At 43.1% G+C, this 113712-nt stretch overlaps 4 protein-coding genes across 5 annotated transcripts; 3 read left to right on the top strand and 1 right to left on the bottom strand.

Moving 5' to 3' along the window:
- Positions 1-8526: 8526 nt before the first annotated feature.
- Positions 8527-11276, top strand: gprin3b (GPRIN family member 3b). Its single transcript, XM_030093352.1, has one exon. The coding sequence runs from the start codon at positions 8575-8577 to the stop codon at positions 10717-10719; it is 2145 nt and encodes a 714-aa protein (XP_029949212.1). The 5' UTR covers positions 8527-8574; the 3' UTR covers positions 10720-11276.
- A 6914-nt stretch (positions 11277-18190) lies between these two features.
- LOC115389774 (ovochymase-2) lies at positions 18191-37266 on the top strand. Its single transcript, XM_030093351.1, has 25 exons — positions 18191-18320; positions 20442-20572; positions 21611-21704; positions 22450-22590; positions 22813-22910; positions 23490-23616; positions 24036-24260; positions 24637-24852; positions 27591-27731; positions 28986-29231; positions 29352-29537; positions 30566-30675; positions 30885-30985; positions 31456-31733; positions 31959-32122; positions 32210-32393; positions 32490-32708; positions 33527-33661; positions 33808-34029; positions 34137-34319; positions 34427-34539; positions 34618-34712; positions 35401-35690; positions 36404-36564; positions 37069-37266. The coding sequence occupies exons 1-25, from the start codon at positions 18191-18193 to the stop codon at positions 37264-37266; spliced, it is 4188 nt and encodes a 1395-aa protein (XP_029949211.1).
- Positions 37267-38062: 796 nt separating this feature from the next.
- Positions 38063-89422, top strand: fam13a (family with sequence similarity 13 member A). 2 transcript variants are annotated; one of them, XM_030093285.1, is made up of 25 exons: positions 38063-38207; positions 42211-42406; positions 44531-44740; positions 47209-47386; positions 49517-49670; positions 51636-51719; positions 52712-52792; positions 57608-57807; positions 62777-62818; positions 69021-69062; positions 69183-69380; positions 71184-71379; positions 74336-74394; positions 74654-74696; positions 80483-80636; positions 84531-84744; positions 84822-84963; positions 85073-85154; positions 85253-85458; positions 85718-85801; positions 86336-86431; positions 87118-87201; positions 87777-87973; positions 88065-88166; positions 88261-89422. In XM_030093285.1, exons 1-25 carry the CDS (start codon positions 38181-38183, stop codon positions 88382-88384), a joined length of 3195 nt encoding a protein of 1064 aa, XP_029949145.1. In that variant the 5' UTR covers positions 38063-38180; the 3' UTR covers positions 88385-89422. The 2 variants fall into 2 exon arrangements, with proteins under 2 accessions (XP_029949145.1, XP_029949146.1); XM_030093286.1 differs by lacking the exon at positions 87118-87201 and having other exon boundaries at positions 38064-38207.
- A 1937-nt stretch (positions 89423-91359) lies between these two features.
- On the bottom strand, positions 91360-110843 carry herc3 (HECT and RLD domain containing E3 ubiquitin protein ligase 3). The gene is made up of 25 exons (XM_030093287.1): positions 110767-110843; positions 109133-109483; positions 108090-108249; positions 107486-107562; positions 106914-107135; positions 105679-105770; positions 105347-105477; positions 104281-104432; positions 103593-103666; positions 102261-102385; positions 102083-102142; positions 99946-100057; positions 99357-99546; positions 98952-99115; positions 98735-98848; positions 98573-98599; positions 98345-98443; positions 98038-98208; positions 97795-97938; positions 96270-96436; positions 95239-95305; positions 94710-94792; positions 93327-93510; positions 92934-93036; positions 91360-92766 (listed from the first exon to the last, which is right to left on the bottom strand). The coding sequence occupies exons 2-25, from the start codon at positions 109353-109355 to the stop codon at positions 92558-92560; spliced, it is 3150 nt and encodes a 1049-aa protein (XP_029949147.1). The 5' UTR covers positions 109356-109483; positions 110767-110843; the 3' UTR covers positions 91360-92557.
- Positions 110844-113712: the final 2869 nt, after the last annotated feature.

Genomic DNA, 113712 nt, shown 5'->3' with positions numbered 1-113712 from the left:
GAACAGCTGTCTCTCGTCCAGTGTTACAGTGAACACAAAGTGTTGAAGTAACAAAAACTGCTGTACAAACGACAACAGATAATATTGAATCCATTACAGAAGTGCAGATCAGTCAGTTGATGGGCCACACTATGCAATTACACCCTGGGAATTACATCCAGCAATGTTTCTGTCTAAGAACGTCTCCACCACCTGCCACCACAGGGTCTGATGGGTGGATGCAGGGTGTGGGTGGCAGTGCCTTGCTTCACTGCTCTCTTTCCCCCTTTGCTTTTTAACCAGGAGGAGGCTGGAGCACCAACCAGACCTGACGGTGCCCCTGACAGAAATCCAGGCTTCAGGTGAGTTGGGAGCTGCAGCGTGACGAACGGCATGTTCATCAGGAAGAGCAGTAGGAGGAGCGGCGTCTAAACCTGCAGTTCCTTGAAGATGAAGCACATCAGCAAGGCTGAATGAGGCTGTTTTGGCCTCTCAGTCAGCGCAGCAGAACCAGGCCTTCAGGCGTTCCTGTAGCGGGTTTTTTTGCTGGTCCAGACCCAGAGAACCCAGCGTTACACAGGAGCAGCTCTACAACTGGTGGTGTTGATGTCCTTTCCAATAAAAACAGTTTTCACCCCATATGTGTCTGAATTTACTGGTTCTTGCTCAAGAAAAGCACAGCAGTGTTTTTTCATTTGGCATTTCTTTCTAAGTAGTGGTGCTGAATGGAGATGAAACAACTTCATTTGTAAAGGCTGCACGTGGTGTTTTGAATATTTTATATGGTGATTATCATGAACTTCAGTCCAGATAATTCTGCACTGTGACACAGTAACAGGGTCCTTTTTGGAAACCACACACTTCAATCTGACTGCTCTTGAAGAGTGAAAGGTAAGGTGGAGCCAGAGTCATCTACATGTAGAAGGAAGCCAGTACTGATTTAATCTTACCCTGTTACATCTTTAAACACAAATGACACTAAATACAGCCTTATAAAACAATCCTGTCATCAAACAACTCTTCTTTGAGCTGGCCTCATGTTGACAAACAGGTAGCATGCACAATTTCTAAGAATAGTTTGAAACTAAACCTCTAGCAAACTGTTTTGTCAGTCAGAAAAAAATTATGAATTTTACCCAGTTATGAGCAGATCTGTGCTTCATATAGAACAAAATAGATTATTTCTCTCACCATGGAGGCATTTACTTATGGAGGCTTGTAGAACAAATGGGTGCAAATAAATGAGATTTGCTAATAAAGAATAAGTTATAGAAATCTAAAAGAAGAAAAGATCTAACTTGATAAACAACAGATCTAAACTATAACACTACTACTACTACTACTAAAATATAACGAGCTAAAATATATAGAAATATGTAAAGGTATGTTTTAGAGCAACAGAGTGCATGGATAAAGTGTCCATGGTTGATTTGGGGTTTTACAGTGACCATAATATAATATCTATATAGTGTCAACACGGTTCAGACACTTTCTCACCTCTGATTTTCAATGAGTTCATAATTTGTTACCGAATTTCCATGGCCGAAACAGCCTCACACTTCACTGAAATGTAATTTTATTCGAGTTTTGAAACATTAGGAGCTGAGCAGAGCTCCTGAGCTCCTCCACTCCTCTATCTGATGTCTTGTTATACTAATTCTGGTGCGTTTGCCGGCGCGTAATGACGTCACTTCCTGTGGCCGTTCATCACCCCGCCTACATTGCAACAGGAACCCCGCGGCATTGGAAACACTGATTTGTGCCTGGTACGATTATAAAGGACCCGAACCGAACCAACCCGAAACATACCGACACCAGCTGCGCAGTTGAAAGGAGGCTTATCATGTAAAATCGAAGGCGCTGTCCATGGTGCTGAAATAGCCAATCCACCATTGTGGTGCATAGTATCAGTTGGCCACAGTTTTAATGAGTCCAAGGCGCTGTCCATGGTGCTGAAATATTCAATCCACCATTATGGTACATAGTGTCAGTTGGTCACTGTATCATGTAAAATGGAAGGCGCTATCCATGGTGCTGAAATAGCCAATTCACTATTGTGGTGCATAGTATCAGTTGGCCACTGTTTTAATAAGCCCAAGGCGCTGTCCATGGTGCTGAAATATTCAGTCCACCATTATGGTACATAGTGTCAGTTGGTCACTGTATCGTGTAAAATGGAAGGCGCTATCCATAGTGCTGAAATAGCACCAAAATCAGTGTTGAGAAAAGGTTCACATTTAGTGTTTCATAGGCCTCTTATCAACTAAAAATGTAGAAAGACTCCTTACACTTTTTAAAGAAAAAAAAAGCTCAAATGGATACAGAAAATATTAGCATAGCCCAGATCCTCATATCTTCAAAATTAAGCACAAAATGTGATTACATTCCTCTTCAACGCGTATCCAAGTCTTGTCTTTTCTATTTCTCAATCATATTCTGCTGGTACTGAACACCAGATTGTTTATTCTGAGTCAGAATAACTAGTCACAATTATCCTTTTATTTCTGAACAGAAATCTGGTCTCTTCACAATGCAGCCTATCCTGAGATGCTCCAACAGAGCTGTGATTAAGTCAGTCTACCTGCTCACCTAATAAGTCCCTCTGGGTTCAAGGCAGGGAGGTCGAAGTCATGTAATTTCTGTGTTCCAAGAGGAGTTTCAGTCCCAAGCCACGGCCACATTTCAGAACTGACTCCTAAAATGAACCACTTATATTAAAATAACCATCTGAGAGTTGTGGTGAAATAGAAAAGAGACTAATGCTGATATTAAATTAGTAGTAAATACGGTCTCAGTCTGCTGATGGTCCGTCTACTAATGGTAGCAGAGGCAGAGCGTGGGTCTCAGCACAGAGGGGGTGGAGCATTCTCGAGGGGCCCTTATGATAGTAACACACGCGCACACACACACACACACACACACACACACACACACACACACACACACACACACACACACACACACACACACACACACACACAAATGCAGCCTGGCAGGTGTCAATCTCAGAGCATCTGCTGTCCATGGTGCTGAAAACTCAGATAAAAACTCACTGACTAAATCTGTACCATCTTTGATACAGCTTGAATATAAAATGAACACAGCTGGTCTAAAATTACACAATCTATTCAGATAGATATAGACACAGCTATCTATATATTTTGGAATTCACGTATATTAGAAAAAAATAGACTCAGTGGTCTCTTATAGTTGAGGGCAACACAAGGCACATTCAAATAGGCAGATGTTTAGGACCACAGCATTCTGATAAAGATAATATTTTTGAAGGTTTCACTGACTCACCAATGGCTCCGATGTTAGGTTTTGGATAGTACCGCTAGCGTCTAGCATAGTGTTTAGCATACTGTTTAACTTCCCTCCAAACAGTTCAGATCAAGTGCAAAAGAAAAAACCCGTTCATGCCGCACAGCCAATCAGCGCTGACTTACAGCTCTGACGCATTCATGGACAGTCGTAATTTAAGAACTGGCAAATTGGAGCCCACAATCATATGCGTATACCTTCCCACACACACTGCACATTTTATTATAATAATCTATTTATGAGTAAATGTGAACACATCACATGAAACGGGGCCCTATGATCTTGTGGGCCCTGGGGCGACCGCCTCCTTGCCCCCACTCTGGCTCCGCTACAGGATGGTAGGTTTAACAACAGCATGAGAATAAATAACTAAATGTGATCATTGTAAATAAGTGAATTGTTATTTACTGTAGCTCCACTTACAGAAGAGGCAACTCGTGGAAGGTCTGACATGTTGAACAGGACTTATACCCTGTCAGTCTTTGATATAAGGAAGCAGTGACCTGCCCTCCAGTGGAGCTATTAAATAGGTCAATGTGACGACTTCCATAGTACCATTTCCTTATCCCTTGTCTTGAACAGCAGCATGTTTGGCTTTTTTGTTGTTTTTAGTTTGGCTTACTTGTCAGGAGGACCTTCTGAAAAAAACTTGTTTTCTGTTCTATTCTTGTTTTTTTAATATATGAAAGGGTGATGAAGATTTTCATCTAATAGACAACATGTTTGAGCTCAATTTCAATTCAAGTCAAATATGGTGCTTCACGTTAAAAAAAAACAAAAAACAAAAAAACAAAACAGCAGAAAACAGGAAACACACAATCCCACATTAGCACAGTAGTTTTCCTATACAGTGACACTAAGTAGGAATGAACGAAATACAAGGCCAAGGAGCTGTATCTGCAGCTGCTTTACCCTACTTCTCATTTCATTCGTAATTCCTCAGTGACCCCTTGCTGCTCAGGGAGAATCAGAAGGCAGGCTTGTGAGCGGGCTGCAGTTCCCAGGTCTGGATCAGGAGATTGTAGGAGAGAAAAAATAGGACAGAGACAAAGAACAACAAAGCAGTTGACATAAGACAGTAAGCTTATCCACATGTTGCACACTTGATAGGATTAGGAAGCGTAGACCGTGAAGTTCTGGCTCCACAGCCAGAGATAAATGCAGGAAGGCACAGACAGGGAGACAGGAGCACAGAAGAGAGAGAGACACATATCATCGACACACATATTGTAAGTGACATGCTATAGAAACATCAGAATTTATGGGGAAAGAAGAACTAAGACAAATTCATTGCAATAAAGCAGCTATCAATATCCTAAACCGAGAGCAGTTTGACTGAATAAAAGAGATCTGAGTCAGTTCAAGTTTTAACTTTCAAAAATTTTAAAGATTGTACTTCAAAATAGAGGACAGGCTAGACCAGATTAGGATGCTGCATGCTGCTTTGACTTTTTTCTTTTGCACTTGATCTGAACTCTTTGGAGGGAAGTTAAGCAGTATGCTGAACACTATGCTAGCCGCTAGCGGTACTACCCAAAACCTAACATCGGAGCCATTGGTGAGTCAGTGAAACCTTCAAAAATATTACCTTTATCATAATGCTGTGGTCTTAAACACCTGTCTATTTGAATGTGCCTTGTGTTGCTCTCAACTATAAGAGACCGCCGAGTCTATTTTTTTTTCTAATATATGTGAATTCCAAAAGATACAGATAGCTGTGTCTATATCTATCTGAATAGATTGTGTAATTTTAGACCAGCTGTGTTCATTTTATATTTAAGCTGTATCAAAGATGGTCCAGATTTAGCCAATGAGTTTTTATCTGAGTTTTCAGCACCATGGACAGCGGATGCTCTGAGATTGACACCTGACAATCAGGTCTCACCTGACCTGAAATGCAGCACAGGCTGCGTGTGTGTGTGTGTGTGTGTGTGTGTGTGTGTGTGTGTGTGTGTGTGTGTGCGTGCATGCGTGCGTGCGTGTATTTGTTCTTCAGAACAAGTTTGTGAACTGGTTTGTGACTTTATTCTGCTTTCTGAGGCATATAGGTTTGCTTGGCTCAATAAAAGTGAGCATTAGTGTGTTGTTTGATGGTAGCATGAGGTATTGTTTGAATGGTAAAATTACTATCATAAGGGCCCCTCGAGAATGCTCCGCCCCCTCTGTACTGAGACCCACGCTCTGCCTCTGGGCTATCAACATACAGACAAAATAATAATTTTAAATAATTTTAAAAACTATCTAACAACCCCATGCTATTATTATTTAAAAACAGAAAAGGCACCCAAATAGTTGCAACTTTATATTTCTATCATGTAATGTATCGCCAAGATTATCAAAAAGAAATTTTTGGCTCATCTAGTCAAACCAATTGGAAATATAAGGGTAGACTATTTTCTCCAACAGATTCCACATAAACAAAAATCAAAATCCATTCTTCAAAAACTGAATGCATCGTTAAATAATAACACTCACATAATTAAAAATTAGGCTTTTGTTATATTGCGTCCTGTTCATTAGCAGAGCCCAGTGTTGCCTGATCAGCCAGGGTCGAGTCATAAATCTGTTTTTCAATGACAGACGCGCAGAAAAAAACGATCCTTTTACTCTCTTGAAATATTGCACGCTGCCTTTTTAGGCAACGGTGGCGCACGGATCTAAAAGTAATCAATTTCAAATGCAATTGACCCTCCTTTGTCAGCTTGCGGCTGTTCCAACCTTGCCTCTCAGCTTCCATCCCCTCCACCCATTCATCCACCCATTCATCCATCCATCCATCCATCTGGGTGCGCGCTGCTGCGCCGCCCTGCCCGGACCAGTTCAGTCTGGGATAACACACACCATGAGCGGTCCATTTTTTTGCGATGGCTCCGCTCTTCCACACCGCCAGCCCCCGGTGATGAAGAGCTCCGGGGCGGCATCCCTCGGCCGGGCGGCGGTGACTCATAACGCGCGGTCAGTCAGTCAGGGAGCTTGAATTTTGCGCTCGGCTGTGGAGGATCGATAACTCAAAGACCCATATTCTGGCAGAAGGCGTGGCTTGGTGTCACCGACACAGGGTTGATTTTTTTTTTTTCTTTTTCCATATTCATTTCCAGGGTTCAGTCCCTCCTCACTGACGCGGGCGCACAAACAGCGCAGAGGACGTAAATACGCTTTCAAGGTAAGTCATCTGCATCTGTTAATTAGTCTGCGCTTTCCCGTGTGTTTGATGCTTAATTCATCCGCAAGGTCAAATCAAATCAGCCAACATTCGTGCTTTCTGAGATGTTGGGTTGGGATAAGGAGCCACAGTACATTAATTGGCCTGAATAGGTCGTGTGCGCCAGGCGGTTTTTTTGTTCTCTTTTCTTTTCTGTTTTTGCATGAATTCACATTTTGCATGCGCTCTGTTCACTCTTTCTGTCATTTCTAAACTGCTGCAAGCTCACCAGAAAGACAGCAGCCCCATCGTTTAATTATTGAATATCTTATTACAAGTCAGGATATGCTTCCCATAAATATTTGCGCTTTGACAACAGACAGGCAGATGCATCGTAGGAAAGCACACACACAAATAGACTACACCTGTCCACCACCCAAACCCGCAGCCTACTATTCTGTTCACACAGGGACACTTAAAATGTGCGTTTTCTTATCAGTAATCACGTTAAGTGGCAGACTGCCATCACTGAATGAGTGGCTGTATGATTAGTACTTATTCTTGGATAATCAGATATATTTATGAGTCTCTACAATAGAAACAATATGCTGTAGTGAGAACTGAAAATGCCAAAAAAATGAGGTTGAAATCAGCATCAGTCTTAATGAGATGAAGTACAAATTATGCACAATCGATTATCATCAATAATGTCCCTGAAAAGGAAAAGGCCAACTGGTGCTCTATTTGCTGTAGCTCATTGAATTATCAATTGGTGGCTCCCCCACCTCTCTCTCTCTCTCTCTCTCTCTCTCTCTCTCTCTCTCTCTCTCTCTCTCTCTCTCTCTCTCTCTCTCTCTCTCTCTCTCTCTCTCTCTCTCTCTCTCACTATATGCAGCCTCAAGGCTTTTTGTGAGTACAACCTTGATCACAATGCAGTCTGTTACTTTGCCTCAGAAGGAACACAAATTCCATTTGTTTTCAGAGTGCTGGTGCATTACATGAAGAATTAGATGCTTTCACTCACTGAGCTGGAGTCATTCATCACTTCATGGATGAAGATAACTGTGAGGCTGTGGGTCACTGCTGAGAATTTCCTGCTAATTGATTGCTGGACAGAAGAGGGTCTAAGGGCATTTTGTCTGCTTTCTAATCAAGCCTCTTGTGAATATCTTTCACTGCACGACGAAGAAAAGGACAGTGATTAAAATGCAGATTTCAAATGTCCTCAAGCTGCACTTTCAATTGATCTCCACGTTGCAGGATTATTTCTCAAAGAGAAATGAAATTGATAATTACACATCTGTGTGTGTGTGTGTGTGTGTGTGTGTGTGTGTGTGTGTGTGTGTGTGTGTGTGTGTGTGTGTGTGTGTGTGTGTGTGTTTCATTTTAATTCGCGGCTTGTTATCAGAAATAATATGATGTAAGTGTCAATGTCAATGTTAATAGATGGTTACCGTCACACAGTGGTCTGCCTTCTGGCTTCACCTTTAATATGTGATCATCCAAAATTATTTGAATATTTCTGGTGTTTTATGATGACATGAAGAATGGCTGAGATGAAGGTGATTTGTTTGTTTGCGGACACTTAAAGGTCTTATTGGTGTTCTAAATCTGACACAGCATTTTAGCGTAATCTTCAGGGATCCACCCCAGTTGTTTTTTTTTTTACCTCTCACTTCATTTCTGTTGCCATCAGGCAGCTTTAATGTCATGTAATTAGTCCTTTAAAAAATAATCCTACGTTTAAGTCTGCATAGCTGAATTCTTCAGACATTGTAAGAATTAAGCCATGTTAAGAATATGTGGTTACATCCTTTGCATTGCTGTAAATTATATAGGCTATTAAAATAATTTGACTTTGAATCACAAATATTAATCCTAATTCAAAGCAGTAGTAATATTATATAAGTGAGGGCCATTTGTTGTTCTGCTTGGCTCTTTAGTCTAACAGTGATTATTTAAATGCCTGTACTTATTAAATCTGTGTAATTAGAGAGCGGACTGAGTGAATGTAAGCTGTGATAAAGGTAATGAGTCAAAACGAACTAAGTCTCTTTCTATTTCTGTCCTTTAGGTGTTTGCACCTTTGGATTACGACCATATTTCAAGGCTGAAACAGTGAATCCAACATGGGAACTAACCCAAAAAGGACAGTGACAGTCCAGATGGTGCCTCAACTGGCTGTGATGGACACGCCGAGCAATAAGGAATCCAATGCCAACTGGGTTAAGGAGCCCAGCTTCAAACTCTCTCAGGACTGTCCAAAACCCTCCCACACATCTCCTGACAAGCAGGATAACCAATCTCTGATGAATACTGACACGAACACCATCGCACATACCCAAAAAACAGCTTCCAAGGGAGGTGAACCAGTTAGCAGCTCTGTGTTGGACCAACCAGTCCCGGGGAACGGAAATCAGATCACATCCGAGCACGCGATGGATGCAGACACACATTTGTCTTCAACAGGTAAAGGTGTGTTTGAAGCGGGAGATGACCAGAGGGATTCTAATGCAAATATGAAAACATTAACTCTGACTAATGAAAAGGACATGTGTACGGTCGGACTGTCAGCTGCTGTTAAATCAAAGGTGGAGGTACACAGCAGCGAATGCAGAGTGAAAGGGCCGAGTGCAGCAGAGGAGGAGCTCCCGACGCTGACATCCTCCGGTCAGAATGAACAGCTGGCTCTGAAGGACTCAAATCTGAACGACACCAATGAACTGAGGAATACAGAATCTGAATGTCCACAAGACAATAATAATAAAAGCAGTGGTTCAGCCGCCCGGCACACGGAGGCAGCCACGCCGCAGAAAGGGAAAGAGTCTGATCATATACAGACTTCTGTATCGTTGCAAGAGAAACCAAAACCCAAGCAATGCAACGAAACTTCGGCTCCAGCTCCTTCTCAGTGTAAAGAACCAGAAGTCATCTCTGTGACTGAGAACTCATGTTCAACACATCCAGAGAAGGATTTTCAATCAACAAAGACGCCACAAGTCTGCTCAGACAAACGTCAGCCAGCGCCTTGCGTTCTGCCCCAGGCTCCACAGAGCATGCTGGCCGAGGGGCAGGTGGCTGCGCAAAGCAGCCAGACTGACACAGCTGCGTTTGAAGGGCATCTGCACTGCAAGGTCTACAGGGAAGTTTCAACAATGACCTCATCTCTCTCACCAGGTCCCGTCAAGCAGTGTCACGACATGGAGGTTCAGGCTGTGGCTCACATGTGCAGCAAGGCCGTGGCAACAAGTCCCAGTCTGTTGCCCTTCGCTGTGACTCGCAGGCCGAGCGGCGGCACGGTCACCAGGGAGGAGGTGCAGAGCCTGGCCGTCATCTACCAGGTTAATGACGGCGTGGCGCTCCATCAGATGAGCGTAGCTTCTCCATGTGCGTCCGCGGACGTGAAGCCCGAGAGACTCACTGTGGAGGCAGAGATGTGCTCCGATCAAAACGCCGGCGTTGTTTTCCACTCAGACACTCTGGCCCTGCAGCACGACTCCAGGCTCGGCGCCAAACCTAAAGAACCGGGTTCGGCTCTGTGCAACATCCAGCCAGTTTATCAGATCAATATTGAACACAGCAACCACAAGAAGCAAGGCGAGCCAGGTAACTCTCAGCATACACCCGAAATCCAGGCATCTGCAGCAAGTACAATCGCTGGTGAAGCTCTTCCTCTGAAATCAGGGACGTCCCCCGGGACGGCTGGTGTTTACAAGTGTGGATCTGCTGACAGTAACAACACTGGGCCGTCTCAGGCCACTGCTGCAACAGCCAGGGCTGACCAAGCCCTGCCAGCAACAACAACAACCACCGCTGCCACATCCAAGCCAGATCTCACGAAAAAAAAAGATGAAATCTCAAATGAGAAAATAAAAGAAGGGAAAGCCAAGTCCAAGGAGACCAAGTCCAGCAAGCAGAAGATCGAACCAGAGCGAAATGATGAAGAGGACGACCAGTCAGGGAAGCAAAAAGGAAAGAGTGTTCATGACGTGGTCTGGGATGAACAGGGGATGACTTGGGAGGTCTACGGCGCCTCAGTGGATCCAGAATCTCTTGGTTTCGCCATCCAGAGCCACCTGCAATGCAAGATCAAGGAGCAGGAGAGGAAACTGATCGCCCAGACCTCCTTTCGAAAGTCAATCTCTGGCAGCGGTTCACCACAACATGGCAGGAAGAACAAAAGGAGGCAGCAGAACATTTTCAGGTCAATGCTCCAAAATGTCAGGCGGCCCAACTGCTGCGTGCGTCCCCCTCCCTCCTCCGTCCTCGAGTAGCACAGCACAGAGGTAGAGTCAATGTCACACTCCTCCCCTTTTCCCAGAGGTCAATCTGCTTGTCCTCCCCTTATCAAGAGTGCAATGCCAAGTGAAACATTAATGGGACGATGATCCCTGTAAGTAAGTATACTGGAATGTTGTAGCATCAAAAGTTCAATTATTTGTGATGTGTGTGATCGAACAAGGTAGGAAATAGAGGAAAAAATATATATGATGAACAATTCAAGACTTATTTTCTAGAAATAGTAATCATGAAGAAAGAGGAATGACTCTCAACAGTTTTTAATTAACAAAATGCAATAATAGTGAAATGCATGTATCTTAGTTACAATGGCAGATGTTTGACCTAAAATAAAGTCCAGGCCCTCACAGCGAAGGGCGCTGATCATCGAGTAGATATTTTATTTACTGTCAGAATACTTGTGAGAAGATATTAAACCAACATCTCATTACATATGGTGCATTTGGTACATGTTTTCGAGGTGTTTTGGGGCCCTATATTTATAAGATTGCTGTATTTTCTTTTCATGCATATTTATTTTTAGTGAGTAATTAAAAAAAGGGACTGTATGCACACATAATTGCACTGTTAAATCTCTGTTCTTCTTTTTCTAATAAACTAATTAAAACGGGTTGATCTTAACAAACTCTTTATTTATGACCTGCGGAGATGGCATTAATGTTTAGTGCTTCGGCTGCACAGTATTGTGCATTATTTAAACACTGGGGGATAGGTAGAATTCTTCAGGAGTCCAATTCACCAATAGAAGCGGTGTTTGTGTGAGAGGCATAAGCCAGGTGCACGTCAGGAGAGGCAGGAGCAGCAGGCAGCGTGAGGGCTGTCCACAGGAGACACCGAGGAGTGACAGACTGCAGCTGAGAGCAAACGTACCGTCAGCTGCTGAAGAGTGTGCTGCGTGGCTACATCTGTGCTGAGTGTTGAGAGGCGGTTTGAAACCGAGGCGAGCTCCCAACTATTTTCAAGCGATCTGGATCCTTTGAATGAAGGCTGTGAGATTTTATTAACAGAGAATACTGCAATGTGGACTCAGTGGTTTTGTACATACAGGAGTACAAAAATGATAAAGTGTTCTTATTTTTGTGAAAATAATAGTAAAAACCATCCATCCTTACATTTTCATGCATGCAGAAGATGCAAATTTCACAAAGAGCCTGGAGGTGGGAGTAATAACCACTATACCAGGGGGATAGGAGGAAATTTAAAAAAAGTAAATAAATAAATAAAATTAGAACCAGTGTTAAACAGACTCATCCAACCTCTTGATTTAACAGTACTGAGCACTACCCATTTCCAAAGCGAAGATAAGTTTTGCTCCTCATTATGAAGCAGCTCCCGGCAGAAGCTGTGGCTCAGTTAGTAGACCGGCTTGTCTTTCAGCTGCAAGGTTGCAGATATGATCCCCCCATCTCAGCCTGTATGTGTCAAAACGTTCTTGAGCAAAACAGTGAACCCTAAATTACTCCCAGTGGAGTTTGAGCACCTGGTCTGGCAGCCTTTGCCATTGGTGTGTGTGAAGTGGTGAATGTGACTCACTATGAGACTGCTGAAGCGATGAGAAAACGCACATTATTTAAGTATGAATACCTGGAGCAAATGTCCAGACTATAGAGGCATTTGTCATTGAACGTGCATAAATGATGGACAGAAAATCTGTTCAGCAATAAAAATAGCTTTTTATGTTTTGGCATATTGACTTGTTGTGACGTGGGTCTAAAACTATGAGAAGTTAAGACGCTACGTATATTCATTTCAAGTAAAGGAGTGTAAGACGGATATTTTACTTTGATCTACACTGATCGTAAAATGTTTTATTGTACACTCAACGAAATGGATTTTACCCATCAAAAGCAGTAAGTTGTTATAAATTATGAAGATAACAGACCTGAACAGACAAGACTGCACCTCATTTTCTGGCAAACAGAAAATGGAAAACCCAGCCAGAGCTCAACCTGCGGGATGTTGACACAGATCAGATCACAGGCAGAAATGAATGTTCCATTATTGAAACTCTTCAGTGCAGGAGCGATGGTGGTGATGCACAAAGAAAATGTCACTGGTCCTGATGTTTGAAAGTGGCAGCAGAAAGTCTTTATATTAGATCTTAGAGGAGCTGTACAGACATGCGGAGGCGTTCAGTCGCTTCGGAATTTGCTTCAACTTATAACTAATCACTCTTATATCAAAGGAGTGCATTGATTACTCCACAGAAACAGCATTGACTGACCGTTCATTGTTTTCAAAATGATGTTTGTAATTTGAATATATTTAATAATAATAATAATTAAATAAAGATTATTATATACAGTGTAATAATGACAAATACAATAATGCTACACATAGTGATGTGAAGCAGTTCAACAGAATCATAGAGTAAGAAAATACAATATATAACTCTCAGGCCTTTGTTATTTGGTGTATAAGGGATTTCCAGGTACAAAAGGCTTCGCATTTGCTAAAACACCTCCTTTCAGTGTGAATTCACTGTCCTGGCTGGTGTAACACTGATTCCAAGTGACTGCTGTGAATGTCCTAACAAGCGTGTCACTCGACGTTAACATCAGAAAAGTGGTAGCAGCGATGAAAAAAGTCCTCCATCCCCACTATGCTGTGAAATGACAACCTCTGAGGAACATCAGTGATGGAAAGCTCTTATCGGAATGCATTTTGTTTTTTGATTGATTTTTCCGTATATTGTCTGTGGGGTTACGCTTTTTATCTATATAAATATATATGGATATTTTTTTTCCCACATCTGTTGGTGCTCATCCAGAGTCTCACTAATATGTGTCCTAACCTACCTGCTGGGATTCCACCCCAGTGTTTTACATTTCAGGGCAAATCTTAAACGACAGCGCTGACTGAAGCCCGTCACACCGACGTCACTGATCTGTGGAGTCATGAATACCAAATCCAGCCTCGGGAAAATTAGCGTGTATCTCTTCCACCTTTCCCCACGGAGGTCATCTGCCACTGTACATCTTTATTCAGTCCATATTTCTGGGCTTGATCTCGATCTTTAACTTAGCGTCTTTCACACCCATTTTAATTAGCTGTGTTTCAATTTTAATAACCCTTCTCACTGGGTCGCTTTTAATGGTTCTCATTTGTAGGTGCAGACTGGAAGAGGCCACAGGCAGTGTTTAGCACGGCACAGGGATAGACTTGTTTTTGTTTGTTTATTGTTGGTGGGACGGGGACTTTTCGGTGTTAGTAATCAGCAGATGATGCCCCCTGTTTAATCTAAGGTCTAATCTGTGATACTGTGCTCTTAAAACTGCATGTCCTGGAAACATGACAGTGACAGTGCAGCTTTAATAAACAGCTTGAGCACAGAGAGAATAGTAATCTGTCAAGTGTTCCCAATTAACAAGGCAACTCCAAGGTTTGTCAGAAGCTACAATTAAAGACCGATTGTCCAGGAGGAGAAGCAGACCCCTCACTTGCCAACTTGTATTCTTGGTTTAAAAAACACGCTAATTACACTGACATTTTAAAAAGTGATTCCTAAATTGAGTCCAAGTGTCACAGCAAAAGTAGAAAATAGACACTATTTTTTTAAAATCCTTTATGGATATCACTGCAGATTTGTGTGCGTGCATGCGCGTGTGTGGGTGCGTGCATTTGAATCATTTCAAAGTGTAAACATCACCGTGAGTAACAGCATCCTCGAACTCCGAGAGAAATTGAGGGCAGCAATAGCAGCAGCATCGTTTTGAGCTATAATTGAAGTCCTACTGATAAGTTGCAGTAGTATTGGGATTTCAGATCTGCTTGCAGTGACCCAGTTAGCTTCATAAACACTCAGGCTCCTTCAGTTCATACAGCAGACACTCATAACCCACACTGCAGATACTGCAGCCACACAGGGGAAGAAAGTCATTACAAATACTGCCCTTCGGATAAAATAAACTCACTCACATTTCATCTGTGGCCCATTAGATACACTCTTATCGTAGCAACCAGTGTTAATAACATGTACAGATCGTGTCTTGAGATTATGCAGTGGTTAATTAGAGGTGGTTGATGATCAACACTGTTCCTACAAAGCACAGACTTTAAATCTCCTTCTGGAGATGTAAAGCAAAATAAATAAATAATAATATTAAATGTCATGAATTCTTTCATTTAGTTTGTCTTGACATTTTTAACCATTTCTGGGTTTTACCACCAGCTTTTATCTTCTGCACTTATCTTTTTTCTCTTTCTCACAGTGTGCCTTTCCCTTTGACTCCAGTTTTCTCTTTCTCTTTATATCCCAAACTCTCCTTTTTTATGTCAACGATGATATCGTAATGAAGCATCCTAAGCTAGAAACAGTGAAGTAATTAAAGCCTCTGCAATCTCTCCCTCCGCAACTTCCCATGAAACCGTCTTCTCCTGCTCCCCTCCGTTATTTATCCTTGCATTGTATAGCAAGATAGCTGGAAGTGAGACTCGTCCTCCTGATGGCCGCTCCATCCCCAGTGGAATATGTGGCCTACATTTGTTTGCGGTGCAGAGCTGGCCTATGTGTGTGCGTGCATTTATCAAACAATTTCAGCTTTCTGCTGCTCGGTCTCTGTGCCTCTTCCAAGAGTTGTTGGAAGATGGTTTGTAGCTCTGCACAGTCATTGTTTTTTCCTATGATTCTGTCTTTTCTGCAACTGGGATTTGGACCTGAACCTGTCCTGTGTTGTGTTGTAGAGCTTTCCATTGATTGCAGACATTTAGCTCACAATCACCCATACTGGTAACCTCTGAAACAACACATACTAACAAGCTAAACTAAAACATACTTCATCAATGCAGTCCTTTTTTCAATGCTTTGGTCAATCGGATTTCTAGGATGCGGAGGTGCGGCTGCATTACAGCACCTCAGGGAGCTGAAGGGGGTCAAGGGTCTTGCTCAGAAGATTCAAACCTGCAAATTCCCAATCGCAAGACTGCGTCTCTAACCTCTAGGCCACCACTGTGGAAAGACGCATGTGACAAAAGAACACCCACACACACACACGCACACACACACACATAGGCACACACACACACACATACGTACACAAACAAATTCTCGTATATACAAAGGTCACCTTTCCTGGCTTCATTAGACACTGCTTTATTATAGCTGACAGATGTGCCCATAAATCATAGGTCCCTTGGTGGAGCAAGTAGATCCAAAACAAATACTGATGGAGGTGAAACTGAAAGAGAGAGAGAGAGAGAGAGGGAAAGGAAAGAGGGACGTACGAATAAAATCAAAGACCAAAAATTCGCACATCGATTTGCTGTATATCAGTATTTAATCATAGTGTGCTCCACTACTGCTACTGCAGGAAAATTATCATTCAGCCTGAAAAAATGATCCTCTCCAGTGTCTCCAACATCCCCAGGGGACAGATAAGCAGCTTTTGCTAGATCGTTGTCTGAAAGAAGGTCTTGAGAGAAAATGAATTGGTGAAGGGGACACAGGGAGCGATTGCTGCTTCAGATTCACAAATAGTTGAAGTGAGTCCCGGGGATCATTCTGATAGAATCGAATCAAATGTGTTTGTTAGATTCAATGCAAAGATCCGTCTCGAGACACACATCACCTCTAACTTCAGTGCTTTGGTTACAGCACGGCCTGTGACAAGCTGCGCTGCCTGCAGCGCTGTAGAAGCAGCAAATCCTCTTTTTCCTCTTTGAAAAAAAAAGGACTTGTTTAACCACCTAGGACCTACGCACCTGAGACCAACCAACAACTTATCACAAGGATAACGCAGAGAGACACAGCTGCAGATGTCCAAGTATTTGGATGTTAGGAGGAAGCTGGAATATCTCACAAAAAAGAAAGCATGCATGCAACGGAAAAACATGCAAATTCACGAAAGGTACAGAAGTTAATATGTTTGACATTTTGATGAGCAGTGGCGGAGAACATACAACAACAATAACAACAACAACAACAACAACAACAACAACAACAACAACAACAACAACAACAACAACACCCCCTGGAGAACGGGGCAAGCAGTTCCAGACTGCGCTGCTCATGCGCCCACCACGACGTTGGACCCAAGAGGACCCAAGGGGACCCCAGTTAACCAGCCCAGAGACGGGTGGAGAAGAACCACTGGGCCCCAGGCCCCAGCACAAACCATCAGACCAAGACGGACAGGGCCCAGAGCCCCCAGGCCGAGGGGCCAGGGCCCCACCCGTACCTGGAAGAGCCTGATACCTGCATGGGACACCGTGAGGGAACACGAGGAATCCTGGCTGAATGCAGTATGAGAGTGAGCGGTTGGTGGTGGCTGGAGGGGCCGATGGTGCAGATTGGCAGCCTCGCTTCTGTCAGTCTTCCCCAGGGCAGCTGTGGCTACATTACCACCACTGAGCATGGAGTGAATGAATAGTGCGTTTGTAAAGTGACTATAAGTGTCCTGAAAACATTATCAATCAATTTCAATCAATTTATTTTTGTATAGCCCAGTATCACAACAACAGTTGCCTCAGAGGGCTTCAAGATGTTACATTGGTTGGTAAAAATAAAAACAGTGAATAAGCATAATGTTAATATGTCAAATTCACAGTAATGAGACAAAACGAAGCAACCACCGCCTTAGACCCTCACATCCAGCAAGAAAAAACTCCAAAAACCCAGTGGGAAAAGAATAAATCTTGGGGAGAACCACAGTATGGAGGGATCCCACTCCCAGGGACGGACAGCTTTGGCAACAGCTAGCATGAGACAATAAGAAGTAAAGCCTAGGACAATGTTGAGTATAGTCCGTTGGACGGTCCAGCACAAGAACATATTATAGGATTATAAAACAATGCATTATCACTATTGTTATTATAAATCTAAATTGTACAGCCACTCATTTTCATCACAGATGAATGCTACAAATTTGGTGAATTCCAGTGATTTGAATATATCTCTGACATTCAACACTTTTTCTACCATGGGAATTTAAACTTTGACTGCAGTCCCCATTATAAGAAATAACTTTTTTTTTTAACTATTTCAGGGGTTTTTTTTTTTTTTAAGATCCCAAAAATTAGACAAACAACTGTTTTATTTAGTGTTTGATCATCCTGGGGTTTGCTCTATTCTACATTATTTTCACACTGCTCATTGAACTCAACTCCAAGTGACATAACTGGATTAGTGACTGCTTTACCTCAGTAGATTAAACAACATTAAACAGCAGATTGAACCACTGATCAGAGGATTGGCTTGTATCCATTTACAGTCTCTTGAAAGATATGAGCGGTCACTTAATGCTGATTAGGCAACATTTACGACCAAATCACATTCACCTCTGATTGTCTTGCTGCAATACAACATCAGAGCGAGCTCAAGGTTCACCTGTGGTGTCAAAGTTTAGATATGATTCTCCTTGGCTTGGTAATAAATCGCTGAACCGCTGGCAGAGGCGTAGTTTCACCTCCAGTGTGAGGAGAACAGAGAGCAGAGAGATGGCGAGTCGTATGAAGTCCGGTGGTCTGAGCACCCTGGAGATATGTTTAATAACCGTCTTTGTGTTGATGACCGGTGCCTGCATCGGCCTCATAGCCGTCTACTTCACAGACAAAGATGACTCTTCAACTCATCGGGAAGGTGAGGACCCCTGCTGAAAAGATGCACTGCTTTAATGTTGTTTGAGATTAGTGTAATATAAAACTGGTGTTATATTGGCTATAAAGGTTAAAATACATTTAAAGTAACCTGCTTTAAGTCACACTGTGCGTCTAAGAAATCTTAGAGCCTTTCTTGAATGTATGAAATCAGTGGAGGTGTAAATGAAGCACACAGAGTTCCACTGAGGTGTCAGGAGTGTAAAAGAAGCTGCAGCAGTAAGAAAATGCATCAATATGTTAACTTATTTCCAGATATTGAAAGACTGAGATATAGTCATTGCGCAGTTGAATTATAGAATTACTTGCTTGTAAATTCTTTTTTTACGTTGACATAAATCAGGTACAATTGTTGTATCTGAGCTTTGTTTTCCCTCAGCAAATAGAGGAGAACTCAAGGGCATCACAGTTTTAGTTATTCTACCACTTCTAGTGGAAGTAATTGCAGCACATTTTCCCTTAAAGTGACAGAAAAAAAAACTGTGCAAACATCCCACAGAGGATGTCAAACCTGAAATTACCTTATAGGAAAAAAAGCGACATTTTTAATATGCTGATGTACACGGTGAATATTAACCTTCAATATGTCAGCATTATCGATACAGACAGGCTGACTTCAGCATTTAGCTCAAAGTACACACACAGCCTGTGATTGCTGATAATGATAGTGTAGACAGCTGGAAGTCTGACTTTAACATCCAGAAGATGTTTTTTCTTTCACATCAGCAGATATGAGAACAGAAAATGTATGACGGACAAGCATGTTGTTACAAAAGAGTAATAATGAATAGCTGATTGAGGTTAGAAGTTATACAAATATGTTTTTTGAGACTTTAACTTGTTTAACAACACTTGGTGAAGGTTTTTTCTGCATTTTTCAGATTTTTTTTTTTTTGTCCTGTGCCAGTAACTTTATACCAGTAATGAATGTTCCATCAACTTTTCTGAAGTGTTTCCCATGATGCATAACAACACTCCTTCCTTTATCTGGATCCAATTTAATTTCAGATTTAGAAAATGCATTTGTTCCAGTGTTGAACAGAAAAAAAACACATATTCAGATTGAAATAGGAATGAAATGCTCCATGAGGCAGCCCAGCCGCCTTGTTCATGTGAAAAGAGGAATTAAAAGGGGATGTTATCAGTAGTTCTCTGAATTTCAAGCCATATCAGAGTGAACAGACTGTAAACAGTCACTACAAGAGAAAAAAATGGGCTCACCTACATCAGCAATTAAAAAAATGTTTACTCCAACTGTAAACTCACAGTTTTTGCAAAACACTATGTCTCCATTCATCATTTTTTCTCTATAATTGAAAAAGCTATCCAGTTTGGCATTGCCATAAATACTTATGTGATGTAACTAAATCTGCTCCTGTTACAATAAAATAATAAAAACAATAAAACCACTGCAGCTATCATAACATGTTTCATCATTTAAATTGTAAATGCGCTGAACTGCCATAACCAAAGTGATAAAAATCAGAGGACTGCCATAATTGGTGGAGTCACAGATCAACATGATAGTTTTGTCTTCAGTCATGTTATTGTATTGTGAATCCACAGATCCACATTAAATTCACTACATGGATACAAATACTTTTCTTAAGTGTTTTTGAGCATCAGCAATAAGTCTAAAAATGTTTCTTTTTGCCTTAAAAGTAATTGAAGTAACTTGGATTGTCGTGTTTATCAGTCCAAATGGTAGCATTAGCAGTCGCTTCAGCCTGTTAGTTTTGATTTCATTAAACTCCTGCTTACTGGAAGAGGCTCGCCTCATTAATGCTGAGCTAACTCCGTTCGGCTGACAGCAGCATGAAAGATGCTGCTCTGTAAAGTAACAAGTGTGATTTATTAGCAGCTTTAAATAAACATGGGCTCACCTCTATAGGACATATCTGCAGCTGTATGTTTGTCCAGTGTTTTCTGCAGTTTGTTCTCACTTTCAGATCCCAAGAACAAACAGGCCAGATGCTTCCTGAAGCTAAATTTAAAAGAGATTATTTTCTCATGTGACTAAATGCTTTTTATTTGCAATCGTGGCTTAAACACCTCGAGTGCTGTTCATAGATGTTCCTTGTAAGCCTTTGTCCTTCATCTCCAGAGCTCGTCTCGGGCTGCGGGGGTCCTCGGGACATGTCTGGGGAGTCAGGCACCTTCTCCAGCTGGAACTACCCCAACAGCTACGACAACGGCAAAAGTTGCACGTGGGATATCACTGTGGACCCTGACAAGGTGAATGACCTTCCTGAAATGTCACTTCTAGAATAGAATACAACACAATACAATACAATACAATACAATACAATACAATAGAAAAGATTGTGAATGATGTAGATTTTGTGGAAAGACTGTAATGTTGTCAGTTGGTGGTTCCCAAACTGGGGTCTGGGACTCTGCAAGTGGGCCTCTCGAGATTACAGGGTTGACCCCAGCCTTTGCCTCCTTTGAGTTTATCTAAAATAGACATGCATAAGGAAATCTATAATAACACACAATCACAGAAGCTTCCGCGGACCTGGGAAAATGCTCACTTTTTTGTTTTAGTCACTTCACTGTAATGTTTTGTCAAGTCACAGATCAGATGTGGACAGTAGCTGTTTTTTAAAGGCATTCTGATGGCACTCCAGGGGAAAAAGGGCAATGAACCACTGTCAAGAAGGCTCAAACTTCATCTGTTCCACTGATAAAAAAAAGGCATGAAAATGAACAAAGGCAGAAGGTTTATTACAGTATTGATTATAATGTTGACGACTATGATAGTATAAAGTTTTTCTCTATAAAGCAGTTCATCTTGTCTTATTGACATTGTAGATCAAAACAATCACTCATGTCTGTATTTCATGCAGAGTTTTACTGCGCCTGTTGTCTAATGAGTGGAGTTATGAAAACTGTCTTATGTGAGGCCAAGCAGTGGAGGACAGCTGGAAAGAATGCAGTGGCAGGGCTGCAGACAGATGGCTGCCTTGTCTCCATTCTCCTCAGCTCTCCTCTCCAGACCCACAGGACAAAACTAAATCCTTGATCCTTCTTTCTCTGGCAGCATGACTGCTTTCCCGCATGTCTGACATACTGGCAGCTTTTCTCTCCTCTGTTTTTCCTCTGTATTCCCACACATAAACACTCTCAAAGCCGTGGCGGAGGTACCATCGCACATCGGCGCATCTCACACACAGCAGTCGCTGCTGCAGACTGTCAGCAGCCCCGTCTCTCTTATCGACTTTTCACATCTAAGAAGGAAAGATGAAACATCTCAGCGTGCCTCTGTTGCAGGTGATCCATCTGTGGTTTGAGGAGTTTGCTCTGGAAGACACCGAGGTCTGCAGTGCAGACTTCGTCACGCTGCGAGACTCTCTGGGAATCATCGGTGAATATCTCACATTAGTTCCAACCGGCGGTAGAAAAAAAAGAAATCAACTGTAAGAAGTGGAGAAGCCTCTCCATTTCAGAGAGAGATGCATATCTGGCTGTTCGAGGCTGAGAGCGTTCATCCGTCCATGAGCGGAGTCTGATAGTGAGCTGTCACACGGTGCCGCTGATCCTCTGTACACAGCTCTGCCATAAAACACACTCTGCTCTGACGGCAGTTTAAATCTGCATCTCTGGTTCACCAGCATGTTATGTTCTTGTTTCTGCTGAGTGGTGAAAACTACCTACTTTATAGCAAATGAAGTGTTATTTTAAAAAGTGACCTGAGTATAAAATGTAATATCTTGTATGTAAATTATTTTCTATCTCTCCAATATGAAAAACTAAACATTGAACATGCAACAATGGAATAACAGGCCTCATATTTAACTTTCAGTTTGTCACTTGATTAATGTGTCTGAGGATGAAAAACGGCCCATACTCTGCCCGTTGTACCTACGACTTTGCCTGTCCAGATGTGTTTTGTTTTGTTGCATATATTAAAATTGCAAACGGACAAAAATGATACATTCAAGATATTTTTTCTTACTGTTTTATTTATGGTGACATTGTGATCTTTAGTATTTTGCGGCAAATAATTTAATTTTGTCTGTGAATCAGTGATGATTTTATTCTAAATATCGTCATAATCGTGCTCTGAAATTTCTGTCAGCTAATTCAACATCATCTGTTCATATCTGTAGGTAAATACTGTGGCTACACCAAACCGAACCCGGTGGTGTCACTGACAAACCACCTCACAATCTTCTTCGACACCAATGACAGAAAAACAGACCAAGGATTCAAGGCTCATTTTAAAGCGGTTTCTCCAGAGCGCGCAGCAGGTAAGATTATGTCAGGAAATCCATTTCAGTCAGGAAAAGCTGCCCGGACTCTGACGTGATGTTAGATTTCTGTCTTACCGTATGTGATTGACCTAAAAAGCGAACGCTGGGGGAAACGGAAGGTGGAGGGAAAATGGAAAGGGGATAGGCAGGTGGAGGGGTGTGTTACGGATATCCTTGAAGTGTCAGTGGACCTGAAGCGCCCTTCATCTCTCCTGACAGCAATAGCTGGAGCCGGCGGCTTTCTCCAAGGTGATCAGGGGACCCTAATGACTCCCGGTTTCCCAGAGCAGAACTACCTGAATGGAGTGCTGTATCAGGTACGACCGCAAGAAACTCACAATGCAGCACGGCTGATGAGGCAGTAGACACATCCTCATAATGTTCTATTGTACTGAGTTCGGAGTTTCTGCTCATTGTGAACTCATTGGATTTCAACACCATTGTTTTAGAGCATTCGTACTCTTAATCAGCGATTAAATTTTCCGTTAAGCCAGACTCAATTTGGACGTGAGGGTTTGCACACTGGAAGGAAGATGGGGTCACATGGTATTATTTGCCTGTCGTGGAGATTTCATCTGGCTGAGCTTTAGCTTGATGGATCACCGGCTGTCCAAACAGTGGCGAAACTCAGTGATAGAATAATTCATGAGTTATAATACAGCAAAGGGGAGCTCAGGATGCAGCCATGGGAGAGGAAGTGAGAAAACGTGATCAGAGATGCAGAAATAGTGGCAGATACCGCTTATGTTGCGTAAAATCAGTTTTAAAGTGACATTTATTAGCAAGGATTTCACTGCTCACCATACATGTTGGTGTGTGTGTGTGTGTGTGTGTGTGTGTGTGTGTGTGTGTGTGTGTGTGTGTGTGTGTGTGTGTGTGTGTGTTTGTCGGATCAGTGGAAAATCACAGTGCCTGAAGGCGAGAGGGTCCGACTGACATTTACCTCCTTTGACCTGGTCCCTGAGGTCTGCGGAGACTTCATACAGATCTATGACGGCCACACGGCCGGCTCCTCTTTAGTAGGTAAGCAGGACTTATCACAGTGAAGCTCCAGGAATAGAGTGGTGGGGGTATGTCACTGCATTGACTTGCAGCAGATAAAGATAATCGTGAGAACAGACCTTTACTCTGGATATGTGGCTAAAAGGCAAAAGCATGTTGAAACTCCAGAAAAGACAGCGGGCTTTGCTCAACATTAGCATTATGAACTTGGTGGGTCTATGAATTAAAGATGACTTCAATTAAAATTTTTAAAAGCTGTACAATGAACAGAGCTTCTGGTGTGATTTTGAATTTAATGACTTTCAGTTTTGCCTGTGCAGATTTCATTGTTAAAGGAGCACAGATGGTTTGTCAGTGTGAAAACTGACAGTTGGGAATGTTGTTGTTGTTTATGTGCTGAGCTCTGTGGACGTTCGTCTCTGACTTATTATTCATCACAGGTAAATTTTGCGGCGTCACTCCGCCGCAGACCGTGGAGTCCAGCAGAAACACCATGGTCGTCCGCTTCAAATCTGACAACACTTTGACTTCTAAAGGATTCAGTGCAACTTACACAAAGTCTAGCCTCCCACCTCTGACCACCACACCCAAACCCACCACTACAACCACACGCACAACAACTCCCAGACCTACAACGCAAACATCTGCACCTACCACAACATCTGGTAAGTACGCTCTTCAGTCCTCGGTCTACTAAGGAGAATCTCTGAACTCAGTGCAAATTAGGCGATGGCAAACAAATATGGAGGAATGCAAGTCACTCTGAGTGATAATAGGGAAAGCCCCCCTGAGACTGAAATCTATTCATCGCTGTATTAAAGCTTCTGGCAGTCAGAACCATTTCCTCTAGTGGCCAATTAAGGTGCTGCATAATTGATGTGTTCATGGGGCAGCTTGGTATCAGACTTAGCTTGTTCTCATCAGACCTCATTAAATGGCTGAATGACACCCAGGAAGCCTATTTTCGATCTAATATCTTGTCTTCTAAAAGCTGTTTGCATGATAGAAACTGATAGTTGAGCTCTTTCTTTTATTATTCAGGGAGCGGTGGTCCGATCATCATTGAGGGGCGTAAAGGTGTCGTCCACTCCGTGGGCTACCCAAATGCATACCCTGCTCATTTGAGGACCTCCTGGGAGATCTCTGTGGCCAAAGGATTCCTGGTTAAACTGGAGATCACAGATCTGGCCATCACAGGGGAAACTGGACAGTGTGAGGAGGACAAACTGATCATATCTGATAAATACAGCAATTTGGGTAAGATGTTTTATTGCTTTTATTCAAAAATGTGGCTTGTGTTTTTTGCTCCATGAGCGGCCATAACAGCTCAGTTAGTACAGTACAGCTCAATAGTTCCCCCCCCCCCCAACACACTGCTGTAAAACTGTTGATTAGAATCTTCTTTGCAAAGAGCCCAGCAAACTATAAATTACCTCTCATTATTCACTTCAGTGACTGCGGTAGGGCTGATACAGCTTTATCTATTGCTGAGTTCTCAAGGACTAAAGCAATGAGGTGCAGACACACACACCCTGTGAAAACACCCACAGATAGGTGATGAGAGCATTTAGTGCTGGGTCTTATTAGCTGGAGGTGTTTTTGTGTAAAGATCACAGAAAAGTGGAGAAAAGAGGTGGCTGAAAACTGGTAGAGGTGTAATGTATTGCACCATGAATGTTTATTTTGTACACTCTTGCACTCACAGACATTTATATCAATTGACTGTAAAGAAATTCCAGTGTCACTGCAAAAGACAACACACACTCTGGGCTTTCCCTATTCCCAACTTTACCACGAGGTAAAAGGTACCGGACGCTTGAGACAAAACAAAAACAACTAGACTGGAGCACAGCTCCTCCCCTTATACTGTTAAAGCCACCACCAAAATTACTATAAAACACCTAAGTTATTGCTCAGTACTGATACGTTTCAGTCGGTCTGTGAGTGCTGCTCAGTGTTTCAGTCACAGTGAACTCTACTTATCTGATATTACTTTGAACATACTCTCATTAATGTGTAAATGTATGCAGAACTGAAAAGTGTAATCAGCTAATTTACTTCACATTGGGTCTCTGCACTGAGTAAAAAGATTCTATTAGAATATGTCTATAGAATCAAAGAATCCAAAAAAATGACGTAAAGCATCAAACAGGCACACATACAAACTGTTGTGTTCCAAAATTCATTCATTCCCAGACGTGACAAAAGAATTGAACTGCAGATTGAATAAGCTTTTGGAAATATGTTTTCAGAGTATTATGCTTAAAATAAGAAACTCTGAAATAACGGCTTTCAGTTTGCAGTGATGGGGAACTATTGATACAGTGATGGAACCTTTGATTCCAATTCACTGAGACTTAAAAGTGAATGTTTGGTGTTTATAATTGATATGTGCTTTGGGTGCAAGTTGTCTGTATTGTTTTTGTCCATTGATATGTTCAACATTTAAATTTGGAGAGACGGTTGAGATCAGAGGCGGAGCATGGGTCTTAGCACAGAGGGGGCGGAGCATTCTCTACGGGCCCTTATGATAGTAATTTTACCATTCAAACAATACCTCATGCTACCATCAAACAACACACTAATGCTCACTCTTATTGAGCCAAGCAAACCTATATGCTTCAGAAAGCAGAATAAAGTCACAACCTGTTCACAAACTTGTTCTGAAGAACAAATACACGTACGCACGCACGCACACAAGCACACACACACACACACACACACACACACACACACACACACACACACACACACACATACAGTCTCGTATTTCTATCCTTGTGGGGACCTTCAATTGACTCCCATTCATGTCTAGCCCCTAACCCTGACCCTTACCCTAACCCTAACCCACACCACAACAAAGCCTAACCCTAAAGAAATGTTTTTGCACTTTTACTTTTTTCAGTAACAACAACATGGTCAAGAAAACACTGTTTCTCCTACTTAGGACCGGAAAAAGGTCCCCACAAGACACGTCGTTCCATGTTTTGCTATCCATGTGGGGACATTTGGCCCCAACAAGGATAGAAATACGAGAACACACAAGCGCGCACACACACACACACACACACACACACACACACACACACACACACACACACACACACACACACACACACACACACACACACACACACACACAAACACACCCAAATGCAGCCATACAGCTGTCAATCTCAGAGCGTCCGCTGTCCATGGTGCTGAAAGCTCTAATAGAAACTCACGGGCTAAATCTGTACCATCTTTGATACAGCTTAAATATAAAATGAACACAGCTGGTCTAAAATTACACAATCTATTCAGATAGATATAGACAGCTATCCATATCTTTTGGAATTTGCGTACAGTATATTAGAGGAAATAAAAGACTCTGGGGTCTCTTATAGTTGAGAGCAACACAAGGCACATTCAAATAGGCAGGTGTTTAAGACCACAGCATTCTGACAAAGATAATATTTTTGAAGGTTTCACTGACTCACCAGTGGCTCCGATGTTAGGTTTTGGGTAATACCGCTAGCGGCTAGCATAGTGTTTAGCATACTGTTTAACTTCCCTCCAAAGAGTTCAGATCAAGTGCAACAGAAAAATCTCGTTCATGCCGCACAGCCAATCAGCGCTGGCTTACAGCTCTGATGCATTCATGGACAGTCGTAATGTAAGAATTGGCAAATTGGAGCCCACAATCATATGCATATACCTTCTTGCACACACTGCACATTTTATTATAATCATTTATTTACGAGTAAATGTGAACACATCAAAAGAAACGGGGCCCTATGACCTTGTGGGCCCTGGAGCGACCGCCCCCTTGCCCCCACTCTGGCTCGCTACAGGTTGAGATCTTCACTCTTTTATGGGTCTTTGATTCTGTCAATAATGTGTTGCTTTAACCTCATAATGTCAGTTTATTTGAAATATTTGAAGCACTTTTTCACATTTGCTTTCTTCCTTTTTTTTTTTTTTTGTTTCTGTTCATCTTTATCCTTGATTTTCAGGAACACACTGTGGCTACATACTTCCACCCGTGGTGGTCAGTGCCAGTGAAACCATATCTCTGACCTTCCAGTCCGACAGTCGCCTCACGGACCGAGGATTCTCTGCCAGGTGGGAAGCTGTGTATCCTGAGGATATCGCAGGTACTGAGGGCTGACACACACCAACTTGTTTCAGCGCACAAGCACACAGGAACACACTCACACCCCGATTCACATGTTGGTGTAGAGGATCAGCGCCTCATTAAGACGAGCCACAAGTCATCACACTTCTTGGTCACACTTTCAGAGAGAAAAAAAAATCTGAAAAGTTGTTGCAGGTGCAATGTGAACACAAAAAGGAACAACTTTCTCATCTTTTTTGTTTTGTTTTTAAATCATGATTATCTGGCCAAAAAAGGACAAGAAATTTCACATGTAGTGAGAAAAGTAGAGAGAGGAAATGCAAATGCAGTGTTTATGTTGTGTACGTTTTACTTCACACAGTTTATTGAAAATAATATTTATTTGAGCAATTGATTTAAAATTTCTAGATAAAGCTGGTTGACAAAGCTTTGTAATTATTTTTCATATTTTGTAATTCGTTATTATTATTTTACATGTATAACCTTGGTTCTGCAGTGTTCACACTACTGAAATAGCCTTAGATTCAGTCTCGTTGATTAGTGTAAAATATAACTGCGTTATAATCTAAATTAAAAAAAAAAAAGATTCTATATAATTGTAAGGTAACAATGAGCTGACATTGTGATACTATCACCCCACTTCTGATGGCAATCTTTCTTATTTTGACTACTTATATCTCTGTTTTCCTCACAACATCTCCTAATAAGCATTTTTTCATTGAGATCACAACAATTTCATCCAGTAACTCACTTTCACCTCAGTCAGGTTATATATCCACCTGATAGTCTTCCAAGGCTTGCTTTCCCAGATTTACAACACAAAGGTCTTTGTTTTATGACTGTTTACTCCATCGGCTGCTCCATCTTATCTTTGCTCGCGTGGGTGTAGCAGCTGGTGAACTATCCTCACGTTTAAATGAGCTGTGGAGATATATAAGAACTTCTCCACTCAATTTTTTTATTTATTTATTTTTTTTTGGTAAATGAGACCTACATGGAAATATCAGGGGAAAAGTATTTGAGAGGTTTCAATATTGTTCACATTTGAAAACATAATTTATACGTCTCATTACCCCCTTCTCACACCGTATCAACACAAAATGGTGCGTAAGTTATTCTAGCACATCGCGTTTTCTCGTCCCTCTTCATGATAAGATTGCCTTCTTTCTTATCAGGACTCTCTTATCACACAGCAAAAAATGACTTGTTTGCATTTATCAAATCTCGACCCTGCATCTCGGTCACCTCTTGTCATTTCTACTTCTGTTTTCAGAAATCCAGGGTTGTGGTTTCTCATCGAAAGAGGAAACTGGGGTTATCAAGTCCCAGAACTGGCCAATGAATTACAAGGCCAACACCGAGTGCATGTGGAACATTGCTGTGCCTTTTGGCAAAAAAATCACACTTACGTTCACCCATTTCGACCTTGAAGGCAAAGACTTGCTGACATCCAAATGCTATGATAACATCATGATTTATGATATCAACAATTTGACAAATGGGCTGATGAGCACACATGGTAAGCATATTTTAATAGAATGTGTTTATTATTATTAGATATAGTCCATGTTAATGTCCTGATCACTCAATGATTATTCAGCAACTAATTAAAAAACAAAAATATTCTCTCTTTCAATAGGTGCATTTTGTGGAACAAGTCTTCCGGGTGCCATCCAGACGAAGGGCAACAGGCTGATGATTCGTTTCCATTCAGACTTGTTTACTGAGGCCAAAGGCTTCAGAGCTTATTGGACAACAGACCCCAGTCTGCCTGCTCCCACCGAGCCGCCCGCTCAGCCAAACCCCTGGGACGACATCCCCATTGGTATGGTATCCCCGCCTGGCGACCGTCACACCTGAACACACAGCTTAGTAACAGATAAAAAATCAAATAAGACACAAAATTGCTGTCACACTAGTCCACTAAGTCTTGTTGAGTAGTTATTCATTTACGCTATCTTCTGGATTGCATCAGAAATGTCAAGCTGTATGTTTCATTTTCATGCTTCATATTAACGAAATATCATTCGGTTAAAAGCAACTCATATTCATAAAGGCATAAAGATAAAGTAAGATAAAGATATTGTGTTTTTATAGCACTAAAATGAATAGTGTAACAAAATAATCTCTTGGAGGCCAGATTGCATCTCTGTGCGTGCTGGAGTCGGGCCGTGGGCCACGTGTTTCCACCCTTGTGATGCTGCATGGGCGCCTCACCTATAACCATCTGATTCAGGCCTGTTTTCATCCTCATCCTTGCTTTACGTGCTCAGGGCCCAGTGTGTGGTGACCCCGTGTTTCGCTTCTCTTTCTTCCTGGTTGTTATCTGATTTTCATTCTTCATTTGAAAATGAGCCCCAGGTGGCCCAGGTTCCAAGCCAGTTGCTGAAATAGAGTTTTATAGATGGACTCGGCTGCTTTAAGATGGTTTTTTTTTTTTTTTTTTCGGCCCAGGCCTGTGTGTCAGGGTGGTGAGAGGGAAGAGAGTCAGGGACGGAGTAAGAATGATGATTCATTACAAACTCTTGGGATTAAGAAAAAATGATATCCTGTGTTGCTGGGACATCATGAGGCCTGTCCCTGAGAAAGGCATGAGAAATGTGGTGGTCTGCTTGGATAAAGATACCCTGAAGAGCTTCTACAGTCGCACGGATTAATGAGAACTAAAAACAGTGGGGGACGCAGTGGCTCACTGTAGCCAGGGGTGTCGGCCTGCTGCGACTGGAAATTTAATTCAAAACATAGGAATCAATGTGCCAAAGTCGGTTTGCTGCGACGCAGGGGCTTATCTGTTGGCAGCAGATATGTACTGTATATTCTGGCTTTATTCACGCACAAACAAATCTGTTTCAGAGTGGCCCACCGCTTGTGGGAAGCCAGCCATCCCCCCTCATGTCATGTCACGAATTGTGAATGGAGAGGAAGCCACACCACACTCCTGGCCCTGGCAGGTGTCCATGCAGGTGGGAACCTAAATGGAGATTATTTACAAAAATAATCCAATTTACATTCATATTTGCAGCTTCCTGGTCATACTGAGGAGTAATATCCGCTATGATACTTGTGTCTGTTAGCAGAATTGTGTTATATTGATTTTTTTAAGCTGAGCTGATATGATACTTTATTTTATGGTTAGAGTGCTGATGTGTTTTCTGTGTTTTTGTTGCTTCAGGTCTGGCCATCCAGTCAAGAAAACCCCAGATACTCCCATACCTGTGGCGGTACTCTCATTCACAAGAACTGGGTGCTTACAGCTGCTCACTGCTTCATAAGGTAAAGTGAACGTTCAATAAGTATCTATAGAATATAAACCCTCTCAGGAAAAATGCTCAGCACTGTAAAAATGGCTTTATTTTAAGGTATAGGGGACTTGTTATTCATGTTTTGAATGGAGCTTTTTCAGCAAAGTTTCCTCAAGTTTGTGGGAAGCCCATTTATGTCATCTCAGTAATCGGTGAATGTGCTTTTACCTCAGGCTGATTCAGTGGAGGAGCAGCGTTGTGCTGGAGATGCCTCGATTCCTCAGCTAATGGTCTCCAGAGCCTTTTAAAGAGAGATGCTTTTTAGAGCCGATGAACAATATATGAAATATATACATAAAACATAATTACTGCGGGGCAAAGGAACGCAGCTCCTTAAACCTGTCAGTTTACCTGATGCAAAGACAGTGACGTGCACGCTCTGCGTCTGTTGTGCGCTATAAAGTATTTATCACTGATTGGTTGTGATTATACCTTCTGCAGATATGCTGATGAGCTGCAGCGCTGGCAGATGTGCCTCGGCAAACACAACCTGACCTACACAGAGCCGACCCAAGACTGCTTCAAGATAACCGGCATCTATCGCCACGAAGGCTTCCAGTATCCCACGATGCCCACGGTGGAGTACGACATTGCCCTGATCAGACTGGAAAGAGAGGTCACGCCCACTGACGAGGTTTCATATGCCTGCCTTCCACCCGAGGAGGAAGTCCTGGCTGGGGGCAAGAAATGCTACGCTACTGGCTGGGGAGACGAGACTGGTACCGCTTCATGCTTATTATCAACCTGTATCAGTATACATTTGCATATTTTTGCTGGTTGACCACCAAAATCAGTGACATTTTAAAGTCTATTGAAAAATATAGAAGAAGGTAAAATGCAACACCTTATAGTTGTTGCACAGTTTGCATGCCATCTGCTGGACTGAACACCAAAATGCTTTCTGTGTCAAACTGACATGCACTTTTCTTCTTTGTGTTTATCAGGTGATTCACAGAATCCAAAACCTTCAGAGGCCCTTAACCAGGTCGCTCTGCCTGTTGTGCCGTATGACACCTGCAAGAGGATGGATTACTGGTGGTTCCAGGTCAAACCCTCCATGATCTGCTGTGGTTATACTCTGCCCGACGAGCTCAAGTCTGTTTGCCAGGTAAAAAGGAGAACTCAGCTGTTTTTTGTTTTTGTTTTGTTTTGTTTTTTAAACCCAAGCTTTAATTGTGATCTGTGACTTTGACAGGGGGATTCGGGCGGTCCACTGGTTTGTCAGGAAGCTCCTGGGAGTCCATGGGAAGTCCATGGCATCACCAGCTTTGGTCCTGTGGGATGCATCATGAATAAGAAGCCGTCTGTGTTCACCCGCACCTCTGCCTACATCGACTGGATTGAGAATGTCATCCGCAGAGAGCTCTACTACGAGCACAGTATGGATCCGAGCCATCTGAGATGACCGACTGACTTTGCAAACTGAACATGTCAGAATGTCTTTCAGCAGTTGACCTTCTGTTCTCCCTGTGTAGCCTCTGGCTGTGGAGGGCCACTTGAACTGACTGGCACATCCGGCAACGTGTCTTCCATGCATTTCCCCGGCTTCTACGACAACAACGCCCAGTGCCAGTGGAACATCCGGGTGCCCGAAGGCAAACTGATACACCTACGCTTCAGCAATTTCTCCCTGGAGGAGAGTCTGAACTGCATAAATGACAAAGTCACCATCTCAGACACAACATCAAGTCTAGGTATCTGAATATCTCTCCTTTATCTTCTCCTCGGCGACAGTGAATTAGCATTATTGCTTGTGACTACTTTGTCATGCACCACTATTTATCCCCCTGCTTCACAAATCTCAGCGCATTTATTCCACTCGGTCATCATGTGCAGCAACACAGCACAATGAGAAGACTAATAATTACAGCTTCAGTAACAATTTTGACATCATGATTCATGGTTAATCCTCAGAGTTGAGAAACTTTAAAACTAAAATGACACCAAATTTATGAAGTTATATGTTCAGAAGAAATTCTTAAATTTGGTTTGTAAAGGGTAAAAATAAAAAAAGCAAAAATAAAAAGCGCTCCAATCAAATTAGGGCAAAAAAAACAAACAAAAAAAAAACAACCCAAAACAATAAAGTAGAGCAGAATTAAATATTTAAAATTTGACATTAGCTAGCTTGTCAAATCCTCTATACCTACAGGATATTTTTTTTAAAAATGCATGCACAATTTCCCTCCAAGTGATAAAAAGATTTCCATTTTTATCAGTGTGTAGTCATCTCATTCTCTTGTAAGCCTGCATCTCACTGAGACAGGCGCGTTTCCCTTTTTTATTAAGCAGTAAATGGTCCTATAAAACACTCTCAGGAGGACAGCTTTGAGCTTGCAGCTGTGTTTCAGCCTTAAATGCCACATACATATCAGGCTGTGTAATACATGCATACTATATAAAAATAGGACAGAAAGAAGCCATAAGTCAGCAGGAGAGGTGTTGACAGATTTATGCTGTTGTGTACGAGCTCTCAGGACAGATTTTGGCTAACACTTCCATCTTCCCTCAGGCGTCTTCTGCAGTCACGTCGCTCCCAATGACATCGTGAGTGATGGAAACACGCTTCATATGAGCTTCTCCTCCAACGACAGAGTGACGGATACAGGCTTCACTGCTACTTGGAAAGCAATAGACCCCTCAGAGAGTAAGACGGGAAAAAAAACAGGCCAAGATCATGCTGAGACTTTGTAATTCTAGGGTTTTTAATTTTACTTTTTTTTATGGTTAACCATGCTTTGCTTTGTATTTCTCATCTCTCTTTTCCTTCCATCTCTTCTTTACACACCACAGCTCCCTGTGGAGGAATATTTAACAGTGAGGTGGGTGAATTTACTTCTCCAAACTGGCCTCACGACTACCCGTCCCAGGCCGTGTGCACGTGGCGTATCAGTGTGCCCGCCTCAAAAACGATCAACGTAGTCTTCACCCACTTTGAAGTGCAAGCCGTAAACGTGGCAGGGAGTTGTGTGGATTACGTTGAGATCTTCGCAGGAGGCAACTTGACCTCACAAGGTTCGTGACTGTTCTACACATTTGGACAAATCCACTTTGACTTTCTGGTTTATCTTGCGATCTAATTTCCCAGTTATGTGTTCATTTTCAATTTGTTGTTCCTGCAGGTCGATTCTGCGGCTTTGCACCTCCTCCCTCCTTCTCCACCAACAGCACTGTAGTCGTCATCCGCTTCCTTAGCAATGGGGCCAATCACCAGAAAGGTTTCCGTGGTTACTGGACGACTGATGGTGGCCTTCCTCCAACTCTAGCCCCTCCTGCTCCTAACCCATGGGACAACATCACTATCAGTGAGTGTTTATATGATGGTCTAGTTTTGATTAAAGTCAATATAACTTGTCCTAAATATCGACGCACGAATTAACATTTCACATAACTCCACATTTTTACCTCCCAGGCTGGCCAGAGGACTGTGGCATCCCAGCAGTGACACCCAATATGAGCATCGCAAGGGTGGTTAACGGGCAAGAGGCTATTCCCCACTCCTGGCCCTGGCAGGTCTCCATGCAGGTACAATTCCCTCTTGTTTTTCTGTGTGTCGCCCCATAGCTTCAATTTAGTGAACATCTATCTATTTTTGCTCTCCAGGCATCACCATTTTCTCCCATACCGTACATGCACGGCTGTGGAGGCTCTTTGATTCATGAGGAATGGATCCTGACTGCAGCTCACTGCTTCATGTTGTAAGATATTATATTACCTTGTATTCAGTAGATTCTCTAATGTGGCAAAGTGAAAGGTCATTTTAATGGAGCTGTGGAGGAGAAGCCTTAAACAGAAGAAAGTTAAGAGTCACTGCTTTCACTGTCATGAAGGGCTAAACTAGTGTTTGAGAGGGAGTGAAATCTATTCTATTAGTTGCTATTCTCTAATTGCCAATCTACTGGCACAAAGGTCAATTTTGTATCACGCTCTGTGTTAATAGATTCTTCTGAAATCAATTTGTTGTTCAGGTGCGCAGATCCCTGCTGATAATAGAGAATTATCAACCCCACTTTTTGATTTAAATTCTTCCATTACAGCTTTGCACATTGTTTACCTGTTTCTCTTATTATTATTTTTTTTTTGCCCTGCTGCTTCTTGTAAAAATGTTCAAACTTCCTGTTTGCACCTTCTTGAAGGAAATTCAACCTAATTGGCAACTTTTTGAAGAACTGAATTGAATTTAACTGAATTTAACTGAATTGAATTGAACTGAATTGAATTTAATTGAAACTTGAACAATGATGACTTTGTTTCTGCTGCCCCCTTCTGTTCCTCTCTGCTACTGCACATTTGAGAACATTCCATTGCAGCATGTACAGTTTTTTGGTCCTGAGTGATGTCCTGCATTAAACAAATTGAAATATATCCATTAATTTCTCCCTCCAGCCCACTGAATAACCCCTCCTTCTGGCGCATGTGCCTGGGAAAGCACCACATGAACTCCTCCATGGACGTCCCCTCTGCGGAGAAATGCATCAAGGTGGACGGCATCATCAAACATGAGGGCTTTATCTATGAGCAGGACAACAGCGACATCACCAATGACATTGCCCTGGTGCATCTGGCCGAGCGTGTCAACATGACGAGGGAGATCAGTCCCATCTGCCTGCCCAAACCTGAGGCGATCATGCCTGCAGGCACGCCGTGCTTCGTCACCGGCTGGGGAGACGAGAAAGGTAGAAGTAGTTAAGCTTTTTCGTTTTATGCCAACGTGAGCTCGCCACCCGCTCAGATTTGACAAATTCGAAATGCAGACAAATGCTGTCCCTTTAACTAAATCTGGGTATGGTGTGGCATCTTGATGTGTGTGTCCAGGTATCTGCATGCTCAGGGGTAGGCAAATCATTTTCAGGAGGGGGCCACATTAAAAATCTTTAATTAATGTGGACAGTTGAACCTCTGGATAAATAAATCTACCACACTCAAGATAAAAGCAAAGCAGTTACAACACATGTCTCTTGTACATTCGTTTTCTCGTCGTCTGTCATTTCTCAAGGATCAATCATGGGGCGGTCAGGAGCAGACAGAAGGTCACATGTAGCCTGTGGGCTGTGAAGCTCACAGGCCTGAGCATGTTCAAGGAAAGAGGCACTCAGTTCATTCAATAAATATGTGTGAATTGCTTCTCTTGTTCCCTTCGCCAGGCCCATTTTTCTTTCCTGCAGCAAAGCCAAACAGCACCTCTCCACCTCCATACTCTCTATCAGAGTGATTAGTATCTGAGGCTTATTGATCTCATACAGTCCGAGGATGCACTAAATTGGATTTAAGCGTCTATTGTCAAGCACGCTGGATTGTAAAGAAATAAATGACCTGAAGGACTATTCATACCTATAAATGTGGTCATGCCAATAGATTTTCTCTAACAAGAACTCGCTTTCTTTCTCAGGTAACCTGTTTCCCGTAGTGTCTGAGAAGCTGAATCAGGCGGCACTTCCAGTCATTGACTTCGACACCTGCAGCAAGCCTGCGTACTGGTGGGACACCCTCAGGCCCTCCATGATCTGCGCTGGATTTGAATCCCCCGATGAGCTGAAGTCAGCCTGCCAGGTAAAAACTAACTGGAGAGACACGCCGGAATGTGTTCATATGGGATGGTGTTTGGTGTTTGAAATTCACTTCAAGCGTGTTACGTAAGAGAGCTGAATTCTAATGAGTGGGTCATCTTTTATGTAGCACGCTTTGTTTATGGTCATTCAGCCTTGATTGAAAATGGCTGCCGTCCACTTTAGATAATGGACAGAAGAACATTGGAACATTGTTTGTTTGACCAAGTGAGTTCAAGTTCATTTAATTAAGAAAAATAATTGAGTGAGTAAGATAATGAGTGGCCCTGTAGGGAGAGTATGTACGGTCGTTAAAAAAATGCAGCGGTGCAAGAGAGACCAGTAAAAGTTTAACACCTCGGAAGAGCATCATGAAACGCAGCACAGAGACTGACCTTTAGAAATTCTGGGGCACAGAAAAGATTTATAGCAGCTGCCACAGTCGTGTGTCCTTCCATGCATCATGAGCAACACTTTGCTGATTTCCTCGACCTGCTCTCTCTCTCAGGGTGACTCCGGGGGTCCCTTCGCCTGCAGGGCGAGCGGAGCTTCCGGGGCCTGGGAGGTTCATGGCATTGTCAGCTTCGGACCTCAGGGATGTATCCAAGACAAGAAACCATCTGTGTTCACACGGGCCTCTGCCTTTAGTGACTGGATTGATCACAACATGAAGAAGTTTATTTATGAGCATGGCGAAGCGATCTGAAGCGGATGTCATGAAATAAAGTAGCTACATTTCTCTTCTGGTTTCAGGCTGCTACATTTGCTTTTTCTCAGCTTTTTACTTGGACTTTGAAGAATTTATCAAATGAATCATCTTAAAGCGCTGTTAAGCTACTGCCACAATGAAACAGTATTTAAATATTATTTGTGATATATTTAATATTACCTTTTATTGACCTATGTACTAACATGAAATATTGTCTCAAACATTTTAATTAAATAAAAATGTAAATTTGTTTAATTGTTTTCAGCTCTGTTTTTTGTTTTAGTTTTTTTCCATTTGCATCTTTTGATTTGCTTTGGCATATTTACTGTGTGTGTCTGTGTGAAATGTTTGGTGCCACAAAATTACCTGTAGTTGTGTATAATGAGTGTACGTGGTTACCTATCTGTCTCTATGTCTCGGTGTATGGAGGGCCTGTTGATCAATTCAAAGCTTTTTAGCACAAGATTTTAATGAAGGTTTAATTCTCTTCCCCAGCTCCACTTGCAGACAAGACAGATGAAATCCTGCAGGACACATTTAAAGTTTGGGGGGGGGGGGGGGGGGGGGTTAAGCCCTCTGTCACGTGGCCATCTGTTTGTCCAATGGGAGAGCTGTGCTCAGATTTCAGGCTGGGAGGAGGAAGAGGAGGAGGAGGAGAGAGGAGGAGAGAGGAGGAAAAGAAAAAGACGAGCTCTAATCTGTGCTCAGTGTTTGCCGGTAGAAGTGGCAGGCCTGTCATTCCCTTCCCTTTACCTGGAGTCTCTGTGGAGTGTGTGGAGTATCTGAATGGAGCTGTTTGAGGCTGAAAAGTTTCCCAGCAGAGGGGAAAGTCCTGGAGCAGACTGAGGACAGCAGGAGGAGGAGGAGGGAGCAGTTTTCCCCTCTTCTACAGGCCTTTCTTCAGTGGGAGAATGGGGGCTGGAGCTATGACCATCTGTGTGAGTACAAGTCTGAGTTGGTTTTTTAAAGACAGCACATTCTCCCTGTGATTAAGGCCTGAGGAATGTGTCTCTGGATCAGTCTTCATACTGCTCTGTGTGGTTGGATGTTTTCTGGTGGATCTACTACTTTGACTACTAACTTTAGTTTACTTTAAGGTAAACTTAGGGAAAACATGCTTTCCCTTCAAGGGATTGACTTTACGTCATAGTAAACTTGGTTTAGTAAAAGCATACATTTCACTTTACTAGGTAAGAATATGTACCTTACTTTAGAATAACCTTTGAATGGAAAACAGAATAATTCTTGAACTTCTGAGGGTTGAAGGATCTTTGATCCAGCCGAATATGAGCACAGGGTTCATGGTTTACTTCAGTTCACAATTTAAAAACATGACTTTTCCTTTAAGTCACTAACTTGGGTCAGGTATTTGGTTTCGGCTGTCTATGGGAAAAATTGTCCATACTTTCCTTAAAGTCATACAGACAGCAGTTTCTGGACCCAACAAAAAAAAATTAATATGTCATCCTTTAACAGTGCAAGAGCGAAACAGGCTGCAACAAACTGGAAGTTTCTGGTTTTCTGTCATATTTTCCAAAGTCTGGATGAGCTCAGTTTACTAACTTTCCCCAACATGCCTGTCTTTACAAACCTTGAACCTCTTTTAGATCCACGTGTTGTGAAGCCTCCTTGTCTGTAGTCTCTTGGTGCAGGGCAGCTGTTGCATGTGGCGCCTGTTGTGCTTTCTGCTCCTTCATTGACCACCCACATAGAGAGAGAGGCTGAGATCCTGGGAGGAGGGGAGGAGGGAGGAGCATGCTTGGACTTGCTGTTTCCTTCATGAACCAGCATAGGTTCAGGGTAGAAAAGTTTTTCAATTCAATTCAATTCAGCTTTATTTATGAAGTGCCAATTACAACATGGTCGTTTTATGGTTATTGCAGAATAACTTCTTAAAACTGACATGCTCATTCACTTTAAATGTGTTTATTAAATGTGTTCCACAGGTTTCTGCCATAGTTTAACACACTCGGTGCTCTTTCACTCAGATCTTTATGGTTTCACTGTCAGGAACCATTTAAAAGATGGGGGAGGAAGAAGGATCATCGGATGAATCAGCAGGCAGCTCTGAGCACCACATCTTTCCTTTCCTTTCACTTCCTATTCCCTGCTTTAGTTCACATGGACCATGTAGCTCTTCACATGACCAGTATGCAAGATTGGGGTCTTGGTGTGAGCCAATAGGTCAAACCACTTTACCACAGTGCATCCCTCTCATTTCCATCCTTCTGTATTATTGTGTTGCTTCGACTCTTGTAACATCAGGCTGGAAAACACCATTAGTTCGAGCTTTGGGAGACAAATGTCGTAGTTTTATCAAATGAAGCAAGCAAATATATTTATTAGTGAACAGTGTGAACTGAAATAACCTCAATTCAACACATGGACTGATCCACGATGGAGCTATGCTGCTGTAATCAAGTCCGACAGTAGTAAAACACAGTCTTGCTTTATAATGAAGGCCTTTCTTGAGACATTTGTTCAATATACTTGTCAGTATATAGAAGAGAAATCCCGAGGACAATTTTCAGTTCGTCTAACTATGGAGAACTTTTTCATTTGGCCTCTGTTCAACATAAATGAGCACCGTCTCAAAGAAGACAGCAGCATGATTTGTTGTGCATTTCTGGATTGTTGGAAAACTTTATTCACAGACAACCATTTCTCCAAGTGTTCTTGGGCCTGAGTGACATTCAGAATCGTGCATCAGAGTCCTCATCATCCAATATTCACCTCCAACTTTGCTCCTAATTCTTTAAATCATTTTATGATTTTTATTCGTTCTAGATAGTGGACTCTTCAGATCTCTTTAAAATGTTCTTTTTTTTTAATGCATTGCTTTGATCATGGAACCATCCATTCATCCATGAGTGTACTTTTCATTGTATTTTCTTTTTGCATGTTTCAGTGAGTGTGTGAGTGTGTGTGTGTGTGTGTGTGTGTGTGTGTCTGTGTATACCGTAGTACAGACAGATTTAGTGGACATCTGCTCAGCATATCACATTGAGTAGTAGCTCAGACCAGCTTAGCTCTTTAACACCTGCAGCAGTAGTCCTATAGGAGGTCAATCTGAAAGGTTTAACTATTGGTACATAATCTAAACTGCAATCATTTTGACTATCATTGCACAACTAGGAAATATTCTATTTAAACGGTGCAAGTGATATTTTTTTCAACCCAAAAAAAAACACAATTGATAAGTTGAATTATACCATTTGAAACAGAAACACTCTCAGCATTTCTTCTGTCTCACTACCTGCATGTGCAATTTTGACTCGTATCATTCCCGTCTATTCAAGCTTTATTGTGCTGAGAATCTCCTCATCTCTTTTATGGTACAGTATATAACTACTAGTTTAGCCTATTAAATGCTGGCACCCATGCAGCCCTCCAAACTCTAAGCATTGACTAAAAATTCTAGTGCATTCATTTTCTATCTCACATTCATCAGGAAGGTGTGGTCGACTTAACAGCATTAACACATACATACTCAGCCTGAAAAAACACTTCAGCGATCCAAAGTGTGAAGTTGTGCTGTATTAACAAAGTCAGAGCATCTGCCACGGTGAAGATCTCGTCTCCTTAGCCTCGTAGAACCATCTGTGTGGTGGGTTTAATCAGCTGATTCTCTCTGAACAACTGTTCACCAGGAGAATAAACTCATTGGCACTTTTCCTTCGCACATTTCCTCCCTGGAACTGCAAACACACTGTGGACAAATAAGATCCAAGGAGTTTTATTTTCCCAATGAAGTGCTGAACTCAGAGGAATGACCATGTCACATGGTGTCGTCGTAACTATGGCAACAGTAGTCAAACTCCGAGTTGGTGTTGCACAGAGGGGCAGGTCGTCTTCACGCCGTGTCTTAAGGAAATGCATCAGCCTGCAGTTCAGTGAGCCAGGTGAATGGGTATTGACCTGGTGTGTGTAGCGACGCCTCATCCAGCCCTCTGTGCAGGGAGTGTGTGCACTCAGTGTTTCCTCTCAGAGAGCTGCACTGATGAGGATGAGGAGATGGGGGACGTGTGGCCTGTGTTTGTTTTGCTGAGTTATCAGGTGACGAACACAGATGGTTTATGGGCACATTGTCCTGAGCTGGGCTATCAAAGCACTTCCATGACTGAATGTGAATATGCCACTTCTTTCAGCACCTTTTCTGTTAAAGATTTGTTCTTTTTTCCACTTCAAAATGAATGTATTAGCTATTCATCAGGAATTAAAATAGCAAAAACATTGGTTTATAAAATATATTATTTGGGTTTGTTTCTTCCATATTCAAAGAAAGTGGAGTGAGTTCCTTTTCAGCTCTCACATTGTGATTCATAATCAAACTGAATTATGATGAGACCAGCACTGCATGATGTTGGTGATATACGATAATGTTGTTGAGTATTTTGATCACAATATTACTTGCAATAATTCAATACTAAGTATCTCAAAATAATAATGTTCTTTCTCTTCTTGGACTTAGTTTTATCCAGTTTTATTCAAGACTTAACCTCAGTTGGTTCTTCGGTATTGTTGTGTTATTTCATTGTTACTTTTTTGTGGTTCATATTTCATATTTTATTCCAGCTCTCATTCTGACTTCTCTTTCCTACCAATATTCAAATCAGTGTAATAATGGCTGCTGTACATATAGACATTTGTGTGTCTTTCTGTGCAGGTGTGTGTGTATGCGTGTTACCCTGTCATTGCCTTTAACCAAAGGTGTTGCATAGTAACCTCATATTTGTCGTAGCAACACCCCTTACTTCCTTCCCTCCCCTGTCTCCTCCTCCTCTCTGCCTTCGGCACAGGCTGTCCTTTAACAGCATGGAGCCCCACCGGGTCACTCTGACCAGACTCTCACTCACCTTTCAGCCACCAGAGTGTGTTAAACCTCCTTCTACGATGGGCGTCCCACTGGGGTCTGACTGCTGCTCTCTGCTCCTCCTGTAGCACAACAAGACAGCAGTGCAGGTGAGAGAGGACATGAAGAAGATGGTCCAGATTCCCATCCTGAGACCCAGAACGGTGGCGGCCAAGCACACCAAGCTGTTCGGAGTGTCCCTGTGTGAGCTGCAGGAGCAGGGCCTGCTGGAGGACGGAGTGCCGCTGGTGGTACGGAGGATGGTCGAGCATCTCCGCAAGCATGGTGAGACACATGCTGGGTTTTTCTTTTAAAGACAAGAAAATACAAGTGAAAAGGCTTATTAGTGTTAATAGACCACAAAGTCCAAGCCAGACTTGTATCAGGGACTTTCTTGTTATGACGCAGAGGTAAATATCATTCATCGTCAGCTTTGGTGAGACATTCCCTGATGATACAGTATGTGGACAACAGACATACAGGGGCAATGAATAGCTTGTGGAGCTTTTTAAATGCCTTCGCTCCAGATTTGATTGACATTTTTCTATTGTCAGTTGTAGTGAATGTCAGTTCAAGTCTAAACTTGGTGCTGCTGTTGTTGCAGACATCAAGCGAAGCTGCAAACACTTTCCTGTTGAATGGCAACAGTGAGAAAGTCACTTCAAAACACAATACGGCAGTAAATACATGATGTTACTTTAAAGAAATGAGAATATTCAAAAAGAAAATCCTTTAATAATAAACATTGTTTATAAAATAGATGAATTGTTTGCCCATTTACCTGTAGTGGGGCCAGAGTGGGGGCAAGGGGTCAGTCGCCCCAGGGCCCACAAGGTCATAGGGCCTCGTTTCATGTGATGTGTTCACATTTAATCGTAAATAAATTATTATAATAAAATGTACAGTGTCTGCAAGAAGGTATACGCATATGAGTGTGGGCTCCAATTTGCCAATTCTTACATTACCACTGTCCATGAATGCATCAGAGCTGTAAGCCAGCGCTGATTGGCTGTGCGGCATGAACGAGTTTTTTCTTCTTTGCACTTGATCTGAACTCTTTGGAGGGAAGTTAAACAGTATGCTAAATATGCTAGCCGCTAGCGGTACTACCCAGAACCTAACATCGGAGCCACTGGTGAGTCAGTGAAACCTTCAAAAATATTATCTTTATCAGAATGCTGTGGTCTTAAACACCTGCCTATTTGAATGTGCCTTGTGTTGCTCTCAACTATAAGAGACCGCAGACTCTATTTTTTTTAATATATGTGAATTCCAAAAGATATAGATAGCTGTGTCTATAATTTTAGACCAGCTGTGTTCATTTTATTTAAGCTGTATCAAAAATGGTACAGATTTAGCCTGTGTGTTTTTATCTGAGGTTTCAGCACCATGGACAGCAGACTCTCTGAGATTGACAGCTGACAGGCTGCAATTGTGTGTGTGTGTGTGTGTGTGTGTGTGTGTGTGTGTGTGTGTGTGTGTGTGTGTGTGTGTGCGTGCGTGCGTGCGTGCGTATGTGTATTTGTTCTTCAGAACAAGTTTGTGAACTGGTTTGTGACTTTATTCTGCTTTCTGATATATATCATATATGCATATAGGTTTGCTTGGCTCAATAAGAGTGAGCATTAGTGTGTTGTTTGATGGTAGCATGAGGGATTGTTTGAATGGTAAAATTACTATCATAAGGGCTCGAGAATGCTCCGCCCCCTCTGTACTGAGACCCCCGCTCCGCCTTTGCCATTTACACATGTATTTTAATCATACTTGCCTTTCTACATCACTCTACCTCCACACATAGTATGACAGTACAGAGAAAATCGCCTAAAGAATTGTAATTCTCGAGTGTAAATGTCAAAGAAATCAACATTGTAAGTAAAACTAACCAAATTCTGAACTTCCTGTAAATCTGTATATATATATTATAATATACAAACCCAAAAACAGAAAAAAAGAAAAGTTAAACACCAGTGTACCATACAAAGTTGTTTTGCTCTATAAAAATAAATAGAGGTCAAAAATGCTGCAGCACATAGACTGACAGACTGATGGAGCTTCACCTGTTTTACTCTGTTGACCTACTTTCTGCATTTCTCTAGTTTTTCTCTGTGGCCACTAGATGGCAGTACAAGAAAGGGGAACATGTTCATCATCATGCCCACTGAAAGTACACACTTTTGAATTAATCTGTAAAATGTTACATAATGCTAATTTGTAGTATTAGAGCATGCGATGCTGGTGAGACTACTAATAATCTGAATGTAACTGAAGACGTTACGGTAAAGAAGTCTGCCACTACAGAAAAGGAGAACCAAACTGTAGATTTATTGTTTGGCCTTCATCATAATAATTACGCCTCTGTTAAAAGGTTGTTAGCAGTGACTGACCAGTGCCTTTCTGTCTTTGCTGCAGCGCTGCATCAGGAGGGTCTGTTCAGAGTGAACGGGAACGTCCGTGCAGTGGAGGCCCTGAAACAGCGGCTGGAAGCCGGGGAGGACCTGGACCTTCTGTCAGAGTCTGACTCCTGCACCGTGGCCAGCTTACTCAAGCTGTACCTCAGAGATCTGCCAGGCGGTCTGGTCACTTCAGCCGTCCAGCAGGCGCTGATAGAGCAGTATGAAGGTAAAGCCCGAGGCTACTGTTTAGTCAAAATACATCTACTTTTACTGTACTTCTTACTGTACCTCATCAGGGCTTCCTTTGACATGTGTAAATGTGATTATGAAAACGTCAGAGCAGGCCAGGCCCCCTCTGGCCCTCTGGTCAGTGACGGCCCCCCCCAGTGGGGGTCACAAACTCCAGGTCAGGCGAGGAACCGGAGCTGCACACTCCATAAAATGTAGGTTACCTCTCCAATGATTTACTAGACGTCTTGTCTGTGTGCTTTAAAATGGACAGCTTATCTCACATGACCTTTGTGTGGTTACACTGAAACACTCCAAGGCTTCAAGATCAGTGTCCCAGATTTTTGTTTAATTTTCATATTTTCTAAATAAATACTTGCTTTAGTGCTGACGCGAAGTACCAAGACAAGTACCTGACCTTTTTGTTATTTTCCACCAAATAAAATAATCTGCAGCTACCAAACGTATTTAACAGTGTCTAACACATTTCAAAATTCTATAGTTTTGATATTCACATAAAAAGTGTATCATAGGAGATAATTAGTAAATTTCCCAACTATAATTTAGAATAGTAGCGTCTTTATTTGATTTGGATGTTCCTGCCTTCTGTCTTCTTGAATTTTACACAAAACAGTGTTTCTTCATGTATAATTTTGCTGAAGCTTCCTGGATCTCCCACAGTTGTGGTCCACCTGTGGCTTCAACGCTGCAGCTTTTACCTTGCTGACCTTTGACCTAGCACAGTCACTTTTTTCATCCCCTCTCGAGCACAGTGTGTATTCGGGCGATGACTCTGACCGGCATGATGCTCAAATCTATCTTTAGGAGCTGAATTTACTATCAGCCGTGCAATCATCTCGGCTATGCAAGGGATATAATGGAGGCCCTGCTGGGCATGTGAGGGAAAGCATGTGTGAGGAGTGACGGACTTTATGTTTCTGGCTGTAATCAGGGAGAACGTGAAGCCCAGAGTGAGTTATTTGGCAGGTGGAGCGTCCTCTCAGCTCTCAGCGCTCCTCCAGTGCTGGCTTTAATCTCTCTGATGGGAGAGGAGTGAACATATTTGGCAGCGGGTTTGGTTTTGCCTTCACAGACACCATAAATATCGACCTGTTTTTCTGTGCGCCTGCAGCCAAATGCCGCATTAGGAAAACTCTGCTGGCGATAACTACGAAATGAAATTATTCTTTAGTGTACTGAGGGAAACTGTTGTGGCCTGTTATTCTGTTTTTGGTGATGCTTGTAGTTGATTTTGATGATGAAGGCACAGCTGCAGATTAATTTGCTGGAATGATTCGCAGCTCCTAACAGCCAGTCACATGAAGAGAGAGGAAAAAAAGAAAACTTTTGGGAAGAGGGTCTGCATTAACAAAATAAATAATGACTTCAGAATGACTGGAGGACATGAAAATGATCTGTATCCAGCTTCACATCAAGAGGACTGAAGGCTTTCAGCCTTTTCCGTTAATGTGTTGACTGAAATATGTAATTTGATAATTATCTGAGTGAATTCCTGCAGCTGATTATCAGATGGCGATTTGGAGTTGTATTCAGCCATTTTGAAAAAGCTGTTCAGTCAAAGTTCAGAAGAGTTTTTTGAATGAAGTTTTCAGAGCGTGAGAATTTTTTTTTTCCCCCCCTTTGGTTCTGTGTAAAGTTTGCACGTTTTATCCGTGCACACGGGGGATTTACTCTGGGTTCTACAATTCCTCTGACACACTGTAAACTCATTTGTTTGCTCTGCGATGGACTTCCAGCCTGTTTCATACTCAGAATCACCTCCAGCTCTCAATTAACTTTAACCTGGACAAAACCCTGAAGAAGATGGTTTTATGCTTCTTTGTTTGTTTTTTTTTTTTAACAATTATTAAATGATATTCAAATAAAAGTTGAAGAGAGTCGGAGGTGCATTCAACAACCATTTCTGATTATTTAAAAAAGAAAACACTAGTGACTGTGTTGTCATATATAAACACGTCTGAACCGGCCCCGGCTGGGTTCAGGCTGTCCGGCTGCGTCCCCCTCTGTACACCAAGACACACATACCTGCATTCATGCACGCACGCTCACACAGACGCACACACTCTCAACGTGTGTGCGTCACTGAGTCATTTGGGATCAGTAGTCATATCCGTTTATCCAACACTGACCTAATTATGGATCCCAAGTAATAGCATCAACATTGTTTTCAGGCTCTCTGCTGTAATGCTTACGAATTGCGAGTCGACATATCCCGAGATTAGATATACGTGAGAGGAGGAAGAGGGAGGAGGGCGAAGCTGCTGCCTGCTGCACATGATACTATAGAAAGTCTTTCAGTGTGTTTACGTTCATGGACATTTTGTATTTTGAGACTTGTTCCAAATGAAATAAAATCACTTGTAACGTGCATTTTCCAACACTGAGCTTCTGAAACCGAACCGCTCCGTCAGCTTTGCCCTCTCCTGGTCGTCTGTGTGTCTGTAGAGAGCGGTGATGGAGGCTCCTGGCTGGAGCTGAGAGACCTGCTCCAGCAGCTTCCAGACGTCCACCGCGGCCTCCTCCGTTACCTCTGCCGCTTCCTCGCGCTGGTGGAGAGCAACCACGACGACAACCGCATGACCGCGCTCAATCTCGCCACTGTGTTTGGACCCAGTGTCTTCCAGTGAGTTTAATGTTCATGTTTTTGGATTGATCAGTGTGATTCCATGATTTACCCATGAACCAACTCATTTAGTTTTTCCCTTGAGGCAACTTCTTTATCTTTTTCATGTAGCTTTTCACTCTTGTTAGTTTGTTTTGAGTAGCTTCATTGTGATCTTTACCTTTGGTGTTTTTCTAACCTTTAAGCAGCAAAGTGAGGCAACGTGACTCCGGCAGGAACATTTTTTACTCATCAACTATTTTTGTGTGAATCAGATACTCAACACCAGTCGCACAAAACAGAACCTGAAGATGTGTTGGGTCCTACTGTAAGAAAAAAATCTTTGATGAAGTGTTTTAGCTGAAGCGTTATAATGCCATTGTGACTCTTTAGTAAGTTTCACCTTGAAAGTAGATTAAACCTGAAATCCTCCATTTTAGTTTACAGTCTGAATTGAGCTTTTTTCATGAGCTTTGAAACGACAACTGTTCATCTTATCAAAACGATGAATCACTGTAAAAGTTGATGTTATGCACCTGATTTTAGATTTTGTGTGCACAGGTCTTGTTTGCCACCAGCTTTCCAGTGAAGGAGAAATGGCAAAGCACCTCCAAATACACAAATTATATTGGACATGAAAATGATGCACTCAGGATACATTACTCCAGAACACAAAGGTGTTCTGAACCAGTATTTTTCTGGAAGCAGCAAAATAAGCTTTGGCTGAAGGATGAATAGCCCAAATCTGCTGTGAATAATTGATTTGGGACAATAGAGAATGATTTGTCAAATGTCTAAGATCTGATTTTGTCAAGATAACAAACAGAAGGATATTCACGAAGTAAATGTTTATTTAAGAAGATTCAGTATGATGTTTGTGTGTAATACTACAAAACTAATGGAAGAAATATAGAACAACTTCCGATTGTCCTTTGCCATTCTCTGTCTGGACGCACATAAAGTGCTCGTCTTGTGGTTTTCATTTGTTTTGTAACTGTCAACAAAATTGAATGAAATAAACAAAAAAGGGCCAAATAGTTCATAACATAAAACCACATCGACCAGTAGGTGGCGCTGCACCGTGTTCATTTAGAACAGCAATATCATGCAATAAAATCTCCATGTGACAATAGACTTCCTTTAGACTCATTGTTCTCTTTAAAGATGTTAAACTGTCATGTTCAGACGGACCTGCCACAGGAGGAGCCACGTTCTCTTTTTTAATCACGAGTTTAAAATTTAAGATTTTATAAATTTATCATGAATTAGAATTATTAATTGGTGAAGAAATTAAAATCAATCCCTTTTCATAAACGTCACTGATGAAAGGTCACAGGTGCTAAAGGTGAAAGTACATCAGAACGTCACAGTATTTGATGATGCTTTTTTAAATTGGTTACCTGTATTGAATGCAGCAAATAAAAGAACAGTCATTATTTGGTATGGGCCCCCCATTGCCATCAGCTCAAAGTCATCTTTGTACACATGTCCTGCTGATCTTTGAGGCTTCTTTCCTAACGTCCTCATAAAGAACGTTCTTCTCTCCTGTTTGGGCTCTTTCATCCACTTTAAGTGACACCATGATGTTCAGACTCTTCTGCAGTGTGTGCGGCTTCGTTCGCCTCGGCGCTGTGTGTCTGTACTCTGTGTGTTTCTGTGTCCTGATGGGATCATTGGGGAGTCGGTGTTAAAAAAAACAAGCTTATGCATTTCTCGACCTGTGAGCGTATTGTTCTGACCAATGACAGGTGGGCAACTCCTGACAGACTGCTGTGCTCCGCCGGGTAATCCAGTGTGTGATGAAAGACACTGTACTGGATCCTGTTTCATTCTGTACAATGTGTTCTCTACGTGTGTGTGTGTGTGTGTGTGTGTGTGTGTGTGTGTGTGTGTGTGGACAAATGTTCACGTTATATAATTAGACCTACAGTCTGGTGTGTGTGTGTGTGTGTGTGTGTGTGTGTGTGTGTGTGTGTGTGTGTGTGTGTGTGTGTGTCACACAGCTGTTCAGCAGCATCAGACTCATCAGAGAAGATGGATTTAGGTCATTGAGCTGACTTTTCATTTTACCATCAGTGACTCTGAATAAATAATATAACCTGTTGCTTTAATATTATAAATAAATAAAACTTCCTCTTCTGTCTCTTCCAGTGTGGCCCCGACTTTTGAAGCTATTAAAGACCAAAACATCTGCAACAAGATCATGGTCAAACTCATCCAGAACTACGACGGTTTCTTTGAGGCTGACGCAGACGGAGAGACTGAAAACCACACCGAGGAAGACCCGACCGTCATCCTCGTCAAGGTGTCGTCCGCTCACCCAAGCACCAGATGCTCATGGTTACATTAAATAGATGCGTGTTGGTGGTCGGCACAATGCAAAGCAACCTCTTGTATTTTAAACATCCTGACTTCATCCCCGGTCCCCTGGAGAACCGACGCTTTATAAATACCAGGCTTACATAAGGACGAGCTCAAATTGATCCAAGTATCGATCCGATATCGCGGCCTCGCAGGACGGGACGCCTCCACAGGTGGCTGCTTCCAGTCTCCGGTTGTTGATTTTTCATTTGCTGCTTTGATGGCTGATGCCTTTATTGATTAGCTGGTTTGTCCGGTCTGCTGCTTTTCCTGGCAACTTGTTGTTGCTCGCAGGAGCAGGACAACATGAACGGAGCACAACAGATTCAATTTAATGAATTCTCCGATCATAGCAGTTCTTAGAATGCTCTGCTGTGGTAAAGCTTTTGATCAGCTGTCTTGCAACCATACGCTTAATGGTATCACATGTAAACCTTTGGATCAAATCATTAGTCTAGCAGTTGAAGCTAATCCTTATGTGTAGCTGAAATAACTGTTTTTTTGGTTTAAGTTTTACCGTCTTCACATAAAATAAAATCCAACATTTGAGATTTAATGTATCGTTATAGATTTAATCTTTTCATCGCCCTTAAAATCTGATAATCTAGATTAGATTCATGCCTACAAAATGGGGTTGGTGTGTTTATGCAGGTAGAATCATTCCAGTCCTACGGCTGAAAGTTCAAGTTTTCATTTCCCCTGAAGTGTCTTTGATCAGGAGGACGCTGAACCTCAAATTCCTCCAGATACTGGGAGCTCACCTGCATGGCAGTAATCACTATTGTTGCAAGAGTGTGAGTGTGACTTTTTGTGTGTGATGCTTCGTGGTCCATGTTCCACCCGTTCCATGAAGTTCCATGAGGATATGGTTGACCTTGATAGATATGAGTGCAGTAGAGCTGAATATCCAGTTAAAAAGTTTAGAATAGAGGAATACTGACAGTAAAACAGCCACAGCATAAAAATCACTGCCACTGCCAATTTTTCTCAACTTGTCAACTTTCTCAATTCCCATGATTGGAAACATGTTTTTCCTCCACTGTTTGTGCACCTCAGCAACAAGCCAAGCACTTATTGATGACTCTGCTGGATGTGTGAAACGTGACTTTGGCTGACGGTGACGGATGACCGTTATGTGAACATGTGGCTGACCTCGCTGGCGGGTTGACCTTTCACCTCTTCTGTCAGACTACCTCTCCCACTATTTTTACCACTGTTAGAAAGTCCGGTGTTCATGTGATGTAGTGAATATCATTCATTAAAAACCCAAGAAAACGACAACAACAAAAACACTGAAGATGTTAATCATTTGACCGCAAAACACTCTCACCTCAATGAAATTCGTTTCTAGTCAAAATGTTTAGAAGCTCTCACATTTATGTCCTAAAACTTTGCTTTAACTTAATGTTTGCTTTTTAGCAAGCCTGTGAGAGTGCACTGCCACATGAAACTCCAGTGACCTGCAGGAAACCTCCCAGTCAAAAAAATAAGATTGCCTTACACACAAACATGCACACATATGCAGAAGCACTAATGCACATGCACACATGTCTTGCAGAGGCCCCCCCCGGTGCCTCCTGACCTCGGCTGTAATGCTTTTAAATGAAGCGCATATGATCTCTGGCTTTGCAGACGTGCGGGACGAGTGCATGGTGGTGTTTACGGGGATGCCTAACTATTAGAAACTGGAGGCTCTTATAGTGAAAAGTCAAAAGCACGACACACGCTATTTCTTTTCAGTGACTTCATAATTGTGAAAAAATATTTCACAGCTCCTGTCATTGTAGAGCTGGAGAGCAAAGCTTCATGACTTCAGTTAAACATGATATGTTTCCTTCATATTACACCATTGTATATAAGACATGGGCTGTAAATGTGATCACGTCCTTTGTCTCCTTTCTGTTCTCAGGAGATGCACGTGAGGGATGCCGACACCGAGAAGTCCCCCAGTCACCTCGATGCTCAGACACCGACGCCGGTTCCCAGGACAAAAGTGCGTGTCAAGGTTTCTAGTAACAAGCCCGCATTTGTATTAAAGCTGCACGGTATACCTGCTAATGAAGCTTTTGTCCGAGTCTGACTGCTGTGAAACGCACTGTTGTTGTTTCGTGCCTGACATTCCCAGGTCAAACTCTCATGAACCCTTCAAATTCCCTTACATAGTCCTTTTTAACACCAACCATGTGATCTGTGTGACGTGATAACGCTTATATGGGAATGTTTTGGAAAAGCTGTTTTTCTAGCACCAGAGCGGTTTCTGTGTGGGTTTCCGTCAGCTTGAGAGATGTTATCAGTGTCAGCTGACTTGTGACTGCAGCAGAGTGTTTCTCAGGTTACTCACTACCAACATATGATAACCTTTTTTTTTTTTTTTTTGTAGTTGCTGACATGTATTTATTCACTCTGTTAACACAGATTTTTCACTTACTTACTTTTCCTGGTATAATGTCTTGCATTAACTTAATTTTGATAAAGTATTTTTATTCGTTCTTTTTTCAATTGAAAAAGAATCCAATTCAACCTTCTGACATGCTTTCTGATAGTTCTAATCAACACATTTAACAACACTGATAGATGTCGATCACTTCCATCACGCTGTTGTTTGTCCATCAGTGTGGATCAATGCCGTTTTCTTACAGTCCTTGTACATGTAAGCATTTATGTAAAGGCAGAACTGGGTTGAGGGGAAGTTGGAGGACCGTCGCTCTTCTTCTTGTTCTCCCTCTGCGTCCCTGAGCGAGGGACTCATTCAGCTAACCATGTCAGTCACGCTCACTGATCGATTGTTTCTCTGAAGCTCGCCCGGTCATAAAAAATGGCGCTGACCTCTGAAACATCGGCGGCCATCCCGTGCCGCCAGTCGTTGCTCTCATTAGAATAACTCCCCTGTTAACTAAGAACAACTTCCTAGAGCCACAGAAATAATTGTATTGTTGATCACATTCATCATCGTCCTCCATGTAACATTTCTCTCTGTTTCTTAAGAGTGTAAATTCATCTGGAAATGCAGAACTTCAGAGTGAGTCCCCCTCAAACACCCCCAAGGCAAAGACAAAGAAAAAGAAGGTAAAAGAAATTATCAGTTTGTTGCTTTATTGTGTTTAATTGCAGCCCGGAGAGATTTATTGCATCATTGATTTATTACAGTTTGTCAGATTGTCCAATGAACACTTGTTATCTCCTTGTGAACTATGTTGCTTGAGTGCTGATTACTCCGAGGTCGTCTCTCAGACAGACTGATGCCCGCGGCCTCGCTGCTTGGTCACATGACGTGATTCGATAAAGGCCAGGCAGGTCCTGGAGCCCTCCTAACACGCTGCGCTTCTGCAGATGAGCCCTGTCACAGAAACCGGCATCGAGCCATTGATCTCAGTACCGATAAAGCCTGGAAATTTCCTGTTTGCGCATGTGTTTCAGAAACTCTGCTCTATAAACATCCATTTAAATCCATTTAAATTTAATTTGCAAAAGTAAATTTTATTAAGTTTGAGCCCACTGGCTCTCTAATGCCATGCGGTGCAAAAGTCACTGTGTAAGTTTGTATAATGCCATTTGTACATATAAAATGATTAGTTTTGCCTCAGTTACACTGCAGTCATCTTGCTCCGGTCAAACAATTGCATTATTCCCATAATCGTGTCACACATATTAAGATTGGTGCCACTCTGGAGATAAACCAAGCGCTCACTGATGCTGAGATAAAGACTGGAAGATGAGCGTATCTGCCAGCCAAAGCAGAAGTCAGTGAAGAAATCTTTCTGTCTGCAAACGGGCAGGACGGGAACTAAGTTGGTACGCTCATTTAAAAAATAATGCAAGGAATTATAAGTGAATTCGATTTTATTTGTATTATATGCCACAAAAAAATCATTATTTTTTAGATTTTCATCAAAAATATTTTTGTGGGAGGAGTAATTGAGAGTATTAAAAGTATTGATACTATAAAGTGGTTTCAATAATTTTCAGGTCACATGCATGAATGGGTATAGAAAGAATTGTTTTCACAAAGTATTGATTATCAGTGACAAAAATGGACAGAGGGTTCAACAGTCATTGAGAGACTTTGCCCAAACTTGTGGAACAATTTCAGGAAATTTTTTCCCCCGTGTAGAAAGATGACTGACAAGTATTCATGTGAAATACTGCGAGAGGCAACATGAGAGGAAGAGAAGGGTTAAAGCTGCATCATGCAGAAAAAGGGACAGATGTCGGCACAGACTCCAGATGTCGTCGTCTGTGTGACAAAGCACAATAAAAATGGAACCGCACAGACTGAAATCAAAAGGGGAACTGTTCTGTGGTCAGAAGAATCGAAGGTAGAAACTGAAGAGTATGTTGTTTGTGTGCATGAGTAAAGTGTGTATGTTGGGCTGCGACTCTCGGTATGATTGTGTTTCTGCCTTTGATGCGTCTTTCCGCGGTGGCCCTGCGATGAACCCTGATGACACGAGCCGCGGACGCCATGTCCCACCGAATGAAGGGAGGATGAACCATCTGGCTTGTTATTAGCACACAGATCAAAAGTCAGCCTGTGATGTTGCGGAGTGTGCATTAGTGTTTATGGCGTGGGAAGCTCACACATCTGGAAAGGCACATCAATGCTGAACAGTACATTGAGGTTTTAGAACAACATCTGCTCCCGTCTAAACAGCGTCTCCCTGTCCTGGAAGGCCCTCACACGATGCAAAACCAGAGCCTTCACAGCAGAAAAGTCCAGATTATTGTCCAGACTTTTCAAAACGTTTAATGGATCATGAAAAAAAAAAAATCAGAAGACGAACATTCTAACAACGGCAGATTTACTGGGACTGCACAAAATATCTGATGTGACAGATTTCCTTTTTTTTCTTTGATAAATAGTCTTGTTCAAACACTGTTCCTCTCACAGTAAGACTCAACACAGTTTTGACGTCAGCTCTCAGTCTATGAAACGTGTAATTTTATTGCAATCTCATATCTCTAGCAGATCCACTTTAGCCACTCTGATGCTGTGAAGCAATACGTTATTAGTCAATAAATTACTGGGTATCATTATGGGCCTCAGGTCAGGCCTCCTGATAAGAGACGTGAGCAAACAGAAAAACCGGGCTTATTAAATGTTCCTTCGGCTTCGGATGCAGCTGCCATTAAAACAATGAGTGTGTCGTCAGACCTGTTAAACCCACAGAAACACAGGAGGCACGTGATCGTTCCTGGAATATATCATTCATCTTATTTTCTTGTTTTTGGATCAACATGAGAATATAGGAAAGTTTTCTATTTAAATTAACAGGGCGAAAATGCAACAAAGGGAAATATTTGGTTCTAAATGTTTTATTTGGCTTTCTCCGTGGTTTTGGGGAGATTTCGGTCCCAAACATTTAAATTCTAAAGTCATCTCCCTTTGAGTGGCCAGGTTGTATCCTCATTGTGGTCTGTACTCTGTTGCACTCATTTCTCTTGGTTTTCACTATGTTTCAACTTGTTTTTATACAAAGGATGAAGCCAGAAACAGATGGCGGAGACAGCAGGACAGATCTGTAGGAGCTGTTCAAACTGAACCGATGTTAGATTTTCAGCTCTTTGTCAGAGTTTGTGTGGCTGTTTGAAGCAGTACGAGAAGGTGTAGTTTATCTTGGTTTATGGTATATGAGGGCTAATGTTCATAGCTTCTAATATAAATTTTAGTGGCAAAAGATGCTTCATAAACAGATTTTTGAGTAATATTTTTGGCAAAGTGCATGATGGTGTAGTGATGAGCACTCATGTGCAAGCATAGGCTTCCCCTGGTACGTCTGTTTTTGTCTTATTATCCAAAAACACTGGTTTTTGCTGGATCCGTCGGTCCACAGGTGTAAATGGTATGAATTTTTTTTTTCACTTTTCACATTAAAGGTGCTGTAGGCAGGATTTTGCTATTCAATGCTAATTTTTCTGTGTTTTCTTTGGATTAAATGTTAGAGTACCCATTGATAATCCTTTAGGAGTGTAGTATAATTGCACTACCGCGAGGGCGCAGCGTTTCCCTCTGTCTCTGTTCTGAGCTGAAAAGGAATCTCCACAGCTCCAGGTATCTTTGACCAATCAGAAGAGCCCCTGAGGCTCCAACCCTGATTGGTCGAGGGGCGTTTGTCGCACGTTCTTGTGGGAGGGGCTTAACTTACGTAAGAGCGTGATGTCAGAGAAAACAGGACAGGATTGGCTGTGCTGGGTTTCAAATCGCCATCTTAGATGGGTCAAATCGCCATCTTGCTTAGGTAACCCTAAGCAAGATGGCGGAGATGCAGAATCCTGCCTACAGCACCTTTAAAGGTGCATTGAGGAGTTTGCACGTTTTATACGAAACAGCACCCCCTGCAGGCCTTGGGCGTAATGCAGCTTAGTGGTGCCTGTGGCTTGCGTGCACGGAAGAGAGGAACTCCTTCCTCGCTCGTTTAGTAGCGCTCAGGTAAAATCCAAGTTTCTTTTACCTGGTGGAGTCTGTGCTGGAGCTGTGGCAGTGCTAGAAGCCAGTCTGTTCTTACTTTCTGGAAGCTCCTGCTCAGTTGTTGCTCACTAAGCATTTGGCGGAGTAATGGCGGACGAGACGAAACTTAACGAGCCGGAGCGCGCATTACGTCATTCCTTTCAAATTCTCCCCAAAAAAATGCTGGTGCCAGACCGGCACTGTGACTTTCAAGTGACAATTTAGCGCTGTTAGAGGTACTTGTAATGAATATGTCAGGGCACATTGTACACATCATTAAAAATGTGTAACATATTTATGGTGGAAAATAAGTATTTTTAAGGTTGTAAAACTCCTTAATGCACTTTTAAAGGTTGTTATCGCATAAACCAAGAAGGAAGAATTGAAGCAAAACATCAACACACAACACCCATAAAAGAAAACCTTCTATAACAGAACACACACAAGGACAACACCAACATCTCTTTCTGTCCATTGATGTAAATCTGGTCCAACTTTCGCTTTAAAAGTAAGCCGATGTCCACATTCATTATCCCTTTTTCTTCCACTGCGGTTTTTTTTTTTTTTTTTTTTTTTTTTTTTTTTTTTTGTGTGTGGATGCTAAGTTTAGGTGAATCAATCAGAAATCTCCGAGGGGCACAATCCATACCGGGTCCAGTTAAGGAAAGTCTGAGTGCAACTAATTATGTTCCCAAAGATTCGCCCGTTAAGTGCATCTGGGTGTATAAATGGAGGCAGCGTCCATAGATTCCAAACCAGCCCATTAGATAAAACTCCTAATGGAAATACTCGCCTGATAATTGGTGTAAAGGCAAAAACTAAAAAAAAGAAGAGGGAAACCTTTTACTTCAGCTGACGGACGATTATCTACAGATGAACCCCTTTTACTGCCAGATGTTTCTGACCATTATCAATACTTTAGCTGCTGCAGTCGGACCCATTTGGTTCTGTGTTTCACAGAGCGAAGCCCGCTCTTCACTGTGTTTCTCCATACACACAGAGAGAGAGAGAGCTGACACATTCTTCAACTTTCCGCTCACGTTTCCCTGGTTGTGACTTCAGAAAAATGCAGAAAGGAACTTATCAGAATGTGGCTGTAATCAGGTTGAGGTTCTTTACCTACACGGCGGTGGGCGGCTCACGCAGTCTGTACCCACTCAGGGTCAGCACGGTAAGACAAACACTCCATCCCTCCAGGTTTACAAGGTTTTTTTTAATTGTTTTTTCCTCCCTTCTGCTGCTGCCTGCTTCCTCACCTGAGAATATCCTCAAATGCATGTTTTATTGTAACCTGAGCAGATATTGAGAGCTCGAGTTCCCGTGTGTGTGGATGTATCATTTACCTCTCCTGGTGTATCATATTTCACATCACGAGATCAACCCTCTTTTGTTTTCTATTTTTTTTTTTTTTTGTTTTTTTAATGTGACTCAAGCAGGTGAGGAAGGGGAAGAGAGACGGCGTGACTCAGCTCGGCCCCCAGCCCAGCCTCCCCAGCAGGGTGTCCCATGCCAGCAGCCTGTCCATCCCCGTCGTTCTGCCCCTGACCCCGGGGCGGAGGAGCCCCGGCCCGGAAGCCATGGAGACGACCCCTGACCCGGACCTCTCGGACTGCAGCAGTGCGGAGGGACTCGGCAGGTCAGTGTGTAGCCGGTAGATGCTCTTCGACCCGAGTCCAGAATTGGTGCATGAATACAAACCACAGCAGCAGGATTTGTTTATTCACAGCCAGTTTTTTGTGCCTTCAAGTTTAAATCGACTTGGAAGCAGTCTGTGAATCATAGTCAGCCACTCCTGCAGCTTTATGGCTTTATCAGGATCACATCCTTATCTGCAAGCAGGAAACTTTATGACTGGTGTAAAAACAACAAAAAAAAGAAAAACAAAACCAAAACCTAAGGTCATGGAACAGTAAAAACAACTCCACTGCCAGGTGTAAAGAAAGCTCGATTGTTTCTGTTTTTGTTTGCATAGGATGTTGAAAGGGGACTCTATAGTCGCTAAATAGGTTATGATCACTGTTTGCGTAGGTAATGCGCCGTCATCTAAGGGTAAAGGCGAAGAATCCTGAGTGTCTGAAAGCGATCGGAGGGACCTATAGGCCGAGCCTCGTGGCAACGTGCGCTTGACAGGCATACGAGCCCAATATAGGAGGCTGAAACTGGAAGCTCTCGGCATTGGGTGTCCTCAGTCCTGGAATAGCGAGGCTGCAGCTGCGTCTGTTGTTGGGGCTCTCATTGCTGTAACTCAGGGGCTATACCTGGATATTTTGATTTATTTTTTTTATTTTTTGCAAAATTCTGTTCCAGTTCCAATTAAAAACACTCCAGGAAAACCTTGTTGTTGTGGATATTTTTCGTTAAGAATTTGAGTGTTTAAAAGACCAAATATGAACGGAATGTGTTTCAGGGGAAAATTGAGACTCGACAGTGGAGTAAAGTAATAAACGGCTCGTGTGTGTGTGTGTGTGTGTGTGATGCTGCAGCGTTAATAGGTGGGAAAAGAAGACACCATTTGGCTTCTCCTACAACTTGTCGAACAGCCCGGCGACCTTTAGTTTGACATTAATCAAAGTGTAACACCATGTCAGCACCAGATCCATTAACCACGGATATAAAAGGAGTTTGATGTCCAACACACACCATGTAAATGTTATTTACTTAATTTGATGTGATTTGGAATACTTTGATCTGCAATATTTTGCTTGTTTTTTGAAAATACATTGTGATTTATTCTTGCAGAAGCTGTCTTCATGTTGCTATTACACAGTCCTTGAAAATGCTTCTTGTTATTCTTCCCCAGTACATTATGATAGTTTATCTTTGCATGAACCAAACTATAAAATCAGCAAGGTTGCACATTTCTATTCACTCAAACAAGATATCTGAAATAAAAAGTAGCAAATCTGATCCTTCCAAGGCGGCAGGAGCTTTCCTCGCCACGTCCAGACACCAGTAAATCTTCAGGCGGAGATTTCCCACTCTCTAAAACTCTCCCTGCCAAACGGTATTGGGTGGCCGGCAGCGTGATACGGGACCCCTGTGATGTGCGTCAGCAGTCGGGATCCTCTGGAATTTACTAATAGACACTGCCATGCAACCTCATGCCTGTGAAAGCCTGTGATGACTTTAGCATGTTTATTGATTACAAGGCATTGTTTGATACCGTGTGGTGAGGCAGAAGAAATTCACCTGTGGAGTTATGAAATTTTAAAGTTGTTTTTAAGATTGATGTGAAAAAGAGAACAGTTGGTGCCTTTATATTTTTTTAATAATATTTTCCTTTTTAAGTGGCTGTGACTTCTACACATGAAATCCCTCCCAGATTTACAGTTTTAAAAGGTGCGGTCGCCCTCATACCTGCCTGTCACTTTAAGCGTATTTAATAACTTTGTTTACATCGGCCTTGCTTACAAAAAGCGTATTATTGTTTTATGATCATATTGCATTCAGTCTGACTCACACACCTTTCAGTCCAGGAACTTCTTCTCGTCCTGACTCAGTCAAGGTTCTCAGAATACATTCAGCACCAGCTGGAAAGCAGATCCCTCTCAGGGATCCCTACCAGGAGCTCCGCTTTTAGATCTGTCCCCTGATTGATCTCCCATCTCTCATACCTCTCTACAAAATAAATGAGCCCAATAATTTATCGTGCCGCGGCGCTCTCACCCGCCCCTGAAATGCGTGATGCCGCTGCACGGGCCAACATAGCAGCGTCATGTGAACTTATCACGTTCTCAGCATTCAGTAGCTGCACATGGGGGATGCATGCTGGCTTTTGTGTGTGGCGTTGCCGTGGTCGGCTGAAGTCTTGTGATGTAACCAGCCGGTTTCTTAGAATCCCGGTGGAAAAAGGTAGGAGTGAGGAACGTCGCAGTGTGGTGCGAGCGCACATCCTCTTTCAGCCTGACAGTATTGTTGGCGGCCTGTCAGGGCGTCTCATCCATCAGCCTGCCGGCAAATATTTACAGCAGAAAACCTGCCGGTTGGATCAGACTGAGTTCCACCACGAAGCTGACGTTAGTCCTGTAACACAAAAACACTATTTTTATTTAAAATGTGGTAAAGTAGCTGATAGGCTGTTAGTGAGAGCTGGATGTGCTTAAATATACTTTATTCAACCACCTTTAAGTTTAAAATTATGTCTCGGATTTCATTAGAAAGTACAGTAAGACTGAGGTTTCTCACTTTGAACTTAAAATCCACAGTCCTATAAACATGAATATGAAGTTAATTGGTGACTCAAACTGCCCCGAAGAGTGAAAATACTCTTAACAGTTCCCAGACATACAGTTTAATTACAGTAGGATGAGTCATTGTCATTCATTTCATCCTCTCCTGGTTTGATCCCATGTTTGGTGTTTGGTTATCAAATTATGTGAAGACACATTTCAGTGGGAAACCTGAAGCTCCGTGTTGCTTTGAGACCACACAGCAGTAAAACACTTTGTTTTTTCGCAATACCAGTCCCATTTATAGCTTTACCCTGTTACACCTCCACCTCAGTTCAGGAGGCGTAAATCATATTGACTTCAAAGATTCATATGAGAGTGAAGAATTATTTTTATCCATTTTGCGTCAAACTTCTCTGTACGGTCTTCATGCTGTTTGAGCATAGTTATCAGTTTTGTTGACGATGGGGTAAATAGTGGTTCTTTATGATTTATTATAGCTCTCAAATAAACAAGCTGACATGAGACAGACTGTTTTTGTCCAACATTTTAAAAGATGTTAAAAAAGTGGAACTTTCCCGGACTGAGCAACTCGTCCACAGTAGTTTTCCGTCGGCTCCCCGGGGGATCAGGCCTTTTCAGAGGACGCCTACAAAGCCTCTTGTTTTCCCCCTCAGTAAGGTAGTGGGTAAGCAGGATTTCCGCTTTTGTAATTCCCAGTGCCTGTGACGGCACACATTATTTTAATACGCTTGCCAGACTGTGTAACACCAGTTAAGAACATGGTGTGAGCTCAAAAGGCTCTGAAAGAATTTGGAAGAGTTATGTGGTGAAGTAGCTTTCAGCTACTGAACGGCCTGCCGGAGAACCTGAGGCGCCGCGGAGAATGTTCATGTTTTTAAAAACAGACTCAAGACCTTCTTTTTTAATCAGATTTACTGTACATCGTGTCACTCGACTGTTCTTTTGAAGTTTGCTGAACTTTGGTCTCGTTTTGGTTCCCGTCCAACTTGAAACCTAAATCCTTTGTTTTGATCCCGTGGAGGTGCTGCCTGAAAGGCCAGAGGCGGTTTGACCCCTCTCTGACACGCCTGCTTTTTAACAGTGAGCCACATGCCTGAACGTCGCATACCAAAACACGCACACGGGACAATAACAGCGCCTCACCTGAGTGGCAGACACGGCGTGTTTACAAGACTCCATGCAAGTGCACTGCGGGAAGTGTTGCTCTCTTTGACATCAGTTTCATTTTCTATTTGTTTATTATGCTCGCAAAAACAACTGTTCAGCAGGAGCAGGTGATTCCAGGGTGGGTTGGGTCTTTTATAACGCAGCTGAGGGGGCTCAAAGGTCAATTGCTGAAGTTCTGTGCCACCCTCACCACCAGCTGCAGGTCGTTCCTGGTCTCTGCTGTACAGCTAAAGAACCGCAGGAGGTCATCAAGCTCACTATGTTTTTATTCACATTTAATCTGAATTATTATTATTAAAATAATACGGACATTTGAGACATCTTTGATGAACAAAATAGAATTTAATGGTGAATAATTCTGTCGCTTCTTGATTATATAAATATTTCTTTTCAGCTTGTTTCAACGCCGTTGTTGAGCGACATGTCGAACAATGCAGCCTTTTGCAACAGGAGTCTGGAGAACAAACAAAAAGCCTGCTCTCATTGTCTTGTCACTGGGTGATAAATACCGTGTTGAGCTGTTAAAATGTCAGGAAATATCCGCCAAGCAGCATTTTTAAACGCAGCCTTTTCTGCTGCGTGTCTGTGAGCTGCTGGTCGACGCTGCTCTGCCTCCTGCTCAGATGTAAAAGTCTAAAATAAAACCTCAAAAATACTCAGAGGTTGATGAAAAAAAAATCTCAACTGAATTGAACCAGAGGTGATGATGCCACACTGCCGAGAAAGAGTTGAAAACATGCTGCGGTCAGCTCTTTACATAACACAGAGCAGATTTAAATGTGATGTTGTTTGACTCGAAGGAAGATAATGCAGACTTGTGCTCAGACTCGAGGCAAACAAAAGCAGGCAGTTGTGAAATTCTGCAGCTCATAAGTGCCAGGATATGAAAACGTTGGGCAACTTCGACATTTGTTGCTAACACCGGGTTCCTCTTATCGTTGCATAATGCCATCATGTGTCTCTGGCAGACGTGCCGCAGCCGGCCGATATTCTGCAGCAGCGCCCGTTTCTCGGTCGGTTCATAATAATTACCAGAGACAAGTTCCACAAAGGCACTGATGTGTAGCGCTGCGTGGCCATTATTCTGCAGACAAAAGCCAGCCTTATGGACTATTCTCAGCCCCCAGTAGCATGTGCTGAAGAGTGAAGGGGGGAGAAGGCATGTAATGTTTTTTTATGCAAAAGCACTGTGCGGCAACATCCTGCAAAAATAATTAAATACTTGTGCTTGTTTTTGTATTGTAGCTCACAAGAAGAAGACAGGCCGATCTCTCCGTTCTACATGAGGTAGGCCCCACGTCTTTGTGCGGGAGCGACGAGAGTGTGTTGTTTTCGACTGGAGGTGTGGGGGGAAGTGGCTACATGCTGCCTCATTGCATTATCATCACAACAATGGGACCAGCAGTTTGAAGGAAAACAGAGCGGCGTGCACATGTCCGCTGAGCGCCGTTCGGAGCCACGAGTTTCAGGCTCGTCGTGTAAAAAGAGGGAAACTTGGGGGTGAAAGTGCTTTTAAAGAACGACGTCGGCGTGTGAGAGAACGTGCCTTAATTCAGTAGAGGAGCGGTCACCTAGAATAACAACTTGATAAAGGTTGAAGATATAATAAGAGAACTTGTGTTCATGTTATTTTAAAGTCAATATATTTCATCAAACAAAAGGCTTGTGGTTAAGGATTAAAAAGTCCATTTTGTCAACATTTCAATAAATGCAAAGAAAGAAGTATGCTGTATTGATTTGAATTAACAGATCTTCTTGATATTTAAAAATGGTCAAAACGTAATTTCCTTTTCCATTTTTTCCTTCATTCATAAAATATAAACTGAAATTTCAAGCATTTTTGATCATTTGATCATTGATCATTTAAAAAAAAAACTTTTCAAAGGCGATGGCCTTTGAAAAGTTTTTTTTTTAAATCTAATCTTAAGATATACTGTATATTGTTTTGGGGGTTTTTTATGTACAAAGTGAAATTAAAAAGAACACAACAAAAAAAACATATATTAATGGCATTGCACATTTCACTGAATGAGATTAAAAGGAAAAACAACTGTCCCCTCCTTTTTTCATTTTTTGAGATGCATGTGCAGCATAATAATTGCACACTTCATATTTTTGCACCTGCTTGCGACCATCATTTCTCGCAGTCTGACCGTGCCTCATTGACAATCACTTGTTAATAATAGATACTCCTGCTGGTATTTCTTCTGCTGGTACTGCCACATGCTCACTTGTTTTCTCTTGCTGCTTACTGTGACGACTTCAGGGCTGCTGCAGAGTCTTTTATTGAGTTTCGTTCAGCTGTGCCACAGATACAGATATTAAAAAACAACACACACACACACACACACACACACACACACACACACACACACACACACACACACACACACACACATTACATACAGGTTGCAGTTTATTGCTTTATATGAACAAATCTGCATAAAACCTGTGTGTGTGTGTGTAGTTAATTTCTATATTTGCTTGTGAGATAAAGCTTTCGCTGCTGCTCTAAACCTGCTAAACTGCTCTCTGGAACATCTTGTCTTTGTTTAATAGTAATAAAACATAAATCCTTTTTCATCCAAGATGAAAGCACCAGTAGTGTATTATTATAAGACCTCGCCACACAGAGACGGCTATGTAAAAGTACTATATAACACACAACTGCACTGGGTTTTATGTTTAGCGTGGTGATATATAATCTCTTCATATAATCTCTGTACTCTGCATCCCTTCAAAACTATGCTTCGTACAATCCATTGGAATTAATTCGTAGGTCAAGATATGTAATGAGGCTCACATGTGTGCATGTATGGGGAAAAAAAATCAATTCCATTTGCAACTCCAGGGTCAAACCTTTGAGTTGAAAGCAATGGGAGGTTGAGTTGGTGGGATTGTTGTGCCAACATTTCTGTATTCATTCATATTTTGTTTCCTTATTGCTCCAGTGTGAAATGATAAATTCATCAAAATCAATTGCTGTAGATCAATTTAAGTATTTGGGTTTTTTTACAAAACATAAAATTCAGCCTTGTAAATGAAGGATTTTTGTCTCTGTTTTGTAACACTGTGAAATTATTCATCCAGAAGAACCTGTTTTAGCAGATTTTTTTCTGAAAAAAAAGGAGGGAGAGTGTGTGTGTGTGTGTGTGTTTCCCCTTTGTTGTTTCGTCATTGATTGAAATCCATCCTGCACTTCCCCCTTCACATCTCGCCTTCCCACTGTCTACGTTATCTTGCTCACGTTCATTTGAGGCCGACTCCATAGCCTACTTGTACTTTGACACACATACGCACACACACACACACACACACACACACACACGCTCAGTCTCGTATTTCTATCCTTGTGGGGACCTTCCATTGACTCCCATTCATGTCTAGCCCCTAACCCTGACTCTTACCCTAACCCTAACCCACACCACAATAAAGCCTAACCCTAAAGAAATGTTTTTGCACTTTTACTTTTTTCAGTAACAACAACATGGTCAAGAAAACACTGTTTCTCCTACTTAGGACCAGAAAAAGGTCCCCACAAGGCACGTCGTTCCACATTTTGCTATCCTTGTGGGGACATTTGGCCCCAACAAGGATAGAAATACGAGAACGCACACACACACACACACACACACACACACACACACACACACACACACACACACACTTTTTGTTTCTGCTGGAGTCTACTTACATTCCTTTCAGACTCTCAGGGTGCAGCCCGGGGACCTCAGAACTGTTAACGTAGATCATAAATCAATGTTGTTGTTTTTGTCCTGTTTGTGCGTCTGTGCGTACGTGTGTGCGCGCGTGTTGACACTTTCAAGGCCCTGGCTAATATCTGAGTGTGGTGTAATAATGGATTACCTGCATGGACACCCCTGGGTACACAGCGCTCAGGGTTTAACTGGAATAACTGAAAGCTTTGGTGTTTTCCCTCCGCGCCAGTCGACTTTCAAACACCAACACGCGCTACTCACGATAGGAGCTCGTTTTATTGTTCCTACCGTTGTTTGCAGAGCGGTTTTTGGGGTCAGGAGGTGTGCAATAAAGCAATTAAATTTGACACTCCTTGATCTTTTGCAAGGCAAAGACTTGCAGCGATGGCTTTTTAGACAGAGCAGCACCGCAGCAGCATTTAAACGCCACACATCACATCCTCACAGTTCAGGAAACCTTGGAAATATAACAGGTAATAGTAGCGCCGCTGCTTTTAAATGGGAAATCAGGATTCAATCTGTTGAGCTGCAATCTTTACCTGTCCTCCAAAAGTTACTTTTTCGCTAAACTCCTGTTCCAAGTTGGCTCTAAACAATATCCTGTGTCACAGACTTCATTCTCCCGTGTGTCTCTGACACTGACATGATCGTTAATCAATACGGCCAATCGAGAGCAGCTCAATTTAGGGTAGAATAATACTGAAGACCAATAATCCTTCCAATCGTTTATATGGCCAACATTATGCATAAAGTTTGTGAGATTTGTGGTGCTTAAACATTTAAGGTTTGGTTTGTGCTTTCACCAGTAACCTGAGTCGAACCAAACTAGTTATCATACAACTTTAGTTTCACCTCTCTTCAGGGGTAAAGTTAGCTCTCCATCACTCCTAAAACTTAAACAAACAGCAGCGAGTTTGTTTTGAGATAAAGCAGTCCTCCTGCGTTAACACTATTAAGGACTGTGCCAGATCCGTGACTTCTTGCGGTCCCCCGAGTGAAGTTTTTATCACTTCCAGGAAAACTGCTGAATCACCAAGTGACAGAATCACCAGGCAATGACACAAAAAAACTGCAGGCCTGGTTTAAATCATTATTTTTATTATTTTTTTAGGCATTGGTCAGAATGTATGTTCGTTGATGCTGGGAATAGATCTGAAAAGCAGGTTGTTTACTATTTGAGGTGTAATATTCAGCAGCTGGTGTTACAGTATGTTAAATTCTGCATAACAGGAGCACATGGCCGTCAAGCTAGACAGGAACAGACTGGATGTGATGTAATAACCAGTGGTTTTAAGCCAGCTACAGGTGCTGTCGTTCACAGGAATGTTGAAAATACTGCATCTCAAAGGCTCTGCATGACAGCTGCAGGAGGAGGAGGAGGCAGGAACAGAACAGGCTGAGGACACTGGAGGCTGCACCCTGCACATAAAACCATGTCCCGGTTACGGTGTTTGGAAAAAGAAACTTTTTCCAGCCGTGAGCCTAAAAAAAGATGGCGTCGACACATCTAGTCCACAACTGGGACATGTTCAGTTGCTGTGCTCATTCATGTCTCGGCGCTGATGTGTTTGTTGTGTTCCTGATGCAATGACTCATCCCTCTTGCCGTATGCCGCCCTTGTCAGTGGCTGATGAGTCACATCGCGTCCCGTTTCCACCGGGCAGCAGTCCCTTCTCATACCACAGCACTTTCACCCTGTTGCATCTTTAGACAGAATTAAGCCGTCGGAACAAAGTCCCGCCCCCCCGGCGGAGGCCTCCTGCTGTACTGAGCTGCCAGCCTGAAGACTGTTCAGACTGATGATAGCTGCCGCTAGATATTTAATGACTAGATATTCTGCACTTGGCGAGCGCGATGCTCAGCTGTTGAGTTCATCAGCAGCTTAAATGTGGCAAGAACAAGCGTCTAAGAGAGTTAAATATACATGAGATTTGGGTCTAAATAAACTCTAAACTTTATTTGAATGCCTTGTTAAAATGTTAAGGAAGCAGAGTACAGTTAGAGCGCCATTGCTCTGAACCCTAAAAAAGTTAATTGTTAGCGAATGTAATTCTCAAGGAACTCATAATAGTTTATAGTAATAATAAAAAGTACACACACATAAGTGGCCTAAAGTTAGAAAAAAAAGGTTTTCAGCTTTTGTCTGACACTAAATTACAGCATCTGTGCTGAAATCGTGACATACAGCACCATAAACGTGCTCTGCGAGTCAGAACGCTAAAAAAGTTGAGTTCATCATCCTGTTCTGGCGCATCCTGTCTTTATAAAATCAACCGTCTTATCACCTTTATAGCGAGAGCGGCCTGCAGCGATGGGGGGAGCACTGAAAAGTTCCAGACAGTTCTAGCTTCTGATATTTGAGGCTCCAGATATGCATGACAACATTTGGCACCGCACCTGATGAATATATGCGGCTGACATTTTGCAGGCATTACGGTCAGAGGTTAAATGGACTCCAGTAAGCCATTAAACCGTTTTCTGTTGCTTTAACCTGTTGCATTCATAGCTGGGTTTATTATTAGGCAGCTGGGTAGTATTTTCCCTGCTGGGAGATTATTGTGCTGTTCTGTCTGCTTGTAATCGTCACGTGGAGATGTTGGCCATGGCACAAAACCTCATGCTCTGCTTTTTTCTGCAAGCAATCGAAAGCAATCATGGAGTCATCACACAATGCGGTGGGCCTTAATTTTAAGCTTCTTCACTGTCCTTGCTTCAGTCTTTTGTATCATCCTGTTCTATCTGTGTTGCTGTGCACAAGTCACCTTCACCGTGCACCGCGTCTCCGCTATTATCTGCTGGTATCAGTGCGTCACGCGTGGCTCACTGCCAAGCTGTGTTTTCAGTACCAACAACTGTGTTTGTGGAAATCTGGAAGTAACTGTAACTTTGGTTCTGCTTAAAAAAAAAATCTATATTCTGAAGCTCACTTTTACCAGATCGTCGCTCACTTGTTGAAACAATCCAAACATGTCATGTCTCACGACGTTATCGGCTGAAGAAATAATTCTAGTACAACACTGGTATCACCCAGAACTCTTCAGGGGAAAAAAGCCCTGTTTGTGAGTGAACGTGCCTCCCACACCCTCACCGTTTGTTCCTGTTCAGTTGCTGCCATCAGGGAAGAAGTGTTACAACATGCTGGAGAAAAACAAAAGTGTTTTCACAGTATCAAATGTATTGTTTATAGTATGTTTTAGCTGTGTAATCTCTCCGTCTCGCTGTGTGTGTCTCTCCCTCTCTCTCTCTCTCTCTCTCTCTCTCTCTCTCTCTCTCTCTCTCTCTCTCTCTCTCTCTCCCTATATACCTGTTTTAAGACTGGTGTGATTAGACACACACACACACACACACACACACACACACACACACGCTACCTATCATTAAAGTTCCCTGCATATAAAATGCTCCTCCTGTGAGAGGGTAAAAGATAAAGGGTGTAATTGAGTCCATTGTTGATTAGAAGGACGGATGAGCGTACGCTGCGGCGCTGATGGCCTCCCTGGTCGTCATGGAGGCCGGCCACTCTGCCCTCAGAGGACTCACTTAAGCTCCCAACACAGCGGAGTTTAACACTCCCACACACACACACACACACACACACACACACACACACACACACACACACACACACACACACACACACGTAGATGCCTCGATCACCCAGGACCAGAACCGGAGGCCCAGAGGATTTCCAGTGTTGCTCAGTGACCTGTTGTGACCACTTGTTTTCTGTAGCATTAACCTTCCTCTCCTCCTCCTCCTCCTTCTCGCAGTAATCACCTCTCGCCCGTCCACTGCAGACCACAGGTGGTAAAGTAAGTGAACTTCAGTACTGTCGCTTTAAAATGCATTGCACTCGTGATTCTGTGATGAATTAAAGTATAGTTATGACATCTTTAAACATGCCTGATCCTCTTCTTTGTGGCTGTCTGAAGCTTCCTGGACAAAACCATCCGTTCAACAGTGGAGCAGCACCTGTTTGACATCAACCTCCCGGAGGATCCGACAACTGCAGGAAACTGTGTGTTAAACTCGCGTCCGTCGAGCCCAAGAGTGGCGCCAACGGCCCGGCAGAGACGCCGGCAGCAGAGGGAACAGCAGGAGGAGTACACCAGGCAGCCGGACAGAAAAAGGTACAGGATGGAGTCAGTGGTCACTTCTGTTTACTGGAAATATTGATGTGCTGCTCAGATGTTTGTTCTAGCTCGCTGGCCTTTGTCTCCAAGGTTTTCTTGTAGTGAAACTTCCAGTAATAAAATTTGGTTTCTGCTTTCCTCCCACAGTCTAAAGACATGTCAGTGAGTTTTAAGGACAACAAAAGAAATAGGTTAAATAAATATTCTCTCCTGCCGTGTGAGTGCTGGGCTGAAGCAGCATCCAATCTCAGGACTGCACAGCTTCTGTTAGCTAAAGACTCGCCTCCAGCCAGTTTGGTTGAATTAAGGTCTCAGTACCTCCCTTATTAACATGCAGTAATGAGGAGGAGGTCCTCAGGAGATCCGTGATGAACGGGTTTCAAACCTGGGTCCTCCACACTCCGTCGAGACTTAAAGCTCGTGTCCGGAGTTTCCATTCCTTTCCAACGTATGTATCATTTTTCAACAGAGCTTCAATGTGTCAGTCTGGTTCGATACTACAGTATAATATTAGCATAAAGCAATATAAAAATTTATTTATGAGCCCCGCCTTCGTCTCATAGACCCCCATGTTATCCGAAAAAGCGCCGGTCAGCGTCAGCCAATAGAGTTCGAGCTTCCGCATTCTCGTGCCGTCAATCAAAGTGTGCACGCAGCCAGAGAGCACGTGCACTCGCCCAGGCAGAGTTAGCTCCGCAGCAGCCGCCCCGCTTACCTCGGATATATCCATGGTCTGCTGAACATCCACCGTAAACAGCTAAACATGTAGAATGCTGTAGGATTCGGAGGCTCTCATTTTCACCCGACAGATAACTCGCGTGCACAGTTAAAGGGGCGTGGCTTGGTCGCTCATGAAAGCAGAGGGAGGGCGGAACCTGAGACTTTGGATTAAAAAAAACCCCTCTCTCTTTCAAAACTCCGGACACGAGCTTTAACCACTAAATTATAGTTGAATAAATATTAAATAATTGATGAAAATGCATGAATGTGGAAATCCATTCACCCATCTTCTCTACTGCTTTATCCTGTTTAGGGTTTATTTATTTTTCTTTAAGTTATTTAATAAGTAGTTTTGCAGTTGATTTATTGGTTTGCTTATTTTTAATCCCTCAATTAGACCAATTATTGAGCTTGAAATACCTGTAAATGTGATTCAGGACGTCTTTACTCATATGTAACAGTGATTATATTTCAGAGTAATTATAGTTTTGTCCAAATAAAACGTCTGAACAACTTAGTAGAATTTTCTAAAAATGTGCACGTTACATATTTTATTTCTAAATTAGAAGTTAGTATATATTTGTTTATTTTGTATGTGCATTAATTTATGTCAACAACAGCTTCAGTGAGCTGTGAAAACACATGCAGTTATATTACGAAAAAACTTAAGACAAGCGCAGTAGTGGAGTTACTTTCTGAAGCCTGGCCTCGCTGTATTAATGCTACACTAACACTACCCGTTGTTTTGGTTCTGGCTGTAGTTTCCTGCTGTGTGGTGAACTTGACACAGAGCAGTCATAACAACTGGAGTCGTCCTAATCCTCGCTGAGCGAAGTCTGGGAGCTCAGTGACACACGGATTAATGAAGTATCTCAGCCCAGAGCCTTAAAAAACTGTCAATAAGAGAGTGGACAGTAAATAGAATTATCACAAAAGCCAAACAGCACACTGCTGGAGAAGGTATAATAAAGGCTTGTGGATGACATTGACATTTAGATTTCAGTGTGAAGCTGATAAAGACGAGCCGAAGAAGGGCGGACGTCTCATCTCTTCTCTCTCTGTTTTCATTCTGGTGCGCAGATCTGCATCCATCAGGGCTGACACCAACAAGGAGAACATCCCATCCGGCGGCAGCGGCAGCAGCGTGGGGGAGGACACGGGCAGCGGCGCAGACCCGCAGGGAGGGAGTGCATCAAATCAGCAGACCCCGAAACCCAGGAAGTGGAAGCACAACCCGACTCTCGTGCAGCTTATCGACAACCAGGCCGACCTCACAGTGAGTCAGCACTTTCCCATCTCCTTTTAGAATTCACCACCTTTCAGTCATTTTCTCTCTCCTTTCCTCTTTTTTTTCTTTTTGTAATTACATGTTACTGTAGACAAACTGTGTAAATGAGTGAGACACAGCAAAATGTTTTGAAATCAAAGATGGTTGAGGTTTATGTTTCTCACATTTGATTTGTAATGTGATTTATAAGAGTTGAGTATTTAACAGAATAGATACAACCAACTCAAAGCTCGTGTCTCCAGCATACCAGAGGAGAGCGAAGGTTTCATTTCCGCTGCCCGTCTTTTCCATTTCCGAGCCTCTGAAAATAATTGTCAGGAGCAGCGAGCAAGATCCGCTGAATGAAGAGCGAGTAAGAAAATGACGGGAAGCTGTGCAGCTGCCTGATGGCCCCCCTCTCATTCTGCCCCTGCTTGTAACATGCGGCTAATGTGGTCCGAATGCAGGGCCCGGTCCTGAGTGCACAATTATCTGGAGCTTTTTTTGGACACGATGCTGAAGCCAAGAGGAATCCGTCCTTTTAAATTTTAGCAAGATAGCATTTTCTAAGAATTGGCTTGAGGGGGAAATTTAGATATAATCACTCACCTAATCTAAATAGTGGAGATCTGCTATGGTCCAGTGTCACATTTCAAGTTCATTTCAGCTCAGAGGAAAATTTTTGCATTGAATGGGGAAAAATGTGTTTATTTTTTTATTTTTAAGCTCTGCTGAAAAGAAAAACTTTATTTGCAATGAAACAAAACCCTAAAGGTCAAATAGAAACTGGCGCAATGGGCTGAATAAATACATTTCAAACAAATAAAAATAACCTTTATTGTGCTCATTAAACAACACTTCTTCCAACTTGACAAGTATAAGTCACATTTTTAGAATTTTGTCAAACTCTGCCATTGGAATGCTATTTATAAATCTAATTTTACTGCAGAATAAACTTATGTTGTCCATCAAAACATCTCATTTCCATTATTCACACTGGTCCTGCTGTGTTTTACTGCCTGAGATCAGATGAGAAAAACAAAACGTCTTGCTCAGCTGTCTCTGTCATGCCGACCACAACACAGAGCCTCGAACCCGGCAGTTTTGCGCCGCACTCAGACCTCAATACGAGGAATATGTGCGAGCAGCCACAGTTACGAGGACATGGTGTGAATCTGTGTCGCTGAAACACGATGAAGCTGCCATAACCCGACCTCTGCAGGCTCCTCTTACCGCACAGCCCCATGAAGGAGCGAGTCAGAGTATCACTCTCAGTCGGATCATAATTGACGCTAATGATAAGTTGGGCGTGTTGATCCGCCGCCTGACTGATCGAAATAGATCTGTTGAGTTTACACACTCAAAGAACAGAATCTGAAACTGGTGGACAGTTTTTATTTGCATCCCCCCCCCCATAGTGCCAACTCCTTATGTAACTGCGCATGTGGACGTGCATGAGATAACTGTCAGAATTGCGAGTGGGAGTGTGGCGATGAGAGGGTCTGTGTGAACAGTTGTCTCTGTGAATGTAAGCTCTGTAGGTCAAGAGCCACTGGGGCTAATCAGCAGCTCTGTAAGCCTCTCCCAGGACTGCTGGAGGTTTACGGCGTGAGACCTGTGTGCGCAGAAGCTGTCTGCTTCAGACGAGCAGTTAAATTATATCAAATATGTGCTGACGACACATTTTATTCAGCAGGTTGATATAATTAAAACTTATCGCCGCTTAGTCAGAACATCGACCCACTCCTCGCCTCTCGGGCGCCATCGGGCTGGATGGGAAGCGTCTGCACTGCCATTTTCATGCCTCTCCAGAGATGTTCCAGTCCGAGCTCCGGCTGGGCCACTCCAGGTCAGTCGGAGTTGTCCTCAAGCCACTCCGCTGATATCTTGGCCGTGTGGTTGTTGTCCTGCTGAAAGACGAGTCGTCGCAGCAGCCTGGAAGTCAGGAGCTCTCTGGAGCTGCTACACATCCAGGATATCTCTCGTGAATTTTCAATAGCTATATACTGTATGTCTGCACAATCTTTAATTTTCAATCAATAAATACAGGAGATGGTTTTAAACCGACATCATTAGAAGTGATATTAAACAGGCTGCTTCGACCTTGAAGTTTGCGCTCTAGTGTGGTTCACACTCACACACTGGCTCCAAAAAATGTAAACAAAAGAAAGCAGGTCAAAGGTTGTAACAAAACCTTCATCGTCTCTCTACACAATGTTGTATCGAGCTAAATGCAACGCTCGATGGATTACTGTGGAGGTATTTTCAGCAGCTATGAAATCCCCTTAAAATAAGACCTCAAGGAGTCAAAACAGCAGAAAATCCTCCAATGCACACAAACACCAACAATCAGGGTCTGCTCGAAGGCAATGGCAGGTTTTTTGTTTTGTTTTGTTTGTCCTGTAACAGCTGAAACATCAATCTGACTGCAACTGAACCAAGGCAAAAGTCTGCTTTTCAAGTTGCTTCGAATTCTGAAAAAAAAAATATATATAAAAACAAACATTAAAAAAATCTAAAAGTTCCTACTTTCATTTGTAGGAAGTCTTGTAAATCCTGAGCGTCTGTCACGTGGCACGTGAACTCAGAGTAAAATTTGACCTGATTCGGTTCACCGCTGCGTTCCTGCGGCATCCGTGCAACAAACACAATGGATCCATTCAACGTGATCCAAAATGAAAATGTTTGCTAATTTCTGTATTTCCTCGAAAAAATGTTGCGTCTCCAACTGGTCACAAGTTGTCGGAGGTTAGTGAGACAGTCTTAACAGAGTGATCACAGTGAGCCTGCCTACATACTTTAATGAAATCAGTGGTTATCAATACAGAGAAAGGAAGGTGGCATCAGAGTGATTGATCGCTGAATAAATGAAAAAGAAAAAAAAAAATCTGGACAAATAACTGATACTGTTTAAACTGTTCCAGAAATTAAACTGTGTTGTTTTGTTTTTGTTTTTTGCATATAGTTGAAGGAATGTTTTGGTGAAAGACCTGAAGGAAGCCACATGGACACATCTCAGAAAGAGTAAGCTTTTCAAAATGGACTATTTTCCCCCAAAACTCACCTGAGTGACTACTTTTTATCAGTTGGCTGCTGACTGCTGCTCTCATCTGACTTTTATCAGTTCGGCATGTTTATCTGATAAGAGCAGGCAGCAGAGAGACGTGAATGTACAGTTTACACTGCTGACTGTGAAATCTAACATACATGACATCAAGTTGATTTTGTCACACTGCTGTCAAATCTTTTCTCGCTATATTGGTTTCTCTGCTGTATTTTCCAGGAATGCGATTTCAAGAAGAGATGGCGTTTCCTCTGCTTCGCAGGTAGGTTCAGTTTCACCAAAACCTTTTTTTTTTTTTTTTTTTTTTTTTCATAAAAGGTGGTGCAAAGGAGTTAGGAAAAGGAATAAAAACCAAGGAGGACAAAAGATGCTCTCTGCAGCCAGTACTCCAAACAAAATTACCACTTTTTTAAAAAAATATATATGAATAATTCAACTGAGAGGTCAACTTCTCCCCACTCAGTTTTGTTTTGACCAGTGTTGTTACTAATTCAGCTTTTACTGAACAGAAACTCTGCAGTTCCACAGAAGCCTGTAATTATTTCCCCTTCGACACGGGGACGTTTCAGCGTTCCCAGAAATAGGGATTTTTCCACCCTTATTGTGTACTTAGAAAGAAAAACAAAAATCATCATTTAGCATGCCGTTTGAAACACTCTGACACATGTATTGATCTGAAGTTCTGGTGATCCTACCAGAGTTAACAGAAGGAAACGAGCCACCTTCTCCATCTGCTCGTCTCCAGTTTTAATCTCTACCAGCGCCTCTGAGCAGATTCATGCAGCATGACACCAATATGGAGAGCGAATCTTTGTCCAAGCGGCGCAGATGGATTTTTGTAGCAGCGCAGGCTGCGCCTCTGCTACTGTGAGACCGAGCCGGGCCATCTGGAGCCGGCATGACGCCACCCTCCATGTGGAGCCTGGTGCAGCACCCACGTAGCCGGTCATTAAAGACCCCATGAAATGAAAAACACGTTTACCTAGTTTCTACTGGTATATTTTGTTTCAAATAATGGTTTGAAAAATTGAGTTTCTCTTTTCAGTTTTAAGTCTTATGACTCGTCCTGCAGGTGAAGGTGTTCACCGTGTTCTCATCCAGTACAAAAACGTGCGCAGCTTCGCCTCATTTCTTCTGGATTTTTCTTTCTCTGCGAGTTAAAGCAATTAGTGAAATGATATAAATGGCCCTGAGTTGGATACAGTGGTATAGAAGAGCAGTTGACCTCATGCCCTGCAGCTGAATAGACAGATGTTACAGGGTATTATATAAAACAGATGTTATCTTATCATACATGGACTTTTTTTTTTACCAGTTGTAAAAAAATGAAGTTTTTGTTCACTACCTAACCACTCAATTTTAAATCTCTGAAAATATGAAAATGTCTCCCATTTATGTGAATGTTTTTTGAATGGATCTTGGTGCAAACTAACCACAAAAGTCAGGGCTGTGAGGATTATCAAAAGGTTTTTATTTTTTGTCATTATGGAGTTCTCTGCAGGCATGCAATGATCACGTGACACTGGGAGACAAACAGTTCAGCGACACAAAGCTCCTGTGCTCAGACTGCATGAACAAAATTAAGTGTAAATGAGCAGAGAAGACGCTGTGAGACACTGACACAATAACATGGCGTCAGTGGACTGGTGAGGTGATGAGTGGATCTAAGACAGGTGGAACATGGGTCTGGTCAAGGGAGAGGAAGGACACACCTCCAGTACACAAAGACACACAAACAAACCCATGATGAGATCTTTGTGGGGTTTTCCCACTGATGTAATGCATATCTTGACTCCGACGTTAACAGTCATGTCCAACCCTGACATGAATCCTAACTTAAACTCAATTGCTATTTTAACCCTATATTTAAAAATATAAACCCTGAGACAAGTGTAAATCGGTGAGGAAGGGTACATGTTTTGAATAAATCAGGTTGGACCCAAGATGTGTAGTGTGCACCAAGTATTTGAGGCTCACAGACAGAAATATGATACCAACCACACATGCAGGAAAAAAAATGATAAAAGAAGAAATACACCTGAAAAGAAATTGATTCCTTCTTATGGAACTGAAACAATCAGTAGTTGGTATTAAAATGGATTTCAAGACAATCAAGTCTTTGATTCACACCCTCATCTCATACATGAGTTTGTTTGACCAAAGCACAATCTCACAATCTGACCGCAGCTTTTCCCCAGTGCTGCTGACCCAGACTGATCTGATGGCCTGAATGTATCGGAGGTTTAAGAAGGTTGGATGAACGATGGATAATGCTGTATTGTATCTCGTCGTGGGTCGAATGGCTGGAAGCTGACACTCAAAACATGTTGTGGCCACAAGTGCTGATAGCAGGAAGTGAAAGCTGCGTTCTTCTCAGCAGGTCAAATTGACTGTTCAAGAATGACAGCAATGCTCAAAAACCAACAAACGCTGTTGTGTGGCTACAGAAAAATAATTATTGAGAGGTTGTCTGGCTTCCGTTGTGTTCAGATGAAAATTGTGCAGAGAGCTTGAACTCGTGCACAGTGAGAGACCGACGGTTCACAGCAGGATAGGACCTAAATCTGTTTCCACAGTCACGTTTTGAGAACGTGTCGTCCTTATGGGAACAAAAAGCAATTTCCCTCTGAAACAAAATCATCACATTTTAAGACATGAACGTGAATTAAGGTTAGGTGTAAGTCAAGGATTAGGGTTATCTTGGTTTTGGGGAAAATCTCTAGGAAATTAATATCAGTCATTGTGGTGTTTCCTCAGAAGAGGGAAGTGTGTGTGCTTATTTGTTTGCCATCCAAAACCTTGTAAATTCCACTGCGTTTGTTCGCTGGGTGTGTAAACCTTCCAAACATAGCTTAATCATTGTTTGACATATTGTCTTGTTCACTCAGCGCCTAAACACACACGTGCAGTCCCTGTGTCTGTCTCACCAGCTGCACCTCCAATAATGATATGATCACAGCTCAACATTTTGGCTGATGTTCCAGGGGTGTGTGTGCTCGATGCGCCCTGCTGAAACATCTGCGCTGAAGTTAATCTGTGCAGATTTCCTTCGGAGCATCTGAAGGACAAACTGATTCTCAACTATCAGCTCTGTCCTTTATTCAGTGATTCATTTGCATATAAAAAGATCTGATGTAATTTTATTTGTGTTTTTCAAGGGAAACTTTTTTCTCTCTCTCAAAATCAGATTATACACAATGTTAGTGATTGGGGCTGATGGGGGAGTGAGGGCAATAATCGGGGGGAAAAAAAACCTGTGATTAGCTGAGCTCTGAGACTCAGACATCACATAATATTCAGCCTGCTAATAAAAAGTTACGTAAATGGATTCAGGGCTGTTAATACAATGTTTAATTACAAAGTTGGGTTGTTTTTGTTATTCATTTTAGTGAAACCTCTGGATTATATCTTCTCAAAATGAACGACCCTCACTTGGGATTTTCAATCAATTCAAAAGTCGTGTAATAGTGGAAAGACAGAGGATGGCGGACAGGACTGTGTGGGATGGAAGAACAAACACACTACAAAACACTATGAGGTTATGAATAGATGCAGTCTGTCAGTTCCTGTCAGATGCCCCAAAGGAAGCAGCCCAGTCAGGTGAGGCATGCACACATGCAATCGGTGCAATGTTGAGACAAATGTTAACCTGGTAATAAGTTAGTTAATAAGTTAGTTTTGTTGTTTTTAACCATGATTTCATGGTTAAAAACAACACTTTGCTGTTCGCTGCTTTGTGAAAGTGATGTAAATTTGACATATATGAGATTAAAAGACTGTTTCTTCTAAATAAATTATTAAAGAAATGTCTCACCCACTTGTTTTTACATTACAGATGCTATTTGCAGCTCATTCGGTAAAAAGTACCGAGACGCTGACGTAAAGAGTTACATGAAAAAAGTGACCTATATGATATTTTCCTAGACGGACAAGACCTGTCTGGTTTGGTTGGTCATTTACAGAACTATTTTCCATTCTTACACCATGCAGGTTTGTACAGAACACAGACACTTACAGGGCATTGCAGACAGAATATCAAAACTCAACATCAAAGGGGAAAGAAGAATTCCAAAATTTTTCCTCCTTCACTTATATGATCTGTGTTGTGTTGATCTGTGTTTTCTTTGAACTTTTTATGAGTAAATGTTGATAAAATGCTTTTAAAGTGGTTGGGATAAAAGAAAACTAATCTTAACAGCATGAACATTGTTTGCGTTACTGATCAAATAACATCATTTAAGAATATATGACTGAATGAGGACTTTCACTGAACTAATGTAGACTTTTCCACTCAAAGCCGTGTGTTTGGTGGTATATTTTTACAGTATCATTTCACGTCAAGTGGGAACAGTTCAGTACTTTTCCCTCTGCTGCTCAGTCTTTTAGAACTGAGCTGAGGTTTGTACCCTTTAAGCAGTCTTAGTGCCAGGTTGTTTAATTGTTGCACGGCGTGTTGAAGTGCCGCCACAAACGGACGTGCCTTTCCCCTCAGTGTTGTTTAAGGGATTAAATGCCGAGTGTTGACTGAGTGAATGAGAGCACTGTGTACGTGCGCTCGGTGGGAGGTTTCTCGACTTGAGAACAGTGACAGTAAGTGCAGCTCGGGCAGGGAGGGAGGGGCTCACACGCCGCACGTTCTCCGCGGGCAACAGTACCACTTTGTATCCTCTGTGATCCAACACCACTCCGGTTTTATCTCTGCTGTCACAGCCGAGGGAGCTCGATGCCGTTTTTGATCCGGCACTAAAGCACACATGAGACCAATTATGCTGTCCTGCAATCTCTCAAAACTTAGTATCACGAACAAAAAAACAAAACAAAACAAGGGCTTTTGTGACCAGATTGCAGTGCACCCCTTCCAGTAAGTCTGTGGTACTTGTGAGTCTCGATAGCCATGTGTCTAGATATGTTTTCCCTAAAAATAGCCTGGTCCCACGCCCAGGCAGAGGAAATGGGACCCCCATGAGGTTTGGCGCTAAATGATCCATGAACATGTACTAAATGCGTGACCAGCCTGAGTGGGATGTTTCTCCAAATTATTTACGCTACGCCAGAGATTAAGGACACGGCTTTGAACCTGCGACACAGAGCCGGAGGGGACGGGTTTTCAGGGACGTGGTTCGGTCAGGGGCGGACAGAGTCCTAAACGTCTGTGTTCAGGTGTACATGCACATCGCTTCATTTATACTCCTACAGAGTTACATGCGTCATTGTTGAAATGCCACTTTACTTTTCTCCAAGTATGGGTTACTTTTTAACCAGAAGTGCTCCAGCTTCACCAGAGATCCCTCCCAAGTGCATGTGTATCGCTTCATGGTTAATGGTGAACCCTGTCATCAGTCTTCCCACTCCCTGCACTCGTGGTTTTTTTTTTTTTTGCATATATTTGCAATACAAGCACAAGAATTATTGAAAATAGTCTTATAAAGTTGTAAAAAAAAATTAAGATTTACAATTTGTATTTGCATTCAAAGTTCTGAAAGTGATTTGTGCCACATATTTTGATTTAATTGCAGTGTGAGGCTCAGTGTGTTCAGACATTCTGTCTGTTTGACACTAGATCATATGCAGTACTCCATGTTACAGTAATATGAGTGTGAGTGAGTGGTTCCGTTCCAGTGGATTAGGGGGAAGTTTCCCTGCTCTCAGACAGACAGGAGATCCACCCAGTCAGCCTACGTGTGCTGGCTCACAATCTGTCTCTCTTCTTTCCATATTTCTTCCTCTTTTCGCCCTCTCATCCCCTCCTCTGTCCTTCTGCTCCTGTTGCTGTGAAACAAACAAGTCCAGATCAGCTCCTGGTGGAGGGGGGGCGGGGGGGGGGTCTCCTCCCTCTCCCTCTCCCTCTCGGATGGGCGGGTGTTTTTGGGGCAGGCCGGGCGGGCAGTGGCTGGGAGGGAGCCCCCACCCCCGCGGCCGGCCCCGCCCCGGCCCGCCCCGCCCCGGCGGAGGGAGTGTCGGTTGAACTTAAAGAGTGTGTCGCGGCGCGGCGCCTGGTTGTTGACGCCGAGCTCTCCGCTCCCGTCCTTCTCTCTCATGGTGCTGCAGACGCTCAGGATGAAGATCCAGGAGCCGCCCGTCGCCTGTGACTCCGGCAGGAGCGGCTCGGACCCGGACTGCGACAAGCCGAGCTGCGAGGACGTCCCCCGGCTGGACCTGACGGCGCTCACCGAGGACAACAACAACAACAACAACTGGGGAGGTGAGGCTGCCGGGAAAAAGCCCCCCCCGTGTCTCGCTGGGGGTTTTCTTCCTCGCTGTTTTTGCGTCTGGTGTGGAGAACGCGGACATGTCCGGGCAGCACGCCGTGTCCTCCGCCTGGGCAGCAGCTGCTCTTCCTCCTCCTCCTCCTCCTCCTGCAAAAGATCCTCTTAACTTCTCCGGGCGCCTATATCTGGAGGAGAAATACTGCAGGCGTGTTTGTTTGCTCTGTTGGAGAGATAAGGCAGCGGTGCACGAGACAAGTTCAAGTTTATGGCTTCATTCGAACAGGAAATGGTTTTGTTTTTGTTTTTTTCTTCTACTTTAACCAAGCAATACAATGTGTGGCAGCTAGAAATGACAGCTGCTGCTGTTCTCTGTTAAAATCGATGGTGGAACGGGGATCAGTGAGGAGGGTATTGATCCGGTCTTTTGCTCCATTTAAAGCCCCACGTTGGCTCCATGTTGCTGTTGTTGGCTGTGCATGTGCCTCGAATGTCACTTGTGCACAAGTTTGGGTGCCACTCATGAAGCATGCCGGGGTCATTTATAGTCACTGACTCATCACGTGCACTTACAAATGCACGTGCTGCAGAAACAACTAGAACACTTCTTCGTTCCAGCTTCTGGGGTTGTTTTTTGGCGCTGGACCACAGAGGAAATAAGACACAATCATGGCACGCTGGGACTCTGCATTGTTTATTTAGGATGTTGCAACACAGCAGAGGTGGGTGGAGTTGTCTCTTTAAACCAGTGAAAGCTTGCTGGAATGGCAACCAACAGGTTCACTCCTACACCTACGCACACTGTAGAAATGCACGTAGCGGCCTGAATTCACGTCTTTCCAGCTGGGCTCTACTCCCACCACTTTGTCCCGTTTTACTATGAGAATCAGAGCAAATCTGCTGTGTGCAGCGAGTCTCACTCTGTTGTAGCGTTAGTAGGACATTGCATGTTTTGTGGAGCTCTCTAGTGGCCAACCCTCTCAGGTCAATAACAGCAGAGCTGTGTGAGAGGCTGCTGTTTGTTCTCTGGCACGTTCTGCACGTATCAAATCATGCAAAGCCTGAAAATGTTTTCCTGGATGCTTTCCACTCTGCTGCTTTAGTTTGGATGAACTGAATTGAAGATGTGCTTTAAAATGTTTTGCAGCCACTTAAATATGTTGTGCTTCTCATAGTTGAAGCCCGCAGTTTAAATGTAAGGGATGATGCAATGGAGGTCAGTTCACTGGGGTTTTTCAGCTCACGTGCCTGTTTTAATATCTGACATTTCCAATCAGATCATCACATCCTGTAATTCTTCCCTCCCCTGTTTAACCTCCTTTTTGTACATTCTGTTCTGCATGCGTAGCTGAGCTCAGGCATCAGGGACGCCACGGGGAGCAGGCATGATCGGCTGCGGCAGGCCGCGCAGACGCGCCTCTTGCAGGTTTTACCAGCGCGAGAGCAGGAACTGCAGTCTGTGTTGCACGTTGAACTTTCTTTTGAGTGGCTGGCACCAATAATCTGCAGCGAGCGGTGCCAGAGGAGGAGTTACGTTCTGGCAGGAAGAGACCAGCTGAATAATCGGATGATAAACCGGTATAATGGTGCAAGTTCTGCACACTGTACAGAGGAAGTGTTGCTATACAAAGGAGCATGTGGACGAGCAAGTGGCATTCGGCAGTGATGGCAGACCTTTGTCCCAGTACAGTTTGTGCCAGTGCATGTCCCGGTGACCTGATATTTCCTCTTCTGCACTCGCCACACTGCCAACATCAATGGGTAGACACGAACCGACATCCTGACAGGAGGAAGCACTTCTCCAGTGTCTTGAAGTTTAATTAACGTTTAGGGATTGCTGCTTTTCATTTATTACAACAAGAACAAGCACTTTGTTCTTTGCTGCATATCTGATTCTCTGTTTTCACTCCATCCTGTCTTTTCTTTCTCCCCGCCTTCCTTTTCCTCTTCCCGTCGTTCCAGATTCTTCCTATATTAGCGCCCCTTTCCTTGATTTCAAAAGGATTTTCCATCCCGGCTGGTGTGATGGTAAGTGGCGAGTCGCTTCCCTCGCTGTCATTGCTGACTCGGCCCGCCACAAATAACATGTCAGAAAGAAAGAGGCTGTCTAAATGACCTTTTCCACTGCATGGCAACATGCTTGACTGATCTGGAACATCGTGTCTGAGTGTCTCACACACACAACAACCTTTAGTGAAATGGCACAATGCCACGTCTTTTTTCTTTTTTTTTTTTCTTCTCCACCCTTGTGTGTTTCATTAGTCCACTTAATCCTGGACCATCAGCAAGCAGTTGATTTAATGGATTAATTTCAAATGCCATGAAGGCTCGGTGGCCGGCCACGCCGCACTAAGCCAGATAATAGGCCTTGAAGGAAGACATTCAGCGTGATTGACAGTCTGGGAGCGAGCACTAACATGCCTCAGAGTGGCTACTCCACAAAATGCACGTACCGAGCAGCAAAGGTGAACCCTCGGGACTCCTAAGCTGGAATTTGAGCTAAACGGTTTCTCATGGGCCTTTAGTCTCCCCGGCTAAGAAAAATATGCATGTGCAGCTTTACACTGGGTGTGCATATTTTCCCGGTTGTATACTGACACCTTGAATGTTTACACTGATGGCTGGTTTCCCTCAGAGCTTGTTTTCTCTCCCTCCATCCATCCTCTTTGTGTGGCAACTTCTCTGTGCGTTTCAAGTCTCCTGGCGCCTTTTTTCTTCCCCCCCGCCCCCCCCCCCCCCCCCCCCCCCCCCCAATATGAGTTCTAGATTAGTTCTCCTGGCACCGGTTTATAACGGTGGACTCTGTGAGACAACCTGATACTCCCCCGTCTAACCTTTTTTTTTATTATTTTTTTTTTTCTCTCACGCGCACGTGCTCCAGCAGACGCGTCGTTTATCCCTGTCGCTGCAGAATGGAAACTAAAGCACAAACTCATCAGCGTGCCTCCCAGCAGGGTCCGTGCCCTGACATTATCCCGCTGAGAGCCCGGGCTGTATTAATAGCCAGGGGACTGTCAGGGGTATCTTCACGGCTATTTTCTTCAGACATAATTATTGCCAGTGGAGACCGGGGTAGCCAGGGGATGAGCCCAGAGAGGGAAAAAGGAGGGAGTGGGAGGGTGGGTGCGACTTACACACAGTTTGAGAACAACAACAACATCTGTGGCAGTCAAAGCCCCAGAGCAAGGTTTTTTTTTTTTTCCCCCTCTCTCTCGCTCCCTTTTCTCCTCCCACAAAGCATGAGGTCCGCTAACTTACACCACAGAGAGATTAAGCTCGCAGGGACAGACGAGGCCGTATTGTGTCTGCAGGATGAGAGGAGCTGCTGGTTTCCTGACGCTTCAGGCTTTTGGATTTTGAGGTTTTGTGTTGATCTTGCGGCCCATTTCTGCACAATGCGTATTTGTTAAAACAACAAATTTAACAATGCATGCAATTAAATCACAGAAAAAAATATTGATGGAGCGGTGGTTTCCAGGGACCGGGGTGAGGGGCAGAGCTCTCGCAGGTTCGTGCTTGGCTCCTCCAGTGAATCCCCGAATAAGACATTCCTAGAATCCGGAGCAGATCTGGGAAAAGTTCCTATTTTTTTTTATGGCTCGTGTTTTGTTCTCTATATTCATGACAGCGCGTCATGAAATGGTCCACAGTCTTTCTCAGTGGAAATCTGGGAAATTGTTTTGGAAAACAAAAAGTTAGGTACCGCGGTGATGGATTATTATCTTATAGTGGCAGTTGCACGTTCGCTCCCTGGTCCTGCATCTTTTAGATGTTTTTCAGCTTCGATGCATTTAAACCTAATGACCTCTTTGAAATAACACAAGCAAAAGTTTTGGTAATAAACAGTCAGATTTTAAACGCATCTCTTCCTGCCTTGCTTTTTCTCGCAGAGCCGGTCCCGGCGTACCCTCTCCAGAGGGAGAGCATGGACCGCGAGGAGGCCCGACTGTCGCCTCACGCCGGCGGGCGTCTGATCCGCCAGCTGGTGGAGGAGGACAGCGACCCCATGGTGTCCCCTCGCTTCTACGCGTACGGACAGTGCCAGCAGTACCTGGACGACACCGAGGTGCCTCCATCGCCGCCCAACGCGCACTCCTTCATCAGGTGAGCGGCCGCGACGGCGCAGCGTGTTTAGCGACGGGAAGGACGGGTCGCATGACAAACGTTCCGCGTCTGTGCAGCCGCAGGAGGAGTTCGTCTCTGGGCTCCTGCGACGACGAGAAAGAGGAGCTGACCTCTGCTCAGCTGACGAAGAGGATCCATATTCTGAAGAAGAAGATCCACAGGTTTGAGGAGAAGTTTGAAGAGGAGCGAAAATACAGGGTAGGTGGTGAGGACCTGAACTCCTCAGTAAAGCTTCAGCAGAGAGCTGATCGGGTATGTTTAGATGTAAATGCTTCATTTTGTGGGTTTTTTTTTTTTTTTGGTCCAGCCTTCCCACAGTGACAAAGCTGCAAACCCAGAAGTGCTGAGATGGGTTAATGAGCTGGCCAGGCTCCGCAAAGAGCTCAAAGGTAACGCAGGAAACGATAATCACTGCTCCGAAACACCGAACCGAAACCTGTAAACTCATAAATATCATTGTTTTTTTTTTGTTTTCTTCCTATATCAGAGCAAAAGTTGTTGAAGTCGGAGGAGGACCTGCCGCCCCTGACCCGCCAGCGCAGCAACACGCTGCCCAAGAGCTTCGGCTCGCAGCTGGAGAAGAAGCCCCAGCAGGAGAAGGTGCCCAAGCCGCCGGTGGACAGCACTCTGGAGGCCATCCTGAAAAAGCTGCAGGAGAAGAGGGAGGAGGTGCACCGCCCCGAGGACATCAAGGTAAAAAAAAAAAAAAAAGCCTCGCCGCACGCCGGCGCAGATGAATAATTTAAAACATCGGCAGCAAACACAGAAGACAAACAGCATGAATTATAAATCAGGCAGCAGGGCTTTAATTTATCACGACACAGAAGTACGTCTGCGTACGTGATGGTTTATAAACCACACACACACACGCGCGCGCGCACACACACAGACGCTGAATGAACTAAGGTCACTTGTAAAATGCGATGAGTCACTTCCCCCCCTCTGCTGACAGGATATGACTCGGGAGCAGATCGCAGCGGAGAAAGTGGCCCTGCAGAAAGCTCTGCTGCACTACGAGAGCATCCACGGCCGCCCCGTAAGTCGTCCTCTGCCTCCACACACACGCACACACACACACGCACGTACGCACGCACGCGGCCTCTGCCTTTCGTTTCCTCTCTGATTGTGACCTATATTGCAAGTGAAGGGTGAATAACGCCCGCAGTGTGTGGCGTTCATAGCCTGCTCTGCTGATTATTTGGAAATAAAAATGCTAATTTCTCCGTGTTTGAAGGGGAAATGTTTCCAGAGGAAAAAGAGATAAACAGATGAACTTTACAGCTGCGGGATTCAGATTGCCCTTTAACAAATTGAGAGAGTTGGAGGGTAAAATTAATATTTTCTGGAAACACATGTTTATAGCTTAATTTATTCAAAACGTAATTGACGTTATAAGATAGGCTCAGCTATAAAACCATTAATGCCAAAATCTCGAGTCATTAACAAATTCATCAGATTTATTTACCAGAAATGGTGCAGGGCCAGAGGGGCGCAGTTGAGTTCATGCTCCTAAAGCCTGGTTGCCGGGTCGAATCGCGCTGACGGGGCTGCCTTTGCTTCCCTCCACCAGGTGACCAAGAGCGAGCGGCAGATCATGAAGCCGCTGTACGACAGATACCGCCTGGTGAAGCAGATCCTGTGTCGGGCCTCCACCATCCCCGTCATAGTAAGTGTCACTTTTTTAACGCCGCCGCACGCCGCTGCCTTCACGTTTCGCAGGCGTGATCACCACGCTGCCGGAGCCCTCGCAGACACGTAATCCCCGCTCGCCGCCCGCCGCGGGAGCGGCTGGCAGACATGTTATCCACCTTCTCAGGCCTTTTAGTCCAGCTTTAGTGGATTTCCCGCTCGTAAAGGAGATTCAGGGGGGGCAGACGACCGGCAGCGCACGGAACGCACATGGAGTGTAGAAAAGAAGTTAAAAAAAAATAAATAAATAAAAAAACCACCTCATTTGCAGCGATTCCCCAAACATCATTTAATTCACTTGGGGAAATGTTTGCGCTCCCAGCCGGCGCGCCGTTCCACCGTTAGACTAATAAGCTTCTTTATTATGTAAGATATGATCTGCGTTATGGACACACTGTTTATATAATGCTGTATCTTTAATCCTCGTCGTGCAAATCGAGTCCCTCAGCTGTAGATCATTCTCCACCGTAGCACACCAAGCATGACTGTACAGTTATGTTATCTTGCAACAAACAAGTCAATTTAATGGAGCATCTGTAATACTGTGAATTAAAACCAGAACCATAAAACAATAGTGGGGGGAAAAAAAACAATCTGAGTGTGGCTTTTCTCCGTGGGGGCGCCTCGGCCTGCTTAACTCCTCCTTCTGAACCGTCACCACAGGGCTCCCCCTCCAGCAAGCGCCGAGGCCCCCTCCTTCAGCCCATTATCGAGGGTGAAACCGCACTTTTCTTCGATGATATCAAGGTGAAGAGCTGCTGCTGTTGCCGCTGCTTGGATAATCAGAAACCCCCCCCCACCCCCAGTCCTGCAACCCCCTCCTCCCTCCCCCCTCCTCCCCTCACTACCATCGACCCTCTAATGAGCCTGATTGCTGCCTGCTGATTGGGCAGCCGCCTGTTTCCTGTTGTTGACGTCCTCAATCAGTAGCTTCAGTCTTTCCGTGGCGATGCGGACGTGAGGATTCGCCGCTGTGTCCCGTCTCCGGCCTGGAATAACACCCCCTCGTCCTTTACGTTGCAGCGCTGAATGACTCGCCGTCGGAGATGTGTGGAGTTGTGACGGAGCAGAGCTGGGCGGGAAACTCATTAACTCCATGTGAACAAACTAATCTCGATTCAGACCAGCGTTCTGCTGATTTATAACCCTGTCGACTAACACCGCACGATCCTCCTGCCCCGCAGTGTCTGATCCCGGGGGCCGGAAGCAATTTGCTCGCCGCACGATGTGGAATCCCTTTTTAATTTTTTTTTTTTTTTTTTTGTCTTTTTTAAATCCTTGCTCTTCCCATCTGACCTCTCCACGCTCGTTTTTTTTTGCAGGAGGAGGAAGACGGCTCGGAGGACGACGGCGACGCCAAGACTCAGTTCACCGTGACGGTCCGGCCCGACCTCAGCGTGCTCAGCTTCCTGGAGCACATGGACGAGGAGGGGGACGGGTTCATCTCACCCGTGGACGAGCTGTCGCCCTCCAAGAACGCGCTGGACATGAGGCTGTCCAACCTGCACTCCGCCACCACGTAAGCCCCTGCAGACGCTCCCCGTCGACATTCCCGCCGCTTCCCTGTCGGCGCGAGGTTCTGACGTGTTTTCCGCTCCCGTGCGTCGCAGGCAGGAACTGGTGGAGCAGCTCCAAGAGGCGAGGGAGGAGAAGAAAAGGATCCGCAAGAACCTGAAGGAGTTTGAGGATCAGTTCCTCAGACAGAACGGGAGGTAAGAGAAAAAAGCAGGAGTTCGTTACACACCCCTGATACGGCGCTGCTCCTCCTCCGCGTTTCCTCACGTCCGCCGCCGTGTTTCCCCGCAGGAACGTGCAGAAGGAGGACCGCTCCCCGCTGGCAGTGGAGTACAACGAATACAAGCACATTAAGGCCAAACTGCGGCTGCTGGAAGTCCTCATCAGCAAGAGAGACTCCACCAAGTTCATCTGAGGAATAAAAACCGTGTCCGGGAACGCTTCAGAAGGACAGTCCAACGCTTCTCGCCGCCTACGTGACATTTTGGATATTTCTCCCGGAGGATTCCCCCCCCCCCCCGCCCCCCTCTGAAAAACACCGTCTCCTGCTCCACCCTTAGACCTTTGTTACACGCAACAAAAAACCCGCCCCAATCACATTTGTACGGCTGATAATTTATTTCTATCCTTTTGAATGTTTTTATTGTAACAGAAACCTTATTTTTCTCACGCTTAACTGTAGAGTTCGTTCAGAAAAAGAAGAAAAAAAAAACAATCCTAGCAGTTAAAAGTTTATAGAGCTAAAACTGTTGCTATTTTTGAAGGAGGATTCAAAATGTTTGTGTATTTTTGTAAGGGAGAAGTTACTGTTTGTATCGGAGTAACAGTATTCACTTAATGAATAGATTCCTGTATTTCAGTTGCGACCATCAAATATTGTCTGAAATAATTTTGTTTTTGCTTCTATAGAAGTTTGATCAAGTACTTTGCTCACTGAAAGAAGTGTTCTCCTCTTTTACTCCGACCCAAAGACGAAGCGGTGTCCAGTCCGTGACCTCCGGCGCGCCGCGCGGCATTCATCTCGTACACGTCGACCCGCTTCGGCTCCACTTATACTCCATTGTTCAATAAGCTACTGTCGTCTGTGAATCGCTGGGATGTGTTTGCCTCACGTTGATTAATGGCGGCCAGGCCGCATTGTGAGACTGGATGGAGGGCGGTAATGGTCACTAAAAGCCCCGCATCCCCCCCCCCCCCCCCCCCCCCCCCCCCCCCCCCTCCGTCGTCCCCCGCCCGGAGTTGGTTTTTTGTAAATATGGATCACTGTGTATGTTTACATTTCTGTGAGCGAGTACTACTTTCCTTTCTTTCTCCAAAATGGATGATTATCAGTGTGTTTTGTTTTTACTGAATGTAAAACACTGGCCAGGCGTAATGAATTTTGAGTGTGTACATTTTAGTACATAAATTGTATTTTGTATATAACATGAATGAAATCATATTTTTACTGACATTTATCGGGGTCTGTGTTCGTTTCTTTGGCAGTTTTTAAGCGCAGTAAACTGAGCACATCGCAGGACAAACACTGTTCTGCTCGGTGCCTCAGCAGGCGAGGCGTGGCTCGTCTCGACTTCCCGTCTGATCAAAGGTGGATCACGGGGCGGACGCAGAAACACGTCTAATGACTTAGAATTGCTGACGCGACTTTGTACCGCTGCTGCAGCAGGAGGAAGTATTTGCACGTGCACAAAGGGAGAACGTGCAAATTCATTCGTTTTTGTACTTGACTCATGGTTAAAATGAACCCACTTCAAAATACAATCATAAGACATGTGACGACATTTGCTTTTAACCAACATTTTATTTTAAAACTTGGCTGGAACAGAAAGCTTTGTGTAGATTTCACATAAATATGCAAAAAATCACATTTTCTGTAGCACAATAAAAGGTGCAAAAAAGTCCAGGGCTGCACAAACCTCTTGCATAGGGCTAAAAGTCAGCAGGAGAAACCAGCCTTAATCGGACAAATATTGACTCGACGTGTGTGTGTGTGTGTGTGTGTGTGTGTGTGTGTGTGTGTGTGTGTGTGTGTGTGTACATGCAGTTATAGAGCTAAGCAATCAGATGAACGATCCCCAAAGGAAAAAAACAAAGCCGTCTCAGAAGAGCCCGGTGTTCACGACCTTTGACCCCTCCCGCCGACACCGGCTCCGCCAGGTGGTTATTGCTGAATGGATGTGCTAACCTGGACACATCGAGTCATTTTACCGTCTCAAGTCACTTTAACACCACTGTCTGATATGAAATATATAAAAAAATAGATTATATTTGTAAGACCATTTCACACACTTCGCACCAGTGCACGACCTAACTCAACACGGTTCTGGATTAAAAGGTTCCGACTGCAGGAATAAATACAGTATCAGGGCGAGTTTTGGAACAAGTGACACAAACACAGCTTATCGTTTAATGACTACATATCCAGCGTGTTTAATAAGTCGTCCGCATACACTCGCAAAATTCAAATATCTCAATTTAAGCGTCTTAATCTGCAGCGTAGAGACCAAAACTAATTCACAATGGTTTACCCTAAGGTACTTCATGGTTTGGAATGACATCTTGGAATATACGTTTACTCACTTCCTGGTAGATTGTTGAAGTTCGTTCAGCTTAAAAAAAGAAATCAGAGGAAAAGGTGAGTAAAGCCTCCCAGTAACTGCATTAAAGCACACATATCTACCCAACAGCTCGTGTGTGTTCATTTTCACTATTTAAAACAGACAGATATAGCCAGATACTATGAATTAAAGCTCCGACATCATGTCTGCTGTGTTTTTTTGCATCATGAGGTTCAGGTCAGTCTATTATTTTACATCATCTCTCCTTAACGTGGCCTCCAGCAGTTCTAATACTGACACAATCACCTGGAACTGCCATCAAAACAAAAGAACTGAGGATAAAGCAGCTCTAAAGGCTTTTCTTAATCAGACCACAGAATTGACCGTAACACCCATCGCAGCCTGAAGACAAACGGGAAGATATGAGACGCTTGTAAAGAAAGAAAAACTGCTGATGAGCAGACGAAACAATGAGCCGAGGCTTGTAAATGTGTGAGCTTTAAAGCAGGAAGATTTTAAAGCACTTCGAAAGAGCCAGGGACACGTTTGGGAAAAAAAGGAAAGCGAATGAGTGCATTTCCCAAAATGTCAAACTCATTAACCAACTTTTTTTTGGGGTTTTTTTGTATTTTTGCTTTCACTCAATAACATGCACACAGACGACATCCAGTACAAATCACCTTTAAAAGTCAGCTAATAGTCCATACAGTAGGTTTCGCTGTAGAAAGGCAACACTGTTGAATGCAGGTTCAAGACAAAGTCATCTCCTCTGTGATCCCCAAGAAGAAAATAATGACTAAAACTGCGAGCAGCCTCAATCGGGACCTGCTGGTTTGGGTTAAGCCCAACCAGGACCTCTGGCCCATTTGAATAATACATTAGTCATTTTGAAGGTTTTAGCTGTCTTTTTTTTTTTTCTTAATAAACATGACTTTTCGATTGAGGCGTTTTCTGTGCCTCTGAGAATCTCTCCTCCATTCATTCAGGTGATTGGAAAAAACCTTTGAGTTCTTACAAAGCTATCAGCAGGGTCTCTTGTGTAATAACATCTGAAGCCCTTGGAGGAGTCAGCACTTGCTGGAGGCCAAAATTGGGGCAGAAATCTGATTTCGAAAGGCAAAACTGCTGACTTCCTGTTGGATTTAGGTCAATGTGTCATTTTCAGAAGCTGATCAGATGAACAAACGAGTTTTGGTTTCAGTTTTGTGTTACTAGGAGGCGCTAGAGAGCACATTTTGGCACTCCGGGGGGTTAATGTTTACATTTTATTACATTTCTCACCAGTCATGATGTTTAGGGGTCAAATTTGAGTTAATTTACGCTGCGGTATAATAATAAAAAGGAAACAAACACTAGAAATATTAAAGGGTCCTTACCCTCCAGGCACGGACTCCTCTAGAAGAGGCCTTGCTTCCAGACTCAGTCCCAAATAACATCAATGACGACCATGTTTCACCATCGTGCCCATCAGACACGCCCCCGTCCGCATTTAAAAAGGATCCCAACACCTCTGGTAAAGATTATATTCAAAGTGCTATATACATACTCATATATCTATATATATTTGTGTGTACAGAATTATTTTGTCAAAAATAACCACTCTATTTAATAAATTAAAAGTAACAAAAAGCAATATACTGTCTGAAGGAACATAAATCTTTGAAGGAGAAAAATAGAATTTAATGAGTTTGATTATAAAATACACAGCTTTGCAAAAAGACAAAGGAAAAAAGAACAAATGAATGAAGAAAAAAACAAAACAACAAAAACACATAAAACACCCAAAAAGCCAGAGTTTCACAACCTTTTTCCGTCTTGATGGTTTTTATAATCCCAGGTCTTCATGCAAAGCTCAGCTCTCGGATTATTTCACCGTTAAGATACATTACAGCCATTCGAAGCTCAACTCGGTCCGGAAAGGTTGAAAACGGACCTTCCAGGGTTACGACGCTTTAAAAAAAAGAAAAAAAAAAAAAAAAAACTCCTGGAATGGCGTACGGAGAGAGGACGGCGTATTGCTGTGGAAGTGCTCAGACCAGGCTGAAGCCCTCGTACTGCTCCACGGCCTGGGTCAGGCGGCGCCGCAGGATCTCTTTGGTCTGGTAGCGGGGCATGTCCAGCAGGTTGTAGCAGGTGTGCGCCACGGGCAGGTAGTCCTCCTCCGCCGTGGTGGACTGGATGACGATGCGCAGGCTCTCCATGCCGTGGATGGGGATGCGGTCGCTGCCGGTCAGGAACACTTCAGGGACCGGAGCACAGAGGAGAGAACATGGCGGGAGGAGGTTTAGTGCAAACAGTTTCTCGTTGCTGAAAACTTTTATTTTGCAAAAATGGAAGGATACTGTGATTAAATATCGGATGAGAATTAATCCATCAGATTTAGTAATGAGGAAGTTAGATGCTTACGCAAGAACTGCTTCTTCTTTTCCAGGGGGAACTCGTGGAAAACCTCCCAGAACAATCGGACTGTTGGATGAGTGGCCGTGTACTCGCCTTTGTAAACGGCGTTCTGGGAAGAGACAGACGCTCACGCAGTCAATAAAAGCCTGTCCAGTGTTTCCCCGTCAATACAGAACGAGCTCTGGCAGCACATCATAAAACCTGGAAGGCAAATCTATAAAGATTCTCCACTGGCTGCATTGAAAAACTGAAATTAAATTCATCACTGAGGACATCTGACATAACTAGGCAGGTTTCCCCAGATCTAAAGGTTGGAGGTGCAAATCCTTCATCTCATGGATTTTTTAAAGCAAAGTTAAAACGCAGTTCCGAGCACAGAAGCCGAAGCCTCACGCTGACCTTCTCCATCTCCTCCCAGTTGTAGTTGTTGTTGCCGACCACCATGGCCATCAGCTCGGAGGGCTGGAACAGCGACAGGATCTCTCCTCCGCACACCTTCAGGAAGCCGCCGGAGAAGGCGGCGTACTGCTGCTCCACCGAGTCCGTGAACACGTAGCGCAGGTAGGCGTCCACAAACTCCTTCCTGAAACGCACAGACCACAGCGTCACGCCGGGTCTGTGATGAATCTGAGATAAAAGTGCTGAGGAATGAATTTTATTTTTTCCTCGAAAACAGCCGAGGTTCATCCAGCCTGAACTGTGTGTGTTTTATGTAAATTTCACATTGATTAAAAAAAAAAAAAATCCTCCTGATGGACTGCACAGCAAATCTAAATGCAGCACACGTTTTCAGATATTTCATAATTGCTTCAAAGTTTAAGTTAAGTCAACTTTTCTGGAAAATCTTCAACAAGCAGATTTTCACTCCGACTGATCCCACATCGTAAAACCATCCTGCTGTTTAGAAAATGCTGACTTGACCTTTCGTTTGCTGAAGCAACATCCTGTTCAAAGGGGGGGGAGGAATCAAAATAAAGGGAAGAAAAATGCTGTAAAAAGCATTTCATTGATGCAGAAGAAGGAAGGAGCCAGAAATCCTCTGAAATATGAAGCTCTCTCATTCTAGAACAAGGCAGAAAACATCCAAGTGGAATGGATGCATTTTGGGAAGTTGGACGCACACAGTGTGCGGCGAGGCGCCACACCTTGAGACACATTTCAAACAAAAGAGGTCAGGCAGTCCTGCACTGCGTGTCACTGTCAGACACAAACACACCGTCTCACACAGGCAGACAAAGCCAGGAACCGTCGCTCCCACAGAATAAAACAAAACCTTGACTCCAGACCAGCAGCGCCCGCTGAGCACAAACTGACGTCAACAATATTTATTTTCTGAATTGTGTCAGAGTGTTTGAGGACAACAAGGTGGGTTGCTGCTGTTCTTGTCATCTGCTGAGCAGCAGCAGGCCGACGTGTTATCTAACCTGCAGGTTCCTCCACACAATGCTGCATGATCAGAGCGGCCGGCACCGACTCAAATTTAACAAAAAAAAAAAAAAAAAAAGTGATCGCGGCCTTGACTTTTAACAACAGGACACAGGCAGGGCTGGAAAATATTAATAAATGTTCCAGGTGTGTGTCTGTCCTTCACACATGAACGAATGTGGAGAAGGAAAGTTAAAACATTGTGTGAAAGAGGAGGCGTGTGGAGAAAGACTTGATTGCTGTGGTGAAGTGTGACTAAAGAGTGCGTGTGTGTGTGTGTGTGTGTGTGTGTGTGTGTGTGTGTGTGTGTGTGTGTGTGTGTGTGTGTGTGTGTGTGTGTGTGTTTGTTTGCTGGACCTGTTGTTTTTGTCCACAGCGATGTCCTCTCCTCCAGGGATCAGCTCCTTGACTTCTGTCATGCCGTAGTTCTCCCGGGTGATCTGAGCCGAGAACACGACAGAGTCTGCACTTAAAACTCAAAGCCCTCACAGTAAAAAAAAAAAAAAAAAAAAAAAAAAATCTGCAATGTTTGTGCTCTCTAGCGCCACCTACAAACACAAAACTGAAACCAAAACTCATACTGGAAACCTTCTTAACCATGAGAGCGAATCAGGCATAAATAAATTCCAATGAAATGTTTTTCTCATTAATATTCTAATCAATAAATCATTAATAATAAACACCACCAAAAAAAGAATATATTTCAAAAGAATTCACAATTTCCAGAATTATTATACCTTTTCAGCCACCAACTGAGGGATCTGTAACTCATGACAAGCAGGCAAATAACATCTAATCTAAAGAAATGTGGGGACAATAATAAACACTGCAGGCTGATACAGGCGCTTTATTTAACTACAGAGAATCAAAGTAATGATGGACTCACAGTGAAGTTGAGAAGAAACATCTCCTCCACATCATTCCCATCATAGTCCAGAAGCTGCTGGAGACTCCTGAGGGGAAAAAGAGAAACATACTGTTAACAGGTGATCCTTGATCAAAAAAAAAAAACTTCCTCAACTAAACAGATTGAGAAAAGAAAATAACTGCAGTTTGAATTAATTTCTAACAATTTTATAAATATTCACAACATCGTACTACCTTTATTTTAACTGAATCTACAGTGTGTGACAGAGGACAGAGCAGAAGAGATCAACCTGCCATCCTACCTACATTAAAAATCCCAAACGTGGCTTCATCTGTGACCATTTTGGAGCGGGGCTGATTAAAGACGTTGGATTAATGGAGAGGTGGTAACATTTTGGCAAGAGCAGTGAATGAGTCAGAGAGGATGTTGTATAAGTGTTCCTTGAAGAAACATGAAGGACTTTTCCCACCGAAACAGAGGAAACATGGAAAGAGCAGCAATGGGCTGGCAGAGGAAACGCTGTTAAGTAAGAGAGGGTGAGGCCACATTGTCTGGTGGTTTGGCCTGATTCGGCGTACAAACAAATCCTAAACATTCAGCCGTCACCGCGCATGAGGTCGCAGTGGCTGAAGGGAGCAAAATCATCCTCGTCTCAGAGCCACTGCCAGACCAACACACACAGAGAGAGAGAATCTCCAGCGGGTCCGGGGTCGGCCTCACGGGCTTCCTTCAGATAACCCCCACCCTCTAAAAATAATAAAATCAATCAAAAAGTCAGCTTCCTCTCAGGCTGTGCTCCCTGACGTTTCTAATGAGCTCCAATCTCTAAATCGACAGTCAGCTGGAGACGATTACAAACGGTTCATGCTCTAAACTCAATGAAGCGTCACAGCAGTCGGTGCAACAGCTGCGAGGAAAACAACGGTTTATGTTAGAGGCCGACAGCATTTCACATGCCGACGCCAAACGGCACAGGGAAACTGGTTAATCTGAGTTCGAATCCCACTGCTGGCACGTCACTGCCCTTGGGCCCTGCTCCGTCCGGCTACCTGGCCTCGGTGGGCGACAGCTCTCTGAAGTCCTCCAGCGTGGTCGCCACGTCCAGCAGCTTCTTGTAGAGCGCCAGGGGGAAGTGGAGGTCCACCACCGTGGAGTTATAGATGGCCAGGCCGCAGATGATCCCGATCAGGTGGAACCAGTTGTCCTCGACAAAACACTGTGCGCGCGCACACACACACACACGTTAAAAGAGCCTCACTGGTGACACATGTTGTACTTATTCACTACTGAAAGTATGAACCAGTGCTGTAACTTTCATGAGGGCATCTCAGAGCTGGTGTGTTTACTAATGCTTGAGTTAAATTAATACTTCTGCCATTGTTTTCCTGTCTTCACACGTTCTGATTTAACTGATGATAATCAAGAGTTCAGGGAAATGTTCCTTTAGGTGTTTTGTAAATAATAGCGTTCCCACTGACACATTGTAACTCTGCATATGACAGCAGAAAGAGCAGGTTTCCTGGAAAATACTGCTACAGCTCAAATGACAGCCGGCCCGCCGTGTGGCGGTTCATTCATCGGCTCTTCTTCCTCCGGTACAAAAAAAAACAAAAAAAACAAAGCACACTGAAACGCTGTGGACCAAAGGTCACTGGATTTATTGAAAATCAAAACCTAAAATGACTTTTTGGTAACAGAGTGCAAATCCATTAGATAGGGACGTCACTCCTCAAAGTTATAAAACTGCACAAAACCCACTGGGGAAATGTGCCTCATGTCCACAAACTGAGTGAGAAACAGTGTGAATTAACTCCCCGCACACAGTAAAACACTGCTAATGTTGTTTTATTCTTACAATTATTTATTTAGAATGAACTTAAACAATTTGGGCCACTAGATCTACCACAGCTGAGACTTTAAAAGAAATTAGAAAGTTACACGACACTGCAGGGTGTTCAAGTGTTATAAAGTTCACTGGTGGAGCTTTTTTTCTTCATAAAATTAACTGAAAATACTTTTTAAATTTCCTGAGCCGCAAACCAAATCTCTAAGTGGCTTCCCCGGTAAACAAAACCTTTCAAAGCAAAGTTTTGCTGTGTCTCATGAGCAGCAGCAGGAATTCAGACACATCAACCTCCACGTGTGAAGGACATGAGTATAAAACGATAAAGACACTAAAACAACCACTTCTCTTATCAACAATAACATGCTCCCTGTTTCTGTCTGCTGTGGCATTTTCTTATAAATCATTCCAAACAGTCTGCTCAGTTTGAAACGCAGCTTAAAGCTGAAAGCAACATGTTGTGGAAATTTGATTACTGGAATAAGATATGGTGGGGTTTGAAAAAAATATGACAGATCCCAAACATGTAGGATATTTTCCTTGGGGGATTACACAATTTGATTCAATGTTCACCCTATTTTTGTAGTAAGCCTTACTGATCGCAAATAAAAAAAAGCAATCATGAGATGACGTATAAAGTGGGACCATTGAAGATGAAACTCAAATCACAAAGAGATTTGAACATTTTTTTCCCCATCAAAGTTGGTTCGAGTATCTCATCGATGACTTACTTTGTCTGAGAACCACAGCAGGTTGGACTCTTTGTAATGAGTGAACATCCCATAAACCGGATCCATCAGCTCCTTTAAGAGCAGCAGGAAGAACTCCTTGGTCACGCCGCCTGCGTCCACGGCCTCCTCTCCATCGAAGATCACCTGGAGGGAGAGACGGGGTCACGAAGAGGGCGTCAGAGAAAATAGCATCTCGATATCATGAGATAAAACATTACGGGTTAAGCTCTGCTTCCGTCTCACCTTGAGCGGCTTCTTGAGGTCCACATCCGAGTACATTGTGAGCTCCCGCAGAGTGTCACTCACTAAATGGCTCCTACGGACGTGGAGCACCAGATAAGGGTTCCTAGCGAGTTGGGGTTCCAGCGTGAGCAGCATGAAGACATTGTGTAGGTTTGCACCGCTTACTGCCACCTGGACACAGGCGGAGAGGAAGGGTGGGGGGGAGGAAAAAAAAAGAAAGAAAACAGGGTATTTTCTAACTATTCAAACCTTTGAAGCGCTGCTATTCTGACCTTATGAAACACAAAGAAACGGTGCTTCAGCCTACCTGCATCTGCAGTTCAGCGTCTGTTTGCAGCATGGTTGTCTTGGCTTGGGCGTTCAGGATGAACGGATAGGCACATAGGTTCACTGTGAGAAAGTCACTCTGCAGGGAAAACAAACAGTCCTAAAGCCTTCCCGCTATGACAGGTGCATACCCAAAAAACACAATTGCACACACAAAACAGGCTTTTCGATGCAGTTTCAGTTTAGGGTTAATGTTTGAGGCGAATACCTGTGAGGGGGACGACGATCCCGTTTTCTAAAAACCAACAAGAGAGAGAAATTAACAAGCAGCACTGAACCATATGGTTAGGAATGTCTTACACCGTGCAGCTGATCTGAATTGGTCCATCAATGAGCGCAATCAGGAATATGGTGCACGACTGTCACTCACTATATCGGCTTTACGCAAAAACCATTTGAGGTAGTCTTCCTGGATGTCCACGAGGCTGGTGATGTCGGGGATATAAAAGTGGTTGTACTCCACATGCTGAGCCTTCAGGTTCACCTGGACACGTAAAACAACCCGCTTCATCTCCGGGAAACACACGACAGTGGATAATAGTCGACACAGTCAATCATTTCCTCCTCGGGCTGACTTTGGTGAATACCTTGTGGAGTTTCTCCAGCAGCCTCAACGTGGCAAGAAAGTAGTTCTCGTAGAACACAGGCACGAGCAGCGTCTTCCCGCCGGTCAGCATGAACACGACGATGCTCTTGTACATGTCGACCATTCGGGTGAACACGCTGCCGTCCACGATACACCACCAGTTATCTGCAGAGAAACACAACTACTGTCAGCGATCACCGGCCGGCTCAAGCTTCGTACCCTCACCAGAAACGTAGCTCTCTATTCAGATTTGAGGAAAACTTGCAAAAGCAAAAGTGACCTGAATAATAAGGAAGGGAGTGACGCTGACTTTACGCAGTGTCACTCTGAGGCGGCAGGCTCTGAGTTCTGGGCCGCTTACTCCAGCGGTATTAAACTTGTTTTCCCGTGCGTGTGAAGGACGTACCCAGTACTTTGCTGGGGTTTGCATCGAGCCGGAGAATGGCCATGGCCAGGGGGATCGTGAGGCGGATGTAGTTCTTGGAGTCCTGCAGGGCCGGGTACTCGGACAGGATGAGGTAGATCCTCATGGCCTCGACGTCGGGGGGGGAGCGCGGCAGCTGAGGGATCAGCAGACTCTCAAAGCTCTTGCTTGCCTGAACAAGACAGACGACGCAGACATTAGGCGCTAGTAGCATGACTTAATGCACCGCTCTGCAAATAATTCATGGAAATTGTTTCAAATTTCAAAACTCTGGCGAAGAAGTATCGGTCGCTCCGTTTAGGGAGTGGTTTTTATTGGTCGGGAATGTGACCTCAGCCTGCACGCAGATTATATTTCATCGTGAGCTCAATCACGCAAATCCCAAACCTAACATTAAGGAGTCCGTGTTGGAGGAGATGACTCAGTCCTGCAGTTTGAGATGTGGATCTGCGGCCGAACAAGATGTACTTTCAAAATGGACTCTTTTTTTTTATGCCTGACAAAGTTATTTTAACCAATAGCTGAAATGTCTGGCATCCCAGAGAAGAAGAGAACGAGGATATACTGTTACCTGCTCCAGGAGTCCAGAGAAGGCCGGTTTACTGAGAGTCTCAAACAGCACTCTGACAGAGTTCAGATCAATGCCTGGGATCTTTGGGTTGGTTTTGAAGTGGATATCATCACTGAGGACAAACGACAAAATCACCGAGTCAGAGATCGCTGACGGGGGAGAAATGGGTCACGGGTAGATTCATGGGCTTTGTGCTGAAAGCAGGTGCTGCTCTGGATTGAAGCAGATCTATTTCAGCAAATCATTTGGCAGGTCAGCTGTGTATGGTTACACTCACACACACACACACACACACACACATTCTTATATTTAAGACAATCCCAAAGCAAACATTCTTTATAGCCAAGAGATTCTATCACCTCAACCAAAAACACAAGACCTGAGTGACAGCCACCATTTCCCACATGAACGTTCACAGTACACATCGCATTTCTGATAAAAACACTATTCAACAGGGTTATGAAAGCTTCTAGAAAACATTTGGGAAAATTTTAGTCTATTTACAAACTTTTTACAGCTAAGTTGTGAAACACAAAGCCATTTTGCACTTCAACTGATTTTTATGAAATAGTTGTGTTTTCTAACAACTTCCGAATGCTTAAATGAATGGCCTGTAAAATGTTAAGGTCTAACTTTTATGTAACCCCGACACATCTGAGAAGATCCTGAGGAAACGGTTTGCTGATAGTGCACAGACACTCAAGGGCAGACGCAGGAAACAAACTGGGCTTCAAAGGATTGTCTTCACTCACTCATCCCTTCCTTTTAATTTTTCAAGAATAAAAAAACATAATATAAAGTAAAACTACTACGGTTTGTCGTGGACTTTATGGTTACGAAAACAAAAAGGGGGATGAAATTTATTGAAAGTTTCTTGGAAAATGACTTCAGATAATCTGCAGAGGTCTGTTTTCCACCCTGTTGACGATAACCATCTGCTGATGTCTCTGCCCACAAGCACATCTTCCCACCTCCAAATCAATGCGGCCGCACAGATCTGACCGAAAGAGCCGATTACATCTCTCCCAGCCCTGACGGTCTGCACGATTTGGTGGATGAGATGACGTACGCCAAGTGAGAGTATGTGACATAGTGCATGCACGTTGTGAGGTCGGTCGGTTCATTAAGGTCTTGTTTACTGAAGAACATTCAAACACAGGATCTGCATGTTTCTGCTATTGTCAGCAAATAGTTTCCTCAAGGGCAGGCGTCTGAAACCTTTCCTATCCGAGCTGCTATTTTTGCCTGAAGAACACATCAAACCTTCCATCTGAAGGCAACATGACAGCTGAATGAGTCCGTCCACAGTAGAATAAACTCAATTAAAGCTTTGGACGTGCTGCAGCAAGAACCATCTGCGACCTGCCTGCGCCGCGTCCAGCCATCCTGAGCATGTGAACTGCTAATTTTAGCAGAACACGGCAAAGATACAAATGAGAGACAAGGTCAACACTGTACAACTACACTAAGCTTCTTTTCCATTCAATATTAAGAAAGCAACAACATACATTAACAACACTGTTACTGATCAATGCAAAGTAAAGCGTTGAACCGAATGGCCTTCCTCATCCACTGCAGAATTCAGCCCGGAAATAAATCTTCGCTTTGCCTTCAATGAAGTACATCAGTATTTAAGTTGAATTCTTAAAGTTGGCTCACTTTTGGATCTTTGTCCTTTCACTGTCTCATGCTTTAAAGGTTGCTCAACTTCATTAAGTTTCTCAAAAACCCTTTAAAGGTTTAATTCATTTATTTGCAAATACAAACCAAGTGCATTAGTTTCACTGTTGTAAAGTGAAACTGCCTAGAAACATCTTTATTGACATGGTGCAACGAGCGGGATTTCATAACTTCTGGTCACCAAATCATTCATTAGAAAATGTTTGACTGTACAGATAAAAATCCTGGTCTCACTGTGCAAGAGTATCAAAAGTGTTCAAGTATCAAAAGTGTTTGCTCCATAAATAAATTAATATTTCAGTAATGCAGATTTGTTCATATCAGTGTCATCACGTGTTGCAGTTGAGGCTGCGGATCGTATTTATAATCAAGCTCACAGTCCAGACGCCTCTGGAAGACGGGGCCAACTAAACCACTGAACATGTCAATGATTTTCTTCCACATCGTGTTTCCATACCTTTGGTCCAAGAAGCTAGCGTTCCAACAAGCCGCAGAGGAGAGCTGAATTATAATGTCACTGCGAAAAAAAACCCATCAAAAATCAGACGCTACTGAAATATAACGGAATAAATTTGAGGTTTGTAGGGAAGTTTTAAAAAGATTATTCAACACAGTGATGTTTACTGTGGACTTACTTGGTGACAGCGGAGTCTGTGGTGCACATCAGCTTTAACCTCCATGAATTTAGCCTTTCATAATTGATCGGGGAGAGGGTTTTACTGATATTCGTCACTCTGAAGTCTTCTGGAGTGGCTGAACTCTGCAGAGATAAAGACAAAGACAACATAAGCGCAGCCAGGGGAGACTGTTTATGCTCGTGCTTCCGCACAGCTCGGTCTGGGATGCGTCCATTTCCTTGAAGAAGATAAAGCAAACAGACCGCGCCTGAGGGTTAAATATTTTGCTTGGGTGTGCGGCTGAGGCCGCAAGCTTCACATCAGTGCGTGACCCTCACGGTTTGTTTGAAGCTTGCGGCTGAGGCCGCAAGCTTCACATCAGTGCGTGACCCTCACGGTTTGTTTGAAATCCCTCTCAAGAAACATGATCCACACTGTGCAGCACAGTCGGTGGTGAAAGCTTAGGCGTTAACGCCACCCTGTGGTGAAAAAGATGAACTTGACCGCCTGGGCGTTGCTGGTTTGGGAGGGGGATTGTGGGTCAGCTGATTCACGAGAGGAAGCACGGTAAGAAATCAGAGGTTGAACTTAAGCTGAAACAGTGCCCTCTGAACTCTGACTGACTAACACTCATCACACTGCGGGGAGTCTATACCCGTATCACAACTGTTCAGTTTTGGAAAAAAAAAAAAAAAAAGGCTCCATAAACACCGTGTCCTGAGAAGGAAGAGGCTTTATATCAGTCTGAAGGGACGTGTTGTTTTGACATTGTAAAGGTGTGAAACGTGTGGTCCGCAAGCCAGAGCTGGCACGTACGACAGCTCAATCTGACAGGGTGATTAGAAAAGAAATGAGCAGCTGCTGTCCTCGACCCGCTGTTGGGTGCGGGGTAAATTGCTCGCAAAATAACAGTAATGTCAAAGCCACAATATGATGCGATGTATGCGAAAGACTGCAGAAATACCGTTTTCAAAGAATGAATAAGGTTTTAGTAACAGTCTGAAGAGACACTGTCTCTTGAAAGATTTGAGCTTTCCTTTGCTTTTGAGAAAACAAGAAAAAAATGCACTCAAATGTGAACATTTTTAGTAAGCGCCGTTTGTTGCACTCTAGAAAAGGTCTTGGCATTTATAGACAACGATGCCATGTTTAATTGGTCCAGGTCTGCAGGACTGAATGAAATCCCTGAAATTAAAGTTTGAAACTACATAAAGCCTGAACCTGACGAGAGCTGGACCATTAGATCTTTAACTCGCAGCGTCTCATATGTGACGAGACTGCTCAAAGACATTAACAGGCGAAATCAACAGCTTTATAGAGAGCATTTAAAAGCCCACAGAACGTACATACCTGACCATTTGAGAAGAGTAAGAAGCTATGATCTCCTCCACAGATGACTCTGGTCACTGTACATAGCTTTGATTCTTGAAAACAAAAGTGAAAACATGAATATTAACATTCTCAAAGCAGTTAATCACTTTGTCATTGTACTTTTATGTACTGCTTTGGATATACTGGTAGGCATTTTTAACTGCATTTGTAAGAAAAACCACTCATCGTTGGCTATTTAGCCTTGATGTACACATGAAAATATGACGCTCTTTAAAATCTTCTATTTACAGGTAGTAACTTCAAAGTCACAGATATACCTGAAAAACAAACAAACTGAAAGCTGATTTCTGGTGAATCCAAGTCAAGCATCTGGCTTTGTTTGTGTAGTATTTATGAATTTATGCATGATCATTTTGCAGGCAAACTGTACAGCTTCACTTATTCACTGCTTTTACACCGTTACAGTGATACTGAATCAAAAAAGCCCCAAGAAAGGCCAACCATCCACAAAAGGCCGACACGCTGTGAAAGCATGTCATCCACTCCTCGTCATCCACATGTTTCATCCTGTCTGCATTTCCTCCAGTGAGGAGAAAAATGTCAACAGGATGTAGCTCACGTGGAAAGACAAAAAGGCGAGCAGCAGAGTGGTGTTTCTTGAAGCTCTACGTGAGTCTGGATGGTACTGAGTGAGTGTTCTGCTCACCCCTTGTATGGAAATTCCCAGAGAGAAGACTGGCCTTGACAGGACACGGGCTTCTGGCGTCTCCCAGCATTCCTGTGCCCAGCTGGCCGTGGCTGTTGCAGCCAAACGCGTACACCATGCCAGAGGAAGGCACGAACGCCAGCGTGTGGTGCCTGGCAAAAAGGGAGAAACTGGAATTTCTGCATGCTGAGGCATGTGGACCGACTTTTCCCCCCTGAGTCACCACTTTCAGATCCAGATTCACAACCACAACAAAACCACCACAGACAGAGACATACCATCTTACATTTTTCGTTTCAATTCAATGGTAAACTCAAGCTAATTTTCATAATCTGCAAATATTTTTCATTACAATTATGGGTCGTCTGTGAACCAACCAGTCAGCCGTCTTCTGCGACGGTTTTTAAAACAATCAGCCGTAATGGCATTAACAAGACATTTAAACTCTGGTAACGTCTGCTGCTGGAAATAACTGAACCTCAGGAGCATAAACAGGCTGCAGGAAGAGGTTTTTTATTTAAGATAAAGTGAACAATATTGACACACTCTCTACATTCTTCTGAGAAAAGGTTGAGATTTCCCTGTCTGATTTTTTCCTCTTTGTGAGGTTGACGCTTCAATTCTCCTCTGATTGTTCAGATGATGACCGTTATTACAGCAGCGGGTTCTGTCGCTGTTGACTCGCGTGTGTTTGGATGCACGCTGGAGCAAACGACTGCGGCTCATCTGTTGATGAAATAAGCGAGACCGTACATACAGAAGGGAGGGAGGGGATGGTCCTGGCATCAACAGTGTGCAGCTATCATATTTGAGAGATATTTAAAACTGGACGTTCACTGGTAAGACAAAATTATTTATGTCTGTTTATGACAGAGCCAATGAATAACCAAAGACAACAAGGCTGGACTGCAATAAAGAATCTGCTGGTGGTGGTTAATGAGCAAACCCACAAAGACACATTAACCTGCCCTGCCCTGTTTTTTTTTTTCATATTTTTGAGTTAAGTGCGTGAGTCAGAGGTGGAAACAGATGCTCAGTCACGTTAAAGCGGTGGCGTTCGCCGTACCTGCCACAGGCGATCTGAGACACCTCGGTACCCATGAGCTCCAGCACTCGTCTGGGTAAAGGTTCATTGTTGGTGGAGCCGTGGCCCAGCTGACCCCAGGAGCCGTCGCCAAATGTAAACAAACCACCATCCTGCCGGAATGACAACAATAGCCACTGTTTGCAATACCACTGCGGTTGGTCAGAAGATATTTTTGGTCAAAACATTTGCCAGGTGGTGGATTAATGTAGCAGGGTTTGTTTTTTTTTCCTTCTTCTTTGTTGGGAAAATCCTGTATAAACCACACACAGCTTAAAAGAAAACAATACAGACAGATTCAAAACCATCCGTACCTTTGTGAGGGCTGCAGTGTGCTCATCTCCACAGCTGATGTAAACGACTTTTTGAGATCTCAAAAATTTGATGTGGCACGGGACGGCGCGATCTGAGGGCAGAGAAGACATGTTCACGCCTTTCCTGCTGTGCTGTCATATTTACATAAATCTGTGTGACTGAAGGGAAAACGATCAATATGAAAATCAGGTCCCAAAAAAAAAAAAAAAGATCCAGAATCGAAGCAAGAGATCACAAACCTCACACCTCATTCAATCAGACTAGTTTTGAAAGTATGCTGAACTCTGGAGTTAGCAGTGTTGTTTTTGCTCTTATTTTTTGTGAGCCGAACTCAAAGATCCAAGACTTTGTCTATGGACATAAAATGTCTATTTCTCTCAGACATTGTTCACAAATTTGTCTTAATCCGTTTGCGGGGACTTCTTTATCCCCCTCACAGGTGTGGCATGTCAACATGCTGATTAGACAGCAAGATTACTGTATGGCGTGTCTTAGGCTGGCCACAATAAAAGGTCACTCTAAAATGTGCTATTTTATCACACAGCGCAATGTATTTTGAGGAAGTGTGCAATTTACACGCTTCACTTGGCAATTAACCTTGAGTTAATTGTGCGTTGTCACTCTCACCATTTCCTCCTTACTTTGTAAAACTCAAAGCATCAATAAAGGTGGACTGGTTGGAGAATCCAAATTTTTAGCACAAGTATATTGAGACTAATGTAAAATGTTCAGTTAAACAAGTGGAAAAACTTGAAAAAGGAAGCTAACAAACATGATGGTCACCTATCCCACCTACAATAAATCACTTTATGGATAATCTGTAATAAAACTGCAACCGTAATAACAATTGTGCCATAAAACAAATGATAAATCTTTGTATTTTCTGAGCAGCATGGGAGTTTAGGGAGCACTGAGATGAGTTTCACACCCAGTAACCACCAGTTAGCGTTTTCTAAAATAAATATAAGCACTATATTTTTTTCCAGACACAAGCTGATCCGGTTTGCAGGTGATTTGCTTAGAACAACAGAGTGATGAACACTAAGCACACACAACGTCAAGCTTCCGCAAGACTTCATATATTAAGTCTCTTATAAAGCAGGTCCATAATACTCTGCTGTCAAATCAATAAGAGAGCAATGCAAAAAAAACATATAAAAATCTACATTATCACATGTCTTGAAACATCTGAATAAAGCAGTGTACCTGCTGAGTCTAACCAGCTGATTATTACCTTGTTTATCATTGAGCCCCAGCTGCCCGGCTCTGTTTTTGCCCCATCCGAAAACCGCTCCGGACAAGGACAGGGCGAAACTGTGGTCGCCTCCGGCAGTGATCTGCGCCAGAGGAATCCCTGCCAGGGACTTGAGGGGGGCGGGCGACAGCTTGCTGGGCTCTCCTTTCCCCAGACCGAGCTGGCCGCTCGTGTTCTGGCCCCATGTGAACAGCTGGCCATCTGAGAGGCAAAGAACAGACGACATTAATGCAGGAAAACACACATCCACACCTACCACGACTAGAAAACACCAGATGAACTGTTGTTTAGCTTGCACATGTGTTTGGGTGGGAATCTGAACAGAATCCATAAATATACAAAAATCACCTGTACATGTTCAGTTTATTTCACTCATGAAGTTTAGTGTGGGGTCTTCATCAGTCTAAATCATCTAGATTAGATATGAGATGCTTTCTAGTGCCGGTCATTTCAACCAGGCGTGGACGACCAGTCAGGATCAGCTGTGTATGGACGGAAGATTGAAAGTGTGAACCATGCTGTGTGTTATGAAGAGACGCCATCTTTCTCACCTCTAGAAAGTGCGATGCAGTGCTGGTTCCCACACATTACTTGGGAGATGCGATAGTCACACAGTCGCTTCACCAACCTGCAAAAACAAAACAAAAACAAATGTATCAAGCCAAAAATTCACAGTAAGATTTCAGACTTTTTTTTTCCCAGGTTATTTATGTTTCGGATTCATTTGTATGAAAAACGGAGTAATTACCAAGCTTCAAAGTGACAATAGACAAAATCATTGAGAGATCGATCAAGTAAAAACAAATTTGTAAACCTTCAAAATATAAAGAGTAAAAACTTCTATATGAAAAATACAAAAATTTGCTGTGTTTCTAAAATGCGTATCAAAGCTCTTGAATTTGGTGTTACTTGGATTTCTTAAGCCTGGCTGCACAGAACAAGACTCATCTCAATGTTTACACCAAACACTTTGCCTTCTGTTGTGCTCAACGCTGCTCAGCAGATGTCCTCAATTTTGATGTGTGTTATAGAAAGACGTCATGCAACAACTACACGGAAACACCCCAGGTGTGGGTAATACTGTATTACTATGGCCGTTTCCTCATCCTGTCAGGCTGAAATCTTGAATTCTTCTATGGCGCTCTGCACATTCACCTTGGGATTCGAACAGCCATCTCTGTGGACCCCAGGCCGAGCTGTCCTTCTTCCCCGGCCCCCCAGGCGAATACCTGGCCCTGCTCACTCACAGCCATCGAATGGGCCCGACCGCATGATATCATTGTTATCTTCTGCGTGTCCAGAGCCCCGACCAGCTCTGTGAAATTAAAGAAAATTAGGTTCGATATTTTAGACTGTGGGAGGAAACCGGATTAAATGCAGTAAGCCAACGCACAGTAACACAACTCCAGACTAGAAGCCGAAGCAAACAGTCAGAGGCCTACATGCAGGGCGTGTGTGTGTCACACATTGTTGAACTATGTAGTTGATAAACTAGTTTGATATAATGGAGCACAATTTAAAAAAAAGAATAAATAAAGGTTCACTGAATTAAACACTCTGAAATAGAAAGACGCCATGTCATTTCTATGAGGTGACAAATACCTGTGCAGATTCCTGCTTCTTTCCAAAGACTTTAGAGAAAGAAAAGTCGCTTGATTATTCGATGCAGATCTACTGACTCCAATGTTCACCCACATGCCAAAATTAAAGAAGCAAGCACGAGAAACTTCCACTCACATGATTTAAGCTCAAACCTACATTAATGTGAAATCACTTTGGACGACATGAAAACTAAAATTCCCCTCATACTTTTATGTCAAAATAATTTTCTGAAGATACAAAAAAACACATAAGGTATCACTTCCTACTTTAAGGGATCAAAAGCAACTAGACCATTGACTGCTCAGCTCTTTCACAACTACGTGTGCTGTCAACAGTGGTGTCCGAGTGTGTGTAAGAATTGGTCATTCTGACCAATGTCAAACACTTTGAGACTGCTAAAACTATATTTAAAAAAAGCTGCATAAATATCAGGCAGTCACTTATATAAGCTATCTGGTCAGTGGCTACCAACCAAGTCGTAAACACGTCATGCGAGGTGAGGCGTTCAGTGAAAATTTCTCACCAAAAAAAAAACAAAAAAAGGTGCAGCCAACAATCTGTAATGACTCATTTTCAGGTTGTGGCTCAATACTGACCCGGTGATGATCCTGCTTTGTCGTGGCCCAGCTGTCCACAGCTGTTAGAGCCACATGTGTACACACTACCATCATGCAGTAGGAACAGCGAGTGTTGCCCTCCACAGGCGATGTCTTTCAGTCCCCGCCCGCTGAACGCATGGCAATTCCTTGGCTCAAACACAGGGTTCCTCTCCACACCAATACCCAACTGCCCATCCCTGGCATTCCCCCAGCATTGCATGTTGGTGAGAGGAGAGGAAATGATCGCCAATCTGAAGAGGCTGAACGAGCAGTGGCCAGATGGAGGAAGACACTGATGCTCAAGCTTGAGAGCAGCCCCGCTTTCTCCTCTTCATGTAAATTCCAACCCTGCAAAGAAATAAAATCAACACCATCAAGTCAGCGTTCTGTGCCCCATGTGCGACTTCCCACACAAATTTAAGAATGAAGGAAGATGGGTTTAGAGGTGCAGGGCAGCATGTAGTTGTGTGTGAGAATGATGTAAGCACTAAGACAGAGGAACAGACAGTGGGTTTAAATAAACCCTGTCAGTGTAATCCTGACTTAAGCAGCTTCAACAAGTCCCGCCTTAATGTCCATCCACTTACAGTGTATAACCAAACAGTTGACCAGGGGTTCTGCCATGAATGCTCCTTCAATGAAGACTGACATTCAGAAGATAAGAGTCTGGGTCAATTTTGCATGTTGAATTCATTTGTTGCAAAATACAACACAAAGTCATCATTGGGAATCAGTCCAATGGAAGCTATGGGATAAAAATGCAGCATTGCTGTCGGTGCAATAATATACAGCTGAACGTAAAATCACTAGGTGGTCAAGCACCAAAGCAAAAAAACTAAACAAGATTATTTGGAGATAAAGCAGAGCTAGCAAGGGGGGAAACTGTCTCATTAAATCTTCTGAAAACATGCCCCTCCTCAATTTTTACCATCACTGAGGTCCCATTACTGATAACAACAAATCACTGATGGCCTAGAAGCTTCAATGAATCACAATTGGCGATTGAGCAGAGAGGATAAAATATGACTGATTGGGTAATACAGTTAAGGCTGTATTCCTGATCGTTTGAACTGGTGTCATGCTCGATGTAAGTCTACCTTGGGGAAAGCTGTGCAATTCTTGCCGTTTAAACAAAAATCAGCCAACTTTCTGTAATATCTATGGGTGTACAATTACTAATGTATATCGTCAATTCTGTTTGAGACAGGCTGCAGAGGATTGAGGGTCGTGTTATCTGACGTTTATCCCCTCTATAACGATCATGATGCCGATAATGAGCTTTGCGATCATTTCGTTCATCTAACATTTCGTTTTAGCTGAGAGCATCTCAGTCTCGTCGCGTGTCTACAGGACAGCTGGTTAACGATGCATTAACTATATAATTTAAGCGCAGTGTGCAGCCGCAGTTACACATCTCTAGATATTAGCTGAGTGAGTGACTTTAGCAAGAGAGCCAAAACAGAAGGCAGGTCGAAGCCTTCAGAGCAGAGCTAACCAACATTAGCAGGCTAAAGCTTCGCTCACTCCTCAGCCCCAAACACAGTCAATCCTCACCGGCTGCCCCAAGAGTGAGCATACACCTCCCTAGTGTCTCTCGTGTAATGAAAAGGCGAAGGAAAAAAAGAGTTTACCTTGATAAATGCATTCTGGATTATAGTCGCCTTTCGTTTGAGCAGCTCGGAAAACAAACGAGGAAGTACTGACGCAGCTGACGTCACCGACGATGACAGCGTGAGCGTGACACGGCAACGTGAACGCGTCTCACTCTACCTTACCTTTATTTATTGATTATTATATATTTATTTTAAAGCCGTTTCAATCAGACTTCTTTGTCTGATAAAGTTTTACAAATTATATCAAATAGTATGACAATTACACAGCTTGACTTTAAAAAACAAATCAAGAATCAGCCTTTGCAACTTTGAGCATGAACGATGTCCTATGTTCATATTTTCATCTTTACTTAGTCATCTAATCTAAAAACAGTATGTGATTAAAAGGTGTCATTTAAGGTCCAACCAATGAAAAAGATTATTTGACTCATTCCAAACTTTTTGTGAGTTCCACTCACAGAAAATGTACAAAGGTGAATGGTGAGTTGTGTTATACAAATTACAATGTCAAAATGATTTAAATCAAAGTGCACATTGTGAAATGTTAATATTTACATAAAATGATTAAATTAAATTATTTGAAGCCATTTAAAACGATACATTGTTGCAAACTCCTCAGTCAGGAAAGTTCTAAATGACATTTTCATACAGAAAGAAGGAGCAAAGTGAGCCACGTGAAGTGACAGAGCTACAGCCATAGAGTCCTGACTCCTGATCATTCAAAGGCAGCTTTTAAATGGAAGCACAGATATCCATTGTCATACATCTATTGTGTTTCATTATTCTTTTGCAAATGTAGAAATCTACAATTAGAAATCAAATTTGATTGGTGCCTTGTCTCATGTTATCACACAGCGACATTTGAATAATTTAGATTGATTTGAATTGATTGAAAGTCCTTTTTTTGTCCCACAGGGGGGAAATGCAGTGTTCCAGCAGCACAGAGAAAAGAAATATAAATGGAATAGAAACGTTAAATGTGAAATTTACAAAGCCCAACCATAAATAAAAAAATAATATAATTCAAATATAAATTTAGGATAGATATAATTAAATAACAGATGTAAGCTAACTGACATAATTGAATATAATTTAAATAGAAATTTAAGACAGATATAATTAAATAAATAACAGATATACAGTAACAGATATAAATTAAATATAATTCAAATATACTTTTAAAACAGGTACATATGTAGACTATAATAATAATAATAACAGATAAAAATCAAATATAATTTGAATATACAGTTAAGACACACACATATGTACAATAGAATAGAAAAATATGAGAAAAACAAAAAATATACACAGGAGTTTCACAGAGCTGAATGGATGATGGACGATAATGAATGATTGCACCCCCGCCCCCCCTCCTTTTTTTGATTGACAGGTAAGTCAGAGGCTTGCAGACGTGTTTGAGTCCTCCCAGTTCCATAGCAGAGGTGCACCAGACAAATTTACCAGTATGAGAAATACAATGTGTGGTGTGAGTGCATGACAAAAGACCGAAATGTGTGACTGTCACGCTCAGTGCGTGAGACTTGAGAGCCCTGCCAGTTTGCATGGGGCTTGGGGCCGACATGACTGTAAGCCCTTGCATCAACGTGCAGTCAGTGTTGTCAAACACACAAAATGAAGCGGACATATCCCTCAGGGCACGCTAAGAGAAGAAAAATCAATCAGAGGATGAAAAGAAAAAAACATGATAGTGGTAAGTGAGAATGTGTAAGCTATGTGTGTTACATTATAAAAAATTTAGTCCCAGTTAGTCCAAGGGACTTTGTCCCAAACTACCAGTCATCCACCACCAACCACCAGAAAAGTAAGCTGAGTCCATACAAAGTGATTTCAACCATTTTCTTCAAAACACATTAATAAAGTCTGTATATAATCATTCACATTATTTGACGGCGTAATTAACAACACACTTCTGTGGTATGATGAACTAAGAGCACATATTTACCTCTGCCAGCAGAGGTAATGTAATCGTCATGGTTTGTTTGTCTGTCCTTCTGTTGACAACATAACTTCCAAACTATGACACGGATTATGACCAAATTTTCACCGTTATTAATCAAAGTATTTCTTTGCTGATCCTTCGTCCTGGACTTCGTTCATCATAATTCTGGGCCTGAGAGGCACCATAGACCCTCTTACCTAGGGCCCTAGGGGATTTAGAAACCAGAATTTAAGGGAATTTGCAGATTTTCTCATTTACACTAAACAGTTATACATATTGAAGCAAAATTTCAGTAGATCACATGTTAAAATCTTTATTATTATTATTATTATTATTATTATTATTACCAGTATTTATTTTAACCTGTATTTATACAGGTGGGCTCCATTGAGATCCAGGGTCTCGTTTTCAAGTGGGACATGTTGGATATTATTGTTAAAAATCTTATTAAAAATGTAAGAGTAAGGAGGGCTTGGGATATGAGGCAGGCGACCTGAGACAGCATAACGCCAGCATAAACTCACCCCACACACTTCCTCCTTCTACCTCGGGTCCGACGACGGCTCCCTGCGGGAGAGCGCGCCGCAGCAAGAGCAGCATCTCACCTGTCCGACTGCAGGGGGCGCATTCCAATACATGGAGGGGGGCACTGTGTATAAGGTGAGCCTCATGCAAAGGTTGTCCAGACAATGTCTGATTTTGACAGCCTGCTGTGAGGCTGAGGAACTTTTTTTGTTTTGTTCTTGGAAACTTACGCTCCAAATAAACTTCAACTTTTTTTTTTTTTAAGAAATTCTGAAGTGCAACCCGTTTCTTTTCCACCCTTCCAAGCTTTGGTTGACCACATCCCGGGTTCGGGGTGATCATTTTGTCCCTCACAATGATTATGTCCAAAAATTGTCTTTAAAAATCAGGAAACATAAAATCAACTTTATTCTGTAACTGAATAACTGGGTATCCAAAACATGATGCAGCTGTGTCTCTGTAAAAGAATAATAGAT

The sequence above is a fragment of the Salarias fasciatus genome, chromosome 6 (genome assembly GCF_902148845.1).
Source record: "Salarias fasciatus chromosome 6, fSalaFa1.1, whole genome shotgun sequence".
Taxonomy (NCBI): Eukaryota; Metazoa; Chordata; class Actinopteri; order Blenniiformes; family Blenniidae; genus Salarias; species Salarias fasciatus.
Note: the sequence above shows the minus strand (reverse complement) of the source record. Positions and strands in the feature narration are given on the sequence as shown.

Bases quoted from the DNA above. Each gene is read 5' to 3' on its own strand.
- gprin3b (XM_030093352.1), top strand. From the start codon at position 8,575: ATGGGAACTAACCCAAAAAGGACAGTGACAGTCCAGATGGTGCCTCAA.
- LOC115389774 (XM_030093351.1), top strand. From the start codon at position 18,191: ATGAAGTCCGGTGGTCTGAGCACCCTGGAGATATGTTTAATAACCGTC. The intron at 21,705-22,449 runs GTGAATATCTCA...TCATATCTGTAG, and splicing joins AGACTCTCTGGGAATCATCG to GTAAATACTGTGGCTACACC. The intron at 23,617-24,035 runs GTAAGCAGGACT...TATTCATCACAG, and splicing joins GGCCGGCTCCTCTTTAGTAG to GTAAATTTTGCGGCGTCACT.
- fam13a (XM_030093285.1), top strand. From the start codon at position 38,181: ATGGGGGCTGGAGCTATGACCATCTGT. The intron at 42,407-44,530 runs GTGAGACACATG...TCTTTGCTGCAG, and splicing joins CGAGCATCTCCGCAAGCATG to CGCTGCATCAGGAGGGTCTG. The intron at 85,802-86,335 runs GTAAGTCGTCCT...TCCCTCCACCAG, and splicing joins AGAGCATCCACGGCCGCCCC to GTGACCAAGAGCGAGCGGCA.
- herc3 (XM_030093287.1), bottom strand. From the start codon at position 109,355: ATGCAATGCTGGGGGAATGCCAGGGATGGGCAGTTGGGTATTGGTGTG. The intron at 105,771-106,913 runs GTAATAATCAGC...CTCTGCCCTCAG, and splicing joins GGGGCTCAATGATAAACAAG to ATCGCGCCGTCCCGTGCCAC. The intron at 100,058-102,082 runs GTATGGAAACAC...GTTTGTCCTCAG, and splicing joins GCTAGCTTCTTGGACCAAAG to TGATGATATCCACTTCAAAA.